The sequence below is a fragment of the Magallana gigas genome, chromosome 9 (genome assembly GCF_963853765.1).
Source record: "Magallana gigas chromosome 9, xbMagGiga1.1, whole genome shotgun sequence".
Lineage (NCBI taxonomy): Eukaryota > Metazoa > Mollusca > Bivalvia > Ostreida > Ostreidae > Magallana > Magallana gigas.
This window is the reverse complement of record NC_088861.1, coordinates 31925954-32070132: the sequence shown is the minus strand read 5'-3', so window position 1 is coordinate 32070132 and position 144179 is coordinate 31925954. Positions and strand designations below refer to the sequence as shown.

General features: G+C 32.1%; 4 protein-coding genes and 2 long non-coding RNA genes across 7 annotated transcripts; 3 read left to right on the top strand and 3 right to left on the bottom strand.

Moving 5' to 3' along the window:
* Nucleotides 1-40750: 40750 nt before the first annotated feature.
* Nucleotides 40751-62602, bottom strand: LOC117686161 (uncharacterized). The gene is made up of 5 exons (XM_066072285.1): nt 62438-62602; nt 49993-50221; nt 46786-46902; nt 44973-45072; nt 40751-43261 (listed from the first exon to the last, which is right to left on the bottom strand). Exons 1-5 carry the CDS (start codon nt 62600-62602, stop codon nt 43159-43161), a joined length of 714 nt encoding a protein of 237 aa, XP_065928357.1. The 3' UTR covers nt 40751-43158.
* A 7047-nt stretch (nt 62603-69649) lies between these two features.
* LOC117686160 (uncharacterized) lies at nt 69650-73008 on the top strand. Of its 2 annotated transcripts, none has more exons than XM_066071778.1 (5): nt 69650-69773; nt 70331-70453; nt 70597-70664; nt 71155-71286; nt 71515-73008. In XM_066071778.1, exons 2-5 carry the CDS (start codon nt 70362-70364, stop codon nt 72144-72146), a joined length of 924 nt encoding a protein of 307 aa, XP_065927850.1. In that variant the 5' UTR covers nt 69650-69773; nt 70331-70361; the 3' UTR covers nt 72147-73008. The 2 variants fall into 2 exon arrangements, with proteins under 2 accessions (XP_065927850.1, XP_065927849.1); XM_066071777.1 differs by having other exon boundaries at nt 71143-71286; nt 71515-73007.
* Nucleotides 73009-84788: 11780 nt separating this feature from the next.
* Nucleotides 84789-119738, bottom strand: LOC117686145 (uncharacterized). The gene is made up of 3 exons (XR_010709836.1): nt 119489-119738; nt 86505-86561; nt 84789-85444 (listed from the first exon to the last, which is right to left on the bottom strand). It is a non-coding gene; the product is annotated as an uncharacterized lncRNA (long non-coding RNA).
* LOC117688994 (uncharacterized) lies at nt 88978-93783 on the top strand. The gene is made up of 4 exons (XM_066072127.1): nt 88978-89627; nt 90902-92239; nt 92334-92543; nt 92707-93783. Exons 2-4 carry the CDS (start codon nt 91433-91435, stop codon nt 93226-93228), a joined length of 1539 nt encoding a protein of 512 aa, XP_065928199.1. The 5' UTR covers nt 88978-89627; nt 90902-91432; the 3' UTR covers nt 93229-93783.
* Nucleotides 119739-120577: 839 nt separating the features above from the next.
* LOC105329137 (uncharacterized) lies at nt 120578-121531 on the bottom strand. Its single transcript, XR_010708963.1, has 2 exons — nt 121274-121531; nt 120578-120718 (listed from the first exon to the last, which is right to left on the bottom strand). It is a non-coding gene; the product is annotated as an uncharacterized lncRNA (long non-coding RNA).
* Nucleotides 121532-142465: 20934 nt separating this feature from the next.
* Nucleotides 142466-143013, top strand: LOC136271885 (craniofacial development protein 2-like). Its single transcript, XM_066072462.1, has 2 exons — nt 142466-142610; nt 142766-143013. Exons 1-2 carry the CDS (start codon nt 142466-142468, stop codon nt 143011-143013), a joined length of 393 nt encoding a protein of 130 aa, XP_065928534.1.
* Nucleotides 143014-144179: the final 1166 nt, after the last annotated feature.

Here is a 144179-nt window from a genome sequence, read left to right as displayed (position 1 = left end):
TAATAAAAAAGTTGGAAGTGATTTTATTGAAATGTAAATACTTTCAGGGGAAATAACTACTAGAAGGGGGGCTCAGATCCTTTCGGTATGAATAAATTGAAGAACCCTCTAAGTGTACTGAAGACATTGGTAAAAGTTCCATGTTTCTATCTCTTATGGTTTCAGAGGAGTAGCGATAACAAGCTTTACATACAAAAGGGGCAATAACTCTGTTTCTATTTAAAAGAAGGAGCCAAGGGGCTATATTTTAAAATGTCTTAAGATGTCCTATTACATCCATTAAAAAGTCTTTCTTTACTACACTAAACAAAAGAGATCTTAAAAGTCATTAATTAAGAGATTTTCAGATGACCTTGACCTTTGACCTTTATGTCATTTTGTTCGGCCAAGGAAGACGCTTCCATCCCAAGTGGTCCGAAGTCTCTATGATAAATACTAAAAAAAATTGGAAGTGATTTTATAGATATGTAAATATTTTCAGGGGCAATAACTACTAGAAGGGGGGCTCAGATCCTTTCGGTATGAATAGATTGAAGAACCCTCTAAGTGTACTGAAGACATTGGTAAAAGTTCCAAGTTTCTATCTCTTATGGTTTCAGAGGAGTAGCGATAACAAGCTTTTCGTACACAAGGGCAATAACTTTGTAAGTTCTTGGGGTCATTAGGCACAGGGTCATTTGGTATCATAACTTTAAATGTTCAATCACATAAAGGAAAATTTGTTTCAATATCTCTTAAAATAAAAAAGTTTTCCCGTGGAAAATAGAGGAGAAAAATAATAATAAAAAACATAAGAAAAACAAAAGGTCTTTCACCTGAAAGGTGGAAAGACCTAAAAACATAAAGAAAACAAGAGGTCTTTCACCTGAAAGGTGGAAAGACCTAATATTGCAAAAAATATAGTGTAGCGTGTACAAATATTAATATCAAGTGATAAACAAAGTCAAATTGTTCGAAACAGTAATGCTTTCATGTTAGATTTTCTTTCCAAAACTATTTTAGACGACTGTGTATATTGAGCTATGTGCATAATTTCCTTTTTTTGATCAAAAATAAACTCAGAAAAAAATTCCCTGATACACCGTTTATAACAAAACTAAAACTGTTAATCATATGATTCAGGCCAAGTTTTTCTCGCTTCATAGGCGTTGCTTTTTTCGAATACCTGAGACTGTTTCTGACAGTGGTTTTGATGATCATATAACAATACAAGGCCCGAAACAGGACGCATGATAATCCTCTGTATCAAAAATGTATGGTCACGGTTTTGGTCAAATTCTTTTTTTCTGTTTTGTATTATTTGCAATAATCAACTGAATTTGAGAGTCAGTCGTAGAATTATAGGCAAGATACAGGGCTCAAAATTTGTTGTCATGTAATCAAGACTCGTGCCCTGTTTTTGTTAACATAGGTGCAATATACCAGTAAATAAAAAATTTTCAAGCTAACTTTCTTTTTCATTTTAAGCATAAATATACAGTTCTGTACATTTAACACATTTACAAATGTATTTTAGGTGTAAGAATTGAATTTTCACTTCAGCATTTGTTTAAATAGCAAAACACTGTAAGCTCTGTAACTCGCTTATAACATAACGAATGACACTAAAATGTTGGTAGCCTATTAAAATGCATTACTGAAACATTGAAATGAATAACACGGGAAAATAATTTTCGATGAAAATCGTGACGATGCCTATTGAAATCTTTCTTGTAGAAATTTAGAAACTATGGAAAGCTGTGCATGATACATGTTTACACACATTTAATACACAACACCCGCCGATTCAAATGGATGCAATTGAACACTAGGCCAAAATACTGTGGACTCATTTAATTTCGTAGGGACCAATTTTTTTGGATTGTGGGATTTTTACTTATTTGTGGGGATGTGATTTCGTGAATGCGTCAGTTTTCAGTTTCAATAAGAAAACTAAATCTTTTATAATTAGTTTTTATGGAGAATGACGATTCGTGGGCGAGGGATGCCCACGAATACCACAAAAATTGAGCCACCTCGAATTCAAATAATTTCACAGCAGATAAAACAGATGTTTGTAAAGTTTGTGCCCATTCATAGTAAACTCTCATAGGTGGACGAGATTCATGAAAAACTTTCTAGCTAAAGAGGTGAACAGTTTTGAGAGTGGCCTTAACAATGCGTTTCTATAAGAAATACAGTAGGAAAGGTAAAGAAAACCTCTGACGAGGTCAAAGAGCAAATACTGGTAGTAAAGTTGAAGTCAGCCCAGAAGTTGGAAGAAACCATTACGGATCTACAATGCCAAAGCATGCGAAAAAAAACTTGTTGTTTTTCAGTCCAGCGAAATACTAAAAGGACCAAAGAGGAAATAGAAAGATTTTGTGAAGCAAAATTAGATATCTATAACATTGGGAGACTGTTTGACTATATTATCACATACCTGATTATGTTGACAAAATGCTAGTTAGAAAAAAGTACGAAAGACAATTTAATGACTTTGACGCTTATTATTTTCCCAGGAGAAAATCTGATGTATACTAGAAGGACGCACAGTGATCCATATTCGTAAGGAATTCCAAAGGCATGGCCCAATCTTTTAGTTGAAAGCGTGCCGCCTTATAAAAGGTAGTAATTTAGAAATATATCTCTTTAATGATTTTGTATACTTCCTCATTTTATTGACTGTATGACTGCAATGTTTTTTAAGGGAGCAACATATTCGAGTGAAGGAAAATTTGTGTTACTAAATGACTTTAATGCAAGAACCGCAAATAAAGATGATTTTATCATGAACGACATTTTAACTTTAATGATCTTCAAGATATTGCTGAATATACTTTCCAACACATGTATAATAATATATTTTTCCGAAGCAATTTTTATGAACCAATCCCGATAATACCGTTAATGGCCATATGGGAAATACAAAACTTGTGCAAATCGGCTGGCCTCCAAATTTTAAACGGAATTCACAAGTTAAACTATAGGACAGTCTTTTCATTCATTGTGTGGGATAGTATATAGCGCTATAGCATATCTACACCAATTACTTTTTAACATATGACGTATAAATAAATTCATTTTATCAAGTTTTACGACGTGGTCATATCACGCCCACATTCACGTACAAAATTCAAACTTGTAATATCACGAAAGTTAATCCTACAAAATTATGTAATGTTTACAAATGGAAGAAAGACCTTTTTTATGTACAAGTAGCTATAGATTTTTCTTCGAGAAAATCTACATCGTGTACTTTTATTGACATATACAGCGGATGTAGAGAGCCAGGAGGCCTTTGACTCAGCTGTGTGACTGTTGACATTACATTGAACCTTTATCTAAGAATAAAAACAGTTCGCAATCCGATTATCGAAATAATATATACTCATACAGAGCGCCCATTTACAAACCGTGCGTCACATCCGAATTGAAGATGTTGTATAATGTGTAATTGAAAACTCGTAAGCACTTGAAACACCCTGACATTAAAAAAAAAAATAAACATCAGGGATGCTACATGTATCAACTAAATCGAAGCGACATTACACAGGTCCACATGCAACACTAGCCAAGCGCATTCTACTCTGAGTCTCGGTTTCAAACGACGATCGAAATTATTTTCTACAATAATTAAAAAAAAAATCATTAGATTATAGTCCTTATGATGAGCTTCAATTACGATGTAATTGTTGAATTAGATTGGAAAATTGCTGGAAAAAGAAATATATTTTGATAATTAAAGTATTACAGTGCGAAAAGTCACATTTTTAAAATGATGCAAGCTATTGACAAACAAGTAGACAAAACAAGATTATTAACAGTTTCGATTGAAGTCATCATTTCGCAAGTTCTATGGTCGATACAATGACCTTGTCAGCAAATACTAGTACAATCTTCCTCTAGGTCGAATGCTGACTGACGTTTTTCATAACTATTGTTAGTTAATCATTATTCACTGAATTGTCTATGGATTGTTTCGTTTTCACGATTACGACAAAGAGCACAAGACGGTTATGACTGGTCAGCAGAGGATGCTTAATTCTCTATAAGACACCTGATCCTACCCCTAATTTCTTTTTAGAAATTTGTGTTTCTTCTCCTCCTGTTTTGTATGTTTCCGTTTGACTTTTGTTTTTTTAACATTGTTATTTCCACATTTTATTTGCAAGACAATAATTTAGTTTTTATCTGTATTTTGTCAAACATCACATTTAGGACTGGTATTTCTTTTCACCAATGGTCATAAAATGTTTTAGTTTATAAAACTGGTGATACATCAGATGCCAATAATTACAGTATTCGTCTTAATTGGTTGTTTCTGTAAATAATTCACGTGAATACCTTTATTGTATTTATCTATAGAGATTATAATAACTGATGCTTTAGTCCAGTGTTTGCTGATTGTTGCGTCTTTTATTCTGCAACATTAAAACTATACGCTATTATTTTTTTTTATCTCTGAACATATCAACCTTTGTCACACGGTGGCTAAAAAAGACATGCTTGACCATGTTTTCTAAAATCTAACAGATCTTGAGAGCAATAAATACAAACAACGGAGTTTTAGAAAAATATAACCATTGCATCCTTTATAAACCCCAGCACATCCTATTTTTAATTAGTTGTACACTTTTAAAGAATAGTAACTTTGTTTTAAAGAATTTAAACCGTGATTTATTGAAGACAGATTTTAAGGTACTTGGTTCCTAAAGGCAACATTATATGGTACTTTTTATTTTTTACATATATATCGCAATACTAACAGAAAGAAATAGAACCAAACATACAATTATGGTTTCTAAATCACTAAACCTGCTTGTAAATAGCAGCTAAATATGCTCTTTAAACAAATCCATACGATTTTTTTGGATGCACAAAAATAATACCCTATAATTGAAATGCTTATATATTTGTTTGTTTCTTACCTCAAAATGTTAGACCAGTTCCCTGTCCCTGACAAAATTTAAAAAGCCCGTGATGAGTATTTTCGGTCCTATTATGCCTACCTCTCAACTTTAATATTTTTACAAATAACCTCTGTAGGATACTTACAGTAAGATATCCGTTACCTGAAAATCGTTGCGGCTGTTAATGTGTACCTTTAAAAAGTATTTCCATCCTCGATATACTTTTTAATCAACTTTTTAAAAGAAAGTACTTAGATACCAAAGTTATGTATCAATAATAGTTTTAAAGGGAATCGAAATATTACGTGCTCAACACCATTATACACTGAATTATTAATTGTTCTGACGTACTAAAACGTCTAACAGGCAAATGTAGTTAGGGTATTAATGAAATTCCACCAATGAAATACAATCAACATACAAATGTAGAAACACGGTTTTTGTCCTTGTCTGGAAAAAAGTAATTATAGAAATAAAGAAAATAAGTAGAGTAAAACTCATTTAGTACGAACATGGATAAGCAAAATATCGGATAAAGCGATGTTTTTTAGTCCCTTGTAGAATTCTAAACAGTGTTTAGCAAAATGTTACGGTTATAACGAAGTCGAATGTAACTAATTTACAGATATAGCGAACTGATTTTGAGTCTCGTAGAGGTGTATAATGACGAAATTTAAAACTTTTATAACGATTTTCTTTATAGTTTAAAAAGTTTGCACTACCATTCAACATACAAGTATGAATGCTCTTTATTTTCACGTAAATTCTTCAATTTGCTATCTGATGATAAAAGGTATCCGAAGAATGTATTTTAATCCCTAGCCTCAGCAAAAAGTCTTGTCTTGTGAAGGAAAGCATGTACATTGTTACGAATTATGGATATAACGAAGTAAATCCATTGGTTCCTAGGACTTCGCTTTAACAAATTGTACTGTATCAGAATAAGTGTAAATGTATAACCACGTATATATCTTCATGACATTATATATGCTTACCAAAAACTTTGTTATAACGTTTGTAAATCCTTCTTTTTTTTAAAGACAGCTACATGCTACAAGAATAGCAAACCTTATTAAAAATATATAGTGCTACATGACTATCTTAACACATGTGAAATTTAATTCTAAACATGTCGATCATAAAGTGATGTACCATTAATTATGCATTGGCCCCTCCATTCTTGTTTATTGATTAAAAGGAAATTCACTACCGCATCTGCCGAGTTTATTTTGCAGAGTGTATTGGAGCAAATACAAGAGGAAGTATTATTTTCAAGGTCTTCATACAGAGTCTAAACTAGGTGTTAATTTTGACAACTTACATTGTAATCTTAATTATTGATGGATTTGCAAAATTAGCTCATAATGTTGCTTATTGATTTGATACTAACGTGTTAGAAGCACAGACACTCGATCACCTGAATCTGTAGAATGCATTTTTTATGCATTCTTTTGGGTAAACACTATACGTGTATTAGTAGGAATATTAACCACAATGACTTGACACCATATTCGTTGGTGATTTTTTAAGGTTGTGGCTACTCAGTATTGCTACCTAATATTGATTAATTATAACATATCGATGCAAAAAGGAAATGATTAACACAAAAATGTTCAGGTCAGCGTTCACTTCCTCTGGGTTATATACAAAAGACATGTACCCCAAAATCCAACACCCCCCCCCCCCCCCCAAAAAAAAAAAAGAAAAGAAAAAGAAAAGAAAAGTAAAGTAAAACTAGACACGATCTCGTTGCGAGCAACGAGGATGTCTACCGTCCGATTTTAAAACTTGAGATACATGTAAGACCTTGATTCAAGACCTTGATTGATACGCAGCATTGTTAAGGCGTCCCGATGCTAAAATACGGCTGGAAAACGATATTATTTGAATCGTGGCAAAAATAATTTTACCGGGAGTATTTCTTTAAATCTATGTTACATTTATTGACATCGATGTTAAACATTATATTTGATGCATTTTTGTGACGTCATATGTACTTCGTAATCACGTGACAGGCGAATCCTAATATTGCAAATGATCTAGTTAAAACGCATCGGCGCAGGTGATTAATGACATTAAATCATACATATTTTAAAGAAATATCCTTTGTTAAGTCATAAACTTTGAAGTTCTTGCTTGGGAAAAAAATAGATATTACGTTTATAGAAGATATTGTTGAAACATTCCACAAAATCATCAAAAAAATGCACATTTTTACTAATCAAAAGCGATTTACAAAAAAATGGGGTAAATCCGTAGGTTTCCGCAGCACGATTCACATTGGTACTTATATTCTCTACCAATTTTACGTAAAATATTCTAAAATTATGTTGATCTTTCACCTGCGCCAAGCTGGTTTTACATGCATTTAAATTTCTTCATTCAGTTGTTTACACGTAGCAGGGAGAGTCTCCAAACCACTAGTTTATAAATAGTCTTTAACTTAAAACGAAGCTTTAAAACTGCCGATTATTTGATACTGGTTTTTAACATGAATGAATTCTGTACGTCTAGAATTAACTGCAACATCTATATAAAGGAAACATGCGGTATTATACTGGTTTGATATAATTCACTTTTAACGTTAAGATACATTCCCTGAGAACTATCGACAGGAATGCAGATCGTGACGTCAAAGTTAATTATGACGTCATATCGTTTGAAGTACAGACAAGTGACTTTCTACATATCGCATCGGGAAGCCTTAACATGCCCGCGTACACAAACAGTATTTAAAATATGAATTATTCTTGATATAACGTTCGGTATTATTACGACAATATAGAATTAGGCCCAAACAAAGTTCTGCTCTTTGCAAAACAGAGGAAATTCGGATTTAATTTTTTTCAGATTCTGTTTTTCACAGACATATTTTTGGAAATATTATCTATACTACTTTATTTAAAAAAAATAGACTCGAATTTTTTGGCTTTAATACCGATAAATCGGAGAGTTGTGTCTTTTGTATGATATATTTTTAACATTATCGGTACTTGAAGATTACCAGTTCGTTTTCATTTGTTCTCATTTAAGCTAGCTAAATAATAATTAACTAAAATTCCTCAAAAAATCCCGGAAATCATTTGGATTTTTTTGGATTTTATAATCTCATGCGTGCGCAATACATACACACTAACGGGATCTTTAGTTTATGTTTCTACAATATCATATTTCCCTGAATAAACTCAGAAACAATAATTCAAATCCGTGTACATTTTCACTGGAAATTTGCTTTATATTCTGTTCATATATATGAGGGAAAATATAAAATATTAATTATACATATCAACTTAGTTACTGTACTTAGTTTATTTTGTTTTCGTGATGGCAAAACAATATTTGACTCCATGCAAAAATTCACTTTATATTCCTTAGGAGAGTGCAGATGGAATGTTTTATGGTTGAAATTATAAATGTCCTTTGGACCCGGTTTAACATTAGAATGCGTTCCGTGTATTTTTTCTGTAGCAAAGAAAATATGTGTACGTTGGTAATTAGGTGTTAAATTCAGTCTCAAAAATTTTAGTATAATTAATTTCAATGCTTCAATTTTCTGTGACATTACGGGTATATGGGAGGCATTCTAACTGTGATGAGGACCTTTTCCAAGATACAGTTAAATTGTCTAGCCAAGGAAAGTGTTGTGAAATTAATAGCATTATTGTAGGCTTATAGCTCTGTTATGTAAATGTCAACAATATGGTGTGTCGATGTATTCATTTCGTAAATGTCCGATATGCAATGTCAACCCGTGCACACACGGGTCAAAATCTAGTATTATTTAAATTTAAGATTTTATTTGTCGGTTAACTTTATTTTGCATATTTTTGTTGGTTTTATCGTACGTTTTTGTTTAAATATTTGTATGGCACACACTTCAAAAATATTTAAAAATGATTAAAAACGATTAAATACACAATATCTCAAAATTTTGATCATTGACCTCAAATAAATTTTATTCCAGCAGAATAAGGTTAATATACTTAGTTTAAGAGTATAAATGTTTAAGTATTGTCATCATTCAAGTTTGTTTTTGTAAAATAATTAAAAAATGGGTAGACATTTAAAAACTGATAAAGGAAATTCGGACAGGGATGTTTGTAAAATTTGGGATGAAAACTTAATGCTTTGTATCATTTTGGTATCTCTTCCATTCATAAGCTGTAATTCATTTTAGAGGAGTCTATCATTTTTTATTATATTCAAAATTATGAAAATCTCAATCTTAGTGTAACATTTTAGGGATTTTTCTTAAGTCCCCCCCCCCCCCAAAAAAAATTGAATTGCCATTAACTCAAAAATTAGGCAATTGACCTACTTTTTTTAAAGTGAAAAATAAAACTAGTATGAAAGGTATATAACGCACAATAGATGTTGTTTTTTTTATTATTATCAACAGTGATTTTTTTTTTCATTCTGAGTAAACGGCCAACGTTATCCTTAAGATATCTGAAAAAGATTTAGACCTCTCTTGGTCCTTCATTTTAGGGGCCAACCTCTTGTTAAAGGACCTTTAAAATTAAGCACATTTTGTTTACCAAGTGTTAAGAAATTTGTTACTGTTCTTCAAATATCTGAAAAAAGAACGTTTCAGGGGCCGACCACATATCTGCTTATCGAGACAGTTTGATGTTTAAATATTGGTAGGTACATCATTATGAGCATATTTTCGTCTGTACTACTTGTCAAAATATTTTTTTCTTTTACAAGATATAAGTGATCAAAGTTTTGATATCGTGACCACCAAAAACCCCTTTATTACGAAACACATGATAAAATCATTACTTTGCTTGGATATATCACTGTAGGATAAAAACTTTTGCTTCTATAACCTTTTACAAAATATCCCTCAGTAAAGGTCGATAGATGAAAACCTAAAAAGCCTTCTGACCTCCTAATTCTAGGGGTCAGCCTTTTTTCTTGATATCAAATGAAAGGTGATTTAATTCTAAACACACTTGCACTTTGTACAACCAGGATAAAGACATTCGTTATCGTTCTGGAGATATCCCAGAAAGAACGTTTTAGGGGCCGACCCCTAATCTCCTTACCAGGGCCGTTTAACGAAGTTTTGAAGATTAAATATTGTTGAATAAATCATTATGAACATCTCTTCATCTATATTGCTTATGAAAATATTTTTCTTTTACATAATATGTGGTCAAAGTTTGATTTTCAAGCCTCTAAAGACCCCTAATTACGTAACACAAGAAAAAGTATTAAATTGTATGGGTACATAACAGTAAGGTAAACATTTTGCGTCTATAATCTATTACAGAATATTCACCAGTAAAGAGATATTGATAAACTACTTTAGACCCCTCTGCTTTCCTAATTATAGGGGCCAGTCCCTCGTTTCTGGTATTGATGGAAACATTATTTCAGACTTAACACATTTTGTTCAACAATTATTTAGAAATTTGCTGCAGTCTGGCTGTTTCTATAGAGGTATGATTAAACTATAAGTTTCCGTAAGATATAGAGGAATTAATGCTTTGCACACGGAAATGTAAATAATGACCCATAGTTGTAAATGTATAGATTGTTGTTAAGATTCCGGTCGTCATCAGAAGCACTTCAACATTTTTTTAAAGCATTACATTTATTTCACATTGAATTGAATCATAGTTTTAAATCCTCACAGATGTCATCCATCCGATGTAAAACACAAAAAAAACAACAACAAAAAACAAATTTACAACCCATTTGATATCTCAAATGTATCTGATAGCCTATTTTAAACAAATAACTTACCCACGATATTTTACAGTCTTACAGGATAAAAAAAATTGATTGAAATTGCGTTTAACCGCTCTCATCTTGTCAACCGTCACTTCCGGTCCTCTGCGGAAGGGTTCAAATAAATCAAGTTGTTTCAAAGTTTAAATGTTTTTTTTTTTGACAACATTGGTAATAATGGGAAACAATACAATACAGGTGTCCAATGTTTACATGTCAGACACACTAACTTTATTTTCACTGATCACTTCCGTTGGCCCGTTTCCTGTCCGATGACAAAAAAAATTGACTCCAAGAGATCTTAAAAACAGTGACAAGTAAACGTTCTTAGATGATAGCCCAATGCATGTAACTATGTTTACATTATCTTGTTTGATTCGTCATAATTTCCGGTCGTAACCGGAAGCGTTTCAAAAGTTATTTTTTTCCTTATTTTATTTATTTTACATGGAATGAACATATCAGTGTAAAATTTCATACAATTATGTTTTCGATACAGTGTTAAATAAGCAGACATTTTCTACTTCCGGTGAGATGTATCAAATATCTTAGATAGCTTTCCTTTTTACAAATTTAATGCCCGCGAGATTGTAGTCACTGTACGTGATTGAGACACGAAACTCTTTTTAATGATAGAGAATTTATACAGGTATCAAAGATTTTTGACTAATCAGAAACGCCAATGTCTTATCAAATTGAGAAATATTAAATGATTGTCGACTAACCTTAATCAAATTACAAAAAAGGATAACAGGTCGCGTATGACGTCATTGAGAATGGCGGGAAGATCGAGATACAAAATACGCATATTGTGAATTTGAATTCCAAAGCTTTCAAATAAAAACTTTAGCCAGGTTTTCTTGAATAAAATTTTATAGAATTTATTATTGATGAGTATATAATGATTCTGTTCGAAAAAAAAATCAAGGTTTTTCTTGAAAGTTTTATTTCCAATTGTTGTTTGAAAAAAAGGCATATCTTTTTGAAAATCCTCCTATGAATATGTTCTTTGATGTTTGGAAAATTGTTGAAAACCTGCTTTAGTATCCAATAAGAATTCAGAAGATACATATTGTACAAGTCAGGTTCGTTGATTAAATCCTAATAATTATAGTACATTTGTTTTAGTGATAATTAACGGGCTGGGATTATTTTGTTTGTATTGGAAGTGAATATCATATAATGTTTAATTATGATTAATTGTGCTAAAAAATATGCATGTTTTTGTCAAAATTGGAAGCAGTTTCTGTGTAATTTTTATGTTTCTAGGTCCAGTTATCGACTGTTTATAGTTTTCTACAACGGGATATATTGCAATTCTTATAGTTCATCAGCATTTTATTTAGTAGCACATTTTCCTTGTACTTCCATGTGTTTGCTACGTGTAGTTGTAATACATTACTTTAAATAGAGCTTTTTATGCTTTCAAATCGGCGTCTCAATTATAGATGCAACAAGGGTAACTAACAATCATTACCATTTATGACCAAATGAGTATACAATATAGTTACAATAGCATCATTACCAAGTCATTTGGTAACAGCAAACATTTATTGTTCGCAATGTGAATAGTGTACTAAGTATAATCCTCTATTAAAATGTACAGTTCTGTCTATATTCATTTCTTTTCATGCATCATGGGTATTTAAAGGTCCCTCTCACGATTAACGCATATCTCGCATATCTGCATTAACAACTTTTAAAAGGATGACCTTCTGTTTTTATCAAAAGTAAAGATCAAAGTAGATTTCTTAAGGTCGTTGTTACATGTAACTTAGGGTTTTATTTTTTAAATTCGGATTGTTATAAAGTTCAATGTCATGAGTAAAATTTGTTCTAGAAACAAAACGTATTAATGGAATGAAGTATTGACTTAACATTTGATAGTTTTACAATATCATGGAATTGAAACCAAACTAATTTGGGCTTTTAGCAAAATTGAGGTAATTTGGACTAAATGTTTCAGATTTTGTTTTTCACTAAAATATTTTTGGCAGCTATATAATATTAAATATCAATTTTTATTTCTTAGTCATTATAATTTTGCATATGTTCTATTCGGTTTTTCACACTTTTTCATTAAGATAAACGTACGGTACATTTGTTTACATCACCAAAAAAAATTTGAAAAATGCTTATGAATGATAAAGGACACCTTACATGTATCTCAAAATTTTGATTATTGACCTCATGTAAATTAAATGCCAGTAGAATAGGGTATATAATCAGTTGATACTGTAAATGTTTTATTGCTATCATCATTCAATTTTTGTTAAATCGACTTAAAATGGATTGGGATTTGAAAACTGTTTTAGGAATTTCGGACTGGAATATTCATAACAAATGTCAATGAAAACTTAAAGCTTTACATCTATTTAGTGCCACTGCCATTCATAAACTGTATTTATTTTTCTAAAGAGGTTAGCAGTCTGTACTATTTTCACAATTAAGAAAATCACAATCGTAGTGCAAAATTTGTAAGGAAATTTTCTCAATTTTTCAAAAAATATTCAATGGCCATTAATTCCAAAAACAAATCAATGACCTACTTGTTGAAAAGTTAAAAATAACACTACAATAGAAGGTTTATTACACACAATTGATGGCGTTTCATAATCAACAGTGATTTTTTTTTTCATTCTGAGTAAACGTAATCCTTAAACGTCGTATCTCTTTTTATTCTGCCTATATTTGGATAAAACTGGTGCATGTATAGTAAAAAAAAAAAAAATCAGATTTTAGCAATTCAAACTGCTTAATATACGTTTCTTTTGATGCTCTGCTCTGCTAAATTTTAGTAGAGAAGCCCCAGTCGATACGAATATGCGAGCAAATGGTACTTTCCAGCTTCGTGTTTTGTTTACATAATATGTTGTAAGGACCGTATTCATGTATTACTTAATATACATGTGTATGTCCTTCAGTCTTAACATTTGGATACATTAACGTTACAGATTATATTGATTTTAAATAAAAACACAATATAAAAAAGTAAAATCTTCCCAATTTTGTAATATAACGTAAGCAACAACATGTTTCTTGATGCTTTATTCGGGTTACATGTAGGGTATGTAAGGTACATGTAGCTAGCATTGCAGAAAAAATAGGTGATAGTGGATGATGTTTTTTTTAAATACACTAAGGATACTTATATTAATCAAACTTCGAGTTCCTTGTGAGGTTCAGTAATTGTCAAGTCTAAACAACTAAGAATGAACATTATGTTAGGATTTTTTGGAAAAATTCTAATATTTTTACCTAGGTAAAAAATTTAACTCCCCCATTGTTGTCCTACCCTTTTCCAAGCATCATATATTAAAAATGTATACGCCCTTTGTGATTCCCACCCCATTCCTTGGAGTCATTATTTGAAAAAACTTGCATGAATGCAAACTATCCGTTTATGTTAAAATAATCTTTTCTCTATACACTAGTAAGTAATAAATGGACCTCCCCACCATTGTAACTTCAATAAATCAAATATATATTATATATTTTATTATGGGTTTGAATATATTATGACAAACAGTGAGCTTTAATTTAATTTGGTTTTAATTAGTGTACTATTGATTTGATTTGATTAAAATCTGATTGTTGAGGGACCTAAAGAAAAAATCAAACCAATTATGAAATATATATATTTCGATTCTAGTTAACTTTAAAGGACTTTGCGTTGAATTGGGTCAATAGTAATGGAATTGATTACTACTGAATGTTGTAGTTTAATTCAAATACCAGGAAATATGCCTTGGATCCCCATACCAGAACTGTTTTCCTTTCAGACATTTGACAAACGACCGAATCAATAGAACTCATACACCCATTTTTTGATTGGCGTATCATATCTTTAATTGCAATTTCTTTGAATTTATTCGTTTTATTTAAATAACATACACATATATGGAGGAACATAAAACAACCCAATTGGTAACCGAGAATTAACCCGAAAAATGCAAACAAACATGGACGAGTTATCTTTCGTGTAATACTACTATTATCAAATAATTTTGTATGTTGTGTATATTTTCTAAGATATCATGCATTTATATTATTAATAATTGGGCATTTTAATGTTTCCAGTATAAGTAAGCATGTGTTTGATAACAATGTATATAATGAATTTATGCCGACGTGATTAACTTGTAATTATATTTTTTTTTCTACATTCTGAAGTCATAATATGAAATCAAAAAATGTTAATATCTTTACATATTAAACCTATTTCATTTTCTTGATCCTTCATCACCTGATGAATGCAGTACCTGTGCAGTATGTTATTCTCAGGAAGATTTTCTGGGGCATTGATATATTATATGAAATTGTCATTTTATGTCTCGTTCACCATTCTAGTACTCTGGTGACCGATAAGGCCTTTTTGTCTGGTGCTTGTACGCAAAATCTTTTAAAGGCAAAAATCCTAGATTTACACCTTAACATCTTACAAAATATGTTAGTTTAGAGATTATATAGTAAAATGAAATGAGTAATTCTTTTAACACAAGTAACTCCAATCATTGATCGTTCCACAATATTCTCCTGATATTTTAGGTGTATTCTCAACTTAGAGTTTTTACAATACAAAATTTCTCTCTACGTCTGTAAATGTGTAAGAATGTTTTGCATGCTTGATCAAAATAAAATTTAACAGGGCTGAGAGTTTATAGCGTTTGCTATTCCATGAAACAAATTGAAATCAGTGAACTTTCACAGACGAGTACAGTGTGGCATTGTTTCTTCAGTACCACTGAACCAGGACGCGATAGTGGTTATACATAGGACGTTAGGTATTGTCAGTCAATAGTTGGGTATATTAGTGAAGTTTTAATTAAGTGATATACTAGTACCTAAATAAGTTTCAAAATATTTGCATAATTGAAAATGTCACAGTTTAAGCCAACATTTTTTGTTATGAAGAACTCATCCAAAGATATGTGCAGTTTGCCTACATGCCAGTAATATATATTTGATTTAGCGTGATCTATCTTACTCCTGTGACGTAAAATTGTTCTTACTCACCTTAACAAATACTAGGAATACATAGATCTATTTTGAGTTTGAGTAAGTAAAAACGTTTATAACATCAGAACTTTGATCTAGCTCTGGTTGAAAGGAACAGTCTCTATTATAAAAAAAAAATGACCAAAGCTCTTATAAATCGATACACATGCTGTTAAACAACTATTCTCGAAGGTTTTGAAATGCATTGACAAGAACGTTTAAAAGGCTTATTTTTTATTTTATTACCGTAGAAATGCAATTTCAAGGTGGAAACACGACAATGGCATACGATTAGAACATTTTTCTAAGCATCCTCTGATCATTTTTCTATTTTAAAGATGTTTTCTTTTCGAATTACATTGTAGAAAAAAAATAAAAGAAATTAAATCAAACTAGTTTTGGACAGAATAATCTTATCTATGCACAAAAACAGTTGTACAATTAAAATCCATGTGCAATGTACCACTGATATCGTCTGTATGCTTGCCTAAGACTTTCTCCAGAACAAGCTGCACACCTTGGAAAACCAAGTATGTTATCTTAACATCGAGATCGATAATCGACATATAAACAAACTGCACCACTTCATTTACGGGACTGGTGATGGTGATTAAAAGACTACCAGAGGCAAGTAAAAAGACGATATAAGTTGTAAATTACATTAAGAATTTAATTGTACTAATTGTATTCACAGAATTTGCGTATAAATAATGTTTACCTAACCAGCCCAAAACCAGCGCATGTTTTTTGTGCGCAATAAATGAACAATTCTTTCAATGGGTGACATTATAGCTCCAAAGTCGTCCATCCGAAGTTTTTCAGATCGGGAGCTACTGACTTGCAACTAGAGTAAACTTTACTCTTAGTACGCAAAAGGTACTTCTGACTATCATTCCTAAGCATGTACAGTTAAAACAGAAGTTTTATCATGTAAGTGTGTAGATGTTTTACTATCAAGGCAAACACATTACAATACTGTTTCTATTACTAATTTACGTGCAAATAAAAATTTAAATGAAAATGTCACTGCATAGTGAATAAAGTAGTGCAAGGCGCAATGCGTGTGCAACTAGTTAATTTTGCTGGATGTCTCATATGGAAAGAAACCAAATTCGATCACAAAAAGAAACTGAGGTATTCATTTATTGGTTTTCAGAAATCGATTTTTTTCATGCACTTGCACCTATGTTTTCTCATGAAACTTGGCGATACAAGCGAGGCATAATTATGTATGTCATTCATTCTTAATACCATTCCTAAAAACATACCATAGTTTACAACAAACGTACGTGCCATTTGTTAAATTGTATATGCCCCATTTAGAATTAAAAAACAAAGCAAAAAAACAAACAAAACATATGTACGGATTATCTTTCTTAAATTGCCACTGTAAGCAAAGCAATTTTAGGTCATAGGCCTCGGAACCGGAAGGGGGTTGAAGAATTTCGGAAGGTGTAATGTTGAAATGTAGTATGAATAAGAAAGCAATGAAGAGAAAAATAACAATAATAAATGAAACAAACCATTTTTACGTGGTTTTCTGTAATATGCAGGCTGCCCCATAATATCTGATACAATTTGCTCTTGGAGTAACTTTTGATTGAATTTATTTAACATAAAAGTAAAGGCATACTCATAACTGTATATGATGTAAATTTTCACTCAACAAATTTTACAAACAATCATAACTTTGACAAATTGAGCATTGTTTAAAACAAAAAACCCAACAAAAACAGAGTGCGTAAAAAATGACGTCCTTTTTTATTAATGACAACGTAAATTGAATTAGTAAAATTACTCTGTACCGATTCCATCCTCTTAAATCTTATCACTATTTAAAGAACTGTTACCTGCTGAGTTGTTTTTCCACAGGGTAACCTTATTCAATAATTCATACACCTATATCTGGAGTCTGTGTTTGAAAATACAGTTTTAAAACGGAAGTTACTTGCTCTATTGTCCGATTCATTTTGAAACAGATTCAATTCAACCAAAGAAATTTGATGCAATTTTGTGACATCATAATTAAATGAGAAGCACAATTTTCTCTTAAACTTTTTTATGGAGAAATATTAAACTATTTTATGTTTCGTTTGAGTATACAAGTTTTGGCCAAGAAATAATTAATTTTCATGCATTTCAAATGGTATCAGATAATCTGGGACACCCTGTAAGTTATATAAATTAGTTTCAAGTATTTAAACGCCATTTTGATCAGAAATAAGTCATTAATTGCCTATTTGTAATTATATCCTATTCCTTAACTGCGGTGAATTTTATATGCAATAGTTTAGATAAATAGTTTAGATAAAAGGGCATGTCAGATGTCATTTTACTGAATGACTTATTCCTTTGTTCGAACAGAACAAAAAAGACGTGCGATTATACCATTTCAGAAATGGATTTTTTTCTTCTTTTGATTAAAACAATGAAAGACAAGCACGCTATGCGTAATTCGAAACATTTTTTTCTTTAGGATCGATCTCTAGAATAAAGAGAATGGACATCGGCTGTAAACTTTCTTTTGTCATTTGTATATGAAATGAGTACGGTTCGGATACATGATATCAGAACAAAGAGAAAAAAACCCCACGTAAAACGTATATATTTAAATAGTAACCGACAAGTGGTTAACAGAACAAGTATTCCTTTTAAAGGAATGATCGGCAATAATGATATTTTGATAGCTTGAAGTAATCAACATGATCAAAATGATGTAAAATAATTTAAAAAGTACTTTATTTCACAAAATATAGAATATTTTGAATCTAAACACTATAATTTCATCATTATAAACCGTCAACAAATTTAATTTTTAAATAAATTTGGGGAAAGCCGTTCGTAAACTCCTTATCCAGTTTTATATTTTTAACGTAATAATTAAATGTTAATGTATCTTCTTCTTCTTCTTCTTCTTCTTCTTCTTCTTCTTCTTCTTCTTCTTCTACTTCTTCTTCTTCTTCCTTTTCTTCTTCAGAATACTGAGTAGCGCTCTTCAAAGAGCATTAACACGTATACAAAGAAAGAGTTGTATTCAAATAATTTAATGCGACTGAAAAACATTGAATGCCATAATAACTTGCTACTGAGGTCGCATTATAACGTAACCTTGTTTTTAAATCAAGCCCTCTTCCTGACTGCTATTATGCAACATCAATAGATCGAGGCCAGTTCATGGATCATCTTCTTATGATTGAGGTCAGTACATAGAGGTCAACTGCATTACAAAATGAATCCTTACGCGTGAGACAAAATGTGCATTCTTGAATTAACAGGTCGAACTGTATTTTATGTATGTTTGCATCTCTTAAGGTAAATGAATTGAAATGAAACTGAGTAAAATGTTATTTAAATACTAAACCAATCTTCAAGTTTTTATAAGAACTACTTATGCAAGCGGAATGTGTGCGCACGTGGAAGCATTTGCAGGATGCCTCATATGGACACAACAGTGATCGGCCGAAGCCGATCACAAAAAGTAGATAAACAATCAAAAATGAGGCATATTCTATGACATGGACTTTACTTGGACTCACATTTGGCCTTAACAAAACATTTTAGCCTCAGTTTTTAAATATCTAATTTATTTTTTCTTTGCCTTCAATACACATTCAATATCACATTCGGTGGTAATATGTGTCATACATATAGTAATAGCTCTACTAAAATGATTATAGATATAGCTTATATTACTAGTGGTATGAGGATTGACTCTTATATATTTTGATCTAGTCTGATTTTAAATTCCAAAGTACTTTTAAAGAATATGATACTGCCGTTTTATTGCCGTAATATTTTTTTCAATGAAGTTATCACGAACTTTTTTTTAGGTTTATGTAAAAACAAAAATGATACAGCCTGATCACCATCTCAAACGGCCCATAGCACGTACTAGTGAAGAACCACGAAATATAAAACGCTGAAATATGTTCTTACCTTCGCATATCAGATCCGTTTTCTTTATTTTAATTTCTTTCTTGTTTTATGTAGTACCACACTAGTGCCTTACTATTGACAATGGACTTCACTGATTTTAAATGACTTTCAATTACAGAACTCCCGTTGACTTATTTTCAGTCCTCATTTACCTGAATACTCCCGACGCAACTTTTGATATCGATGGTCAATCATGACAATCCTTATACTTAAACCCCCTTAGCGGTGACGCCTTTTGTCTGTCAATATGTATAGCTTTGTAGAAAAAAGTTTAATTTCTCAAAAGACTATGTATACTGTTATCAACCGACTTTCTGTTTAAATGAAATAAGCAAGTGCAGTAAGTGTGCAAGAAAATTTGCGCATTGTTAATTTCAAATACGCAAAGAAAAGATTATAAATCAAAAAGTTAAGAAATCATTATAGTTCGAGTGGGAATTGAAAACTTCACTCTTTGTATCACGTACAATAATTTACCAATTATTTACTGTTTCGGGGGTACATGTATTCAATATATATATTGATGCATTTGCATCTACTTATAACGAGTTCCAAAAGCAAAACAGACATTGGTTTTCTGTTTCGAACATTTTATCTCATTAAAGCACAAATATAAGCAAATCAAGACATTTACAACTTTAATTTTCGCGTAACAAAAAGAGGAAATAAGTAACACGAAATCATAAAGACTCTTTAGAGAGGAAATTAACGCCAAACATGAGCCAAGCGTCTTTATATATCATATATATATAACTGACATAAACCTGCCCATAGTAAATGATATAGATATATATTTTGTTGCAGCTCCACCTCCGGCCCGACCAAGGCTTGAACTCACGACCTCTGGAACTCATTCTCCTAGTAGTGAGCGGTCACTGCGCTACCCACTCGGCCATCTAGACAAGACAAAAATCTTGCTTTTGATGACGAACGGAACCTAGCGCGCTGGCCGCGCACTACACAGTCGCTTGAGATACAGGTGGAATCACTGCTAGGAGAATGGGTTTCAGAGGTCTTTAGTTCAAGCCTCGGTCGGGCCGGAGGTGGAGCTCCAACAAAAGTGAATGTCCTTTTGCTTTATATATATATTTATGTATATATATATTGATTAGAAATCTTAAAGGGGTGTTAGGCGAATATACGAGTAAAAGACAAGTGCTATAATGGTGGAAATGAAGCTGTGTGGCATACCCTAAACAGTTCAGAATATATTTAAATACTCCGTTCAATAAAACTATTATTTTTAAGAAAAAAATCCTATAGGTTTTCTACAGAGAAAATTGACCCCCAAATACATTGCAGTTTATGCAGACCTTCAGTCTAAGTAAAATTTGACGATGGAATATCTGTTACTCTGTTCGGGTAAAATTATCACTTAGATTAAACATCATCGTTACAAACTTGCATCCTTAAAATCTATATAGGAATAACTGTTGCATTTTTGGGGGGTATTTACCCCAAATACAAGTCGACATTTTTTAAAAAAATCGAAGCTTAAGAAATATAAACAGAAAACTAGATCGTTATCGTTGCAAGCAACGAGTGGGTCTTCCGTCCGATTTTTGAGTAAATGAGATAAAATCCTTTTATTTTCGGCTTCATTTCTTTCATCAGCAAATAAAATATTTCTTTTCTAATCCATAATAAAACACAAAGACAAAACCTATACTCGATTGTTTATTATTAGATATGAGTTGTGTATTCAGCTTTAATTTACATAATTATTATTCCGGTCCCTGTGATCCTTCTTCTGGTGAACGTATACAATTGCTTGGTAACTTTTGTTGTAATTTATTGATTAAAAATAAATTTGATATACAAAGTGTGATACTGTAAAACTACCTATAATATACAACATATTTCAATATTAAATCAACATTTACGAACTTTTAACTATATATGCTGGACATCAATATAAACTACAGAAGAAAACAAATAACTATAATTATAAAACGTTATCAAACAAACCATTTAATATCCAAACTTGTCACACTTGCTATTTATAGCTAAGTACTAACTCGAATGACTTTAAAAACCCCGAGATAGAACTTACATGTAAATACCCTTAACCGAAGCACACAGACATAATTACGCAATATCTCTACTCCTGATACTAGTACTACATATTTCTTATGAAAACGAAAAGAAATTTACACTTTTAAGACTAAATTGTTAATCAATGCAAACAATAAGGAAACAAAATTTCGGCACCCGGGGATTGAACCTGAGTTGCCTGTGCACATGTCCACGACTCTAACGACTGAGCTAATCGGACTCTCGCTTCAGGACTTTGATGCTTAATATCTCGGGAACGCATCGATTTTAAAACTAAATACATATTCTGAATCAGTAAAAGAGTCTCTATCAATCCGTTAGAAAAATATATAAAAAGCAAAAAGCTAAAAAAAAATCGATTTTTTTTATCTTTCCTTCCGGTGACAACCGGAAGTGACGGCGGACGTGTTTATGACCATGTTGAAACAGGTAAAATTGATGTCTATCTTCACTGAAAATTTCAGCCCCATATCTTAATTCGTTTTTTGGATCTCTAGCCGACAAAATTAACTTTTAAAAATCGTAAACGGACGATAACTTCCGACCGGAAATGATTATCAACAAATTGAAACGGCAGTACAAATTTCAGATGCCGACACATCATGATCAACCCTTAAAATTGTGGTGCCATATGGTAACAAGAGTCCGTTTTGAGCTGAAATCCAAAAAAAAATAATTAGCTGTGTTTACATACATCTACTAGTAATAGCTGTGTTTACATTCACATATGCATAATATTTCTGGAAAAAATACACTGACCATTCAGTGTAATAAGTATGACATATTCCAATACATGACATAACATTTAGGCAGTACAATATCAAAAATTGGCATATCAAGTCATAATATAATATTTAAAAATTTTCTTAGGTATAGACACATATCAAATTGAGAGAGAGAGAGAGAGAGAGAGAGAGAGAGAGAGAGAGAGAGAGAGAGAGAGAGAGAGAGAGAGAGAGAGAGAGAGAGAGAGAGTTTATTACTTGTAGTGATACAGTCAATATTTCAATTCGTAAATTACAAAGGAATATTACCCATCCAAACAACGTCAAAGTTCATGTATTAGCTTCTGGTATACCATGTTTTATCAATTCTACTGGTTTATTATTTTATTTTGCAAATAAATTTAGCGAGGGTTTTTGTTTCTTTTCTTATAAATTACATGTTTTAAAAACAATATTAAAAGAATAAAACATGTATGAGTAAACTTAATGAAGAATTTTTAATAGATCATTTTTCACAGAATGTGGTTTATTACATGTATGTCAATCTTTATAAAACTAGCGTATATTTCGTGCGCCATAAATTGCAAGTTTTTTGTAAATATCATTTACTTGCATGGTATCTATATATGGTCTAACCCAAATTGTCTTCATAAAGCTACAGCTTTATGTACCGCATATATATGTTTTGTCACAAGTATACATTTTTAAAAAATAACCAAATTCCAACAGTTGAAAGTAACTCGATGATTTTTTTGATTCTCTGATAAGTTCATTGTGTTTTGTCCGTGCACATATTAATAGTCTGCTGCAACAGCAGCCATTCAGCGTAAAGCTGAATCCACTAATAAGAAAGTTTGTGGTTTAGGAGCGGGTAAATTGTGTATGCATAATGTAGCTGACACTGACTTGAATATGACGCTGTCAAGAAAACCACACAACATAATATCAAGAAACATAAATATTCACTTGAATGTATTGTGTTGTAAAGTAAAGGTTTTAATACACTTATTGCATCTTGCAAAACATGTGATGACTCTTAATCATCTGTTATATATCTGATATATATATGTAAAAGATGGGAGAAATAATGACGGAACAGACTGGGATTCGAACCTGCCCTCTGAATCTCAAGTCGAATGCTCTACCAACTGAGCTACATGTATCTGGCACCGGTATTCAAACCAGTCTGACCGTCACATTCCTCCCCCCTCAAATGATCTTCACCCTCGAAGATCACCCCTGGCTCTTCACCTGGCTCTTCCCCCTTGGCAGGAGTTAACCTGTCAGCTCCAGGGGTTGGTCACAGCACCAATAGTGTAACAGGATGGGAGAAATAATGAAGGACCAAACCGGGATTTGAACCTGGGCCCCCTGAATCTCTAGTCAGGTGCTCTACCAACTGAACTATCTGGCACTGGTATTCAAACCAGTCTGACCGTCACATATATAAAGAATTATTTTAAACAATGGTGTTCAATAAAGAATAACACTCGCAACCTTCAGTTTTTGTCTGTAATTAATCAATATTGGCGTGTGATCAGTTCTCGCCGAGTGCCATTTCTCACCAGTGCATTGTTACGTCATTTTATCAACACATAAAATTATATACGAAAATATGATGTAACAATGCACCAGCAAGAAATGGACCTCGGCGAGAACTGCTCGCACGCCAGTACTGCCAGTAGTCAGATTAAAAAAAGAGAATATAAAAATTACATTTTAAACATTTAAGTACACATCATAACTGCTAAACAAGAAAAATTATGTGAACTGGTACAGTGGTACGCATAGTTCTAACTTGTAACCTACATGTACAAGTACATGAACCGTGTACCCGTTGGTCTGCTAGACCTTTCTAATGATACAATGATCGGCATCATAAAAATATTAAAGTCATGTTTTAACTCTGAAGTATACAATTTTATTTACTTTATGTTATGTCTACGGGGTATTCATGTCTACATTTGGAGTCTTCCGCACAAGAATATATGATATGTTTCTATAAAAAACCCTGCTTTAAACTTTGAGTTGAAAATTCACAGAATGTATTTTTAAAATAGATAAATTCGGTCATCCTATTCAGTCCCCATGAACCTCGAGCGAGTCTAAACATCCAGTAAACAATGTTAAAATTACACGTTAGTAAACAAACACCCACACCATAACAAAAACATCTAACACTGTAATTCTTATAAAATTTTAAACACAGCAGATGTTAAATCAACAAGAAATATTTGTAACTTCACACGTGATGCACTTAACATACGACTATCTATGTACTAACTACCGGTATATTTGTATACTGTATGTATGACTTTCGCCACATGTGGTTTTTGTCAATAAATTGAATTGTAATTCAAACAAAATTCTGGTAAAAAGCAAAGAAATAAAAACAAGTGAAAAGTGAAACATTTGGGATTCAATTCTGTTAAAAGGATTTGTATTGTCTGGAGTATAAAAAATAGCATACATCAGTGACAGTGTGCACGTACTTACATGTATATCTATGGACTAAATGTTAATCAGTTAACATGCTGACATTTTACCACTAAAGACAAGAAACTTTAAAATGAGTAAAAATACTTACCTTCTTCAGTAACATCCACATTAATCACACTTAAATGTCCATATTTTCTCTTCTATTACTCCTAACTCTTACCAGCTTATCAACAGGTGATCAATGTAAACGTAAACATCTGCCGACAGTACTGTGACTGTCAGAATTTCCTCGTAAACGATTCAAACAAGTCTGAAGAATATAACCCTCCTTATACAAACACGAAGTAGTGTTCCCTGTACATGTTCATGTGCTTCACTGTGGATTGAAAGTGCATGTGAACGTACAACATGTATTGATAAAAAATACACAACTTCTCTTCTGAGTTTCGGCATCCATGGCTCTGTCTTTCCAACAATACCGTTCGTCGAGCTCTTTATGTTTGGGGTTTGCTCTGCGCGGACACATAACACGTTTAAATAAGTAGTTGTGTATGTTCATTGCATTTATAAATGATTTAGACAAACAGAATAAAACCGTGAAATTTAATCACAACAATAACAATAAATGAACAGCTCTAAAACGGCATTGTTCGCTGGTGTGTCTATGTAGAAAATTAACTCGTTCATGTAGGATTCTTGCATATTTGTTTTATGAAATTACAAACTAATATAACATATAACACAGAGCTTGTTTAATTTCATACCAAATGACAAAATTTAATTTATTAAAAGTAATCTAGTTTTTTTCTTTTCATAAAATGATAAAATTTTTAGCCATCAGAAAAAGACGTGTATGAACTGCTGACCCCTAACTATAGGGGCCAGCCCTTTTTTCTTTTTTTTCATCTGAAAGCCCTCGTTATTCTAAACATTTTTTTTCTTCTAAATGTTTTAACAGAATATTTTTAGTTTAAAAGTTCTAATACAAAAAGCAACAGAATTTCAGCCCCGAAAAAACCTAAAACTTTGGCGACAAATAGCTCCAAAACTAAAAAAGAAATTCACCAAACTTTCATGCTAGCAAAACTACAACACGTTAGCTACAATCTCGCACCTATCATCTGTAGTACCCGAAACCAACTCTGGACAAAAGACCCCCCAATTTTCAATTAAAGGGCAATAACTCATAACCGGAAGTGAACTTTAAGAATTTGAAATAATGTTTTTTAGACCTTAACTCTATCTACATACCCTGAAAGTTTCATAGCAATCAGTCAAAAAGTCTTCGAAAAATGGGCTGCAACTCTGGACAAAAGACCCCCAATTTTCAATTATAGGGCAATAACTCATAACCAGAAGTGAATTTTAAAAATGTGGAATAATAATTTTTAGACCTTAACATTATCTACATACCCTGAAAGTTTCATAGCAATCAATCAAACAATTTTTGAGAAATGGGCTGCACAAAATTTGCGGGAAAAAAATAATGAAAAGAAACAGTAGAATAACAGAAGGGTTTTCCGTTGAAAACGAAAAGCCCAAACATAATAAGAAAAGTGAAAAAGAAACAATAGAATAATAGTAGAGTCTTCCGCTGAAGAAGTTGCAATTCTTTGGGGTAAATTTCCAAAAACACAAGACGACATCTTAACAGTCTCGAAACTATATTGCAATTCTTTTGGGGGTGAATTTTCTCCTAACGCAAGACGACATCTTTACAAACTTTCTCCAACACAAGATTACATCCTACAAAGTCGAATCCATTAAAATATACAGAAAAAAAAGTTTTTGTAGTTTTCTGAGATAAATTTTCTCCAATACAAGACGACGTTTTAACTAGGTGGAAGTCTTAAAAATAAACAGAAAATGACTGGGTTGCGATTCTTTTGGGTTATATTTCCTCCAACACAAGATGGCAACTTTACAAAATCGAAGCCATCAATAAATAGAAAAATGACTGCGTTGCAATTTTTGGGGGTAAATTTTCCCTCAACAAAAGACTACATCTTTACATGTCTAATTCTGAGAAATAAACGGTGTAGCAATTCTTTGGGGAAAATATACCCCCAATACAAAAAAAGGCCACTTTTACAATGTTGAAGCCACAAAAATATGCAAAAAATGACTATGTTGCAATTCTTTGAAGCAAATTTTCTCTAACACAACATGACATCTTTATAAAGTCGACTCCATAAAAATAAACAGAAAATGACTGTTTTAGAATTGCAATTTTTTATGGAAGCGTTTCAGGGCCTAAACTTATTGTGTTATAACTTGTAAATCGTTATACTTTTTATCGTCTTATCAACTTATAATCTATTATGTCGTTTTAATTATGCAAATAATTTGCATCGTATTCAGGTGAGTTAACATAATTTAAAATAATTTAAGAGTGAGTTTAAGTTATATCGAGAAAGAATGTTGACTTAGAACAATGTAAATGTATATTTGGTAAGTATATAAATATAAATATGTTTTCATTTCTTGGAAACAAATCGAAAGATCGAAGAAAATTCGCGGGGGCGGGAATTTTTTATGTTACATCACCTCACTCTAAATCTAGCTGTAGGATACACATGTAGACTGATATTTGTGGCATCATTGGAATTCGTTTATGCTCATGGATTTCTTTAATGCTAATTTTCGTCATCCATGAACTTAAATCCACAACGAATTATGAGTCATAGTATTAATATATTTATTATTTGTGATACAAGTAATTCCAAGAAATGTTACTATTAACCTTTTAAAAAAAATATAGCAATCTACGATTATTGGCTCCAAGAAATTCAAACCACAATAAAGGAATTTAATCTCTGAGATTCAGATATTTCTTTTAATTGTAATCTTAGTAAGGGCTGGTCGACATGAGCAGTCCTACCAAAACACAGTGATCAAGATATCAATAATCACGTTGTTACAACGGTCTTCAATTGATGAGGCTAAAATGTTTCACCTATGTGTTTCTATTTTCAAAGTGATACAAAGGAGCGGGCCAAATAAAAAAAACCGGCATATTTTAAAATTCTTCTTTTCTCCCACAATTGTGTTAAAAAATTAGTGTTAGTATTTACTAGTGATCTTTGAAAATCATCTTCTCTACTTTCATATATATTTGAGATAAACTTGATGCACAGTTAAAATGTTCATGAAACCCTCTGCCTGATTGTGAAAATAATGGCCTTTGTTGTAGTGGTTTATGCCCGGGGCGGGGCCAATATAACATAATATATCAGTGGTCCAGACCCTTGTGCGGCGCTTAAATGACTACATGTATAAAGTGAAAGTGTCTTTAATTTTTGAATCTCTTTTTTTAAACCCACAAAAGATAAAATGAACTGATTGCATGGTTATGATATCAATGAAACCCTTTACCTATATTGGAAAATTCATGACCCCTGGGTCAGAGTTCAAAGGTTTAGAATCAACTGCCCCTGGAGCTAGGGTATAAATAATCCGAGATTCCTTTGACTCTTGCCCCCCCCCCCCCCCCATCCCCCTTCCCCTTCTATGAATAAATGATTTTCATACAAAAAATAATTTGGGCGGTTGACCAGTCGAAGGAGTCTCGGATTAGGGAGTCTAAAATGTAGCTTAAAATGCAAACAATGAGACCCCCTATTTAAAATATATATTATTTTTACTGATAGGACATAAGAGTAAAAGAATATTTCGTTTGGACCTTGATTTCCCAGAGCAATCATCAATCTAGAAACTTTGTTTAAGGTCAACTTTGTCGAAAGGCTCTCTGTCGGTGAAGTATGGAACAGACGGACTTACCAATCATTATCTGGCGCCCTCAGAGTGGAGCTCATAGACTAATAATTATTTTCTAACAAATTATCCCCATACTTCAAAGAAAAAAAAACCCAGGAACCATCGTCAGCCGACAAATCGCAACAACGGTAATACTGTTTATCAGTGTTAAATCCATTGCCAAACTTTTACAGTACTTTCATTTGTTTTTGTTTTCTGTTAATTGTTAGTAGAAGCAATTTAAAATAACAACATGCAAACGTGTTATGTTACTGCGAAGTACGTTGAAGTGTTTAATAGGCATTTACTCCAGAAAAGTTGTTTCGTAATGTTTTGGCTGACCTTTGGCCAATCAGATCGTAGAAGGCGGAGTTGAAACATTACCGCTCGTGACTTTATTTAAGAGAGAGAGAGAGAGAGAGAGAGAGAGAGAGAGAGAGAGAGAGAGAGAGAGAGAGAGAGAGAGAGAGAGAGAAGAGAAAGAGAGAGACAGTTAATGCGTTAATGGAGTAAATTATAGATGACGCAGATGAGCGAACAAGCTATCAACAATAGTTATAAAATGACAAATCAAGGTGTAGTATATCTTATAAATTTATAAAACTTTGAAGTGTTTTGAAATTCTTCAACCAGAGTGACACAGATGTCTGTATGTAAATAGTGGGATGAGGTAATGTCAAACATCGAAGACTCTACAAATATATAAGAAACTGTTTTTATTACGAGAGTTACCGATAGTATTCTAATCAAAGTTTTGCCGAATCTTCCTGGAATTAAACATAGGTTCTAAATTTACTTTGTATAAAAAAATTTCTTCATGGTTACTCAGTTTGAAACATTTTCTGGAGTTAACCCCTATTAAACGCTTCTTTATACTTCGCTGTATAAATCTTTTTTATTAACTCTTTAATTTTTTTTATCTCCGCTAAGCCTGTCAAATACTTCTGTCATTCTAATATAGTTACCATGTCGGGTTTATTTTTTTGTCGCAAACAAGCGACCCTAACATCGAAATTGTCCAAGCGCAGTTTTTAAAGTCACAAATCAAAACAATCAGATCTAGTTGCTAATGTCTTGTCATATCGATGCCACTAAAATCACTTGTCAACAGTGCGGTGCCATGAGTTAATTGAACAATATCATTTTAACACAATGTGAATTAAGATAACTGTTAATAAAAGTGTCATTTTAGATCAAATTTTACAAAGATTGCTTATATAATAATATTTAAGAATGGTTTATAGAATATATATGCATAAAAAAGTATTATTGTCAGTAGAAAACACGATTTAAAAATAAGAAGTCGAAAAGACGAATTGCCTACATTTAAATCGATGAGGATAGTTAAACTAGAACATTGTGTTTCAGCTCAAGTTTTTTTTTGTATTTTTAAAACAACTGAAAACGAAGGGGAGGGGGGGGGGGTCAATGTACTTAGTGCCTGTTGAATCAATATTCAAGATCAATATTGGCGTCCCAATAAGCAAGAAAATGTCATATCAAAAGGAAATCACTACATTTCTATACTAAATAACAGGCGTATGTCATTTGATATTCTTTCGAATGAACATATATCTTCAGTTGTCCTGTATAAATATACTAATTGACGACGCCACTATCATGTTTCAGGTTAAGATCTATAGTAAATGATTCCAGGGTGTCTGCAACCACTTGTCAGTTTTTTATGTCGACTTATCAGCTAAAAAAAATGAATTAAAAATTGTAGGGTTTTGTTTAATAAAAGAAATCTTTATTTTTATTTTCTTTCCCGACCTCGATAACAGAGAAATGGACAACCAATATCTATAGCTTTTACATCGACACATGAAAACCAATGTGTCATCTATAATTCGGCTGCTAAAATAATGATAATGCTTTACACAAATGATGGGCGATGAATTGTTTATATAAATCGTTTGCTGTAGGACAAGTAACGTAATTTTATCGATATTCTTTGGAAAAAACCATCAATCTTAACTTGAGCAAAAGTGATATTTCAAATTTGAGCCATATAAACGAAAATAAATGTTTAGTAGAAGGGACTTCTTTGGTAAATCTTTCATCGACAATGGACAAAAACGGATGCTATTTATCCATTGTAACAGGCGCTTAACTAGAAGATAATAAACGTGCATTTTGTCATGTCAGAGTTATCATTCTTTATCATTCTCTCAGATAATTGTAAAATGTAAAATGATCTAAACATGAGATATTTCAAAAAAAATTGCTTGATATTTCATGCCAAAGCAATGCCAGGGTATTACGTTTATTTCACCGGTTTATTTGAACCTATAGATGTCCTTAAAAGAAGAAACACATATACCAGTCTGTACTAGTTTTATACACCAGTGTTATATTATGTATAGATTATACGTAGTCTCATCTATGCAGCTCTAAAGATAATCGTTATCTGTATTTCTATTTCATAAAATAAATGTAAAATTATCTAACACAGTTGAACATAATGATTTGTGTGTATCTGATGATATGTTGCTTTTTAGACAACTAATTAGAAAAAAAACTCTGTTTTAAAGAAATTTGCAATAAAAGCCAGTGCATTTATATGCAGCATCAATATAAAAGTTGAAAAATTATGAAAAAAAATTATATGTATGCTGATTTGCTTGAAGTTTTGGTATACATTGTTTGTAAAAAAAAATATCGAATGGTTTGCAAGCACGTGAACACATGTTTCCATCTGAAACCTGAGTGCTACAAGAGGAGTATATGCATGCACGTATCATAACGTGTCAATTGTTATCGAATCGTTGTTAGTGCTTAAAAAACACCAAAAAAACAAAAAAACAAAAAAAACAAAAAATTAAGATAAAAGAAAACAACAACAGAAGATAAAAAAACAAAACGAATAAAAAAACCAGCTTTCCATAAAAATACCTTACATGTTGTCCCACTAAGAACCATAACAGCGTACCAAGCATGTACGAGTTATTTTTCTTGTTCTCTTGTCCCTCGAAGATATTTTAATTTTAGCAATGAAAATATGCATTTTGACTAATTGTCATGAACATATAATGGCCTTTTTTGTAAAGGACACGGAGGACAATAAACTTGCCATCGTTCCCATAGCCAGTAAATATGTATATACCTAGTAACAGTTTTGAATGACCTTCAGGGCTTCATTAACTTTTCACCTATGTAAACAATTTCAAGCTGGGCGGTGAAGCAGCCAAAAAAAAATACTTTTTGAGCGTAGACATACCATCGAATTGACGGAGTAAATTATCTTGTTTAACTTAACAGAAACATTTCTAAAAATTACAATAGGTTTTACTCTTCAGAAATGGTTTTCACAGTAAAGTGCAATATCTAATTTTTTTCTTTACATATTTGAATATTTTATTGATTTTTTTCATTGCTTTACGACCCGTTCACAGGCAACATTACATTAAATGGCATTACGTGTCATATACAATGATAGTTCTCATGAAATGAAACATTCATGCGACTAAAGGCCTGAGTGGTTGAATCTTATAGATTTTGATCCAGTCGGGTTTTAAATTCTAAAGCACTATAAAAAATATGACACTTCTCTTGCATAACCATGACATTTTTGTTCAATGTGTACTTATCTTAAACTGTTCTCAGGTTCAAAAAATACTAAAATATCCATTGTTACATCAAATATTTGTTTGAGCAAAAAAGAAAAAAAATCATGGTAGAGGTCAAATTGTTTATTCTAACTAACATTTAGGTCGCAAAAATTTCTGATCTGTTCAAGTTTCACCCATGGATAAATGTATTCTAAATGTACCAATACCAATATACAATGATTGAAATTCCATTGTAATCAACAGGTGATGCGTGATTAATGAAGGGATCATAATCTATGAAAAACAATTATACCTGTAGTCATATATTTATATGCTTCAATAGAACTATCACCATAATACACAAAGCTATATAGTCTGATGATTCGTGTGTATTTAACATAAATAATTAAAAATGATGAATTTTTTAAATGTGTACTCAAAGAAATTAATAGAAATTAAGGCCAAACTATTTTGTAGAAGTCATAATTGAGATCAAGCCAGTTTTTTGAAGCCAGTCCAATATTTTGGGACCAAGCCTTTGAGACAAAACATGGATGCTGCTTGGGAGAAAGTTGACGTCGTGCAGAATAATGTGTTTTTATGTCCCAAACTTAAAGTTATGAAAAGGGCTTTAAAAATTTAAAAAAAGAAAAATTGAAATAGATTTAATTTAAATTGTTCGATCTATATCATAATAGAGATATAATATATTCATCTTGATCCTAATTCACAACAAGTACGTTTTTTAGTAGAAAAAAACATGCAAAGTTGCGAAGTTGCGAAGGCAAAAATGCGGAGGTGCGAATGCGCCAGAGCAAAGGTGCGAAGATGCGTCGCGAAGCGTGAAGATTTGAAGGCGAAGGGGTTGGGGGTTGGGTACTACTATCGCTTCTTCTCCTTTGCAACTTCACATTATCCTCTTTGCATTTTTGCATTCGCCCTTAATGTGTATTTGTTGGAGTTCTCAATAATTTTAACTATAAAAATGGCGTCTGCAAATATTAAACACGAAAACTTGGGATAACTAAACATCTTTGCATTTTGTGCTATAATGAATTTACATATTTCTTTGTTAAAACCATGGTATCGAACTAAGGTAAGCAAACTAATAGGTGACAGAAGTCTAAAAAAAACCACACATAGTATGGCGAGTATTGCATTTTATATGGAGTACATTATTATTAGGCTTAGCCAACACTGTAAAAAAGATATGTCAGATAGGCAAGTAAAATATTAATGAACTTTATATTAAGAACAATGGTCTCCTCACTGTCTAGAGCATGCATGCCAATAACATCCGAGAGCATATGGCAAACCTAGGGCAAGTATGATACCTGTATCAAACTATTTTATCAACCAAAAGAAAGCAAATAAAACTAAAGTAAGAAGGCGAGAGTTCGAATTAGTTACGAAGGCGAAAAACCGATAGTAGCATCCCTCTTTGCCTTCGCATCTTCCCACTTTCATCTTTGCATCTTCGCGCTTTGCCCTTGGACCTTTGCACTTTCGCTCCTTCGCCTTGGCACCTTTGCACTTCCGCCTTCGAAACTTCTCACTCTTGCATCTTTGCCATAAAGGCGAAAGTGCGAAGGTCGAAGTAGGTCAATAGGAACACCATAAATAAGTAACAATGTACACTGTACATGACGTACAAGTATTGTGTAAATAAAGACTTAATTTTACTTATTCACCATAAAACTGAACTTATTTAAAACATTTAAAATCTTTTGAATTTTAGTGCAAATATTAAAAGAAACTGTACCATTTCAAAAATTTACGTTTCTTACTTTTTACGATCAATTTATTAATTTGTTAAAAAACAAATGTCAGTATAAACAATAAAATGCGTTCTTTGATGATTCATGCGGGTTATGAAGGTAGCGATCATATCAGAAACAAAATTACATAACCCGCTATGCAATGTCGCGAACTTGATATACCGCATGGATTACCAAAGAAAGCATTTTATTGTTTAAATAACTACTTTATGATAATGATATACAGTCACGTGAATAAAGATATATGAACTTACCAAATCGAACATTGACTTTGAAGTTTGCACTACCTGTGTGACAATCTACTGTAGATATGTCACACTTTATCAGAGTTTTAATTTACCTGGCTATCCCTAGATATCTAATATGATACTCATATACCTTATCCAAATGAGTGATTTAATTCTAGACATGCAGAAAATATATACATGTAATGGAATGGTGTCGGCGATCATGGAGATACATGTTTAACACGACAAAAGTATTTGTAAATCACAGTCCTTCTTGTAAAACAGGTTAAAATTAAAAACAAAAATCAATGAAATGATTTGTTTAACTTTGAAAAGTCTAAAGAATTTGTTTTGTAGAACATTTTTGATATTATAGAGAATATATATAGTGTGTCAGAAAAAATATCATTTTCAAAGTCTTCCTACAGACTGTATAATGCTAAAATTATTTGAATTTGATGCTAATGATTTCACCTTAACTATTTTTGGGATCGGAGCATTTGTTTTCTTTCATGCAATGTCTGTTATGTAACTGTAAATTGATATGAAATTAGTTTTTAAAAAATCAGGTGTTGTTTATAACACATATCAGTTAAACACTCAGCCACTGGACTTTTGTAGGCTTTGAACAGATTTTATATGGGAAGCCCCCCCCCCCATACACACACACACACACACACCTTTTTTATATACAAAATCTACTAACTTTTAAAACTCCAATTAAAAAAAAAACACCAACAAATCAAAGAAAACAAACAACAACAAACAAACTCATCAAATTATCATATATTTCTAAATATAATTAAATTTAGATTTTCTCCTTCAATTTTCAAACAGTTTAACTAGCCCTGACACCCTACATATGTAATAAGCAGTACTGACTGGACAAAGCCTTATAGCAGAGCGGATCCGCAAAGAATAGAGTTCACTTAACACCTGGTTGGGGGTCTGACTAATGGACTCCACTCTTATAGAATTACATTTTATTATTATTGAATTAATGAATGGATGGATAACATTTAATTACCTATAATTGTAGACTCCCATACTTCCTTGAGAAGGATTCAAACAGTAGATGTCTCCAAGACCGAATCAATGTTTGTCCTTGCAGAGTATTTGTTTGTTAAGCTGTCACTATCTGATACATACACGATTGACCGGTCTGCAAAGTACTTGTCTAAAGGACATTAATCTATCAGTGTAGATTCTGTAGGCCAAGCATGCTTCATCTGGTTTAGGTGACACAATTATAGGATAGTTGAGTCAGAACACTATAGGTACATATGGAGTACATGTAACAATTACATGTAGATGCATATTCAAATAGAAACAGGTTAAGTTTAAATTATGACACGATGTTAATTAATTTCGAGATCCTGATGATTTGCTTTAAGATATGATTCTTCTAATTCTTTGTTTGCTTTTAATTCACTTGACATTAGGCTTGGAGGATAGAGAACAAGAGACTTGGTGGATCAAAATCCATCTCAACACAAATCACAGGACATCTTAATTATCTATGGTTCATGAATAATTGTAATAGTAATCATTACCTCTAGCCATGTCAATGTATTAGGACAGGTTAATCCAATATTTTGAATTCGTTTTTAAAGTAATAAGTGAGCTTTTCTTATCAAAATATGTATGGTGTTTGTTGCCATCATTTACTTTTACATTTTGATCACCTTTTCCCGAAAGACTGAACTAATTTTCAACCAATCTTGATTTTTAGGAATAATGAAGTATGCATTGTTTTGTAAGTTGCAGGATAGTTCCCTTGGTCTTAAACAGGAGGGAAAGTCAAAAACAAATATTTCATTCATATTAATAAAGTGGTTTGAATGATTACATGTGGTCATACTGTTTTGTAAAAAAACAAAAAAAACAAACACAGCTACGCAGAGATTCCTCAGACACACACCTTCACCTCTATATTTCAACGAACATGCTCAGTTTGACGTTAAGCTGTAATTTAGTGGTTTGTCGTTTTGTGTGAACTGTGAAGTTTTATTAAAGATATATAAATCTGTGGAGAGTGCTTATAATTTTTTTTAAAGTTTCTGTACTGGAACAATTTTAAAAAGGTCATTTTTTTATATTGTTTGCAGAATGTAAATTCTACAGCTAGAAAATCTAAATCGACTACTAGTGATATACTTGTCATTAATTTGTTTTCTTTCTGTGTAAGTTCGACATGCATACATTTCTATTCTGATGATCTTAATTGACATGTTAGGTTGTGTTTTTGAAAAAAAAATCTTGCTTTGAATACGACACTTCCCATATAGTAGACTTTCTGATATTCACAATATATTGGTTTAAAATAATTATGTACCGAACATTGGTTTATCATGTTCATCTTTAGTGTGCCAATTTTTGTTCGAGTAATTGCCCTTTAATCATGAAAAAGACTAAGCCTTTGTTCATAAAATATGTAAGATCCACTTGTATTTAATTCATGTTTCAAATATAAGACTTGTGGCTTGTTTCAAAACATATTAATTGATTTTCAATTCTATAATAAAGATATTCCCAAATCGACATTTCTCCAAGCATTTAATGATTTTTGTCAATTAATTTTAGTTTATTTATTTAGAAAGATTGAGAAGTAAGGTTAAAAAAATTTACATTGTCACACATTTTTCACAATATTACCTGGTTTTATTTTTCGAACTTCATATTAAACAAGATATGAGTTAAATTTTCTGGGATAAAATACAACATGATATAAAGTATGTGTACACGTATTATTTAAAAATCTGAATAACAAACTAATTTATGTCATACTTGTCTAGTGCTGGAATTTTCTGAAATCTGTACAGGGCCTGGTGTAAAAAGCACAGTATATTTTCATGTCCCATATACAAGATAACTCAAATTTTTTTTTAGATGCTTTCTAATTTTTATTTTTTAGTAAAACAGACAATCTTGGTTTTTTTAGACTAAAGCTGCCTGGTTCGATTTCTTGGTTCTTACTGGTCGAATAATTTTCTAAGCAAACCAATTACCTTTAATTTAAGTGATAAGTTGTTCACCTAATTATACCAGGAGAATTATCAAAGATATAAATTTTGAAGTAAAAACATATCATTTTTTTATGGGAACACATAAAAACAAAGCCAAGTGCATCATAGGCATGTTTGAAAAAAAAAAGCTGCATTGTTTCCTACATGTATATCGATCGATTGTTTTTTTTCACCACATATTATGCATCAATTGTAAACATAACAAACAGATTAACGAAAAAATGTACATAGTTTATTTCATAATTCACAAAAACATATTTGAAATCTTATTTTCTTATATAATTTATAGCGAGTTAAATAGAGGTTTATTTAGCTTGAGGGAATTTTGTTGATATCTTACATATTTCAGAAATGCCCAAGTTCACTATTAAAAGCAATTTTGAAAATGACCTATCCTGACGCATTTTTTTGGCTCTTAAAACTTTTTTCTTCAAATAATATGTTGTTGATATGCTAACTGAAATCATTTTTAATTTATTCAAATTCTTCATTAAAGAGCACGGAAGTTCAGATTGTCAATTAGTTATTTAGTTTAAATAGTTAACCTTCGCAGACATGAAATACTAGACTTTTCCTTCTCGATCAATTCAAGGAGGCATGATGGTCAACAAATTAGCAATCAGATCTACTTAAAACTTCAAGATGTCGTTTGTTTGGCAATAAACTATTATTTAGTAAATAAATACATAAATTTAACATGTTCAATTTTGGAATTTTTATATTTTTATTTATAGCTCTTTTTTAAGGAGATCATTAAAGTCTAAAAATAGCTACGACCATCCAGCCCTCATTATACATGCAATTTTACGTAATTACAATCTACACTTTCAGATTTTAAGGTCATCTGAACCGAAGGCTCAAGTGAGCTTTTTTGATCAAAATTTGTCCGCTGTATGTCGTCGTCGTTGTTGTCGTAACCTTTTCACTCTTTCACCTTTTTGTGTGATAGTGTCACATGTAAATAAAGGCTCAGTACTGAGCAGGCTTGGGGGATTAGATTTTAAAATAATGCATTACATTATAATTACTTCATGAATTAGGGCATTAAATTACCATTACTATTACTTGAAGTAATGCATTACATTACCATCACATGAGTAAAGTAATGCATTCCCATTACCATTACTTTATGAAAAATCAATAAGTTTTAAAAACTTAAGAAAGAGTTTTGTAAACGTTTCATTTCATTTTTCATGCTTAAACATATTTACAGGTTCATGTTCACTATCAGGTTCAAATCTAATGACTTCTACAAGATTGCAGTTGCACTTTATGATCATCAAAGATTCACAGGTTTTATCTTTTAACTGCATCCTGTCGCGTGTAAAAATATCTGAGATATATGTGTTCAGGTAATAATAAAAAATACCTGAATCCTGTATTTTCTATTAGTCCAAACTATTGTACTTGATACATGTATGCAACAGAGAGAGAAAGAGAGAGAGAGAGAGAGAGAGAGAGAGAGAGAGAGAGAGAGAGAGAGAAAGAGAGAGAGAGAGAAAGAGAGAGAGATGGGTTATATTGCAGGAAGTAATTTTTAAGCTTCAAGAGATCTTGGTTGGACAGTGTATTCTTTTTACTGCATTCTTTTTGCCTTTAAGGGTGTATATTTGTTCTCTCTTCAATTGGAACACAGCCAATAGAATGGTGGTGATTGGGGTGTTCAGCACCTCTTAAAACAATATATTGTTTTGATACTTAGATTATCGTTGGTGCACTGTGTGTTGTTGGCATATTCTTTACAGTAAGGAATTCATTGAATGTACTACCCACTGTGTGTTCTTGACACATTCTGTACAGTAAAGAATTTTATTGAATGTACAATTAATTGGAATACATTTTTTAAAATGATTTGAAATCCTTAATAACAACACTCTTAAATGTTATGAAATTGTGTTGATATAGCCAGTTATATTGACAATTTAAGAATGGGTTTTTAATTCTTTTTTTTAAATATGCTTAATCATACAACTAACATATTTTTAGCTCTTTTTCTTCTTTAAAACAATTTTAATCAAATACAGTTTCAGTTATTCAATTTATCACCATTTTACAAATGAACATGCATAGAAAAGCATAGTAATGCAAAGTAATGCCATGTAATGCCAGCATTACACTAGATTTTTGGAAGTAATGCATTACATTACCATTACTTGTAATGCTAAAATTGTGGCATTACACATTACTAGCATTACTTTGAAAATATGTAATGCATTGCAATGCATTACCATTACATTTAGCATGTAACCCCAAGCCTGGTACTGAGAGCGGCAGTACTGAAGAATAAGAATCACTTGGCCGATTTCAACCAAACTTAACACAAAGCCTTGCAAGGAAAGGGGATTCAAGTTTGTTCAAATGAAGTGCCACACCTTTTTAAAGGGATAGATAATTTAGAAATTTTAAAAATTTAATGGTATTTTTTAAAAATTCTTCCTCTCAAAAACATTATGGCTGAAAAAGCTTGAACTTGTGTGAAAGCATTTACTAGTGTAAATTCAGGTTTATTCAAACTTTGGTATAACCGGGGTGAGAATAATAGAAATTGAAGGATGTGTACTTGTAAATAGGATAAGGCACGAGGTCCACGAGGTCTAAGTATATACTAGTACATCATTATTGAGATGAATTAACTTTGGTCAGAGCATCCAAAATTGTACGAATCTTTTAGAATGTTTTTAAAGTAAAAGTTTTAATATTCTATTCAAAGTACAACGAATCTTCCAGGAATTTAACATTAGGTAGTAATTTCCTAATAGACACGTCGGTACAGATGTGACTTACATAAGTTCTTTCTTCATGGTTACTCGGTGTGAAACATCTTTATATCAGGACAAATTTGTCCTCTATTGTTTTATTTTTTTCCTCTTAGCTGGTTTGAACATATTCCCAGACTCAAGGACATTTTGTTTTACTCCATTGACTTTCTCCTCTTTTCTCACCCTCACTCAAGTCACAAGAGGCATTTTCTTAACTCCGCCCTACTACATATTCGATATGATTGAACAAAGGCCAGTCTAAATATTACATTGAAACTTTTCTGGTGTTATCGCCTATCAAAACTTCTACGTAGTTAACTTAAAGTTTTACATAGGCGTGAATCTACAGGATTGAATTGTATGTCATGCAACATACGTTTTCCAAAATATCAAGATTGATAGCCATAAGTTATAATGATGTATGATGCCATTCAACTAGAATATTTTATTATTGTTCAAATTTATTTCATATTCAAATATAATACAATCACATTACCTAGTTAAATCGGGGGGGGGGGGGGGGTATTTGAATTGCTTATACGTTATCTTTTTCGAATATATAATATCTTTGTAATTGGATATGTAATAACTAAGTGAAATATTTCTTTGAATTATTAATATGTCACAAAATTAAATAAATTATATATTATCTATTCGGATAGCGATGCCACCTATATTGTGATTCAAAATTTTTTTTTCTTTTTTTTTGTGGCTTTTTTTTTTGGTTCGGTGGTCTTGACTTTTGAGAACATTTGTACAGTTTTTGTTGAAAATTTAGCAAAATATCCTTATGATGAAAGTGTTTGCAGCTTTTCTGAGTGGCACAGGCTAGGGGCAACCACGTACTAAATACAACGAACGAGAGCAAATGTTAAATAATGAAATAATTTATTGTTTAATCAAATATATTGTTACACATACATGTAGGTCATATATTTTCTCTACAAATTGATTTATACTTTTTGTTTTAGAAACATAAAAAACCATATACTATAAAAACTAAAAATAAACGAAACAAATAATGATAAAAAAGAAATTAATAACATGGAATGATACAAACAATTCCAAAAATAAACACTGCATATAGTTACTAGGCCATTTTGCCAATAAACCATAAAATGCCTGCTGGAGAGTAATAAGCTGCTTACACCTTTCGTATTTCAACACATGTGATATGATGTCCGTAAACTAGAATTGTTTTTACCTGATTATTAATTATCGTAAAATTAATGTAAATGTAAAAATGTGAAACATAGTTTCATTTTTGATACACGAACAATGTGCAGCAGAAATATGTGTATACATGTGTGTGTTGATTGAATTAGGCTGACTATCTGATTTAAGTACTGATTTAAATCAGTTCACTTTATCAGGTGACCATGGAGCTCTTTAAATTTTTTTTTTTAGTTTCACTAAATGATATCCCGCACTACGGCGACAATTTTCACCCTAGACTTAAAAACAGAGTTTACCATAGAGACAATACGGTGTTTAGAGTAATGTATTTTATACCACGACAGATTGGTAGCAAACCTTAAACATTAATTTGTATATTATTAAGATATAAGCAGTTACTCTAGTGCAGGCTTTTTAAAAAATTATTGGCAAAATACCTTAATTTATTTGTATAGATCTCATCTACAGCACGTGTATTTCTATCAACAACATTAAGTTACAATAAGGAATCACGAAAACACATACATTGGTAACACCTGTCAAAACGGGTTAGACGCCTTAAAACACAATATGAGGAGAAAAACATACTGGAAATTTAATTGTCCGTCGACGTGGAAGAACTACCGAATATTAGAACACTTTTCAAGCCACGTTAGGTCAACACAATGAACACTCATTGGTTCATCTAAATAATTCAAAACGAGTACAAAAGGAACTTACATTGTACACATGCTACAAGGCATCACTTTTTCTACGAGGTAAACGTGGAAAATAGTTAAATTGGCGTTACAATAACAATGTAATTGACAGTGTCTTTGCGTAACGCTGTTGTCTTATACATGTAATGTATGTTATGATAATTAAAAAGCACCATGTCATTATGTTATAATTATATTTAATACCGAATATTAAAAAATGATCTGATTTATTTTCTACACATGACTATGTATAAAGAAAATTAAAGCAATATTTGATTAGATTGCAGAAAGATTTTCAAGAAAAAACAAGTTATTCATAAAAACCTAAAACGATGTACATTGCACAATGTATCAAAAAGCTTGGAATTGAATGGACACCTCAAATTTGCTACAATCTTTAGAAGACAAAGTGTGTTAAACATATTTGAACAAAGCACCACATGTCAATATAATTATATGTATAACATTGTACAAACCGGTGGACTCTAACTTCTAAGTAAATGTAATTCTTACTACTATCATTTTTTGCATTCTGATTTTAAAGCCCACGTTTCCAACATGTAATGTGACAAGAGCAGAACACATGGTTGTATAACTATTTGCACATATCCTTGGTTTATACACTTCTGTATATAATGATAAATACAAGGAGTAAAAAAGAAAAACAAAACCAAAACAATAAAAAAATAAAATAAAAATAAATCCTAAAACGTACTATAAGATCTTAATTCAACATGAAGCAAATTATACAATCGCATATGACGTGTGTCAAACATTCTTCGGGATCACGTATTTCAATGAATGATAATTATTATTGAGTAATTGTTACGCATTGCCAATAAAATAAGTAAATTATTCAAATGACGACATTTGCAAACAAAATAAGCAATATTTACAGCAAGCATACATATGATACATTCCTTACAAAATGTCAAAAAATTGAAAAAACTTCAAAGAGCGATTAATATCGTTGTATACCTTTTGCTAATTTGATACATGCAATTATTTTTTATAAAAAAAATAAGAGTAGAGATATGAGTAGCATATTTTTCAACTGTATCTTGAAACTAGATATTTATGATTTATAAACGATTGATGATTTTTTTTTTCAGGGGGAAAAAAAACATTGACTGACTATATATGTTTATGAAATTAAAATTATCATTATTTATGAATAGCTATGTTAAGGTAAATGCCTTTCTCAAGTTGTTGGTAATTTTGTTTTAATTTTATTTTAAATTTAGAACATAAACTATTTGAATGCTATTTGTTATAATTCCCATAATTACTAAACAGAACCTCATAGCTGTTTAAAACTTCCACATAAATGACCGACTACACTCTGGTGGCGATTAATAACTTATCTTAACACGACAAAGTTACCTTTTCTTCTAATTAACCATCTATACAGCATTACTATCCCAAATCGCAAAAACAGCTGTGATACATATACCAATTGCCACGTACATGCCTTCTGCTGACGTTTGACGTTTTCCATCTGATTTCCTAGAAAAGAAGTAGGAAAAAATGATTGTGTCATGAAATGGTTGAACAATAACAGAGGAGACTCTGTAGCACATGGTGATACTTACTTAGAATGAGTCTTTATTTAGATACTTGTGTATAATGCGCAACTTAAAAATTCTGATCACAGTTTGAATGGGAATGGTAGGTGAATTTACATATCAAATATGCACAGGCTTCTGAGTTTTAAGTTTTTTATGATAATAAAAATCTCTTATACTATAATTCATGCATGAGACCATGTGCATGTATATTGCTTACTTTACCATGAATTGAATTAAATACGTGACAATGTATAATGCGCAAGTTAAAAACTCTAATCATATTTTGACTGTGAATGCTAGTTAAATTCTAATATCAAATATATGCACAGGCGTCTGAGTTTTGAAGTCTTTTAAAGATAAAATTTCCTATACTATAAATTATGCAATAACCGATCGTCACGGGCGACATTAATATTTTAATTTTTTTTAGACCGGTGCTTTTTCCCACTAGCCACCCCCCTCCGAAAAGATGGTTATATAGCAATGTTTCCCTCGAAAAATGACTATCTAGTAGAATTTTCCCCCTGAAAACTAGTTACCTAGTATATAGTGGTAGTTCCTCCTTTATATAACTAGAATACTCATATGGAAAGTCTCTGTCATGTTTATGGCGGACCATTCATGGCAATATTTCACAATATCTTACATGATAGTGAGTATAGCGGAAGTAGTAAATGGTTTTAATTAGCTTTATCATCAGACAGCTCCAATCAAGAATCTACTTCTACAATTAATAACATAAAGTTCACGTTGGAGGCCTTAGTATTGAGAAAATTATTCAGCTAAGAAATAAAATCCCTGGGGAGTTTTTACCATTACACTAACTATAAACATCCAACGTTTGTAAGTGTGTACGACATTTTAACCGAAAAACAAATGTCAAAATTCCAGAACAAAAAAGAACGATTATGAGTCCACGCAGCCTGAAACTATTATTAACTCCGATGCGAGTATGATATGTACATTAAGTAACACTTCGCTTGCACACTTGCATGCAGAGGTTTATTGATGTACTTAGGTTTGGAAACAGCTAGAGATGCATAGATCCTCATCCAATCAAATATTTAGATATATACATGTACAATACATTGTTGGGCTTTTCGAATTAAATTCAAACCATCGATTTAAAAAAAAGTCCCAACTACAATATGATGACTTTTTTAAAACTCAAATATGGTATACGTAATTTTTTGAAGCCTTGTTTTGATTTACCTATTTTTGGTTCCATAAACGTAAAAAATATGATCCATTTATGGTTTGGTCATTAAATGATAAAGATACGACGCAATTTTAAATTTCGTTGTTGTTTGGTAGCAATTTAAAAGAAATATACATTTGATTGTATAAAGTATATTGCCAAAAAAAACCAAATATCCAAAAATATGAATTATTGTAGTGTTAAACAATATAAAAATAAAAGTTATAAACTATAAGTTGATAATTTTTTTAAGAAAGGTGTTTACACCAAATGATGATCAATGACAGCTATGCGATAAGGAATTCAAACAACACAGATATGATATATGAAATGTATTTAGGAGTTTTAGAATTAAAATATTGATATACTATCAAGTGAGACTTCTTTTACATGTACATGTAATAATCTAAATGTTCAATATAAATAGTAGCAAAATAACTTAAATCCATACCCATTTGGAGTGGAATTTATTTTTGAAAAAGTATCAGTCTTATTTGTTGTTGGTTCTTCTTTCCTTCTGTTTTCTTTCGCCATCTTGTAGCAAACAGGATCTATTGCAGGGAAAAAATATTCTGTTACAAATAAGCGTGTTTTTTTTTTTCACATTATTTGTTCAAAAATAAAAATAAACTATGTGAAAATAGTTTATGCATGTCTTTTATGTGTAGATTTATGTTCTCCTCAGTGTATATCTAAACAGATATGAACAAACATATTAATATCAAACTGGTTTAGAAAGAAGTTTATTGATTCCATGATGACGACTGATTGTAACTAGCATTGTTGTTTGGGTAAATACTATATGTTTAATGGACAAACACTAATATAAAAAAAGGTCTTTTGAACCTTTTGGAGCCGTCAATGGGTATTTCATCGTTGGGAACCTTAGGGCAGTAGTTGCTACATAATTGATTATAAGACAGTGTCGGTTGAAACGAGTATACACAAAGAAAGAAGGGGAAGAAAGACACAATGCCTTTTTAAAAATCCTCCTACCTCCAGATAAACTTATTTTGTTTTAAGGTAAATCCGTACCTATAAAATTATGGGTTCAAAGTTAAAAAACTTAACTTTTTTTAACTTATTGGACTTGAACTCATCAAAAAATAAATAAAATATATATGTATCCATACTATTTAAGATGTAAGGTAATAAAAACCAAAGGCTGAAATTATCATCTGAAAATCACACTTTTTCTTGTTTAAAAATTAAATAATAGTGGATGGATACTTGTTTATCTATCTAAATTTTATTGTTAACTATGCCAGAAAACTAAAATTAATTTAAAAAAAAAGAAAAAATTGTTTACATTAGAAAAATAATAGCATTTAGATATATCACTTAGAGAAAAATAGAAAAGAGTTATTTCCCTTTGTCATTATTGAATTATGTCGAATATAAGGATGAAAAACGCTTATTAAATATCTCAAAGTAAAACAATGATTTGAGTTTTTGATGTGCACCTATAATCACGTAGAAATTACAAATCTACTTGCAAGAATTTTAATGAATTCATGGTTTATGTAAAATGTATGACGTCACAGGAGGGTGGATTTACTTTAAACTGAGGATTTATTATTTTTTTAAATGGTCTGTCAGTCTGAAAAGGTTTTACCTGAAATTCATCGCTACATTTATAAATTTATACCTATTTATACCAAAGAATGACACTTTTCAAAACATGTCTTGTATGTCTTTGGAGATTAAATACTTGGAATTAATAAGCATTTAAACTAAAGGAAGAAGCATACATTCCATTACAGAACACATAACAAGATTTTAACCATTTCATCCCGATATTTACGAGAGTTAATATGAAATGTAATCGGAATGAAAAACTATTGCAGTGCTTTTTTTGTTCCGTGCTTTTTCTTTTTTTTTTATGTTTTTTTGCTTTTCTATACTTGCAAAAGGGTTCGCCCCATCTTAAGTTCGCCTAAACACTGTTGGAAATATATACTATTACAAAAACCCACTGTTACAGTTAATAGAGAATGTTTTGAATAAGTACAGTTCTAAATATGTCCACTGATAACAAGGGCGAAATTGAAAAGTAACCAAGGATGAAAATTTCCAAGTAAAAGTAAATTTATTTGCGATGACTTGATATCAAAGTTCTAATATATATAACGCTGTGAAAAATCATTATACCTGTGCCAAGGTGGAGTTTGTGAACTCGGGTAGCATGCAGGTTCAGTGTTAAGTGTGTAAGTGTTATGTTATAGTGATGTTTGAGTGATATATATCCTAAAACAAAAACTTACATTTGTATGCAGTGGTTGAATTATATCCAGTTGGACATGGTGTTGAACCAGTGTTAGAACAGTTTATTTTATTCTGTTGTATCCTGTTTCCACTTAAACTATACTCAGTGCAGGCGCCTGTAAATAATTGTTAAATTGATATATTACATACCATTCTATGATGCATACCTTTTATAACTTACAATGCTTAAAAAAGCAAATTAAGCAAAGCTTGAAGATAATGTCGATTCTGTGTGCATATTCCTAAACATTAATTTTAATTGTTACAACACTGAGTACACAAGTAAATGATGCCCCCCCCCCAAAAAAAAGGGAGGGGGATGAATTGGCAACATCAACGCTACAATACTGCACAATGTACATGTAGTACATGTATCTTCTTGGCGTTGCATTTAATTACAATTTTAAGAATCAGCAATATGTCAAAATACCTGCATGTAAGTAAAACCATTTTTTTTTTAAATTTTAGTTTTTGTGAATAATTAAAATGTTTTCCTCTGTAAAATTGGTTCCCCGCTGTGGTCCCAACCTACTCCGCAAGATTTGACCGCATTTGAATCTACAATATCTGAGTTTTCTTTTGCCAAAACTAAAGCTTTTCTAGGTTTTGTAGAAGAAGGGTTCTAACATTGTCTATATACATTCCTATGTAAATTGTGTCCCCCATGTGTCACCCCATCCTCCTACCCCCGAGGAATATGATTTGAACAAATTAAACCCTACCTGAGTATGCTTTCCACACATGTTTCAGCTTTTCTGGCTGATTGGTTCAGGGAAGAGGATTTAGAAAGATTGACCCAATATAATTCTATGTAAAAAAAAATCGACCTCCTATTGTGGGCCCCATCCACCCTCGGCGCTCATGATTTGGAATACAAGAGGCCCATGGGCAACATCGCTTACCTGAGGAACAATAGGTATGATAAAATCAGCTTAATGGAGTCACGATACAAACTATCTGGACAATGTACAATAATACATGTAGATCCTGTATGAATAAAATCCATTTTCCCCCTGGATATTCTTATGTTTATAATCATTAGTCCCTTTTCTAACAAAATGATTTTATAGTCATTTGACACGTTGAGTATTGCAGTTCTCAAAAACATCCTTAACAATTGTTTATATATGGGATATAAACCTACAATAAACTCTGAACCTTCTTGTGAGGCTGAAGAATTGTCATGGGGCCAAAGTCTTAACAATTATAAAAATCATCTGGCTGATTAGTTTCTAAGAAGAAGTTTTTTTTTAAGATTTACTCTACATATTCCTATGTAAAACTTTGTGGCCACACCCTACTACCGGGGGTGTCATGATTTTCGCAACTTTGAATCTACACTACCTGAGGATGCTTCCACACAAGTTTCAGCTTACCTGGCTAATTAATTTCTGAAAACAAGATGGCTAAATTGTTTCTGAGAAGATGGTTTTTAAAGATTTACTCTATATATTCCTATGTTAAACATTGACACCCCATTGACACCCCCCCCCCGATTTGTGGCCCCACCTTGACCCTTGGGATCATTATTTTCACAATTTTGAATCTTAACTACCTGAAGTTGCTTCCACGCAAGTTTAAGCTTTCCTGGCTGATTAGTTTCTCAAAAGAAGATTTTTAAATATTTACTCTATATATTCCTATGTAAAACTTCGACCGCCCATTATGGTCCCAACCTACCCCCGGGGTCATGTTTTTCACAGCTGTAAATCTACATTACCTGAGAATGCTTCCACTCAAGTTTCAGCTTTCCTGGCTGATTAGTTTCAGAGAAGAAGATTTTTAAAGATTTACTCTATATATTCCTTTGTTAAACTTTGACCCCCCATTGTGGCCACACCCTACCCCCGGAGGTCATGATTTTCACAACTTTTAATGTACACTACCTGATGATGCTTCCACTCAAGTTTCAGCTTTCCTGGTTGATTAGTTTTTTGAGAAGAAAATTTTTAAAAGATGATTTCTATACATTCCTTTGTTAAACTTTGACCCCGAATGTTGGCCCCATCCTACACCTGGGGATCACGATTTTCACAACGTTGAATCTACACTACCTGATGATGCTTCCACACAAGTCTCAGCTTTCCTGGCTGATTAGTTTCTGAGAAGAAGATTTTTAAAGATTTACTCTATTTGTTCCTATGTTAAACTTTGACCTCCCCATTGTGGCCTTAACCTACCCCTGGAGATCATGATTTTCACAACTGTTAATTTACACTATCTGAGGATGCTTCCAAACAAGTTTAAGCTTTCCTGGCTGATTAGTTTCTGAGAAGAAGAGTTTTAAAGATTTACTTCATATATTCCCATCTTAAACTTTTACCCCCCATTGTGGTCCCACCCTACCCCTGGGGATCATGATTTTCACAACTTTGATTTACACTACATGAAGATGCTTCCCACACAAGTTTCAGCTTCCCTTGTCTTATGGTTCGTGAAAAGAAGATTTAGGCTAAGGATGCTTTGTGTCAAGTTTGGTTGAAATTGGCATAGTGGTTCCTGGGATGTTGTTGAAAATGTGAACAGTTTACAGACAGAGACAGACAGACGGACAAACAACCAGACGGACGACAGACACAATGTGATCAGAATAACTCACTTGAGCTTTCAGCTCAGGTGAGCTAAAAACTAAATTTTCTTTACACGAGGATACTTCTTTCGAAGTTTTAGCTTTATTGGCCGATTAGTTTCGGAAAAGATTTACTCAATTTATTCCTTTGTATAAATTCGACCCCTATTGTGGCCCCATCGTACCCCTGGGGATCATGATTTTTACAATTTTGATTCTTCCTTACCTGAGGATGCTTCCACATAAGATTCAGCTTTCCTTGACAAATTGTTATTGATACGAAACTTTTTGAACATTTCTCAACCATTTTCAATAATTTCTAATTTTCTCCATTTCAAAATGGGTACTTTATGCTAAGTTTGGGTAGAATTTACCCAGTGGTTCTAATGAAGATGTTAAAAATGTGAAACGTTTACAGACAGTTTGACGGACAGACAGTCGGACGACAGACAAAATGTGATCAGAAAAGCTTCCTTGAGCTTACAACTCAGGCGAGCTAAAAAGTTATTTATATAATGAGATAAAGATTATCATGATATCATATAATTCTTTAATAGGCGCATAGTTCTACTGTCTGGTTCTCAAATGAGAAAAATGGGTTGTATTATATATAGCGTCTAAAATAATCAAATCCTACCTAATACTATGATTTTGCTATAGGCGCAAACTTCTAGTGTCTGATTGGCAAATGAATTGATGACACAGTGGTACACAAGTCTCTGAGGTTCATCACATTGACTGGCGTAAGATGAACAGTTCTTTCTCGCTGCAGCCTCCTTCCATTTCTCCTCACTGTCAGGACAGTCATCAACAACTTCAACGGTTTGTCTTGATACAGGACAGGCATCATTTCTAGCTGTTGATAGCTAAGCAGAAAATATGACGAATATTTGTCTTGTAAATAAATGAAACATGGATCAAATCAAAATCTGGAATTCATAAACTGTTAAACACAAGTAAGGCAGTTCATACGCAAGTGTAAAATGAAACCAAGAAAAAAAAATAAGGGTAAACAAAAAATTCATCCACAGGTACTAGAGCAACTACACTGATGATTCATTAGTTTAAACATTCACGAGAAGGAGGATGACAAATCTTTTTTTTTTTTATTAAACCGACATACATGTATTTGGTGATAGGACATATTTTCCCTGATGGCAACAACACTTTGATAATTACCAAACATTTTGCCCTAATTGAAAGATTTTTATTTCGATCAGTTTTATTGACAAGGAAAGTAAAGAAAAAAGGCATATTTCATATTTTAAATCTTACTCTCTCTCTCTCTCTCTCTCTCTCTCTCTCTCTCTCTCTCTCTCTCTCTATATATATATATATATATATATGCCTTCCCCTCTTTCTCTCCATCTTTCTCATTAAAAAGATGATTTTCAAATTAGATTTGATTCCAACCTCATTGTCTCAGGCAAAATGGCGAAAAAAAATCATATTTGAAAAAAATATCAATCCTTTTGTTTGTTTGTCTGTCTGTCTGTCAGTTTGTCTCTCTCTCTCTCTCTCTCTCTCTTTCTCTCTCTCTTTCTCTCTCTCAAAACAGTATTATATGAAATCTAATTCAATTGGGTTTAAATTTCACTCGTGTCATCTGGTTACGGTATATTCTGATATTTTCTGTTGAATTCTACTAATTTTAAGAAAAAGTTGTTATCTCATCATTGTGCTGTAAAGTTATTTCATTTGAATCAACTAAATTTATGTTTTAATTTGAATGGACACAATATTTCTTAACCAAATATGAAGTTTATTTAGACTTATAGGAAACAAAAACAGTTATGAAAATAACGATATGAACTGCATACTTAACAGACAAGAATATATTTTCGTTGTTGAATACCTTTTCCCAATGTTACTCCTCAGTTCTGACCTAATAGTAATGGAGACAATGATTTTGTAAATTGAGAGGTATCGACATTTGCTTAGAGACATGTAATTCTAACCTGTAATAAATTGTTTTAAATGTGAAGTTGAATCGTTTTAATCTAATTTATCTCGATTTATTAATGACGACATAAACAAAAGGGAACCATTCGCATTGAAGAACATTTTCACAATGAAAGATAAGACAAATATTGTAGAAATATATCCGTTTGCAACAAAGAATTTTTTTTTACAAAGTTAACGGGTATGTAATTCTATGTAAATACAGCTAATGCCTATGACACACACATCTTCCTGAAAACATAATTAAAATGCAGGCTTATGTATATGAAGCTGATAAGAAGTTTTAACTAAATCATTTTCCAAGTAAAGTTTATTCTTCTTCATCTGGATGAATGAAATTACCTCCAAATTGAGAAATATCCAAATAATCACTAACAACATGCACTTTTTAAAAACCACGTTCTGATGTCAGCCATTTTGGGCAACCTTGACAATCGCAACCTCTCGGGCCTTTGCAGTAGAGTTCGGGAAGAACACTGAATGTATTAATATTACCGAATGAAATACAAAATAGAGTCGCTTCCTATTAAATTTGTGTCAGCTAGAAGCCTGCCTATCGCTTTCTTTTGGTATATGTTAGGGTAAATCATAGACTATAATAAAGCTTACATCTTAAAAGAAACTTAACACTTCGATATTTTAAATGCAAATAAATATATATAATTACACATATCTTAAACATATTATACAGAAGACACTATGAGATCAAACCAATTTAAAATCTAGTCATCAACAGGGCTCAGAAGGTTAAAAAAATGTTTGCATTGTACATGTAAACATTTTACAATCAAACGGTCCGGTGCAATTATGTCAGTTCTTGCTCCGTGTTTTGTGTTTTCTTTATTACTACGTGTATAATATTATTTATTTCTACTCCAAATCTTTCAAACTAAAAGGGAAATACTCTCTAGGACTATAATGGTTCCTTTTATAATTAGTGTATTTGTAAGAAAGCTAACATTCAAATTAAGGACAAAGACGGAATTTCTCAATATTCCTCATTATAGCATGCAAAATTCAATTGAATACATATAAATAAAGCCATTGCATCTATTTTTAATTGACTTGTTATCTAAATAGAAAAAAAAAATATCGAATGAAATATAACCTTCACATTTTTTCTTATTAATGCTTAGTAATTAATGCGAGATAAGGCGAGTTTGAACTTAAATAAAATATGATCAATGTCATTGTTTAGGGGACATGCATTCATGGAACTTTGTCAACTATATCTATTTCATAATGATTAGATATGAAGTAGGGTAGTTGAATTGGGATGACAAATGACATGTTTGGTATACTGTCAAACGTAAAAAGTTCAAATCGTTGTAAAAATCAATACGATGCTTTATAAAGCACGTGTTATTAATTTATTTATTCTTTTGCACCAATTTTATTAAGAAAATGCATCGTTAAGTAACACACTTTGTAAAAAACATCTTTACATATACATAAATGGATACGATCATACTTTCTTTCAAATTACATTTAAGTTAGAAGTGCACCTAACATTGTGAAGAATCTTAACATAGTTATCTTTCTCATGACATTTAATTTTAGTAAAACGAATCGAAGTTTTAAAAATAGTAGCACAGAGTGTGATGATATCAATTATTGTTCTGTGTGTGTAATGAATGATATATCATGAACAATTAGAACTAGTTTAATTTCAGTTTATTGGGTGTGTCAGAAAGTGAAATGAGCGGAAAGGTAAAACTCTTTTTATTTTGTAAATCTCACTATATTAATGTTTTTTCTTTTACATCATTTTTTCAAATATTCTCTAATTGCTGCCACTTTTTCACCAATATATTCGTTCAGTCGTATAGTAATCAAAATCACTTCTACCTTTATGTATAATAAACACTAATTTCGTTGTTGTTATAAGACATGGATTGTTCAAGGTTTGTTGAAACAGCATCTTAATTAGCAATCTGTATTCTATTTTATTAACACTAGAGTTTGACCCGTGCGTGCACGGGTTGACATTGCATATCGGACATTTACGAAATAGGTATATCGACACACCTTATTATTGACATTTATAATGCTATTAGTTTCACTTCACTTTCCTTAGTTTCAATAATCTAACTGTCAGAATGCCTCCCTTATACCCGTAATGTAGCGGAAAATTGCAGAATCGCTCCGGAACGATGTTGGAGAAAATTAATGAAGTTGCCTTGAAAATAATAGTCAAATTCATCACAACAAAACTTTTTGAGACTGCTAATACCTTTTAACTAAAAATTTTAATCCATAGAATGGAAGAATTCAACACCTTTTCACCAACGTACACGGATTTTCTTTGTAAAACTGGGTCCGTAGGACATTATTCATTTTTACGATAAAACATATTCTATCTTTACTCCTATTAAATATAATGTGACTTTTTTGCATGTAATCAAATATTTTTTTGTCATGACGAAGACAAAAGTAAGTACTTAGTTGAAATGTGTATTTGTTATTTTATACTTTCTCTCATAAGAAATCATTAATATATATGAACAGAATATATAGCAAAAGTCCCATGAAAATTTACCCGTATTTGTATTACCATCATGCAGATGTGATAATGTGGAAACATAAACTAAAGATCCCGTTAGCGTGAATGTATTGCGCATGTGCAAGATTGTAAAATCCAAAAAATCCAGGTGATTTCCGGGATTTTTTGAGGAATTTTCGTTGATTATTAATTAACGAAGCTTAACTGAGAAAAAAATAAAAACAAATTGGTAATCTTCAAGTACCAATAATGTTTAAAATATATAAAACAAATGACAGTATTCTTCCGATTTCTCGGTATTAAAGACCAAAAATTCGAGTCTATTATTTTAATATAGTAGTATAGATGTAATAAATCTATCCAGCAACTCAATCATGAAAAAAGTGATGTTTACAAATTGAAGAGTTCTGAGTTCTGCATCTAGCATACAACTTGACAAATTAAATTATCTTCAAGTAATTTAATTCAATTGGATTTAATTTAATTTTAGTGTAACTTCAAACTTTAGTTGTCCATTAGATATACTTAAGCTTATATTTCTTACCATCAAAGGATAAACTATCTAAGTTTATTTCTTCAACAAGGCATGACTGTTTTATGAATAGCTCTGGTATAATAGAATATGGTATTCATATTTACATGCATATCACATATACGCATTGTAAAGTAAACTTATTTTTGTCAATATCTTTTAAAACATCTAACATTTCAGCACACTCTACATTAGCAATGTAAACAATCTTGACAGAGTTATCTCTCTGTTACTGTCTAACTCATCAACATGACATAAAGTTGGGAAAAAAAATAAACCAAACCGTTGAATGTTATTTTTTAAGAAAAACTTAGCCTTTGTTTACTGAGTTTAGAAAAGTGTTTGTTAAGCTATAGAGTGACGTAACAAAAATTGATATTTAATGTTGACAATGTTGAAAAATAATAGGGAATATTCGAACTAGAATATTTTAAAACAATACTCTGATAAGTTAATGCTGTATATCTATTTTGTGCCATTGTAATTCATAAACTGCATTTATTCTTTATCAGAGTTCAATTTTTCGTAATATTTCAGAATTAAGAAAATTTCAATTATAATGTACAATTTTTAGGGATTTTTAAAATTGAAAAAAAATATTTAGTGGCAATTATTGCAAAAAGTATGTCAGTGTTTAACTTTTTTGGAAATGAAAAATAACACTATTGGTTATCGTCAGTGGATTTTTTTTTAATTCTAATTAAACGTCATACTTAATAGAAACCTTATTTGTCAAACCAAAAATGTTATGTTTAACGTACCCAGGAATGTTTTTAAAGAATGTTTTTCCGGATCAGAAATATTAATATATATAATATAATATATTTTATATTCAAAAATCATCTCGTTTAAAGTCTTAGTAACAAATTAAAATCACCATGGTGATCATAATTTGAACACACTTGGATCTACATTACATGATGATGCTTTCTCAATAAGGCAATTTTGTCTGGTTAAAAGGTGAAATGGTTTTAAAAAAGTATCAGAGATATGTTTCTTTATATTCCTTTGTAAAAAAAGACTTTCATTGTGACCCTGCCAAAACTGTGGAGGTCATAAATTGAAAAGAATTAATTTTGCACTAATTAGAGTTTTTTAAAATATAGTTTCAACTTTTATGGTCTAATGGCTTTAAAAAAAATGCTAACATTTTTTTTTTAATTTCGCAAGTATCTTCTATAAGATGTCGTGGTTCCATTGTCTAATAACCTTTAATCCACAAAAGCGTATATTCTTTGTTCCAAGTTTGGTCGGAATTTGCTTGCATGGTGGTTTATGAGAAGAAGATGAATATGTATTATGTTTACAAACGGACATGTGGGCGTAGAAAAGGACAGACGGGTGGGAAAAGGACTGCCTTTTTTTAAAATTTATATTGTACATGTAGCGCTGCTTACTTAGTGCTCACACTGAACAAGAATGTCATTCATACAGAAAGTATAACGTCTGCACCATGGTATGCACGTCTTCAAGTATCTATATAACTTTATACTGAAAAGACGATAATTAATCCAGGTAACAAGGGGTTATAATTGTTTATCAGATCCTTCAAAGAAACACTCTTTCATAAGTCAATGCCGTCTCTGCACAATATACTGAAGTGCTTTGTGATGTGCAATGATATAACAGTACGAAAACAGAGCACAGTTTACAATCTAACAATTATCTTTCGTTAGATATTTCTTGGCAGCGGTACAGTGATTGTGTCACAGAACATTGCAGATTTCACGCAGTCCTCCACTTATTTTTTTTTTTTTTTTTACAAATTACAGAACACGGTCATTTGTTTAAATGCATGTAATGAAATAAGCGGTTTATCGGTATATAAGTATATCTTGATTTGTGTCACTGTTGAGTCAAAATTATTCACCTTTGTAATAATATTGCCCTCTATGAAATACAAAGAAAATCAAGCACTGTCTAAAACATGAATGCTTAATATAAATTATAAAAAATCCGAATTAATCTAAAGCTATTTTTTTACTTAGCGAGCAGTTAAAGACCGTACAGGGGATATCAGAGGCATGCACAGGGGTACATGTACACAGTAGCTTACAGGGGATGACAGTGGCGTACAGGGGGTGGCAGGGTCTTACAGTGGCACACAGGGGTTGTGTACAGAGGTGCACATGGGATGACAGGGTTTACAGGGGCTCTGTACAGTGGTACACAGGGGATGTACAGGGGATGACAGTGAACACACAGGGGGTGACAGGGGAAGACAGGGGGTGACAGGGGAAGACAGGGGATTTTCATACTGACAGGGGTTTTTAGAGCCAGTAGTGTTCCTTCCCTTTTCCTCTTTGAAATTTTTTGAATATCATGTAACTTGTTTGAGTGAATGAAAAACATAAATGCAGTCAAGCATGGATAGTGCACTCACCCTTATAGGAGTGTGTATGGATAAAAATTGAAAACTATCATGACGGTTGTCAGAGATGAATAATACGTATATCTGATTCCATGTCAGTTTCAGGGTATGTAGTACTACTTTAAAATTCATTACTGAACTAAAAATGAATATGAAAACACAATGTCACGTGAACAAGTGTTGACCTCTCTTGGGTGTATACCTAAGATGAGTTAAACAAGAAATGAAATAAATATAATGCAGCCAAAAAGTACCGCATTAACTATAAAAAATAAACACCTATACTATTTGACTTGTTTTAAATTCAATATAATAAGACGATGATTTTTAAGCATTTAGATACGTTAAATGTACTTTCAATGTGTAAACCGAGTTGAAAATGGCAATTTTAACTGCTTAACATAACCTGATCTTGATTCAATATTCTAATGATATTTGGTATAATAGTTAGATGTCGAAGAACAGTTATTCTAAGTTAATTAGCGATGCTGCAGTTATAATATATAATGCCTAATGTGGAGTCAATTAGCAAAGGTAATTAAAAAGATAGGGTGACTGTGTAATTTTCATTCATATAACCAGTGGAGCATAAAATATTTCATTCATATCTACAGCAGAGCATAAACTATGTCAAAACATAAGAAACCCGTACCTAATAGAAGTTAATAGGTTTAACAGCAAAATATACTTAATTCTTAAACTATCAGATTTAGGTAGTGTTTAAAAAGAAGTCAACCCCAACTTTCCCAATGTATTTATAATGTTTTAAGTTTCAATGAATTAACTACACCTGATCATTCATTATAAATTATTAAAACTGATGTGCTAAGATTTAAATCACACAATTTGAACCCATCTTTAGAAACTAATGTGAATAATAAAATTACTGAAATACTTCCGGGAATTGATTTTATCGATTATGATTTATCTTAAAATCATCGTATGTTAATTTGCTCGGCAAGTAGTTTATAATCTGTATTTGAAGTACGCACATTTTTATAATGTGAATTCTCGGACTTTCCCGTCAATAATTTCGAGAAAACCTTTAATGAATCATGTTGTGTAATATTTATAAGTAGAATTGATTTCATCACATTATATGTATTGGTATTCGAAATATTTCAAAAATTGTTTGGATCCAACCAATACTGAACTCTAGTCTCGTTCAATCAGATGCTCGTCTGTCTTCGTTAATCTCCGACAAGTAAGAGATACCAGGTCACTTGTTAGCTTGATGATTCGACCTCTAAATATAGACTGACTCTCTGCTTGTCGGAGATGTACGGAGACAGCCAATTGTTGAACGAGACTATATTGAACTATGGCGTAGCAATATACATGACTACAAAAAACTTCTAAATTGTTCGTTCTATTTAAAATCTGACTATTTCCAAGGTATTTATAAATAAGTTCCCTTTAAAAAAATCGTTTCAGCGTACATTACATCGAATGCATCGATTATTTTCAAGAACTAAGTCTTGTCAGCAGTGTTGATTTGTGCTTAGGTCCAAACACTGTTTCAGTTTCGGTTTGCCAGAGTAACTGCATAGGGGAGATTAAAATCAACTCCCAAAAAGTCGTCATAGATCAGCTCATACAATACATGAATGTGCAGTAATGTAAAGATTTGTTACATTTAAAACACGGTTGTATGTTGTATGCCATATAAGATTGTGTCAACAAAAACAGATTTTTTCTGTTGCAGATACATGTACAAACGTAAGACGAGCAACAAAGGGTCAATTATTTTCTATATGAAATTAGATAGGTAAAATCAGAAACATGGGGGTGGAATAATTTATTTAATTAATAGAATGCTCTTTTGGTTATCCATGCCGAATATGATAGCAACGACATTGCAGAAAAATGCTTGCATGAATCATCAGTGCAAGCATTTTATTGTTACATTTTCTTTGAACAAATTGAAAAATTGATCATGAAAAGTAAGAAAAAGTTGATTTTATATTGTGTAACCATTAGATTTCGAGATGGTTCAAATTTCGTGGGTACCTCGTATCCGCAAATTAACATCCTCCACGAATTAATAAATTTTGGTTATAAAACCATACATGTACTTCCTTTTGTATGAAGAATATCAGACAAAAAATTACATCCTTGTACAACTTCTTCGAAGCAATCTAGGAAAATTGGCCCCCAGGTTTAATTAATGCATAATATTGTTAATATACAAAGGTACTGGTGCGTTATATAATGATACATAAGTCAAAGGTTAATATTTTCCCTTTGGGAAGGGTACAATAACAAAATGAAATGTCTTATATATAGATAGACATCTTAATATGCTGTTTTGAAATCTAGTACATAAGCCTTCAGCTACCTGTAGAAATGTAATAAAGGTAGTCCCTATTGCATACGATTATTGTTTTCGTTTTTCCGTCTGAAACATAAAGACATTGGCTAATTTAGTTCAAAGGAAGGGCACACATGTAGGTCAGGGTATTTTAACAATCATGTACTTGTTCTTAAAAACGTTTTAAACATGCTAATGAAAAACTTAAGAATTGATAAATTTTGGGTTCTTTATATATCCATAAATTCTTACAATACAGATTTCATCTGCAAACTTCTACCCAAACCGATGGACTAAAAAAATTGCCATGCATTGCCTTTATTGATTAAGTCATACATAGAATTTGATTGGATGTTGAATACAAAATGCAGGAAGGATGTTGAATACAAAATGCAGGATAAACTATCTAGAAAACAAGATATTTAACACACTATCGATTCGTTCCGGCATGAATCAACCAATAACTAACTGTAGATTAAAGTTTGGGTTATTCAATATTTGTACAAAACAAAATCCAAACATTATTTTAGCATATTTTAAAGTTTCATGACAAAAGTAGTTTATGTAGTTTGCAGTACAAACTATCTATTTTTGAAAACAAATTTGAAATGATATTAAGCGCAGAAATTATGTACATGATATTAAAAGTTGTAGTTTGAAAAAAAAAGGTTTCTAAAGCGTTTTCAGTCTTAGGGGAAAGAGTGGGCAGAACGCTGGTTTATATGTAAACAATAAGTATAGCGACAATGTCGTTGGACTTTGAGAAGCTGCCAGGAATAAATCAAATTATTTTTTTTTATCATAACGATTTGAATCGTTTCTTAACTGCTATTTAAGTATGTGTATCGGTTAATGCAGTTCTGTGGATTGCTTGCCGATCAAGCAACAAAAGTGCATGTTTGATGATATAACATTGCAGCACATTGTAACATCTTACATTAAACTAACACTGTTTAGCAAGAGTGCCTGGATTTCAGACTGTTTCGTCCCTTATTGGATATTACCTACAATTGTGGTGTTGTCTTTAAATCGCGTTTAAAAAAAGTCTTTCTGTCCAAAGTAATGTCTCCGTGTGAGTAAAATATCTGAATACAGTGAAACATGGATAGTGTTATCGTCTTTATATATGGGGTGTTGTAGCTGATAAGTATAAAGAATCATACTTCTGTGGTGGTAGTTATGGACGTGTAAACACAACTAGGGAAAGACAGGACTATGTGCGGTTTTATGCATTTTTTTGCCCCCGAAATCAAAGTTTTAGAAAGAGCTTTAAAAATAAGGTGAAAGATAGTTAAAATCATATTGGAAATAAAGGTGTACGAGGTTATCACCACAGTGACGTCATAATGTAGAAATGACGTCATGAAGATTGCATTATTTTGATAAATTGATGTTTTGTAGCAAAATATGGGTGTTTTCCGATGGTTTTTCGACTAGGAAACATCGAGCGCAGGCTTGTTCAAGTATCATATTTTAGTATAATGTGTATAACCATCTGAAGAAAAACATGTTAAAATCGCATGTGAGCAGACCTGCGCTCTATACTTCCGAATGCAAAATATATAGCAAAAATGAAAATATTTCCATTTGTTTGCAAATTTGCGGGATTTGGGCCATTTAGGTGACGTCATAGATACGCAGCGAATGAGCAATGATGACTAAAATCATTATTAAAGTTATAGGCATCCTCTATACAATGATTTGTTAAGATTTTATTTTTATACGATACTATTTTAAAATTGGTTGAAATCGGGGAAAGATATTTGACCATACCACACATAGTCCTTTTCAAGATTGTTATAGGATTTTGAGTTGAATTAGTTCATTTGTTATATTAGTAACTATATGTATGCATGGATATGTACATTTTAAATTCCGTTTACACGTCATTTAAAGATTTCAAAACAAAGACTGACCGGCATTAACTTGGTATGATTGAATTTTTTATTACTACTCGTTCACTGATTAATTTAATGCATTTGTTAAAAAAGATATATCTACCTGAATTTATGTTAAATGTACTTTTCATTATAAAGTTTTCATGATGTAGTTGAATTGAAATACCACGCAATAAGGTATTGGTTACTCATAACAGAATTATTTTCCTTTAAGACAATCAGACAAGCGACTTTAGTTATTCAACAGAACCTATACACTCAATTGTTTGATTGGCTTATCATATTTTAACTACAATGTCTTTATCACGCTCATTTGAAAACTGGAAGTTTACCAAAAAATGCAAACAGACATGAACGAGTTATCCTTTGTGTTACTTCTGTTACCAAATGATACTATATGTTGTTTAAACTTTCTGAGATATCATAAATTTATATTATTGGATATCTTTATGTTTCCTGTTTAGGTAAGCATGTGTTTGTGATAAAATTTAGCTGTGGATAATGAATTAAGACTGGCGTGATTATATAATAATACGGGTTTAATTTCTTTATTCTCTAGTCATTAAAGAAAATCAAAAATTTAAAACGTTTAGACATATTTCATTTTCTTGATCTTTCACCACCCGATAAATCTAGTGTATATCCAATATTTTCTCAAGCAAAATGCTATGCATTTTTTTATCATATGATTATGATAAATATTTATTCTATGAATCGTTATCCGCTCATTATACTTAGATGATAAATAATAGCCTTGGTGTGGTGTTGCGTTGCTTTGTACACTCTTTTCATGGTAAAAAATCCTAGATTAACCCATTTACACTTTAGCAAAGTACGGGAGCTGTCGGATAATAACGTTAAATGAAACAAGTTGTGATTTTGGAACAAGTCACTCCATACATTGACTGTCCATAGCACACAACTAAACACCAAAAAACATTAAAAATGTTTACCAAACTCATGGTAGTTAGGTGGATTCTCAACTTAAAGCTTTTAGAATGCAAAATTTCTCTCTTCATTTGTAAATGTGTATCAAAAAGTTGTTTTGTATTGTTTTACATGATTAAACTAAATTATATCGGGCTAAGTGCTACGAGCATTTTATGCTACATTAAACAAATTGAAATACTCATAATATTCAAAGAATGAATCCCTATAAAGTAAAACACGGTTATAACGAAGCGCCAGGGAAGGGCGATTTTGCTTTGTTATAAGCGTAATTCGTTATATCCGTCAAGTTTACAACATGTAATATAGTCACGGGAATGAAAGTCACTTCGCTGTAAGCGTCAATTCATTATAAGCGTGTTCGCTATAACCGTGTTTTACTGTAATTTGAAACATTGTTTTTCATCCAATATCATAAAATCAATAATTAAAGTTTCGTATTTTACGTGCATGTACGTGGTGCATTAACATAACCTGATGTATTTGATGATACACCTTTTAAATCTACGAGAAATTTGGATATCAAATTAATTAGGCAATTTATTAGAAAATGTTACCTTTGCTCCATTGTTATTTAAAGATGGAAAAGAAGTTTTGTCAGGGAATCCAGGTAAAAATGCACTAATCATAAGAAACCTCCATGATGAAAAGGGGACCGTGCAATCAATAGTAAAAATAATCAGATGTAGACGAGCAGATGTTACCGCGACGTCACTGATCATGTGTGAATTGTTACTAACGACTCGGTCTTATAAATAATATGTGAGGCCATTACAGTAGCCCCTTTTCTTACTCTTTTTTATATTCAATATAAACATCCCCATTTTTGGGGTTTCATTAAATAAAACAGTTGTGAATGGTTTCTGTCATTGGTAAAACTGAACACAAGAAGTACACATTTTTAAAGCAGATTGTGAAAATACTATATATAGAATTTTAAATTGCCGCATACAATGATTAGTTTACTTCCTTAACTTTAATTTCCATGTGGTCTGGTTCTTGCATATATTAATTAAAGATCATGTCGTGAAAATTTCTTTAAAAACAAATTACATATTGACGTTTTAAAGCATTTTTATGTCAATTTTCACAGAAAAAAACCGGATATTTGATAAGAATAAAATGCTATACGTACATTGAGTGAAATTATCCATTCTATATAATGGTGTTAATCCATGGGTATATACATGTAACATATCACCTATCACTTCCATCTTCGAGCACACACAACTATTTTCATTAAAATAATTTCATTAACAATGAAATTAGTTTTAGGAGAATCTTCCACCTTTAGAATTACCACATGATACATTATTTTGTTTGTACTATTTCCGAGATCATGAATAAAAGATTCGTATTCAAATGTTTGATACCGAAAGCACAAACACAATTTGGTTTGTAATATGAAGAAACAGACCAAAAATCAAGCGAGAATAAGAAAACATATTGCCGTAATTTTCTCAGCTTCACATAGAATTCACGAGTTCAATTTTGCGCCCAGCTCATTTCCTAAATATCCCAATGAACGGGTATTGATTATATTGATTATTATTTGTTTAAACTTCAATGTTATTTTGCTTGGGAAGTAGTTACTAATCTGTATTTGAATTATGCTCTTTATCTAAAAAAATTACAAACCGTGATTCACATAGGATTTTTTCAAAATTGTTGTCAGAAAGGGCCGAAAAATCATATTATAAAAATCATACCTTTTTTATAATACAAATACTTAATTTGAAATTAAGTAAATGTAAAAGCATATTTTTGAAAATGACTACAAATTACTGGTTTTTGACCTATCGTGTTACCGACACGTATAATTATTTTTGGTTTAATAAAAATGATTTTAGTTGGTTAGGATATCCTAACTGAAGTTAATTTTAAGTTACCGTCGAGCTACATTTTAAGATATGTCATAAGTTTATCTTAGGATAATCCTAACTTTTCTCCTACGTCTTGTTTTAGGAACACATGTAAATCATATCTTAGGTAATTTTCGTGAACATGCCTGAAAATGAGAGTATTTCAACCAATAGCGATGTCTTCGGTCAATGTACTCTCATCAGGTCTATAAAACCATGTATTGACCTCATCGAAAGGCTACACATGTAATGTTTAAAATATATGTATTATTACCCTTGTCAGAAATATAAACAATTTCCACCGGGCGTTTATCTACAAATTAAAATCTCATTATCTAAACATTTCTAATGTGTTTTAAGAACTTGTGTTTTTAAGATGTAAACATTTTTCTAGAATGATTTTTTCATATTAATTTTTTATAATCGCAACGGCTTATGCTTATACAGTAGAAATGTTATTGGCATACGTCCTGTCAATACATTGGAAGCCCCTGGTTTCTTTTATGTTCTTCTGAATCATTGATGTTGTGTACATTGTTGCTAAGATACTATCGGTAGACCCATAATAGAAAATGGTAAAACAAGTAAAAAATAAACACTTCGGCATTGCATTGCATTTAATATGAACGGTTCTTACATTGAAAGGCTCTATTGATGATATAGATTTTCCTACCTGACGTGTTTTTAAATGTTATCGTTGTATCGTTTTATGAGTCGGTATAGTTTATTGCTATTTAAACAATTTGCTTTCAACAAATATAGCCAAATTGCACCATCGCAAATTGCAAAAGACCATTAACGATGTGCCCTGTTTCATGTTGCCAATAATCAATGGTTTTTCATTATTGATATGTTCTATGTCCCAGCTGTTGGAGTGCAGATATGTTCTATGTCCCAGCTGTTGGAGTAGAGAGATAACTTATCAAAGATCTCGGGGTTTGTTTTTCAAATAGAATAGAATAGAGTTTATACATTATTTTTTCACTCATTATACACATACAAGGATTGTCCTGAAAATTCATAGGCATGTTGCAATAATTTGATTGATAGAAGGCACTGACTTATGAAACGTGCAACAAAGGGTTAAAAGTATTGGAGATTTGTATAAACGTTTAATAGCGTATGAGAAAGTGAAACAATATTAAGTCTACATTATAAATTCGACATGAAGTGCAATGTACAGTAATAAACAAACCGATAACTTTAAAATATAGGAATAAGAATAGTAAGAACGTGCTATTTTTAAATGTTAAACACTATTATAAAAAAATAGAACTATAATTATTAGTCTTTTAATCACCAATTTTGTATTCGTAAGTTGAATCGCGCATCTCATAAAGTAAATTTTGTAAAGATCATTAAAAAAAGTCTACGTTTACAAATTTAAGCAGATTTAACAAAATATCTGTGAGCCAATGCTCACTAGTGATACCCCCGCTCTGATGTGAATATGCAAAATAAGCAAAGTCGACATTTAACAGAAAGCTGGCATCCGATTGGTACAGAAATATATCCCACAATATGGCATGCCTAAACAAATAGTGTGTTAAAATTTCAAGCATCTGCGATAAATAGCTGCTAAGAAATCTTTGACGAAAATTTTTGTTTGAAAGTTTTGGCTAAAATAAACAAAGTCGTCATTTAACAGGAAGTTGACGTTCGATTGGTACAAAAATATATCCCATGATATGGCATGCCTTAACAAACACTGTGTATAAATTTCAAGCATATGCGATAAATAGCTGCTGAAAAATCTTTGACGAAAATTTGTGTGCAAATTTTTGCTAAAATGAACAAATTCATTATTTAACAGGAAGTTGACGTCCAATTGATACAAACATATATCCCACGATAAAGCATGCCTATACATATATTGTGTAAAAAATTCAAGCATCTGCGATAAATAGTTGCTGAGAATTCTTTGACAAAATTTTTTTTGAAAATGTTTGCTAAAAATAAACAAAGTCGTCATTTTACAGGAAGTTGACGTCTGATTGGTACAGAAATATATTCCACGATATGGCATGCCTTAACAAACACTGTGTAAAAGGTTTAAGCATCTGCGATAAATAGTTGCTGAGATAAATGTGACAGAAATTTTTGTTTCGGACGGACAGACAGACAGACAGACAAACAGACAGACGGACAGACAAACAGACAGACGGACAGACAGACACACAAGGGTAAAACAGTATACCCCCTCTCTTTCGGAGCGGGGGTATAAAAAGAAAATGTTAATATATAAATGCGCTGTATGACACAAGACATTACTATAGTGTGAGTTTATATGCGAAAGTTAAAGAAACTTATTTGGTGTTAATTCATGCAGCTAATGTAAACGGAATGAGTGACTTGAATTAATTACATTTCATGAAAAAAAAAATAAAGCTAGTATATCCAGAAATGGATAACTGATAGCCGGTTATTTATTTGAACATGAGGTACTGTAAACGTCTTTAGTTCCACATGTCTAATATTTCACGATTTCCTGTGTAAGTACCTTTCACGGTGTTTTTAATTTCACGGATAATCGATTTCTTATGCTAGAAAGGTAAATCCTGATTGTAAAAAAATCTGATGAGTGATGAACCTGCATCATGTAACTTACATTATTTTCTTTTGAATAAAGTAAAATTAAAGCCTTATTCACGTTAAGTGCCATGAGAATAATAAATCAAGTTTGTTTCAAATGTAATAAGCACTTGTGTATAATGCGCAATTGATTATTGGGCGTGAAAATTAGGTGGGGGAAAACGCACATATAATCTGTTAAAAAGAAGTACACCTTAATAATCAATCAATCTTAAAATTAACTGCTAAATGTGAATGCCGATCACAGAAAACGTCATGGTTGTACAGGAGTCTTTGCCCTAAGGTATGTCCGAGATAATAAGCGACAATTAGCACCCGGTTTCACAATGGCTTCGAAAGGGCCACAGAGATAAAGATGAAACGAATCTTCCGTTATAAATAGTTGTCTAATTATGATATTAATTGTATTGAATTAACGTAATACTCATTCTAGCTATTTTTAACGAATATTAAATATACAATGATTACGATAAACAAGTTATAACTTAGGCCCCGCTCAAGGACACAAGCATCTGTAATGGCCGCCAACACGGAGATGGTGAATGCACAGCTCAATATTCACGGTGGCTTAATGTTCACGGAAAATTGTCTTACCGTGAACATAGTGAAATTAAAAACACCGTAATATTTTTCACGTCTACAGTATATAAGCGCAGAAATTTCCACTAAAGTTCAATAATCTCACTCTGTATCTGTTTACTCACAATTATTACAGGGACGTAGCATCAAGAGAGAAGGATTGTTTGACACTAGTTTAAACGAATCAATCCCTAACTACTGCAACGGTACATACAGTTATGGGAAACTTGACAATTACAGAAAACTAATCAAGATAAACTGTTTTATGAACTGAAGCAATGACTGTGATCTTTATCTATAACTTGGATAAGGCTCTTTATTAACCTAAACGTACCTTCATTTAATGTACAGGTCATAAACAATTTGTAGCATAGCTGGGTGGATTTTCCATTGTAAAATCATGTAGTATATCCCTATATATATCCAAAGCAAAGGACCAATCCAATGTTAAGGGGTTAAGGTACATGAAGTTATGTTTTGGTTTATTCACACTGAAGCCTTTTAGACACCTGTGAGTTCGTTTAACATAATATCACAAGAAATTAGCAGAAAACTAATTATGGTGCAAGTAATATACCCAATACAATTGCATTGGTATTGTTTTTTAATTTAAAAAAATGTATCGTCATAATAATCAAATCATGCACTAGGTTCACATCATCTGAAGCTAATATAATCTCAGATGTCTTTTATTAAATATCTATTTTTCTTTTCTGAGAGAACACCTATAGGAAGACAAACTAAAAATGAAATCTTATTTCAAAACCAATTAAATATCTCTAAATTATGATAATACTAACTAATAAAAATTTAAAATCCCACAAACATTTATTTCATTTTCATTTTTGTATAACAAATATTTATGGTTTACATTTATATTTTCACAACATGTGGAACCCATCTAGCAACTATCTTATCCATTCAAATTAAAAACAAAAAGAATGTTCTTTAGAATATGTTGAAGTTAGTGTAAACTTTAATACGGTACGTAAAACGTTCAATATTTAATGATAAAGAAAGCTAACTCTTGCTGAATAAAGTAATTTTTGTTACAAACCAAAACAACAACTCGCTTTTCTGAACTAACAATCACCGCTTCATTATGTTTTAACCATCAAATAAAAATGTGTATAAACATTTTTACCCATATACTTTTCATTTTGATTGTTCTACTGCTGAAACTGTTAAGCTTTGCTTTCTCTATTAACTGCTAGGGTTTCTAATTTTATTTTATTCTTTTTATAATGATTAGACTTAGTTCATTTTTTTACATCAAGCAGAGCTTTATTTCTTCAACGTTGCTGCATTTGCATTTTTCGATATTGAGTTTATTGAAAATCAGTGTAATTTTTTTTCAAAAACATGTATCGTTAAACTAACAGCAGAGAAACACTGCTCCTTAAAAAAGGGGTGTTTTATAAGGTTTTACGTGCTTTTTATATGCAAATTTTGGTCAAAATTACAGAGGGGTGCATTTTTTATCACTTAAAATTTCGCAGCTGTAAACTTAATCAGAATACTCAAGAGCCTTTAACTTGTATGAAAAGGGATAATTGGTGTCAACTCCAGAATCATTGGTTGAGATAATAGTTGTCGTTTGTACATTTAATGTTTCGCTTCGTCTTTGAGAAAGGGCATCCTGTTCTTCAAATGGGTGTCGGAAACCATCTGGGTTATTTTGCTTTTCAAAATAAATCAATTTCACTTTTTTACAGTATAAACGGCTATCAAGAATTTCTTTAGAGAAATTATTTGGGAACAAAAAAGTCGACATTTACTGACGATTATATCATCATACATTGTTAAAGCAAGTTTAGCGTTGTTTATGTATAAACATCTTTTTAGGATCTCTCTCTCTCTCTCTCTCTCTCTCTCTCTCTCTCTCTCTCTCTCTCTCTCTCTCTCCATAAATAGTTGATTAAGGTGGTACAAAAATGTATGGGACATATGTCGATATTAATGTGGATTAACGTTCATTATCTTTAGAATACTTTCAACGGTTTTGTATTTTAAAATCTAACAATATTTATCCAAAAATAGCAGCTTCTAAAAATGGTTTTCTTCTCCTGATTTAATATAAAATGTCAAGAAACGTTTCATTTTCTACATACATTCTTTAAAACCAAACGTGGAGAACGGTAAACTGATTACTGAAATCAACCAAGACGTAATAATGGTTTGTTGGAATCAGTAGTTAGATAATTACCTTTAGGAGACATAAAGACAAACTTACAAAGTGGAAATGAATACATCATCTTGTTCTCTTTATCAGATTTACAAGTGGCTTTTTCCCCGAGTTCAAATTCATCAAACTTACCGTATAAAATACTGGTATTGGTGCTATACATGTATTAATACAATAAAACTAGGCATTCTGTGATAGAAACATTATTTTATTCTCATTCTTTTTACATGTAACTATTTAAAATTTTCAATTTTAATCCAAATTTTCAATTTTTGAATGGAACAAAATATACAAAAATTTACAAAATTAAATCATATTCGTAAATAATGGAAAATATTACATATATTTTATGATGATTTGGTGTATGTCACGTTTTACACAAAAAGAAATTGAATAATTATTTTTTGAGATCGATCGAATGGGAAATTGAACAAGATAAGTTATTTTGATATACATTCAGCCACGTAATGAATGCACTGTTTTTAGAACTCATTCCATTCCTTTTAAAACCCAAGACATGTCTTTAAATGCTCATTGCGTCCCTATTAGCACGGGGATTCAAAGGGAATTTCTAGATTTAAAAACAGATTTATTACAACTCAAGGACATGTATGACTTCAACAAACTATCTGCTTGAGGGACATGTGGAATCTATAGCTTTTGCTTTGTACCATCGTAAGATATTGAATCATATTTTATTGTATAATATTATTTTCTTCATTATTTTTACAGTTCCTAACATGTTTTAAATGTTAACATAAGATTAAAGAGATTTTCTACGTGATTTCAAAATGTCAAAGACACATTTTGAAATTGCATGTAGAAGCTACCCAGGCATGACAGTATTGTGGCAGCGCACTTTTTCAATTATGATGTTTGATCAAACACATTGCATGTACCAGTATTCAAAAACTAGATTATATTGTGATTCTAAAAAAAAACCAGTTATCTGAAGTGTGCCTGCATCGATGTCAAAAAATAATACAAATTGAAAACTGATAGCACATCGTGTAATTCAAACAACTTCCGTGCCATACGTTATAAGGCCCTAAATAATATGTGCCAGCTTTACTGTGTAATTGTTACATCAAAATTTGATTTGGTGATCATTATAGCACTATTACATTTTAATCTAAACTTATCTGATTGTGTGTTTTTGTAATATCGCTTCTTAAAAAATGCTACATAATCTATTTGGAAATTCTAATCAAATTATGTGTTCATTTATACAGGTCAGGATTTATTTGCGACAAACTGAACAGGATGCATGTTACTCGTCAAAAGTTTACATTGTTCAACTGCTGTATCTTAATATCATTTGCAACTACAGTTGCACGAAACTATTGTGTGAAAAGGTAAGTTTAACATAGATATGTTTTCAGTTAAAACTCTATACATAGTCTAGTATGATATATTCAAGACACAACCATCAAAATGGCTAATTATTTAAAGTTTAAGAAATATTTTATTACATTTTTTAATCGCTTACATTTGACAGACTTGTGAATGGAATAATACGATGTTGCACAGGCTTTATTTGGAACAACACTATTGGAGATTGCATTGGTACGAAAGGTTTTTGTATCAGATTTATTCTCCAAAACTTGACCCTTACTCGTAATTAAATTAGATATTAGGCTATTCAAAAAGACCTACTTAATATTTCTGTGGCTATACTAGCAATGATATATTTTATAAACGTTGTTCCATCGGCTTTATTTTATTGAACAGTATGTCGTAAAATACATTAAAACTTTTGGTATGTGTGAAGCATGTATTTTCTGTACTTATACATGTATTATGTATATTACTTACATATCATATGAGTATTTGGAGTTAAAAAGATACCTTAATTATCTATTAATATATATATATATATATATATATATATATATATATATATATATATATATATATATATATATATATATATATATATATATATATATATACACAGTTACATTAAATTAAGCATCGACAAATTAGACATTTTTTTAATAACTGTTTGTATTATTGAAAATTAAATATGCTGTTGATATACTAGCTTGCCCTCTAGGATATGTCGGTCTACAATGTGAAATTCCATGTGTCTACCCTCTGTATGGCTTAGAGTGCCAAAGTGTCTGTAACTGCTCTCGTGAGTTCTGCTTGATATCAACTGGGTGCACCAAATATTTCACGCCAACAGGTGAGAGAGAGAAAGAGAGAGAGAGAGAGAGAGAGAGAGAGAGAGAGAGAGAGAGAGAGAGAGAGAGACAGACAGACAGACAGACAGACAGTCAGAGAATCAAAAAGAGAGACAGATAGACAGACAGAAAAAGACAGACAAAGAGAGAGGGAGATATACCGAGAGAAAGAAAAAGCATCTGTAAATCAAAAATTCAATCTAACGCTTTTCAATTTTTCAATTTTACAGAACACTATAAAACAAGCAGCCATACTGAGAGACAGACCGATTTAACCACATTGGTTACATACGAAAAATCGACCACAACTGATTCCTTTTCATCAATTCTTTATTATACCTCTAAACGTAGTTTATTCACTGAAAGCCATGATTTATCGCCAAATCAAGAATCATTTCCATCAGTGACTATTGCAGTGTCCATGGGATGTCTTATTTTGATCATATTTTTTCTAACGCTCTTAGTGTGTTTACTGTATAGGAGACATAAAAGGTTACGGGAATATGTTGATGAAAATCGTTATCTCTCGTGTGCTTTTAAACACACAAATGATTTAGGAAAAAAAACCTTATCAAGCATTGATGATGGAGAGATTAAAATAGCATTGACAATCTTTCAAAAGAAGAAGGAAAGTGTCATTCATCTAGAACCACACACTGTTTCCCAATCATCCAATCAAAATGTGTCGCACTATTCTTATGTTTTACCTTCAAGGATAAATCCCGAGAATCCCGGAATTAGGACGTCACTGATTTCGATAGAGTCGGAAGCTTACGTTACACCTTCTGATAGATATAGCAGCAAGGCGGAGTCAGGAAGTGGAGAAGAGTCAAATGTATATCTCACAGTGCTCAACGATTAGTTGCATTGTTCAATCCTAAAAAAGCGCAGAACTTCCCTATATAATGATATACAATGTACATGTAGACTTTTGTCAGTTGAAGAGTTGGTCAAAGTATTGCATTTATATGTCGTAAAAATTACTTTGACTACAAGGGCTGGTTGAAAGTTATTGAGATTTACCCTTAATCCTCAGAAACTACAGATTAATCTGTAAAAAAAACACTATCATTTTAACCAGTTTGCATTTTTTAGGGCTAAATGTAATATGAATGCCATTTTTTTCAAAAGTTAAGGAAACTTACTCACATACAGGTACATTAGTTTCATTTATAATTAAATGAAGGTATCTTGTCTCTAAATTAACGTCTGCGCCGGGTTCCCTGACCTCTCCATGTACGTATTGATCTAAATACTGTGGAATCATTAGAATTCATGGTGGATGAATTTTCGTGTTATTCTTGGATAACCCTCCTCCACCATGTATTTACATCTTCGACAAAAGAAACTTTGAAAGAGTGATTTACCTTATTGAAACTGAAAAACAGACACATCCACGAAATGACATCCAAACAAATACGCCCAAAAAACCCCCGAAAAACCATATAAATAATTGTACAGTATCTAGTTTTCATGTCTTTTTTTTAGTTTTCTTCATTCGGTTACTTGCGATATTCTTTTGTTTCAATTATAAAAAGAAAAAATAACGGGATATCTTTATAATTTCCGGTCAGCTCTGAGGCTCATACCTGTATACTTAACAAGTGATTTCATGACATTGTACTTTGTAAGAATTAAATGAGATCATTCTGATGCAAATACTATAAATAGCATGCATACTTTGTAAATTGATGATGAATAATTCAGTAACTAGTAAGTATATGTACATGTACTCGTATATGCATAGTATGAAACAGTATTTGCATTGGTATTTACCTGGGTTCTCAGATATATTCGTTATGAAATAAAATTTCTCCATGCAATAACTAGTTTTAAAATAAATTATTGTGCCTTCTGTCAGTTTGCCACTATATATTCAATATTCATCTATTTTCGCATAGTATCAAAGGATATATATATAGCGTAAGCGTACTATGCCGAAATAGCGTACGGCAAATGTTTTCAACGAAAATCTTTCTAGTGCCGATAGCGGGATTCCATCTCACACCAGCTTGAAGCCCAACGCGTTACCGCTACGCTAAATTAGCCGTTATCGTAACGAACGGTATTTATATATATAAAACGTAGAGATATACGACTAACATCAAGCAATTTAAATTATTCATTTTTCCCAAAACACTTCATTATTGACGGTAATTTTAAAGTAAAAATGTTCTTATAAACTTTTGAACAAATTGATTGAACAGTTCTCAAAGAAATTCTACATGAGAATCACAAAAACACTTTTTTAAATTATGCTTGATAAAGAATTCAATGAGATTTCGTCTGCTAAACAGTTCAAGATTTTTCGGTAAGGCCAAATGTCTCTCATTTCTTGAATAGAACATAAACCCTTGATGACTTTTTATTGTACAACAACTTGTTGATTAAATAAACAATCAAATCAATTGATTAATTAAAAAACAAAAACCAAACGCTTGCTTTTCCGGTGATTATTTTTAGGGACTTGTCAACACTCGAACGTCACAGCTACTTATAGCAAAGCACGTCAGTATATTCAACAGTCGGCATAATAATAACAATAGTGTTGTGCTGTGCATGTACTATGCCTAAATAGTAGTCAGGGTTTGATACATAGTGCACTCGCCCCCGGCTCGTGCACTATGTATCAAACCCTGACTACTATTAAGGCATAGTACATGCACAACACTATTATATAAATATGTATACATGTACAATTGCAATATATGCATTATATAAGCAAACCCACCCTGCGCGGCCTAATGAGTATCGTGAACATTATGCATGTATGTGGTGCCTATCTAAAGTATTTTGTAGTATTAAATCTTATCGTTCTTAATATTTGAAAGACAACATTTTAACATATTTAGAAATATTGAACAGCGCCAATCTTATATCTTCATTCGATTTGTTCGAAATAAATCAAAAATAAGTTCAGATTGAAAATATTACATTTATATAAAATCATGCTAAGATCAACGATAAAGTACATTACAGTTTATGATACATGTACAATCAGTGCCAATTGAAATAGTTTTACCGTATCATCTTATCACATAAAGCTGGGGAGGGGGGGGGGGGGCGCTGGCAAAAATAACGTTTCAAAGAAAATATGCCTGTTTACAAAAAAGTCTCCTGATACTTGTCAGTGTCTCCATAAAAAATCAGGCGCAGGCGATATTGATATTGGATAATTAACGTGTAATCAGCCAAAAAATGTCCACCATCCACGTATCAGCTTTTCACTTAATTTTACTGGGTGCGTTATTCGGAAAATATAAGCGATACATATATTTTGATATGATGATCCGTATGGTAGCAAAACTCAGTTTTGTATAAAATCCAGGGGTTTTTTTCTTTAAAAAAAAAGCATGCATATGATAAACAGGAATTTCACGGATATTCTTCTGCGAGATATATAGACAATAAGTCCTTTTTTAATCTCAATTGCATAATATAGAGTGTTTTTGTTATCGAGTACATGAAAAGGTATGCATAATCTATGTATATTAATCGGTGCATATGTCTAGTATTATATAATAACAATTTAACTTAGAAATTAGCTGACGAAGCGAAGAGATAACAAAAATGACGTCCTCGCTTGTTTTTTTTTTTTTTTAATGTTTTTTAAAAATTCCGTTTTAAAATATCCCCATGTTATTATTTAATATCTGTTATGGTAAAGTAATTACGTGAGGTCAAATTTTATTATTAATTCTCAGTTGAGCAATACGATTCATGGAGCTTTCATTTAAAAGAATCCTTACGTATGACAAGCATTAGAAAACAATCTAATTAAGGTTTTCCGCTGGGAGCGGAAAACCTTACTATTATTCTGAAAAATTTTCAAATTTCTTCTTATTTTTTTTTTCTTCTAGACGCCAACTTTGATCCTTAATATCTCGCTCGTTTGTTCACCGATTGTTTTGAAATTTTCAGGACTGATAACATGCCGCGTGATGTTGTCGTTGTACATTTTAGTTGAGGAAAATCCCTATCCGGTTTTGAGTTATTCCCCTTTTAGTAAAATTTAACGACTTCTTTTGTCCAGGGGGTTTAGCTTTAACGATGACTTGCAGAGTCTCAAAGATGGGCTGGTTTGGAAGCTAATACATTGAATTTGTGCGAGATATATTTTATTAATTATTTAAATGCAAATAAAAGGGGTGGTATAGATGTTGAAACAAAGGTAAGAAATTGTTTTTAAAAAATTCGCGTTTTTTCCGTGTTAGTTTTCTACCTGATAAAAATTTGTTATAACATGTATTTTAAAAGTTCTTGGTCTTACTCAGACCTTTCATTCGGTATGCCGAAAAAAGGGCTGGCCCTTATAATTAGGGAGTTAGATGCGTCCAAAGTTTCTTGTCAATAACTTAAAAAGGAATAAAAATTTCTAATGCATTATTGAAGCAAAGTTGTAAAGAAATTAATTTTGAATCTTTCTATAGTATTCAATTTAATGTTTTCGTAATTTATAGTCAGTATTTGCAGAAACAATTGTTGTCAGTTCGGTCCATTTTTGTGGGGGTGCGCACGTTTATGAGGTTATGAAAGGGCTTCTTGTAATGCACTAACTGATACATGTAGTGCGCAAAAATAATTCCACATAGAATTCCCAAATGTTTTTATTCATATGTACATTTTCATTTCATATAGATGAACCTCTTTGACCTTATTTTTGTTGTTTGTTTCATAACTGTGCCCCTGTCTATATTTAGATGCATTACGAGACTCAGGTAACCGATCGATAGGAGAGTCGCTAGCTGTATTCAGGCCGTCGCCTTGACGATAGTACATGTGCTTGTAGAGCTGGACGTACACGTTTAACGCGTCGCCCCCCCCCCCCTCCCCCCTGTGTTACTGTAACAGAGACATTTTGAATTGTTTCAGTACTGGGAGATGTGTTAATAAAATGGTTCCAATACATGGTAATTAAACTCAACTTTTCTACAATACGTATACACGGCCGCCTTATAAAGCACAATGTGTATTACTGACATGACAAATGTACGCTGGCAATTTAAACGAACGCGGGATTGCTCCCGATAGAACAATTCTTTTAAAGCAAAAAAAAAAAAAATACTGATTTGCGTTGGATATAATATAATTATCATCGTGGAGATGATTTTAAAAAGTGAACTTAATATTCGTATACGATAATATTTGAATCCAAAGCCGCTAGTTTTAAGTTACGGTTATCAGGGATATTAATTATGACCTGCCGCGCGTTTCAGGTTTTTTACTTGCAAAACATCTACAAACGAAAATACCAAACAACCTTCAGCAGCAACTTATAAATTATTTATTCCATACACAATTCTAAAGAGGTAATTAAATAAATTTTATAAATGCTTTATACTTGTATACATTCGCTATCTTCCATGGAAAAAAGTGGCATGGAAAAAATGTTGTTCAATGTTCATCAAATACGCTGTAGTCTTAGCAATCGAAAATAATCAACAAACTGTATATTGATAGATTGACATATCAACAAACATTCAGACCCGCAATGTGTTTTTTTACAAGTTCTATAAAATGTAGAATCAATAACTGAATTCTTTACCGTTTTCCGTGTTGGTTATTTTGAATCCCGTGTGTACGTTATGTGTAGCCATATAGATGAACACTTTAAGTGTTTAATTTTTATAAGAAATTGTGTACATGCAGAGCAATGCAATGCTAGGACAATTAAATTCCAACAATGTATATGGTGAGGCCGGTCAGACTGATACTGGTTCTGCTTGTTCTACAAATAGCGAATGTAAGACGAAGTATTTGGGTGTTATATTTTAAACAAATATAAGTATTGCTTTCTTAAAAGCTTGCATTACTCAACAAAGTATTTTATTGGAATCATTCTTAGTTACCTTAACTGCATATGTACCGCTCGGTCTGTATCCCGGAAAAATTGACTACCATCCGAAATTTTTCATACAAGGTCTACAGACTTGCAGCTAACATTACCTTTAAAAATACATTTTAGAATTTGCCGCTGTTTATAAATTCATTAAAAAGACGCGCAGAATCAAGTGGTAATATGTCGATTGAAATGGGATTTATGACGTCTATTTATATTGTTTTCATTAAAATTATTTCATTATTTCAAGCTTGTGGGTGGAATGAAATCAGTTTCACATGTTATATGACATAAAGATGTCCTCTCCCCACTTTTTCTCGCAGCAACTATTTTTTTAAAATTTACCTAAAAAATTGAATTATCATGGAGTTGCCCCCTCCCCCACCCCCCCCCCCCTTTTTGTAGCATGTAAAAAGAATGGTATGAAAATCATGATATTATGAGTGAAATTTTAAAAATTTTGGAAAATTCTTTAAAAAAAAATTCAGTTTTTTGCTTGTGAAAATTTGTTGGATGAGTTTGCCCCCCCCCCCCCCCCACTTTGAAAAACGATGCTACGTGCTTGGAAATTACTCATTTCTTTATTACCCTCTTTAATAAACAAAACAAACTAACAAACATAACCGATCCAGATAAATATAATTACATGTATCAAAAATAAACTTCAAAAACAAACTACACATTCATCCTTCACCCACAATATTGCCTTTTCGATATTTGTCATCGTTGTAGACCCGTGTAACAATCTGTTACATTATATATGTACGTAGGTGCTTGCACGACAAAGAGCCCCTTGCTGATCTACATTTTCATTAACGCATACAAAGAAAAAATATATTTTGATTTATTTTTGAATTTCTTTTGATGTAAAAAAAGAGAAGAAATTGGTTCTCAGTCTCTCTTTATGCCTGTTTGTTAGCTGTTAATCCAAGTTCATTTTGAATATCCTTTTGTAATTTAAAAAATGCGATGTAATTTTTTTTTCATGCAATATTTCGGATAAAGCAATGAAGAGTTGTTTCTTGAAATTTTATTAGACCATAAAATTGTAAAATGCTCACATTGAAAATTGTGCCCGATTTCTTTCTTTTTTTTAAGGTAAAACTTTATTGATTTAAAAAATGATTCTTTGAGACAAACAAATTGACATAATCAACAAGAGTTTGACAATCTCTAACTGCAGGTCTGTAGCTTTTAGTCAGAAAAAGAATCGGATGGACGACCTAGGACACAGATCGTCCATCCGAATTTCTTGAAAATTGCTATTATTTTGGTACGCGGACGCAATACTCACCGAGACTAAATGGTTCGTATCTTAAGTTTTAACTGCTTTGAAAGGTTATATTGGTTTTCTGATAATTTTGAACATGAATATTTAAATAAAAATGGTTAAAATTATAGTAAAATTACCGGCATCGGTCTTCTCTGTGCGCGGATCTAGAAGGGAAAGGGTTCCATAGCCCCCCCCCCCCCCAGCGAAATTTCTTTCAATTACGTGTACATTATAAACTTAACAAATATGCCTCGGACATCCCTTGGCAAACTCAAATAACCGTCTGACTTTTCAACCCCCACCCCGGAAAAATTTTCTGATCCGCGCATGTTCCCACTCCTCGAAATACAAAATTATTCTTCAAAACCCCTTGTAAAATTTCCAGGATCTCCCTATATATACTAAGAGATTCATTGGCGCTTGCGTTCGATAAAAATGCATGTAAAACGTTTGCCAATGGTCTTTTTACTTTCGCACCGGGCATAACCACAGTCCCACTCTGTGAATAACATGCGGCGAATCAAACTAGAGACAACGTGTTAAGATCTATATTTGCTTATAAACATGTAGTATCATCGTGCAAAATGCACTGTTCAATTATAATTTTTTTTTTTTTGACTTTACTTGTAAAATTCGTAATTTTTTCTCAAAGTTTATATCTTACAAAGTTACTTCTTTATTTAGTGATTGACACTTTTCAGACTTTATATGTGATTTCAAAGAGACAGAGTGTCATGTCTCAAGGACTGTTAATCTCTTAAAACAACATTGTGCAATTATCAGATTTTCATTTCTTGGACATCAAAGACTCACTGAGTTTATTTAATTTTTTATATCTGTGAACCTTTCACTCAGCCTACTTATATCATTACCTGTCAATTTATACTCATTGTTAAGATTCTTATAAATAGTAATGTACAATTGTCAATGCGCAGTCTGGAATACGGCGGCCAGCCCCGGCCACGTCCGACTCACCCAGAGTCTTGAGTCCGGAGACCACTACTGGCCATATCCGAATTGTTTGTAACATGTCTGTCTGTTAAATTGTTATAATGTTGCCATCGTTGAGTCTCGTCCAATAATGTGGAATCTTTATTTCTCTGGAACTGTATACTGGTGGACCTTCGGGAATACGGCAAACCTACCCTTCGTTTTAGCTTACGGCCCACAGCGCGCCACAACCTTATACGTTATACACTTTACGCAAACATTCCCTCACCCGGTTCGTACTGCACACGACCGATGCAGATCCAGACGAATTCTCTATCACCGTAAAATCTACGCGGTCACAGATATATCATACTTTGTTTCTCAGTGTTTACACATCTAATATTGTACTATGGTCAGCTATCAATTTTTTGTAATACGTCACAAGTATGACGCAGCTACGACGGAAAACCTAATCGTTGCTTGCAACGAGCTCGTCTCTAGTTGAGTTTATTATTCAGTACCATCAAGAAGCATTTGGTGGTGGAATTGAAGGGATATGCTGCCAAAAAATGTACAATGAACATGTATATCATTTTCCCGCTTCTGCCTTTTTTTGTTCAAACTAGGAAGACAAAAAAATAAGAATTTAAACATTGAAGTTTTTTCATTAAGATCTATTGTGTTAAATTGATATAAATTCTGCCCAAATGCATTAATTTTGAGTCAAGGTAGATGTAGCATAACATACATGCACGTCAAATTCATAGTTTAGGGAATCGCTATGCATGGTATGGACCATTTAGGGGATTTCAAAGATCAGATGTGTAACGCTTGAGTACCTGTAAATCATTTGTTTGAGGAGTCAGAACAAAAAGACAAGTAAAGCTCTGACACATAAGATGACTCTCACCTTTATGATGCATTTCCTAAGTTTCTTTTCTAGTTGAGTATATGTCACATCATGTGTCACAGACCATTACTTTTTTCTCTTTTGGTGGAAAAGAAGCATCCAAAACTGAGCCATATTCCGTGTGTTAAAGTCAGCAACATTCATTTTTAAATTCATTACTTTGTCAGTGAAAAAGAGAAAGTTTGCTTTAAACATTAAAAAAGAAATGCATCTGTTGTGTAATAAGGATGGCAGTCTTGTAGCAAATGTGTTTTATGTTTGTACGCAAACCTAAAGCAGAACCCTTATATTATTTAAAATGGATACATTGGTTGTAGTCTTGTGACAATATCTGGTAACTAAACAAACTTCATTATGACTCGATGGTCTTTACAGGATATTAACTATCCCCTATTCCCTTGAATTTACATTCATCCGAAAAAAAAGTATCAAAATTAACATGAATAGGTTAGATTTGCAATTTCTGAGATATATGTTTAAAAATTCTAGTTAAGAGAATTAATTTATAATATACTAGTTACTTAAAAGAGCATGGGGATAATATTGTTTTTAAATATACGTTGACTTTAAATGTTGCATTCCATCTAAACGTCCAAAGTGTGTTCTTTACATTCGTTTTTTGAAGTCAGCTATCAACGTTTGAACACATTTGATGAAGATTGGAGACATTAATGACAGCCATGGCACAAATAATTCGTTAAAAATATCAGTTGTTGGCCATAATTTAGTTCCCAAAATGGCCGTCGCTTTTAAATCTTGAACTTGGCTTTTGTAAAGTAAAACTTAAATATCTTACAAACAACAATACTCACTTACCTTAAATTTCTAGTATTTAGTGATGTATCATTTAGCTTTGATTACAGCCCTAATTCGATTCGGAAGACGTTGATATAGGCTTTAAATGTAATGTAAAGGAGGTGATGCCCAAATTTTAGTCACTACTCTTTCAAGGTCTGACTGGTTTTTTATTTCATTTACGGATGCGGATTTTTAGAACCCTCCATACATTTTCTATAATGTTAAAATCTGGGCTTTGTGCTGGCCAAGGTAAAGTATGAATATTGTTCTCTGCTTTCCAGGCATTACATTGTCTTGAAACATGACATGGGGCATTTTCTTCTTGAAATATCCATGGCTGGTTTCCGAAGTTTTTTGTTATGACTGGCCACAAATTATTGATGAAGGTTTCAATATAGCTATTGGAAATCATATTTCCATTGACAAGTGTAATTGTCCCGACACCATTATAAGTTATACAGCCCCAGACCATAACCGATATCGTACCTTGCTTCTCTCTGTCCGTGAATATTCACCAAGTAAACGTTCGTTAGATTTTCTCCACACATAATTTTTTTGTCCTTCCCTAGAACCACATTTGTCTTATCACTAAAAATTACCTAAGACCAATTATTTTCAACTGTCCAACACAATGTCTGCCTACAAAAACCGGTGCGCCGAGATCTGTTCTCTCTCCTGATAGTATTTTTTTAGAAACAACATGCAGAAACAACATGTCTTTTAAATCTATTTTGAAATAATCTTCTCCTGACAGTCCTGGAGGAAATATTTTCCACTGAATTGTTGTTAAATTTAGTGGTAAGGTCTTCCAAAGTCTGCCTTCGGGTTTTTTCTGACCATTCGAAAAAGTAATCGATTCAACTATGCTGTCAGTTTTTCTCTATCCGTATGCCAGTTCTTGGATGGTTTTCTTCATTACCCCTTTCTTTTACTCGTTTAAAATACTTGTTTATAGTCCTAGGATTAACTCCGGGGAGTTTTGATATTTTGTGGCCAGAATAACCTGTCTTACGTAAATCGGCGATGATTTTTCTAACCTCCGGTGTCAAATCTCTTCAACGGCGACCCATTTCTTTAAGCAGACGAAACCCAAAACAGATGTCATTGTTTTTATCCGGATGCAGAAATGTTTAATTTTTAAACGTATTAATCAATTTAGAGAGAGTTTGATCATCGCTGAAACAAATTACCTAAACATCGGCGGCCAGTTTGGGAACTAAATTATGGCCAACTAATGTATACTGTTGGCAGGGGAGAACTAAAAGAACTGTCTTTACAGCACTCAAAACAGTTTAAAATCATTTCAACAGGGACACCTTCAATAATCTCCGAGGGCAACTGTTAGTGTTGTAAATGCTGAGAATGTTTCCCCTATTTTTTTAATAATCCGTACCAGACTAAACTTGAACAGTTATTGTTAAAGATAATATGCATTCATTTCTACTTGTCATTTTGATATAAATTTAATTCTAGAATTGAGTGCATGTGTCAAGTTGTTTTGTTCATGTTCACACGATGTTTTATATGTATGGTGTAAATGTTGTTACATGTATCATATACATGTACATCAAACAAGGTATGGTTAATGTTTTTTTAAGGAGTGGTTACGTACTATTTTTTTTAAATATTGATTATTTTGGTATTTGTATTGGTTATAAATCATAAAAAAGATGTTTTGAAAAATGATACATGTCTTTATTTGATGTTTGTATTTCATGTTTCTGATGGATAAACACCCAAAGGGAAACAGCCATTAAATAAATGTTATTTCAAAACTTAGGATAAAGGTTGTTCATAACTTAAAATGAAAATATAAGTATATCCTCATTGTATGGTTTCTGTTACAATATCTGAAAAATGATCAAACTCTATTTATGTTCACCACGGTATATTAAATATTTTTTTTTATTTTCTTGTATTTACATTAATCCATAGATCACGTATTACAATTTACATCCATCAACTGCCACATTTATTGATAGGACATTCTTTATGTTTTATAATTGTTAAAACTAAGCACCATAATGGCATTAAAGCCTTGCATGTTAGATGAAATATCTGTTCTCAATTAGATTCGAGTTTGAAAAGCCAACTTGAAGAGTAATATACTATCTACCGATACTTATTTTTTTAAGGTGACAAAGACTTTTAACATAGAAGAAACTTTATTGGATTTGGTTTTTTTTCAGCGTGCAACGTTTGTATTAATGCTTTTGATGCAGAAAATACTGACAACCGTGAATTTGTTGATATATTATTAAAGAAAGTGATTTTCGCGTGTTGTTAACGGTTTTTGCGTTTTCTCTAGAATACGTGAATAATCGTATTCTACGTAATTTAGAGTTAGATACTTGTTTATACTACATGTATACCATCAGGGTGAACTTTTAATAAAGAAAACTAGGCAGCACCCAATGCAGTTTTAAACCATGTCAAGAGGGACAACTCTGATTATCTAAAAAATCAACTTTTAGCATTGTTGATAGTCAGGATTTTCTCCCTTTAAAAATAACGGGTTTGTGTTCATATGCATATGGTTTATACATGGTCAGTAAATTTCATATGGGGCAAGAGTGGAGATCGTGCCCCAATATGGAATTTACTGACAATCTATAAACCATATTAGGTCAACTACAAACCATATAACGATTATATCTTACCGACTGTCTTTTTTAAAAGAAAAAAAAAGTAAACAAAACAATTGAAATCAAGGTATTATAATAACATTACAATACGAAACCTGACGTCATAATGCTCGAAAGGGGTAATATTTTCTTCTGACTATGTATGGAATATACATAGTCTTCACGTGACTGCCGTAAGCCAATTATTTTCTTACAATTTAGCAGGAGGTAAGATATATAGGTATGTGTTTTGCATTTTTGTAGGTTTCGTCCAATAGATTAACGGTGCGTATATACATAAGTCCTGTCAGTTTCAGTCGCTGTAGGTTTCGACAAATCAACTATTGGCAACGTGTGCGTTTCAGTCCTGTCTGTTTCTATACAGATATGAAATAAATATACGTTTTCATAAGAAATAGAGGGAATCATTCTCGGTAGACGTTAACATAAAAAAATATAAACAGGATAATGTGTTTTCTAATTATTTATGAATGAGCAAGTTGCTGTAGACCTGTCTCTGTCATAAAAGAAAGGACCCATATTAATAAACTAAAATGCAAGTAACACTTGTATTTTGAACATTTATATATATTTTAACTACCGTGTGATTAATTTTTGAGACCTAACAGATATTTGTTATGTGCTTAACAATATCAACAAATCGTATAATTGATTTTTAATTACATAAAAAGAGTGTGTGTGGTTGTCTGTGTGTCGTGTGTGGTGTGTGTGTATGTGGGGGGGGGGGGGGGGGTATGAATGAATTGCACTAAAAGATGTTAAATCCACATTGGCAATTCTGCGTTCTTCCTTTGTGGTCATATTGTTCTACATCTCATCTATGATACTGAAATAATTTACATAGGTTCCAACAAGTACATGTAGATTGATTTTCCGCCGAGAGAAACCTGATAACTACACTTTTTCTGAATTTACTTGATACGAATGGACTTTTTGTGATAAACATTTTTAAAACAAAATATTCCTGACAGTTAATATTTCATAATGAAATCAAGAGAGAGAAAGAAATACAGTTCAAGCAAAAACATTTTTTTCCAAACAATATTCATACACCCCCAAAAATGTATAAACATATTATATAATATCGATATACTGCTTCAACCGTTAATGAATTAAGAATAACAATTATAATTTTGTATTTTATTGCTCTCTAACCAACTGTCTTTATGATCTATTGTATAATTATATTGATGAAAATTTTGCACTTTGATATTATCGACCATTTCAATCATTTACATAAACCTTGGTTATACAAGTACTAAATGATGAAAATGTATTCTTGTTTTACGTCACAAAATATCATAACGATGTTATTCTACAGATATAAAACTGTGTTTAAACTGCACGAGGTTCTCAATACTAAGAAACACATACAATCTTCTATTTGCAGCAGATAAATAAGTTCTGTCAACTTTTCCCCCTAATTATCGACACAGGAAGTCATTAGTTATATCATTAAATAAATTCACAAAACAAATTCCCAACAGAACAAGGAAGTATATGTTTATGTTGAACAAAAGGAAACTCTTGAACAATAATTACAGAATATTGTAGTACTTAAAGCTAGAGCTGTTTTCTGGTAAACGTGTGATAAATTAAACTATTTTATTTGCGATTTCCACTTGGACATTGTATAATTGACAAAAGATATGAGCGATTAACAGTAAAAACACCATTATTCCAAAAAGAACAATACAAAGCTTGATCCATTTTCTTTCTCTTAAAAGATCATGTAGATTCGCATTTGATTCTTTGTTTAATTTATCTGCAAAATAAATGACAAAATAAAAACAAATTAGTATAATAATGCCATTTTTTATGTATATATATATATATATATATATATATATATATATATATATATATATATATATATATATATATATATATATATATATATATATATATATATATATATATATATATATATATTATTACTTATTAGGTTCGTTACTGACTGTTTACATAAATTTGTGGGATCGGTAAAGTCAAAAGAAGAAGAGGCGGTTGATATGTAAACAAACAAAAGATAATATATAACGATTAAATTCATAGCTTAATTCTCTAATTTTTTACCTTCCTCGTCAGTCGTTTGTGCAAACCTCGATGCTATTGTAGGATCATAATATTATGTCACGGGCAAAGGGGGTCACTCTAAATATTTTGGGGCTTAAAAATTAAAGGTATGGTTGAATGTTTGTGCAAAAAATCAGCTCAAATAACGTTACGTCCGCCATGTTGCCGTTTAAATTTTGACGCTTGCCCTGTAAAGAAATTTATGAGGTAACCACGTGACGCAATTCATCCAATGACGTCGAGACATTCTAGTCCGAGGCAAAATATATATATATATATATATATATATATATATATATATATATATATATATATATATATATATATATATATATATATATATATATATATATATATATATATAATCCGGGCAAATGAATGTACTTTTAATAAATAAAAAACAACCGGTTATAAGGTTAATATATTAAATAAGTATATGTTTATGACCTGTTGTCAAGAAAGAGTTCAGTGCTTACTAATTCATCGTTTGATATATGTTACGAATGTTTTTCGAGCAAATCAGATAAGATTTTTTTTTTATATTGAAACGCGTATTTCAACCAGCTTTATAAATGTCATTACTGTACAAAATACCATACGCACTTTTGTACACTATGTATAGTTTCATCAATGAAATTAAGATTGTTATTTAGATACGTGTACAAACACAAACCCTTATAGGGCACAACATGTTATTTAAAAAAAATGAAACTACATGCAGTACCAATATAACAATAAACAAAGCGCACCATTGACTCCAAGTTGTTGTATAGGTTCACCCATTAATTCCGTTTTGTTTATACCTGCTAAAGATACAAAACATTCTGAATGCAAGTTAATGAAAATCTCATAATTATCGTGTAAAAGTGTTTTACAATTGACACAAAAGTAACATATATTTCTTCACAATGAGTGCACCTATCATTGAACAACTTGCACAATTAAACAGTTACAGTCAGTTCAAGCATATTTTTTACAACATACACCATAGCATAGCATTGGAATATGATACCATAACATTGGAATCCCATACCATAACATTGGAATCTCATACCATAGCATACAATCTCAGAGAATCTCAAAGGTCATATCATACTATTGCAAACCATAGCATAGCATTCACCATTATTTTCAACTCGTTGTTTAATGTTATTTGAAAAAATAAATGTTCACTTTGAAGATTAGTGATAAACTTTGACTTTAAATAATTTTACTTCGATATATGTGGAACTCTTCTGTGTATGAATGTGTTTTTGTTCAAATCTCATAGTATACCATAGCATAGCATACCGTATCATTTAGTCCTTAATTTCAATTTCTCATAGCATAAACATCTCATAGTATAGTATTGAATTCTCATAGCATATCATCAAAATCGCATACCATAATGTAGCATAAAATTGTAAAAGCTATGCATGAAATGACTGTAATAAAATAAATTAATGTTCATTTAAAACGTATAGAAATATATTATGAAACTAGAGACGAGCTCGTTGCAAGGAACGATTAGGTTTTCCGTCGTAGCTGCGTCATACTTGTGACGTATTACAAAAAAATGATATCTGACCATACTACAATATTAGATGTGTAAACACTGAGAAACAAAGTATTATAATTCTGTGACCGCGTAGATTTTACGGTGATAGAGAATTCGTCTGGATCTGCATCGGTCGTGTGCAGTACGAACCGGGTGAGGGAATGTTGGCGTAAAGTGTATAAGGTATAAGGTTGTGGCGCGCTGTGGGCCATAAGCTAAAACGAAGGGTAGGTTTGCCGTATTCCCGAAGGTCCACCAGTATACAGTTCCAGAGAAATACACAGGCAATTGATGCAAGATTCCACATTATTGGATGAGACTCAACGATGGCAACATTATAACAATTTAACAGACAGACATGTTACAAACAAGTCGGATATGGCCAGTAGTGGCCTCCGGACTCAAGACTCTGGGAGAGTCGGACGTGGCCGGGGCTGGCAGCCGTATTCCAGACTGCACATTGACAATTGTACATAACTATTTATAAGAATCTTAACAGTGAGTATAAATTGAAAGGTAATGATATAAGTAAGCTGAGTGAAAGGTTCACAGATATAAAATAATTAAATAAACTCAGTGAGTCTTTGATGTCCAAGAAATGAAAATCTGATAATTGCACAATGTTGTTTTAAGAGATTAACAGTCCTTGAGACATGACACTCTGTCTCTTTGAAATCACATATAAAGTATGAAAAGTGTCAATCACTAAATAAAAAAGTAACTTTGTAAGAAATAAACTGTGAGTAAAAAAATTACGAATTTTACAAGCAAAGTCAAAAAAAAATATTGAACAGTGCATTTTGCACGATAATACTACATGTTTATAAGCAAATACAGATCTTAACACGTTGTCTCTAGTTTGATTCGCCGCATTTTATTCACAGAGTGGGACTGTGGTTATGCCCGGTACGAAGGTAAAAAGATCATTGGCAAACGTTTTACACGCATTTTTATCGAACGCAAGCGCCAATGAATCTCTTAGTATATATGCGGAGATCCTTGAAATTTTACAAGGGGTTTTGAAGAATAATTTTGTATTTCGAGGAGGGGGAACATGCGCGGATCAGAAAATTTTTCCGGGGTGGGGGTTGAAAAGTCAGACGGTTATTTGAGTTTGCCAAGGGATGTCCGAGGCATATTTGGTAAGTTTATAATGTACACATAATTGAAAGAAATTTCGCTGGGGGGGGGGGGGAGGTCTGTAACCCTTCCCCTTCTAGATCCGCGCACGGAGAAGACCGATGCCGGTAATTTTACTATAATTTTAACCATTTTTATTTAAATATTCATGTTCATAATTATCAGAAAACCAATTTTACCTTTCAAAGCAGTTAAAACTTAAGATACGAACCATTTAGTCTCGGTGAGTATTGCGTCCGCGTACGAAAATAATGGCAATTTTCAAGAAATTCGGATGGACGATCTGTGTCCTAGGTCGTCCATCCGATTCTTTTTCTGACTAAAAGCCACAGACATGCAGTTAGAGATTGTCAAACTCTTATTGAATATGTCAATTTGTTTGTCTCAAAGAATCATTTTTTAAATCAATAAAGTTTTACCTTAAAAAAAAAGAAAGAAATCGGGCACAATTTTCAATGTTAGCATTTTACAATTTTATGGTCTAATAAAATTTCAAGAAACAACTCTTCATTGCTTTATCCGAAATATTGCATGATAAAAAAGAACTAAAGCCAAATATGTATGATTTTGGCCCTGTATATCCGTAAAAATCAAACTTCATTACTTTGAAGCCAATTTGTTGTCAGTTACTCATGACACATTTGTCTTTACATTTCCGCCTCGAAAATGTTTCGGGAAACACCACGGACGCTTTTATATGAGCTAAAACCGGACACGGTATGGTAAAATCAGCCAATTTTTACAGATACGCTCAGTTATTTTTATTGATTCCATATAGGCGCCAACCTTAAACCAAAATAAAATTTTACATAGAGATACATTGATGAAAATCGAATAATAATTAATCGGTTTTGTGTTGGTTTAAGTGTGGCGCCATACTTTATTTAACTATTTTTGAATACCTTGACGCAATCCGGATTTGCGTTTTATACTTGTTAAGACAATATTAATTGAATTTATCCCCCATTTCAAATAGTTAAACTCTTGGATATCGGAGAATTCTTGTGTTTTAACGTAAAAATAAAAATTCGAATCTCTTATTCGCATTGATTCCGACGAACGAGTTACCACATTAAAAAGGGATTTTCCAGCATGCTAAAAATAGATATTCATTGTCAACACAACGATGGATCTGTCAAACCAACAACCTATTACCCCCTGAAAACAAGATGTGAAATTATGAGATATTGGCGTGGTAAGTATTTGTTTCTTTTTATTAAACGTAGAGGAAAACTATTGACAGCGATATTTAAGGTGAAATTAATACTGCTGCTGTCGTCTGCGGCGCGGTTTCTTCTGCATATATGTCGCCATTTTCGGCTTGTGTCTGTACTATATCACGAAGCGTCAAATGCAATACACAATTTAGAAGATCGAATCAAACTAGTACCTAGTTAATATTGACTTATTTAATCAAAGTTATTGCTTTTGTTTTTTACTGAGCCCATCAGCACCCGGATTTGCTATTGTATGAAGCCTTTCTCACAAGGACAGTATCATGGATAGCATGCAACATATTTTAAAAGTTCAGATGATATGAATCTGCATAATAAGTGCCTTCAAGGCTAACAAATTAATTGTTATAAAAATATGGGAAATTACATAATATCATTGTTGTGGAATGTTGACAGCCCCTAATTTTGAGAGTTACCTTTCTTGGAAATAAACTTTTTTTGCGATGATTTTTTATATATATTTTCAGCATTTCTTATCACCTTCGAAAAAATGATAATCAATAAAACAAATTAACACAATGATTTGTTATTTATATACATTATAACATAATTAAGAATGGGGAAATCTGAATAAGGTTTATATCTAAATTGCATATTATAATATTTTCAAGTTAGTATTTTTCTAATCAAACAAATGATAAATATCCAGAGGTGGATCCAAAGGGGTGTTAAAAAGCAAAATTAAGCAGTGATATCAAAATCGAAATGTCCTGCTTGTAAACAATTCAAAGTTCATTCAGATGAAGATCCTGGTTTAAAGCTAATGAATTTTAAGCACACAAGGTATATATATATATGTATATTACATGTACATTTAACTATTACACTAGAGAACAATAACAGATTAGATATATAAGAGGAAATGTAATTCATAAACTGGTAAGTAAATAATGCTTTGTGAGATCATCGCAAATAAATGTTTAAGATTGAATTTAAATTAATGATTGAATTCAGATTTCCCACATGAATATGTGCAATTCGCCTTGCACTTACTGTAACGTTAACTGAAATTATAAATGATAATTTTTTTTAGTTCAGTTTGATGTGATTTAAATTGTCTATACGACATACTGAAGAACAATTATAACTATTTAGCTCCAGAATAATTCTAATGTGAAATGCACATGATCTAAAGCCAATTTATAAACGCAGCATTACTGTAGAAAATATTATTAAATATAACTTAATACTTATAAATGAGTTACCTAGTACCCATTTTGTTATTATTTTACAGATAATGCCAGGACACAAAACGGAGTACTTCAATTGTGTTTTGTGTTCAAAACGAACAAAACCTAAGGAAAGACGCCGCATTGACAAAAGCATAAGAAAATATCTGAAGAAAAAATTTCTGTTGGAAGGAAAAGAAAATTCAGTCATCTGCAGTAAGTGTAGGAACATATATTACAGAGAAAAGTCATGCCATAAACCCACTGAAACTCAACAATCTGTGAGTTCGTCTTCTCAAACAAGTGACAGAAGACAGTTATCTAGTCCACCTTCAGTATCCTTGCAACTTCTTTCCACAGCAAAGACTCATGCATATTGCATCGTTTGTAAAAAGCCTTGACCAAAACTTGTTGTTATATCCGCAGAGTGTCGCACAGCCGTGTTTATTCAACACAATGTTTTGATTCCATCTGGAAATAGATGCTGTCCCGCACATGTGAAAGATGGACTTTTAACAAGTGCAGCTATAGAACAACTTCCAACAACAGATCATGCATTTGTCAACAGAACCGCCATCCTTAGTTTACTGCAGCACATGCACGTTCTATGCCAAAGAAATGAACAAACCCATCTTGACTTTGATGATCTGCAAACTCTTACAGATTCTGATTGTCTATCTCTGCTTGGACTTAGTATGGACAATTTCCAAACTCTTTGTGACTGTTTGAAAGATCATGTTAAACAGACACCATCTAGAAGTTTACGAAAATCTACAGCCATATTTCTATGCAAGTTGAAATCTGGATTATCAAATCAAATACTGTCAACTTTATTTCGTACTTCAAAATCCAGGTTAAGAAGAGCAATCAGTGCTGTTAGAAATGCGATGATGACTTGTTTTGTCCCATATAATCTTGGATTTGAACACATCACAAGAGAAGATGTAATCAACGACCACACTCGCCATCTAGCCCAAACATTGTTCGGCGACATAGACAAGAGTCAGGCCATACTGGTTTTAGATGGAACCTATATATACACCGCCAAGAGCAACAACTTCAGATATCAACGCCGCTCTTACAGCATCCACAAAGGAAGGTCGCTCATCAAGCCCATGGTAATCGTGACAACCACAGGCTATTTTGTCTCAATTCAAGGACCATACCTAGCAGACCATAAAAACAACGATGCATCAATCCTTGAACATATCATGAAAACAAATGCAGAGGACATCAAGAATTGGCTAAGTGAAGACGACATTTTCATCGTTGACAGAGGATTTAGAGATGCTTTGCCCCTGCTTGAAGATTTAGGCATTCAAGCAGAAATGCCTCGATTTTTAGAGAAGGGACAAAAACAGATGAGCACTAGTGATGCCAATAAGAGCAGACTTGTTACAAAGGTAAGAAATCTGAAAAAAAAAAATATTATCAATGCACCATGTTTTATATACAACTACTGACAAAAATAGTATCTCTGATTTTATCCTTGAACAGATAAGATGGGTAGTTGAGTCATCCAATGCCAGAATCAAAAGGTGGCGATATTTGGACCGTACCCTCCCTACAAATCAGATCCCTTTCGTTGGAGATTATGTCAGAATTGTATGCGCCTTGTCAAATAAATTCTTCCCACCTCTGAGCAAAAGTTACAGTATAGAGGAAGACGAGGCAGACGCAGCTAAAATGCTTTATCCGTCTAAACAGGTACGACTAACCCGCGTACTTAATCAACACTGAAAAAGGAGACATATTTTATAAATCGTTTAACATTTTACCGAGCTTATCCCACATAAGTAAATAAAATAAGATATGTGAATTTAATATGAAATGTAAAATTTAATGGATTGCTTAATTGTGTTTTTAACAGGTAAATAATCTCCAACGATTGGTTGAAGATAATGGTCTAAACAGAAGGCCAACTCAGTGGCAGCCAGTCCCCGAGTGTGGAATAGAGAACTTCCCCACCCTGGACGAGGAGCAGTTACGGAACTTGACTTGCGGGACCTATCAACTGAAGCTTTCTCGCAGCTATATCCAAGAGCATATTGATGGGGACTGTGACATTTGGTTCCATAAGGATAATGACAGGCTACTGCGGGTAAAGATTCAGAGTCGCCACACATCATCAAAACAGTACTTGGTCTGTATTGAGTTCTCTGACTGTTCGGTAGATGCATGGTACTGTACATGCAGGGCAGGTGCCAGAGTAGTGGGTATGTGCTCCCATATAGCGGCCATCATTTGGTACCTGTCAAAAAGAAGACATGAGGGAGGGAAGTACGGTGTGCGTGATTGGGGTGAGCATGTTCTTGATGCAGCAGACATTCCACCTCCCGTTGATGAGTCTGACAGTGATGCGAGCAGTTGTGACAGTGTACCCGAGGAATGAACAGTTACTGGTTGTGGTAGTGAATATCATAATTGTCTTAGCCATATTACCATTGCTCTGTATATATAAGATGAAACTGTTAAGTAGAGATTTGTTTTATGATTTTTAGAGAGAGAGAGAGAGAGAGAGAGAGAGAGAGAGAGAGAGAGAGACGGGTGTACACTGCGGGTGTAGCAACTACGTATGCATGGTAATGTCCTTTCGAATATATTGATTTTGATCTTTTAATTACTTGTTCCTGTTTGTGTGAGTTTTTGTTGTTGTTTTGAGGATATTTATTATATAATGTTTAGAATTCCATTGTATTGAAATGCGGTACATGTAGTAGTGTGATGATTTAGAGAGAGAGAGAGAGAGAGGCAATGAAATGAATCCAATGATAAATATAATGTACTGTATTTTTTGTCTAGATGTATATATTTATTATTAATTGAAATTGTTCCTGCTCTCTTTTTCATTAGATTTAAGAGTTTTAAATTTTTATCTAGTACACAACTTTTAAAATACATAACCTATTTACTTAGAATTACATTTATCTGACTGTTTTACTACTCATATGTCTTTTCTTTAGAAAAATTATTCTTGATATATTTATTAATTGAATCGAAGATATTTATCTTATGATAATTGGATTTAGATTTGTTTTCTTGTGTATTTCATTTTTTTTTAAATTCTAATTAACTTATATAATGATAATAATGGGTGTATATGCTGTACAAGAATCTGTAAATAATCGTCATTTATAATACAACCAATGACAAACAAGATAAAATTATTGATATGTACATGAATATTATTTTTAGGGTCTTCCGTTTCCAACGGAAGACCCTCTTGTTATTCTACGGTTTCTTTTTCTTTATTATTCTTTTTTTTCTTTTTCTGACTTTTTTGGAGCGCTTTTTCTCAAAAACTATCCAATTGATTCGCACAAAATTTTCAGGACGGATAAAGCATGATCGGCGCTACATATTATAAAATTTTCAAATGATGACGTCACTTCCGGTTTCAGATATTGACGATTTCGTAAATTTTTAAGGGTCATTTTGTCCACGCATCTCCTCCGAAACTAATCAAGATAGAAGCTTGAAATTTTCAGGGATTGTAGACGAATGTATGTAGATGTACCCCCATGCTTCCAATGATGAAAATTGCTAAAGGCCTCAAAGCTCGCCTGAACCTGAAAATTGGCACCAAATTTTTTCACGAGATTTTTGCACATTTTCTATGATATCTTTTGATGTATAAATATTTTGTTAAAACATGTAATGCAAAAGTTGTTTCAAATTACACGGGCTTTCGTTTAATATCAAGAAAAAGGGGCTGGCCCCTCAAATTAGGGGCCAAGAGGGCTGTAAAGTCTTCTTACAATAACTCTTTACTGAATAATAATTTGTTATTAATTATAGAAGCAAAAATATTCATTGTTGGGCTGTTTATTTTTACAGTACCATACTTAAGTCATATGTTACGTAATTAGGGGTTTCAAGGGGCCAGAAATTCAAAACTTTGATCATTAATATCTGAAAAAGGAGAAATATTTTTAAAAGCAATGTAGAACAAAAGTTGCTCAAAATAATGTTTTGTACAGTATGCTACCTTAAATGTTTTTGTTTATGACACCATTTAGGAGTTAAAGGGTCGGCCCCTTAAACATATTTGTACATATCTCTAAAGAACGGTTAACATTTCTTGAACACTTGTAGAACAAAATATGTTTGTATTTGCAAGACCTTTCATTTAATATCAAGAAAAAGGGGCTGGCCCCTCAAATTAGGGGCCAAGAGGGCTGTAATGTCTTCTTACAATGACTCTTTACTGAACAATAATTTGTTATTAATTATAGAAGCAAAAATGTTGTTTGTACATCTGTTCATCTATACAGTACCATACCTAAGTCATAAATTATGTAATTAGGGGTTTCAAGGGGACATAATTCAATATTTTGATCGTTAATATCTGAAAAAGGATAAATATTTTGTAAAAGCAATGTAGAACAAAAGTGGCTAAAAATAATGTTTTTAACAATATGATACCAAACATTTTGTTGTTAATGGCCCCGGTAAGGGGTTAAAGGGTCGGTCCCTAAAATACAGTTGTTTAGATATCTCAAAAACGGTTGAAAATTCATGAACACTTTTAGAACAAAATATGTTTATATTAGCGAGACCTTTTATTTGAAATCAAGAAAAAGGGGCTGACCCTTCAAATTAAGGGCCTGAAGGGCTACTAAGTCTTTTATAATAACTCTTTTCTGATCAATAATTTGATATAAATCATAAAGCAACAAAGGAGCTTTTATTAAGCTTAATTTAAACTGAAATCCGTTTTAAAATCGGACGATGCCTTACAGAGATATTGGGATTTAAAAATTGAGTTTTCCGGAAATTTTGATTCCACGTTCTTGGTTAAGGAAATAAAGTTGTGTTCAAAGATAAATTAAATCGTACCTAAAATAATTCGGAAATTGATAATTCGTACTTAAACACAATCGAATATTTTTTGTTAAGTCGTTCTTGAAATCGGAAAGGTTTTTGTTAAGTCGTATTTAAAATAATTTGTATTTTGTTAAGTCGTACCAGGACTAATTCGATTTTTTTCATCTTTTTATTTTAGTTTTTCTTGCTATTGGTATAAGAGCTCTGCTTCTTACAGGAACTTACAGCTTTACTTCCATCATTAACGGAAGACCCACTCGTTGCTTTGCAACGAGCTTTGCTCTAGTTCAATGTTATTGTTGTATTTATGAATAAAATCAAATCTAATTTCAACAAAATTATTTTAAAAGATTTTTCTAATTTAATCAACCTTTTATGTTTTTATCTACTTCCAAACCAAGTTCATATTTATGACAGTCGACATGACGTCACGACGTCAGAGCGCAGAATTTGATGGTATGTTTAGAAGCTTGTAATTATGAAACGAATAGAGATATCGACAAAAAGTAAATTATTCTAGGAAGCAAATATTGTGACCATTAATCTCACAAAATATGAATAAGTCTGGGGACAGGGCCGATTTTCATAGTTTCTGGCTTTAGTCCTTTACATCGCATTTTTTAAATTACAAAAGGATATTCAAAATGAACTTCGATTAACCGCTAACAAACAGGCATAAAGAGAGACTGAGAACCAATTTCTTCTCTTTTTTTACATCAAAAGAAATTAAAAAATAAATCAAAATATATTTTCTTTGTATGCGTTAATGAAAATTTAGATCAGCAAGGGGTTCTTTGTCGTGCAAGCACCTACTTACATATATAATGTAACAGATTGTTACACGGGTCTACAACGATGACAAATATCGAAAAGGCAATATGGTGGGTGAAGGATGAATGTGTAGTTTGTTTTTGAAGTTTATTTTTGATACATGTAATTATATTTATCTGGATCGGTTATGTTTGTTAGTTTGTTTTGTTTATTAAAGAGGGGAATAAAGAAATGAGTAATTTCCAAGCACGTAGCATCGTTTTTGAATGTGGGGGGGGGGGGGGGGGGCAAACTCATCCAACAAATCTTGACAAACAAAAAAAGAATTTTTTTTTTTTAGAATTTTCCAAAATTTTCAAAATTTCACTCATAATTTCATGATTTTCGTCCAATTTTTTTACATGCTACAAAAATGGGGGGAGGGGGGCAACTTCATGATGATTCAACTTTTTATGTAAATTTTAAAAAAATAGTTGCTGCGAGAAAAAGTGGGTAGAGGACATCTTTATGTCATCTAACATGTGAAACTGATTTCATTCCACCCACAAGCTTGAAATAATGAAATAATTTTAATGAAAACAATTATATAAATAGACGTCATAAATCCCATATCAAACGACATATGACCACTTGATTCTGCGCGTCTTTTTAATGAATTTATAAACAGCTGCAACTTCTAAAATGTATTTTTAAAGGTAACTAGACTTAGACCCGTGCGTGCACGGGTTGACATTGCATATCGGAAATTCACGAAATGGATACATCAACATTGATATTGTAAGGTACTTTTGGAATAAACAATGAATGCGAGTATAATTCTGGTTTGTTTTTTTTTAATTTGAAAAATTGATGCGTAACGGCTTGGCGCAGAATTTGTTTGATCCCCCAGTTAGCTATAAATCAAGTCATGAGTTCGGATCATGCCGCAGCTTACATTAAGGAAGCTCTAAACACTGCACACTAAAGAGTTTGTTAGACTATTTATACGGTATTTTTATGCAGTTAGATTGATTTGCCCTACGATAAAAATAGACGAAATTGTTATTTTCAGTTACATGTAGTTACACAATTTAATATAGATTCAAATATTGTAAGCATTATATATTTAACTAAGAATAAGTAATTAAATTCATCATTTTCCCCAAAGTAAGTGAACACCAGTGATTTCTGAACATGGATAGTCCAATGTCTGGACATTTTTCCGGCACAATTAAGGCAGGTACATCATGTTGAAAATGAGTTTTAAGACTCAATACACCTTTAGGTGATATATTTTTCTCGAAGTGCAGAAAGCACCTTTTGTTAGTGTCGAAACAAATATAATATAAGAAATCAGGATATTTATTGAACATATGACAACAACAACAAAGAGTTGGACACTGCTGATACAAATGTGCTAAGCTGGTATTTTATTTTTTACTAAATCAGTTATTTAAGTAAAGGTGTGAAAAAGAAATTGCAAGAAATTTAACACTGCAGGTCTTAACTTGTTCAAAATATGATCTCAAAAAAAAAAACACTGCTAGTACATAAACTTTATATGCACATAGGTAATAGACATGCATAAAATCAGTAAAAGCAGAAATGAAAATGGACGAATGTGCTATACTGACTCTATACTGGTATTTTTACACAATTAGCAGATGTGAAGCAGAACAAATTATCTTGCAAATCTCTCCCCCCCCCCCAAAAAAAAAGAAAAAAACAAACAGGGCATTCAAGAGATCATTATTAAATGAAGAATATGAAATGTACTTAATACATGATATAAAACTCATGACTGACCAGCTGTAACTGTCTCTTTCGATAGAAATTTTTGTAATATCCTTGAATAAGTACATATAGATATGAGATAAAAAAGTATTAAAAACAGAAATAGTGACATATTTCTAGTTCAAAACTTCTTTGTAAACAATGTTTTGAGTAGTGCATTGTCCATTGGAAGATGATGTCTTTGTTAAAAGAATTGTGACTGCGTGGAAGGAATGAACCCTTGACAAAGCTACATACAACTGACATGCATAAAATCAGTAAAAGCAGAGATGAAAATGGACGAATGTGCTATACTGACTCTATACTGGTATTTGTACACAATTAGCAGATGTGAAGCAGAACAAATTATCCAGCAAATCTCCCCCCCCCCCCAAAAAAAACAAAAAACAAATAGGGCATTCAAGAGATCATTATTAAAATGAAGAATATGAAATGTACTTAATACATGATATAAAACTCATGACTGACCAGCTGTAAAAGTCTGTTTTGATAGAAATTATTGTAATATCTTTGAATAAGTACATATAGATATGAGATAAAAAAGTATTAAAAACAGAAATAGTGACATATTTCTAGTTCAAAACTTCTTTGTAAACAATGTTTTGAGTAGTGTATTGTCCATTGGAAGATGATGTCTTTGTTAAAAGAATTGTGACTGCCTGGAAGGAATGAACCCTTGACAAAGCTACATACAACTGACCATGCGAAAAAACCGGTTCTGAAAGATTTAGTCCTATGTAGTCAAGAGTTTGGCCTTGGGCTTTGTTAATGGTCATAGCAAAAGCAGGACGAACTGGAAATTGTCTGCGTTTAAGATCAAATGGTAAACCTGAGTCGGATGGAATGATGGTTATTCTTGGTAAAAAAAACAGAATTTCCTGTATGCAGACCTGTAACAATTTTGGCTTGAATAATTTTCTTTCCCAAGTGAATAATGGACAGTCTTGTTCCATTGAGTAGTCCTTCTATTGGATTAATATTACGTAAAAGAATTACTGGAGCATTCGTTTTCAAGTACAGTCTGTGTGGTGGCATTCCAGAAGGTGTTAGTGAGTTGAGAAATTCAACTGGGTATAAGGCTTGTTGTTCTTCATCGGGTACACTATCAGCACTTAAATATGTTCTTGTATTTTCTGGCAAAGCAGGAAGTTTGTCCATTACCAATTTGTTTATTTTGTCAACATTTTCATTTGTTGTTGTTAATATTGCTCTTCCGAAGTAAGACTTGTCTTGCTCATTAAACATTTGTAAAATTGGATAAACAGAATATATTAACTGTTGAAGTCCATCTTCATTGGGATCCAAGCAAATTTCTTCTGGGAGTTTAATAACGGACATTCCATTTTCTACAATTTGGTTTGCTCCATTTCCAACATCCAAAACAAATTTTTCAAACATATCATTTGTATGTGATGCACGTTTTTGTACCCGCATATTAATTGTTAAATGTAAAGTTTTCACAAAGGACCATAAAAAAGACTTTTTAAGGGTACTTTCAATAATATCGGCTTGCCCACCATGTCTTATCACTGGCAGAACCTGTCTGAAGTCACCACCTAGTAAGATGACTTTACCTCCGAAGGTATCTTCACAGTCCATGATATCACAAAGAGTTCTATTAACACATTCTAAAACATACTTGTGAACCATAGGAGCTTCATCCCAAATGATAATAGATGCATCATGTATCAACTTTGCAGCATTACTTTGCTTCCCTACATTACATGTACTCGTTTCCTGTATTGGAATAGGTATTTTAAACATTGAATGTGCAGTTCTTCCACCAGCTAGCAATTCTGCAGCTATTCCAGAAGATGCCACTGCTATGGCTATTTTTCTTTGAGAGCGAATACGTGCTAAAATTGTGTTATACGAAAATGTTTTTCCAGAACCACCTGGCCCATCAACAAAAAATGTCCTTTGTTTTGAAAATCCACGAACTGCATTAATTATGGTGTTATAAACAAAAATTTGGTCTTTATTCAAAAGTGACTCATTTTTTTCTGCTAACTGTAATTGTTCATCGAGATTAAATTGTACATGACAGGAAAGGGTAGATGTATGTGATGGTTGCGGTATTCCAGGGAAGTCTTGCAACGATTTTCCATGATGATGTAGTTGTTCATCTAAACTATCAAGGAGCAGATTAGTAACATATCCTTCTTTAAAATGGTCAGGAATGTCTTTTGCTTGATACAAAAAATCTTCTGACATGTATGTATTGAATTTTTCCCAAAGTAGAACATGATTGGCTGGCTCACAAAATATAAGTATAGTAATAAAGAGAGATCGCAGCTGCGATGCTGTGGCAGTATAAGTTGCTTCCTGTAGACAGTCTACCCATTCTTGGTCATCCTCTATGAATCCACGTTTTAGGGCCGCTTCCTTAAATGATGTGCAAATTGTACCGTTATCTAAAGTTCTCAGATCTTCAAAAGATTTACATCCAGGTATATGGTGCAAAAGAAGTCTCAAGTAAAATCTTTCTCCTTCAGTAGGATTGACTTGGTAAAGTCTACCTATAACATTGCCCTTTTTTCGATGTTTCCATTTCGATACAGTTGAATCCCATGTAAAGTGTTCAGAAAAATTATGGTATAAGATTCCTCTTGCAGATGGGTCATGTGCATTTATTTCAAACCATGCAGTAAGTGTGGTGTTCTTTGCATGTTCCAAAGACTGAAGTGCATTGCCAACTTTGTATAGAACAGTTTCTTGATTAGGAAGATGAATGGCAAGACGCTGAATGGCAGGTGATCTGTTGTGCAATTCATAGTGAAATATGCGCCAGCAGGCTTCTGATGCAGATATGTATCTTGCATCAGTAAAATTACTGATTTCATTTATTGTGGTACATGTATTAGATTCATCTTGTACAATACTGGCCATGACTCGATCTGGTCCTTTATAAATATATTTATAAAGATATTTAACTGCAGAAACGCTGGTACAAATTTCAACGTTAATGTGTGCTGTATATTTAGATAAAAGGAATGGATTATAAGGTACAACCCATCTATTGTCTAGGATAACACCATTCTTTTCCACTGTAATTCCATTGTCTCTGCGACTGTATTTTGGATACCCATCAGTTGATTGAAATGTACGCTCACAGAATTGTTTTGGGAACCTTTTAGAGCATTTATTGTCTTGCATGCAAGGAGAATTTTTGTTAGCTTCACCACATGGTCCATGAATCATGTGAGATGTTACTAAGGAATGTAGAATGGGTAATTTATGTGCAACCGGAATTTCAGCAGACACAAACTTGTCATAATCATCAGGTGACAATGGTTTACTGTTGTTATTTTGAATTATAAGGATGTGGCAATGTGGTAATCCACGTTTCTGAAATTCAATAACATACACATATGCTAGAGGTTTCCCAAACACTTCTTTTTCAACAATATCATTTAAAAGTTCTTTTAATTTTTGATGGAATACACGTGCTGTCAAATCAGGACGGTCTGCTGGGGATTGTCCATTAAAAAGCGCAGATTTTATTTCTGGCCAGTTAGGATTGCATGTGAATGTTATGAACAGATCTGGTTTTCCAAACTTTCTTACTATGGACATAGCATCTTGATAGAGCTGGTGCATAAAACGTGGACTACCAGTAAATGAAGATGGCAAAATAATTTTTCGGCCTACTGTTGCTCCATTAGTATCACCATAAGACACAGCATCAGCCAGTCCTTGATACAGCTCAGCTCTTAACTCATGTTGATGCAGAAGACAACAGTTTAATCTTTCTTTTTCTATTTTAGCATACATATCAACAACATACTGATGAAGTAACCGTCCGCTTTTCAAAATGAGATTAAACCCAGTTCTTTGCATTAAGCGATAGGAGTAAAATTCCATCATTGTCACATTTTTGTCGCATTTACGGTTATTCTTCTGAATGCCAATACTCCAACCATCTTCTCCATGAGGAAATAATAAAAACATAATGCAAAGAATCATACTTTGGATGAGTTTCATTGATGTGCATTATTTCATGATGTTGGGGGTCATTAATGGAATGTTTATACAACACAATATCTCGATTCGAAGGTTGCATCGAGTTATTTCCAGGAATTATAACAGATATTTCTGATGTAGTTGGCAGATTATATCTTCTGGAATCTTTGTTGGTGTCTGCACAAATTATCATTTTTGCATTTTGATCTGTTTTTATAATTTCAGCAGCATGTTTAAAACTATCAATAAATGGATTACAATTATGCATCATTTTCTGTAGAGCATTCAGAACGTCTAGATCTAAAGATTTATTCCACTGTATTCTATTGTGTAGCTCATTTTCAGTGTCATAAATGTAAATTTGAGCAAACTTTGGACTTTTCCCTTCAGATGGAAATAAATGTCCTATCCTGTGATATACCGATCCGGAAATGCGGAATGTATAAGGTCCATGTGACTGAAGCAAATCTTCTTTAACTCCTAGAGAAGCAAATGCGAGACTGGAATTAAATCCACGAATATTTTTTCTGAAATGTTTTGCTTGTGGAGAATCATCTGTTAAAAAATTCTTGAGGATATCTGGTGGTTCATGTAGAGGTGGTAAGAGTATCTTGCCTTGCATGCAGCATGTAGAAAATGTGGCATTAATACCAAGGGATCCATTGTGCAGTTCATGTTTCCACATCAGAGAGGAGCAGTTTAAACAAATAAATTCCATTTTACCAATGTCATTACGTGCAGGCAAATGTGACTTAGTCAAATAATAGTCATTGAGAGATCCAAATGCAGTGGAGGTTTTTCTTTTTTTTGGTACAGGGAGTTCATCTTGGGGATGTTTTCTTTTGTTAGTTTTGTTTTGTATGTATCTTTTTTTCTGATCGAATTTGGTTCTGGTTGATTTCTTTCGTAGAGGCATATTCTGAAGAAGAAAAAAAATACATTAAAATTTTAAATATCAAACATGATGTTGGTGTTCATTTATCTACACAATACAAAATACCATACAAAAAAATAAAAGTACTGAAGTAGAATTGAAAGCCGGGCTCTTTTGTAATGTCATTATGCATATTTTGTAGAAAAATCTGGCGATCTCTCTCTCTCTCTCTCTCTCTCTCTCTCTCTCTCTCTCTCTCTCTCTCTCTCTCTCTCTCTCTCTCTCTCTCTCAAGCTTTTAATATTGGAAATGTGCCATAGAGCGGCTGAATTGTTTTGTAAGCAGCTATAAATAAAAATATGTCTCTCAGTGCCAAAAAATGAACAGTTGCATCGAAAGTGAAAATAAGCGTTATAAATTCAACCCCTTCCCTTCATTACTTCTATGTGCAGCCAAACACCAATGCTTTGAAAAGTAGTTTTGGAAATTCATGCGCATTGTATATGTGCCCAAAAGGCACGTAATGAATAATAAAGGAAAAAATTCAACACTACATTTATTAGCAAACAAATAAAAAACCAATAGATTGGACAAATCATGGCTCTCTGTGTAACTATTTTGTATAGCAGAAGCTTTTACTTTGACGCTGCACGGTTTTTTGTTTACTTTTGAAGGTGTGCTATTTATAGTATCATTGGCGATTTGCCTGCCTACAGCCAGGACTCTGCTTTCAGCAAAGCCCAGCCTAAAAATCAAAGGCCTGAAGGGCCACATGGTGTCGAGTTGAAGTTAATTTGAAGAGTACAAATCTGAACAACTTTTTTAAAAAGTCAAAATAATTTATGGTATTCCATCATTGATCACATATAGACTTGATTAAAAAAATCCTTAAACAAATTATGATTCTGTAACTCTTAAGAAATGTATGTACAATAACATGAGACCAACTTTTCTTATTGTTTTGCTGGAGATTAAATTTTTTTTTAAATTGAGGCGGGTGGTCAATTAAATTAACATAAATAAAATTTAATATAGATTTTATGCAGTCAACTAAAATAATAAAAATATCAAAATGAACTGCGATTTGTTTTATTATCAAAAACCATTTTCATTTGGTTATTGACCATTCATTTAAAAATTGGTATTAATTATACTTCGTTTTTAAAAACAAATATATTAGACAAAATACATCTGTCAACTACTTTCAGATAAATAAAAATTATGTTTTTATCACAAAATTAATAAAATTTTAATTCATTACAAATTGACTCACCTTATTTCTAGAAAGTTTTGAATGTTACTTAAAAGTTTTAATAGAAATATCCTTGGAGTTAAAACATTGTAGATTTTTATTTCTCTATTCAAATAGAAAATTAATAAGTATTAAAAGTATGATTGTATTTAATTCTATATATTGTACATTGCTGATAAAAACTCTGTCTCTTATTATCAATTGATTTAAAAATCACATGGGTCCAAATGACCGGACCGAAAAGATCACGGGTAGATATAAGAAGGCACCCATTCATATCGTTTACAGTTAAAAGTGAAAGTAGGCTAGTTGGTTTAAAGTTACTTTTTGTTGTAGATATAGTTCTGTGCAGGAAGTTTTTTGTTTCTAAAAGATCAAGCATGTGTACATAGTCAACATTCGATATGGATTCAAAATAATCTGTTTTGCAGGCAGGTATATTTTATAAACAAATTGAGTACGTTGGCCTAACTATCGCAAGTGTGTGAAGTATTCATCCGCTGAAACCAAGACATATTGTTTACAATAAAATATGAACATTGTCAAAGACATCAACTATTTTTTCTATCTGCCAACTTGTTATATTGACGTACAGTTCTGTTCTAAATCGAAGCAAGTATTCTTTTATTCCTCAAATACAAAAGAAAACGTCGCACTCATTTTCGCGGATTTATTGATAGCATGCGTTGTTCAGCTCCTTACACTTCCGGTGGACGTACGATCCCTAGATGGCTTTCGAGCTTCGCTTGACGCCATAAAAAACATTTTAAGGAGGTAAACTTGGGTTTTATTGTGGGAAAACTACAACAACAACTACAGCCACAAAACAGATATATTTTTTAAAATTGCTTAAAATATATATGTTTAGCAAATTTAATAACTTTAATTACTCTTTTAAATTTCTACATTGATATTCTGAAAGCATATACTAAAAACGATGACTTCCTTAATCAGTGGTTATACTTTCACTATAGTAATCATCAATTGAATATCGGTTTATACCCCAATTCGGCTTGTTTAAGGATTTTTCCTGAATTTTGTCTGAAAATGAGCAATTCGGCCTGTGCCCAACATTGACATATGCCCCGAAAAATACGGTAATATACATTTTCACCAGAAATCTCTAATCATATGAGTAAACTCTGTATTCTCCTCCCTCTCCTTTTATTTAATGAGCTTAAACAAATTTCTGACTTTTACAGCCAACATATGTTTGGTGAACTTATGTCTAATTATACAATTGAAGCATCTATAGTAAATGTTAAGCATTCCAGGAATTACATTATGAATTAATATTATCAGAAGCTCAAACAATATCGGTTTGAAATTATAATATAATCTTTTTATACTTTTTAGTTTATTTGCATTTTAACTTTAAAAAAAACAAAGAAGAATATTGAGATAAGATCAATTAAAGTGTCAGATGGAACAAAATATGATGATTAAAATTAATATAATCATATATTAACATCTACCAAGTAATGTTCCCTCTATTTTAACAGAAAGTTATTTTATAGCTCTATAGAAACAGCCAGACGGAAATCTACACATCCTGCTTATTGATTGGTCTAAATCTATAGCGGCTAAAAATTGACACGTCCTGCTTATCGATTGGTCGAAACCTACAGTGACCTAAGAAAAATCACGTACTACACGAAATAATCAAGATGATGTTAGAATCAAAGTCTCACAGGAAACGATTTGGCTGATTCTTTTAGCTAATGTACTTATGTACATTAACAGTAATTTAGTGAATTTTACTTACATTTCATAATCAATTTATTAATTTGTTAAAAGAAAGATGTTAATATAAACAATGAAATACTTTGTTGATGATTTATACCGGTTATGAAGGTAGCGATCATTGCCAAAAAAAATTACATAACCCATGATAGTGGGTTATGTATTTTTTCAGCAATGTCCCTACCTTCATATCCCGAATGAATCACCAAAGAAAGCATTTTATTGTTCAAATGTAATCACAAAGCAATATTGAGAATAGATTATCATAAAACAATTATGAGATATCATTATATATATATATATATATATATATATATATATATATATATATATATATATATATATATATATATATATATATATATATATATATATATATATAAAATAATATTTACATTAGCTTATGGAATTTGGCTAACAATGGTGTTATTTAAATCAAATTTAAAATACACATGTATTGTTTATCAAGTTATTTTAGTTTATCGTTATTTCAAAATTTATTGTTTAACTGAAGCCAAAGAACTTTTTATATCGATGAATGCCACACATTAAAGCTTTCAAGAGGAAAAATCTCATATAATTTAATTAGTTCTAAAATTTCATCATTTTATATACATATCTTTAAATTGAGGTCTTCTTCTATCAAAGACCAAAATAGTGTAAAAATTACCACAACCCTCCAGCCATCTTAAATAAAAAGTGTTAATGATGCAGCATGGATATGACTATATATAATGTAGGACTGTTCTCAAGATGTTATAAGTCCTAGAAATATTAAAATTCAAGGGATATATCAACAAAATGAATTTAAAATATTACAATTATTGAATAATGCTATGTTTCCAGGAATGCTGCTCTATATTACGAAACCATGCAACTTGGTGTTGTGTAAGCAAGAGCCTTACATTTGTTTGAGTCTATGAAGGCTTTGGAAGGATATAACTTTATAAAACCATGCACAGAGAGAGAGAGAGAGAGAGAGAGAGAGAGAGAGAGAGAGAGAGAGAGAATATATACACTATAATATATAGTGTGTATACTACAATCAATAGAATAAACAATATTTGTAAGATCTAAGAATACTTGATAACTTTCTTAGTGTTGAGAAAGAAGGTATTTCTATCTATATATGAAATTGTTATCAATGTAGCGGAAAAAATCTGAACTGTAATATTACACACCTTAATCTGATTACAGGTGCTGCTCAGAAGACTTCACAGAACTGTTTGTCATCAAATTACAACACAATCTTCTTCAATATCTTTGAAAATCTTCAATCTCTTTGAAGATAAGTTAAAAAAATAGGCAAAAAGGCATTTCGGTCAAAATGCAACTGCATTCTTAAATCAAACACAAAGTTATCCCACAGTTTGACTGCATGAATTCAAAAGTCTTGTGAATTCTTTTCATCCGTTTCAGATTCCAACTGTCTTTTGGGCTCTGAAATCATCTCAGCATCAATGTCTTTGAAGTTGAGTTCATCAACTTGCTGCTGTAGATTTTCACATTGTTTGCTTTTGTCCTTTAATTCTTCTTCTAGATGAGCAACTTTACTTTGCAATTCTCTGACTTTGTTGTGTAGAGTTGAGGATTCTGCTTTTGCAGTACTTGTAAGTTTGATTATGGAGTTTAATTCAATTTCAATCAGTCTCTGAAGCTCAACTGTTTCTTCTTTAATTTCATTTTTCTTGTTGGTGTTTTCCCAGATCTCTAATGCTAAAGCACTCTTGTTAACATTGTGCCTAAATCTGTGCAGAGCATTTATAACTTTTTGTAATTGGCACTGTATTGGAAGGACATCTCTGGATTCCTCATGTGACATCTAAATTAATACAAAAATAAAATTTACTTAGCACAATTAAATGATTATAGCCATTCCGATAAATCTTATTCTATGTTAACCATAAATACTGACTTATCATATGGTCATCATTTTGCTTTTCTAAAAAAAAAAAGGAGTCTGAGAGATGTTGCCAATTTGTTCGGGTAATTGCATTGTCCAAGAATTTATGTATCTTTTAAACAGTGTTTTATAAAAAGCTTGACGACATAATTATGTATGGATACAGAATGAACATTAGACCAGCCTGTGCAGCTTGTTGACCATTTATGCATCATATCATTATAAGGAAGTATATAAATTAATACTGTTGTATTAGGGCTGCAACAAATCAGAAATATTTTGAATTAATTTGATGAAAACAAAAATATTTACTGTAAATCTTACATTTGAAAATCTTTGAAGGAAAATCTCAAAGTTAGAAATGTTTGAAAAAATTAATATAAAGAAACTAAGTTTGTAGAGATATTTTTGATTTGTTAAAGCTGTTTGGGTTGTATAGAGTAATTGACAATAGTTGCTCAGGTGAGCGATGTGGCCCATGGGCCTCTTGTTTATACATGATTAAGTTTAAAACATGTGGGAAACATAAATTACCATTATCTTAGATAAGCCAAGCAACAGTATCTTATGTAGGAAAGAAGGAACATGAAAGTACTTCTTGCTGCAATAATGACCAGGTTTCCCAGAATAGGATTGTATTTGGGGTTTTTTTTTTTTAATATTTCTTAAATTGAGTACCTTGAAGTCCTGTGTATAATTCACACCTATATTCAGCCAAAATTTGATCAAAATTAATGGGAGATGTTAAGGCACAAACCCATGATTCAGCAAACACAGGATGAATGACCATCTTTAAGTCCTCCTTAAAGATAGCTTAAAGGTGTTTAAAGGTAGCTTAAAGACGATCTTTAAGCCACCTTTAAGCTACCTTTAAGCTATATGTATTGCTTAAAGATGGCTTAAAGAAAGCGTAAAGATGGCTTAAAGGCAGCTTAAAGACTATCTTTAAGCCACCTTTAAGCCACCTTTAAGGACAACTTATAGGTCCTTAATGTCCAAACTTCTTTAAGCCACCTTTAAGCCACCTTTAAGCTACCTTTAAGCCACCTTTAAGCCATTAAAAAAAATTTAATTCAATATTGTGCTTAATTTCCAAATGTATTAACTTTATGAAAGAAAAGGTATTAAAACGGTTTTTGTTCTAGAAAGAAAAACGGAAAAAAAAAACAAAAAAAAAAACGGCCGCGGTGAGAATTGAACCCGGGACCCTTAGTTTACTAGGATAACCACACATCCTCTGCGCCACGGCATCTTACATATTTATAAGTGTTTTTATATCCTATATATCAGTGGATATTGAATCACTGTATTGAATGTGTTTACTTGAAAAGATTTTGACAAACCATTCAGTTTGTAACAATCAATTATATCTAATTTATAAATTACATGCATGCATGTATTTAGAATGAAATACGGAACTTGGTCTTCAGTGAACAAAAATATATTATACCTAAATGGAAACCGTTAGGTTCACTATAGTAGGCTTTCATAGTTAATAAATTTAAACCGAGTAGATATACGTAATTCATCTAATTTATAGCTATAAAAATGTAAGAAAGAAAATGAAATCATTTCTTTTATTAAATGCATTGATACTATTAGGGTATTTGTTCAATTTCCCGCAATTTCCCGGTTTTCATGATCGCGGCGCCGTTCCAATATGTTTAAATATTTACATGTAATTGTATGTACATGATTTTTAAACTATACAATTGTATGATGTGCCAGGCCGGGTATATTTGACATATTTACCCTTATACATATATTTAAATAATCAACCCCTATTTATGATCACCGGTACATTAATTAATTAGCCTCAAGATTTTACTCTTACATACATGTATCGTTAATTTGTAGACGTAACATATTTGAAACCCAGAGCTAGGAAATAATACTTTGAAAATGAATTACAAATGTAAATTAACTTTTATTCACTAGACTTATCGTATACTCGTACATACTAAGATTCAACGCCTTTAGAAACCCTGACGTGCACCTGGGCACACGACACACCTGTTGTGTATATCTTGTATATTCTGTGTTAGTTCCAGGGGTTTTCTTAAGTTGGACAAACAATAGACTTTAATTAGATATACACAAACATGCACCTGGGCACACGACACAACTGTTGTGTATATCTTGTATATTCTGTGTTAGTTCCAGGGGTTTTCTTAAGTTGGACAAACAATAGACTCTAATTAGATATACACAAACGAACAAAACTATGTCTAGACAAACAAAGCAGTAATATCCTGCCCGATATAACAAAGGCAGTTGAGAGTCTTTTCATCTTTAACATGTATCTAGCAGATCTAGAGTTAGAAATAATGAAAATTGAAAAAAAAAATACAAACCTTAAACCGATTATCAAATTAAATCATGCATTTTTGGTTCATTATCTTTATTTTGTTTAATAACCAGATGAACTGATAGAAAAAGAGAGAGAGAGAGAGAGAGAGAGAGAGAGAGAGAGAGAGAAAGAGAGAGAGAGAGATATTTTTTTCACCGATTAATTTATAATAGGAAACAAACATACTTTAATTAGTTTTATGCACATATTAAGATACAGAGACTGCGCTCATCCCTACAATAATTTTGAAACCCCCAACAAATTATAAAGAATTTTATAACGGCAATCTGTGTCCATCGGAGCGGTGCTGATGATAGCGATCTGTGTTTAATGGAGCGACGATTAAAACCGCCTGGGACCCCCCCCCCCCCCCCCTGCCTTGGAAATTATATTTTCACTCGGATGACCCCCTCCCATCTCTATAAAAGAGCTTTTGCATTTAATATATGTTTTTATTGTTCAGCTTGATCAATATTGACTTGAAGGCCACTTAAAGACAGTGTAAAGGCAGTGTAAAGAGAGCGTAAATGCCACTTAAAGATGCTTAAAGGTGGCTTAAAGGTGGCTTAAAGGTAGCTTAAAGAAGTTTGGACATTAAGGACCTATAAGCACTTGCTTAAAGGTGACTTAAAGGCGGCTTAAATGTTGTATAGCCTTTAAGCTCCTTTAAGTCACCTTTAAGCCACCTTTAAGGACTTGCTTAAAGATGGTTTTTCGCCCTGTGAAATATCAAATTTTTACATGATTTTCACAAAATTTATATATCATGTAAAAAGATGAACTATTGAAAAATTACAGTGTTCCAAAGTAAATAAATGAAATTAGAAAGAGAAAATAGAATTACACGTTGGGTCAACACAAAAATATTGAGTTTTTCTTTCGATTGATGAGCCATGCAAGCGCAAGGGAATGTAAATACTGCAGTGTGGCATACCTCATGAGCCAGAAACCTCTCAATGAAACATGATGTCTTCATGAACCATATATTTATTAAGATGCACTCTCTTAAAATGTATATTTCTTACCATAGATATTGAATAGCTTCAAATTGAGTTGTTTTATCAGTGTGTCAATCCCACTGTAACTATTTAAAGAAAGAAATTGCAATCACGTGACTCTAAACCAATATCCAAAATAACTCGGTTTGTTTACATGTGCAATTTCTGGATGAGTTTTAATGACCTGAAAATTGATAGGTGATGACATGATGCGTGAAACCTTCCGTATGATGAAATTTCATGTAGCTCTTTTTATTTCCGGTGTCATAATCAAAAAGTAAAACATATATTTTGAGTGACCGTGCCATTTTAAGGGGTGAATATTATACATTTTTTTTCAGAGTACATTTCTGAATGCCGCGAGGGCATGACTGCCGATATCTCATATTAAGCGAGTTGTTTGAGTGTACAATATACACTAAGCATAAAAAATACGCTATTATTTTATTACCATGTATTATAATATTAATCCTGACCTGACCTTGCATCAAACAATTTCTCGCCAGTGTATTCAGAATTACATAATCATACACCTGTTGATTCGTCATGTGGTCAATGTTTGTTAAACAATATCCGTTGTCCGAAGCATGCACCTGTTTCATGTTGGACTTAACAGTTTATTTGAATGCAGAATATAAGCAATAATTATGATTTAAAACTTATTTACTTTATATCCTGTCATGAGTTCAACGTTATTGTGTTACAGAGACATGCACACTGTAAAAAAAATTGATTATGTGTACGACTTGATAATGATATACGACGTACAAATGTTTTTTCACACTGTTTATTTCTAATAGAATGAATTGATGTAGTATGTGGGCCTGTAGGTTTAACTGTAGGCCCATAGACACATGACCCCTAAGATTTCAATTGTTAACCACAACCCTGAGCAGCATTGACAGAATTATTTTAGATGAACAGGCTGTCCCAACTATATAATGTACTGAAGAATAACAATAATTAACAGATTTCACCCACTTTTTAAAAATGACAGTGAAAAGAAATTTTTGGAGGTGAATTTAAATATGAACAATAAAATGCTTTCTTTGATGGTCCATTTTGGAAATGCATGGCACATCTAAGCGTTGCACAGTAAAAAGTTACTTAATCCACTAAAGCTGGGTACATGTACATGTTTTTTTTCTGCAATACAAAATGTATTACTTTTATGATAGTGTGATGCATGTCTCACATGAACCACTTAAGAAAGTATTTTAGTATTTATAGTCTGTCCCAAGTTACTGCTTCCATCACTTTTAGATGATTTTTAATAAAAATACACATACCTGTGAAAGAAGTACAGTTGAAATCGATGAAATGGAAAATATCCAAGATAACTTCATTGATAAATTATCCCTTTTCACTCAAAAAAATTTACAGGGACAAAAATAAATTTCTTACGCAGATTTATAATGGGAAATTTTTACATTTTTTTTTCTATTCGGAAGTACTTGGGACAATGCGCAATTTTTCAACGTTATAATCGGGGCTTAATAATGGTTGATGCAATGTAAAATCTCCGTAGACTTTATATTTTGGGATGTGTAATGAAACCTGAAGAGGTAGAGGGGGCGTTTCAAAACAGATAATCTGGACATTTTTCATATTAGTGGATGAACGTAGTTTGAGCATAAAGGTATTTATTATTATCGAAATATCAAGCGAAAAGTGGTGGAAGCAAAAACCCGTGACAGAGTATAAATAACAGCTTCGAATGCATGGTACATATGCATGAACATACACGCAGGTAAAGAGGCTGGAAAATGAACACAAAGACAGGAGGTATGCGTTGTTGACAACATGGGTATAGGATTTGACTGGTTATACCTGGGCCCCAGGTAACTCAGGGGTGTTCACGGTATTGTTGACATTTATATAACAAAGCAATGCTATTAATTTCACTACACTCTCCTTAGTTAGAATAATCTAACTGTGTCTCAGGACAGGCCCTCACCACAGATGAAATGCCTTCCTCATACCAGTAATGTAGCAGAAAATTGCAGAATCACTGCAAACAATTTTGGAGAAAAGTAATGAAGTTGCATTGAAAATATTTGTTTTATTTATTAAACAAACCTTACAGAGACTGTAAATACCTTTTTCTAAAAATGTGATATATATAATGGAAGATTTAAACACTTCATAATGGAAGATTTATACAATTCTTAAATTGAGCAACTTTTTTACTCGTTTCAAATTTACACACCATGTTGACTTTCAGAACTCTACAGATTTTTCTTGTAAATGTACAGTGTAAGAGTTGTCTTCCCTTATTTTCTTTCCTACAGAGAAAATACACCGACCACATTCTCTTGTTAAACTGGGTCCATGGGGCATTTATCATTATAACGATAGACCATTCTACATGTGTGTCTACACTCTCGTAAGAAATATGTAAATTTTTTGCATGGAGTTAAATACTTCTTTCCCTTTTGTTTATGTTTTCACATTATTCGTATTTGCTTGGATAAACTCAGAAGTCCAATCCACACTTTACAAAAGTTGTTTCCCTTTGCGGTGTCAACCGAAAGGTCAAAACGGGAAAAAGCAACAACTTTCCTCTTCTTTATAAAGCAACCAAATAATAGGGCGTCCTATGATTAAATCTCCCCGAATTAAATTTATTTCTTTGATCTGTGGGTTGCCCAATCCTAGGGCATTCAAAATACACAAAGGAAACAGACTTCATACTTCAAACGATAGAGTAGCAAACCTCTAAACTACAAAAGCTACTTGGAGAATCTATGGGTTTTCCCCAATGATGACGGCCAAGGGACAAAACTTTTGGAAAGTGTATTGGTTTATACAAATACGTGTAAATTTTCATTGGAAATTTGCTATATATTCTGTTCGTATAAAGGCCTATGTATATGATTTATTATGAGAAAAATCTTTGAAATCTATGGGGTTTTCCCCCAAAGATGGCGGCCAAGGGACGTAAATTTTGAAAGTGTGGATTGGTGTCTATAAAAACGTGTTAATTTTCATTGGAAATTTGCTATATATTCTGTTCGCATTTATTTATGACTTCTTATGAGAAAAATTATAAAATAACAAATATATATCAACTTCGTACTCACTTTTGTCTTCTCTGGTTGGATAGTCAGGGGTGTTCAGCCTTCAGCCTTCAGCGTGATTGAAATGCGCACGCGCAAGATTGTAAAATACAACAAATCCAGGTGATTTCCGGAATTTTTTGAGGAATTTTCGGCGATTATTAATTAGCGAAGCTTAATCGACAAAAATTAAAAAAAAATTGGTAATCTTCAAGTATCAGTGATGTTTAAAATATATAAAACAAAAGACGATACTCTTCCGATTTATCGGTATTAAAGACAAAAAATTCGAGTCTATTATTTTAATATAGTAGTATAGATGTTAGCTGCAAGTCTGTAGACCTTGTATGAAAAATTTCGGATGGTAGTCAATTTTACCGGGATACAGACCGAGCGGTACATATGCAGTTAAGGTAACTAAGAATGATTCCAATAAAATACTGTGTTGAGTAATGCAAGCTTTTAAGAACGTATCGTGTCAAAGATTTTACTTCTGTTTATTTTGTTTTTCTTCTAAATTTTAGCGCGATTTTAATCAAAATACTTTCTCAGGGTTTCAATATGGCTATTGTTTGGAAAAAGCTTTTGTTAGGTTCAAATGTTAATTAATCTCATTTACTCGTTTATCTAACTTCATGATAGTAAAAACGTCACATGTCTTAGAGTTTTAGATAATTGAATTTCCACATCTGTCATCTTTATTTTGCTAAAAGCATTTACAGGCATTATATACTTCAAAGGGAATTAATTGGCTAGGTAATTTACTTAGGGATTAACTCAGGTGTCATAGTCTGAGTTATTATTCATTTATCGTTTTACACATGTTACATAATTTTTGTTTTATATACTGTTGAAATTCTTCTGTACAATAGTCGGAATCGGACAGCCGTCCCGATATCACCGATCTGTATCAAAATTACTGTCAGATCCTTAATAAATGTTGAAACGCTGATTGGACTTTACTCGGTTACTTTTACCAAACTGAGGGCTACCACCCGAGTGTTGATCGGGTTATAGTACAGCCGAGTGTCGATCGAGTTGTACAGTGGTCCTTATTGGTGATGCTAATTTTATTGTCGGTAATCGTCCCAAACCTTTCTGGACTGGACGTTGCCGGTAAAATCCTTACGGACATCCCGGGAAATAAGGATAATTGGTGGGGAATCCGGGTACGATCCACGGACCTCCGGACAAGCGAGTTTTCCCCAAACCTCAACTTACCAGGACCCACAGCCTCAACATGGACTGACATGCATTTCCGACCACAGTGGCAGTTTTCGGCGCCGGTGTGCAGTAGATGTAATCGACGGCATTACAACGCCTGCAACGCTTTGGAAAAACGATGTCACCGATGTGGACAGGAAGGACATTTTGGCAGAGCGTGCGGAAACATAGGATCCCGCACTGTATATAAAACCGAACCGAAAAGAAAACGAGATTTTCAGCGACTCCGAGAACACAACGAAAGAAAGAAACTCGTCAGAGCACTTCCGTTTTCTAAGTTAAGTGACGCCGCTTTTAAACAATATGTTAGTGATAAGTCTGTTTTCATGTTAGATTTAAAAGCAAATATGAAGAAATTTCAAGAAACTATCGCGACTTTGAAAACGGACAACTTGCAACTAGATTCAAAAGTGAAACAACTTTCGTCGGAACTGGAAGATAAAGACGACAAAATTAAATTTTATACGGTTTGTTTAAGTGGCGTTGTTTCGGACGGAAGGAAAATGCGATCCATAATTTCGGAGTACCAGTGGCTTCTGGACAATTATGAAATGGAACACATCATCTTGCGATCTATTAAAAGAAGTTGTGTATGCAGGACAGAATCGGAGATCGACAGAGAGTTTTTACGTAAAGAACATCGGCGGATAAAGAAATTCGGAATTGACTTTGTGCTTAAATCATAACAATATAACATTAACTTTTTAGTCTTTTTGTAATGTGGACTGTCAATTATAGTTTTGCGTAGAGGAAATTGTTTCATATATGCGGCATGTGTAAAATGAGCTTAAATTTTATTAGTTTAAGTTTGGGGACCAAACTTTTTGTAGCAGGGAGGAGTTGTCATGTACAAATTTTGATTATCAATAATCTAAATTTTTGTAAAGGACATGTTATCGTGTCAAAGATTTTACTTCTGTTTATTTTGTTTTTCTTCTAAATTTTAGCGCGATTTTAATCAAAATACTTTCTCATGGTTTCAATATGGCTATTGTTTGGAAAAAGCTTTTGTTAGGTTCAAATGTTAATTAATCTCATTTACTCGTTTATCTAACTTCATGATAGTAAAAACGTCACATGTCTTAGAGTTTTAGATAATTGAATTTCCACACCTGTCATCTTTATTTTGCTAAAAGCATTTACAGGCATTATATACTTCAAAGGGAATTAATTGGCTAGGTAATTTACTTAGGGATTAACTCAGGTGTCATAGTCTGAGCTATTATTCATTTATCGTTTTACACATGTTACATAATTTTTGTTTTATATACTGTTGAAATTCTTTTGTACAATAATCGGAATCGGACAGCCGTCCCGATATCACCGATCTGTATCAAAATTACTGTCAGATCCTTAATAAATGTTGAAACGCTGATTGGACTTTACTCGGTTACTTTTACCAAACTGAGGGCTACCACCCGAGTGTTGATCGGGTTATAGTACAGCCGAGTGTCGATCGAGTTGTACAGTGGTCCTTATTGGTGGTGCTAATTTTATTGTCGGTAATCGTCCCAAACCTTTCTGGACTGGACGTTGCCGGTAAAATCCTTACGGACATCCCGGGAAATAAGGATAATAGTTGTCATGTACAAATTTTGATTATCAATAATCTAAATTTTTGTAAAGGACAAAAGCAATACTTATATTTGTTTAAAATATAACACCCAAATACTTCGTCTTACATTCGCTATTTGTAGAACAAGCAAAACCAGTATCAGTCTGACCTGCCTCACCATATACATTGTTGGAATTTAATTGTCATAGCATTGCATTGCTCTGCATGTACACAATTTCTTATAAAAATTAAAATCTTAAAATGTTCATCTATATGGCTACACATAACGTACACACGTGAGTCAAAATAACCAACACGGAAAACGGTAAAGACTTCAGTCATTGAGTCTACATTTTATAGAACTTGTAAAAAAACACATTGCGGGTCTGAATGTTTGTTGATATGTCAATCTATCAATATACAGTTTGCTAATTATTTTCGATTGCTAAGGCTACAGCGTATTTGATGAACATTGAACAACACTTTTTCCATGCCACTTTTTTCCATGGAAGATAGCGAATGTATACAAGTATAAAGCATTTATAAAATTTATTTAATTACCTCTTTAGAATTGTGTATGGAATAAATAATTTATAAGTTGCTGCTGAAGGTTGTTTGGTATTTTCGTTTGTAGATGTTTTGCAAGTAAAAAACCTGAAACGCGGGGCAAGTCATAATTAATATCCCTAATAACCGTAACTTAAAACTAGCGGCTTTGGATTCAAATATTATCGTATACGAATATTAAGTTCACTTTTTAAAATCATCTACACGATGATAATTATATTATATCCATCGCAAATCAGTATTTTTTTTTTTTTGCTTTAAAAGAATTGTTCTATCGGGAGCAATCCCGCGTTCGTTTAAATTGCCAGCGTACATTTGTCATGTCAGTAATACACATTGTGCTTTATAAGACGGCCGTGTATACGTATTGTAGAAAAGTTGAGTTTAATTACCATGCATTGGAACCATTTTATTAACACATCTCCCAGTACTGAAACAATTCAAAATGTCTCTGTTACAGTAACACAGTGGGGCGACGCGTTAAACGTGTACGTCCAGCTCTACAAGCACATGCACTATCGTCTAGGCGACGGCCTAAATACAGCTAGCGACTCTCCTATCGATCGGTTACCTGAGTCTCGTAATGCGTCTAAACATAGACAGGGGCACAGTTATGAAACAAACAACAAAAATAAGGTCAAAGAGGTTCATCTATATGAAATGAAAATGTACATATGAATAAAAACATTTAGGAATTTTATGTGGAATTATTTTTGCGCACTACATGTATCAGTTAGTGCATTACAAGAAGCCCTTTCATAACCTCATAAACGTGCGCACCCCCACAAAAATGGACCGAACTGACAACAATTGTTTCTGCAAATACTGACTATAAATTACGAAAACATTAAATTGAATACTATAGAAGGATTCAAAATTAATTTGTTTACAACTTTGCTTCAATAATGCATTAGAAATTTTTATTCCTTTTTAAGTTATTGACAAGAAACTTTGGACGCCTCTAACTTCCTAATTATAAGGGCCAGCCCTTTTTTCGGCATACCGAATGAAAGGTCTGAGTAAGACCAAGAACTTTTAAAATACATGTTATACAAATTTTTATCATGTAGAAAACTAACACGGAAAATACGCGAATTTTTTTGATTTTTTTTCTTACCTTTGTTTCAACATCTATACAACCCCTTTTATTTGCATTTAAAAAATAAATAAAATATATCTCGCACAAATTCAATATATTAGCTTCCAAACCAGCCCATCTTTGAGACTCTGCCAGTCATCGTTAAAGCTAAACCCCCTGGACAAAAGAAGTCGTTAAATTTTACTAAAAGGGGAATAACTCAAAACCGGATAGGGATTTTCCTCAACTAAAATATGCAACGACAACATCACGCGGCATGTTATCAGTCCTGAAAATTTCAAAACAATCGGTGAACAAACGAGCGAGATATTAAGGATCAAAGTTGGCGTCTAGAAGAAAAAAAAAAATAAGAAGAAATTTGAAAATTTTTCAGAATAATAGTAAGGTTTTGCGCTCCCAGCGGAAAACCTTAATCAGTTAAAGCGTTTTAGGATTACATTACATATACCCGAGATTTTAACTTGTTCAGTAATATCGGTATTTTCGAAACGGGTTGTTGATCGGGCTTCACTTACTAGGCCTGAAATAATATATATATATATATATATATATATATATATATATATATATATATATATATATATATATATATATATATATATATATATATATAAACAAAGTGCATATGGTGTCTCTATAATATATTGTAAATCAGGAATCACTTTTAATAATTGAATAAATACTAAATGACTACCTGGAATTACAGGAGTGATTGAAGTTTGGTTACGTGATTCCCGGCTTACATCATCAACAATCTTTGCGGTGTGTGAATTGGATACATCTGTGCTGAAAGGATTCGTCTGATGTGGTTTTTTGTTCTTATTTACTTAATAAAAAATGTTATAATGAAGAATATCGTATTTTTATACAGACTAAGACTTTTTAATTGTTGAATCGCTACCCGCTTTACCAATAATATAGCATTGAATCATGATGTTTTGAAGTATACAGTCTCATAACTGCAGCGGTGTGTGCATACAAATTGAGTAACGAGCATCAGCGCGTTATGAAAATCTGTATGCACACATTGCTGCAGTTATGAGGTTGTATATTTCACAAAATCATGATTTAATGCTTAAATTTACATTTGTTTTCATGCCTTGTCTGCTAATGTCATTTATACCTTAAAATTCCAATCTTATCCTAAGGGTAAGTTCATATTAATGGAAGAGCCACAGTAACAGCCACAATCGTGAACTTTGATTTTCGCTTGTGACTTTGCAGTTTACAGCGCTCAATGTTTGTGACGTCATAATAAAACATTTTTTAAATGATTTTAATATTTTAGTACCCTGTGTGATTTACAGTGTTATAACTGCCGCATCTTTCAACACACTTTACAAGCAAACAATATGTGGAATGTAAATATAAAAAGAAAAATTATATTCCTCTAATCTTAACGAACTTCAATATAATTAGAGATGTACATTAATTGAGGTAAGATTGTTAAACTCAATTTCATTTTACGAATGTATAATTAATTTATTTAGCATTACATCTGATTTATTTACATAATCTTAGGTACATATTGTAATTAAAGAAGAATTTTAATTGGCACACTTATAAATATAAAGACAAGAGAAAATTAATTAAAAGACAGCACATAAATACCGAAGATTGTCGACAATATCCTTAAAACCAATCCTTATTTTTTTATTTTAAAAAATTTTGATTGGTTAAATACTTGCATTATCACAAATAATAAATATGAATGTTTAGAATAACCTTTTGAAGGATTTTGTGTTTTAAGTATTTTTTGTTGTTGTTGTAATTAATTAAGTACCTGTCTTTGTAAATGGACAGCCTGTAAAAACGTTACAGCGTTGTTTTGAACACATGCAGCTCTGTTGGCAGCCAATACCATACTGTGGATATGGACACTGTTCGTCACAGTATTTTCCAGTAAAACCAACGGGACATCTGTCTACAAGGTTTAAAGTCATGATGTGTTTAATAAAAAAAGCACAACATATTTGAAATTCATTGTATCATATACAACTACCATCAAATGCGTTTTGAAAAGCATGATTGACAAACAAAATTGATAGTTCAACTGCTTAATGCACAGATCCGAATAATAAATACAGGGGTTGGTCAAAGGGATACTTTTCGAAGCCGGGGGTAGGGGGATCCTTTGCATATTCTTGTTAATTAAAAAAATATCAACTAAATAATTGACCCCTCCTTCCTATAAGTCCGCGCTTTAACTACGTAACCTACACAATGATTGGTAATAAAAATGATGATTTAAAGTCAGTAAAGTTGTGTCAAATACTGTTCATGTCATAACTGATAGTATAAAGTGTGTTTTATTGTATGATTTGATTAATTCTGTGGGAAAAAATATTGATACACAAAGTTAAATTGCCGAAAGATTTTTAATCAGGTTCAATATAAAATCAAATTACATATTGTAATAATTCTAATAGATTGTAGGCACATTCAAAGTATAGTCAATTGACTTGTAGAATATGTTTACCTGGTAATTGACATCCTTTGATGTGACTGCATAAATATGGTTTACATATACACCGCTGTTTACATTCATCACCATACCTCGGATACGGACATCTTTGACAACTAAAACCGGTATATCCTATCGAACATTTCCTTTAGAATTGAAATTTACAGAATGATTAAAATGAATTTATATTACAATTATTAGTTAAAAGAAAACTTACTAAAAGTATGCATTACGAGTACAGAATGATGTAGTTTTCGAATAATTGATCTTAAAAAAAAATAAGAGTAGGTAGCAAAACAAAAGCAAAAGCTAGTACCGTTCAAAAATAATTCGAAATCATTCACTGACATCTAAGTTGAACATAATTAACAAAAGGAACGAACGATGTTTATAAAGGTTGTTTTTAAACAAATACACATAAATGATTTTATTTCTAGAAGGTTTTCGCGGAAACTACGTTCAATATTTTACAAAGATAAAAAACAAACATTTTTAACAACTTACATTGATCTCCAAGGTGCTGCAACAAAAGTTAATCTAAGAACGAGAAGGAGACATTCCGAGATCATTTTCAAATGAATAGTACCTTATACCATTCAGTAATTTGCCTGCATGGTGATGATCAAACAAAAATGAATAAATGATAAAATTGAATTGGATGTGATAATTGGCTCTTAAATAAAGGAAACGTTAAGGACGTTTCTCCTTCGTTGATCCCTTAATTAAGAACAGATGTGCACTGATATGTGCAATGATACAAAGTACAAATAATTATGTACAGATGCAAGGAAAACATTTAATATATATTTTAAAATTTTAAAGTAATTTTCGTAATAACGTCGTTACATGTATATCTTGAAAACCAGTTTTAAAGTAAGATATAAAAACCTTTTTATAATAGTCCTAGGCAACTTTAATACATTAATATAAGTAAAAACATGTTTCTCTTTTTAGCTTAATGAATTTTTAAATACAAAGCATTCTCTATCAAATAGATTCATATTATTTTATTCGGTTTATTAAAAGAGGTATACACATCAGGTGGTGCTTTTTTATGTTAAGTAGGTCGAATGTTTATGGGAATTCATAAAAGCTACAGTTTATTTGGTAACATCAGGGAATTTCAAACAAGTCAACTTTTAACGTCGTTTTAAAATGATTCGATCAATCAAGATAAGAAGCAGGTAGAGAAACCAAAAAGACGACTTCTATGTACGATGTTGAAATGATTTATTTAATGTACTTAAAATTAAAACTTAAAAAAAGCATTTATAAATGGGTATTTTCTAAAGCCGACAAAAGGTTGCTTCACAGAATCGCGTATATTTCTGTCATACACGGATGAATAACGATCAATCATCGTCAAAAACAGAAGAAATTTGATATTAAGTTTGAAATGCACTCGATACATGTAACTTTGTAGGCCAGTTCTTTTTGTGATGTTCTTTTAATGAATTAGAATTATCTCATATCTTTTTTTTAAGTTGACAGTCAATTTTGTAATACCCTAGTACAAAACATTTTGATCATTGTTGACTACATGTAGTAGAGTCAATTATTCAAATATGCATGCCAATGAAGCCATTTGTCAGAAATTATTCTATTTTAATTATTTTTTTATATAGAATGACATTATGATTTTTATCAAAGCTCATTACTTTGATACATGTAATAATAAATATTTGCAATGGACTTGTTTAACTTTTTTTTAACTTTTACAGGAAATACTTTAATTTTCGTTCAATATAGTTTTGTGTTTCCGTATATAGATGTAGTTTCTAAGCACACATTTGCTCTGTGGCGTGTTTTTATTCCTCTTTATTAAAATATTTTTTTTTTCTAAAATAGTAGATTTCCTGTTTGTGGATTTTCCCTATAATGAATTTCAATTATAAGACTTACTGCTATGAGAGTGGGTTCCAGAGGTCGTTAGTTCGAGCCCCGACCGGGTGGAGGTAGAGCCCCAATATTGTGAATTTCTCTGTGCATATACTTAGCGTATTTGTCGGCGGATTTGAAAGAATTTTATTGAGCAGATGTTAATAGAAAATATGTCTTTAAGATTTTTGACATGTAACTGTGATAATTTTGTCTTTAAATAATTTTATACTTGACCAAACAAAAAGACCAACAAAAAAACCCAATAAACAACAAAAAACAGCCCAAAAAAAATTCAAATAATAAAGCAAAAATGTATCAAAACAACTCAATCTCAAATTTCTAATCGATGAACGTCACACACGAGGATAAATCACTAAATATTAGTAAACACTTATTTTACAAACTGAAAAGTATAAAAAAAAAATGATACAAATCAACAAAAAGTTACAATTCAATAGGAACTAAACAATTAAGTCGGTAACAACAGCAGTTTAAAGTATTTTAACTTATATATTGCATCAAAACTAAATGTGATAAATGTTGATAAATAAATGTTGTCTACATTGGTAGCTCTGAAAAAGGGTTAATGAAGAAAAACGTTGAAATGAAACCAATTTAAATTGTTTTGAATTTGTATCTTAACTTCTTTTGTTCCGGTAGAATGCATGACGGCGATTTTTCACTATTATACGCAAGATTTGATATAAAAAAAAATATGCAATTAGTTTGAGGATTTTTTATGACATCAATCAACCTTCTTCTTGTTTTATGTCATTTATTATAGTATCTCATTTACGAGATTTTATCCGTTCTTGACAAGACATTAAATCAAAATTATCTCTGTCATCCTCTGCATGTTGCCTGATGTCCGTGTATCTGTACAAAAAGATGCGACAAACAGATAACTTCTTGTAGACTATGCTGTCTATATAACGTGTGAAGTTATATCACTTCTGTAATGATTGTTTAAATGCAGAATGTTAAATCCAGATGAAACAAAAATATGTATAGCTTGCCAAAATGTTGTCAAACGCTCCACTATCGTTGACGTTGTATGTCAACAGGGTCAATTAAAAAGCAGTATGGACAAGCTGCACCTTCAACCATGCGACATGTGTATGAGTGATTTCTTTTCGGATGTACATCAAAACATTCACCATCAGACTTGTTGCATATAGCATATATCTGGATTTTTTTGGAATTTAAACGTTTAGTTCTAGTTGTTGTTTTTTTCTAAATAATGTATCTAAAATATTTTTTAACCACAAGATTGTTATTGAAATATATATATTTTGAATATTACTTTTGAATAACCGTCATTTGATTTCATTAGCTTTGAAATGTAATATGATTTTGTGGTAAAATTGTGGTAAAATTGTTTTTCTATATCTCGTACAAAGACTTCATAGAATGAAGAGTGACTTTTAAAAAAATAGAAAAAGGGCATTCTAAATTGAAGTAAAGGTTCTCTCTCTCTCTCTCTCTCTCTCTCTCTCTCTCTCTCTCACCAAATATTTTTCATTGCTTTTTGCTATTAAACGATGAGAGTCACTAATTATATGAGTAATAGATACTATACATTATTTAAAACAATAACATTTATAATTGCGTAATGTGGTAAAACCATATCAATTAAAATATCCTTGAAAACTTAAGACCATCAGAAATAAACAAAAGCAAGCAAATCGTATATTGAAGTTAACGGTTAGGTATGTATAAACAATGAACCCAATACATCATCTAAAAATCTGAAAAAAAAACTATAATAAAAAAAAACCAACAAACAATCTACTTAAGGGACGATCATTTACCATGAAATTCTGTTCCTAAAACTTCAGTCATTTTTGAAACCAGTGTTGACATGCTGGTCTCATTTTTTGGACTGTTATTCTTTAGTGTTGCTAGAATATTCCGCTTTGGAGAACTTGTTATCGTTGATGCCATCCTTTCATTGAATGAAGAGTATCATAGTTACATGTAGCTCATTGTTTTGCTGTAAAATCGTCAAAACTTTTAATTTGATATGAAAGAAACCTATTTTAATTTTGTCCAAACATTATTATAAGATATTGTTAAAGTAAACACAAAAATCATGATAACACGCCATCTCTGAATTATCATGTCAAACGTACATTCCAACGTTCGTCTCATACCTGTTGTTTTCTTTATGTAACAACCGTACGCGTTATGACAGTATCTTATACCACAGGTGCAACGAAGACGACAAAAAACTCCATAGGAAGGAAAGGGACATGATTCATTGCAGTGAGGACCATAATACCCGATAGGACACTCTTGAAATGTGGAAAATGGATTTAAATTTAAATATTTTAAAATGTGGAAAATAATTTCATGTATTACCTTTTGATTAGACATTTTCGTAGTCAATAAACTATTATTGTTAAAGGCATTTATTATGAAATGATAACATCTGATTGATTTTCTATACTATTACATTTATAAGTCATATACATAATAAGATCTATAACGTGACAAGTAACCTACCGACACAGGTAGCTTTGTCTTTGTCATATATGTAACCAGAGCAGCAATCGGACCTAAAGAGCAATAGTTTTACTTCACATTACTTCACAATAGGTGGGTAACGCTTTACACTTAACACTAAACTACATATATAGCCAACAATAAAAAAAACCATTTATCTGTCTTAAATGTTTGATACTTACATTCTTTTACCACATTTCAAAGCTATGGTGCTATCAGTCAGCAAACATTCATAAACGAAACCAAGAAAAAACACAATGGCCTTCATGATGAACTATTCTTAGACTATTGTTTGTTAATTACGTCAAAACTTGCAAGGAAATAAATCTAAAATATCTACATATAGGTCATCTACTTTACCCCGAATAAATGATACTTATATCATGTTCAATGGTTCCTGTTGCAAAACTTTTTTTTCAGTCGGCAATTAATGTTTGGACACTGTAATAAGCAAGTAAAGGCAAGAATATCCCATTTGATTTTGTTTGTAAATTATCGTAAATACTAAATGAATAAAGATGCCTTTCATTTCTTTTACTATCATTTGTATAACACTAAATTATTTTAAATCACATTTAATCTATGCTTTCAATGAGAAGATATCAATCTAAAACATTTTATTTTTGGTTTTTTAATCAACCTGATATTTTATGTACATTAACTTATTCATCAAAGAGTATGTCTCTCTATCTCAATCTCCTAATTTCTTTCTCTTTCTCCTAAACTCTCTCTCTCTCTCTCTCTCTCTCTCTCTCTCTCTCTCTCTCTCTCTCTCTCTCTCTCTCTCTCTCTCTCTCTCTCCTAAATAGGAAGACTATTCTTATTGTCTTTGAACTTCATAAATAAGCGTTCAATTTTTAAACTGACGAAAAAAAAAATGATATTTCACGGATTTTCAAATCTCCTAGCATTTTAGTACTTTTGGTACATGTAACAACAAAATCATTCACTTATCCATTGTTTTTAAACTTTGTTATTCAGATTAAATGCATAAAGTACAAAACGCCTAACAAAGCTACCATTCACCATTTATGGGAATATTTTGGAATGATCCAGAAATTAAGGTGGTTACTAAGAACGCTAGACTGTGAACGTACATGTACCCCAGTGATATTCTACTTAGGCCTTACAAATCTGGAAAAAAAAATCCCCTCCCCCTCAATATCAAAACAAAGAGAAAAAAAGCAAAAAAGACCCCATCTTAAAAATTACAAAACAAAATAAAATAAAGAAGTGATATTTTTTCCAGATATAAATCTGTTTAACCTGTTATTTTATTAATTTTTTTTTTTGGCCGTTTTATCTATGAAGTTAAGGAGATTAAGTATTAATTAACAATTGTCGCTGGTAGAATAAAATGCTTAGTAGTTTGGCAATAGTCAATGACAACTTAATAATTTATTTGAACCTTTAAAAGACTTTGGATAAAGCATTTTATAATAAACTGGATGCCAGTAACCCCAACCCCCCCCCCCCCTCGAAGATGCATGCACTAAAGTTTTTTTTAATATATATGTACGTGCAATTAACAAAACATGATAATATATTTGTATAATCATATAACTTCAACAAGTTTATCCTGACATAATTAGAAATAAGATCATGTCAATAATCTGGGCAGGTTCGGAGTGGCTGTTCAAGAAAATGTCAGATTTGCTAATCTGAGGTGGCTCAATAATGTTTTTTGTGGGTTTTTTTTATAATTGATTCACAAACTATGCATGTACAATCGTAACATAAAAGATGAATGAAATTGGAAACTCAAGTAACTAATATTTTTGAGATGATTCGCCAACTATCCTTGACCTCATTTTCTTTTCGTATGTTCAATGAATGGGAAGAGTAGATGTCAACATACCTAAAACATTTAATGTATTCGAACAGTGATTTTGTAGAGGCTAAAATAAAGTCACATCTGTTAATATAAATAAACCTTTTTGCTAACAATATAAATAGATTAAGTGCTCTATATAATACAAGGATGGCATGGTAACATACACAAATTACTGTTTGTTCATTAAAGCATACATCAATATTGCACAAGTTCTTTAATTTTTCCTGTATTGTAAACCAAATGTTTCGTGCATGCAGACAACCATAAAAAGATGACTTATTGACTCCTTAATTTCATGGCAAAATAAACACATTTCAGTATCTAATATTTTGAATATAAATAAACGAGAGTTAGTGCACAGGTGGTTCAATAATGTCCAGTGGAAGATAAATCAGTTTATTCATAGTCGGTGAATTTCAAGTCAGAGTGGATTAAATTGTTGACAATGTCAGTAGTGATATTAAGAAATAAGTAAAAGCGCATGAATTTTACATGTTATGTTTAAATTCACTAGATAATCGGTGTTTTACATCGTAAATGAGAAATGTAACCCAGTGCACATGGCAAGAGTTAAAGTTTACTACCTGTAGTAATAAATTGTTTTTATATATGTGTCTTACGTTAATAAACATGATAAAATGATGTACTTTGTAGCAATAAATGTTAAAATTACAACAAAACTGCTTGCATTTACAGGTCATTTAATTATAGAATGATGTGGTGGACCAATCCCTTTGATGCCAAGTTTTAATATAAAACGTTATCAGATGTTGAAGGTTTCTTATAATTACCAGTCGAGGATGGTTAGATGGTGATGTACATGTGTTATCGGTGGTGCAACCTAGTAGACGATGACTACACGGAGGGGTGGTTGTATTTGTACCAGGTCATGCCCAGAAGAAGTCGTGAGACACATTGTTCTATGTTGACGTTTGTGGATCCGGAGGTCGGCAAACTTCAGGCCGTGTCAGGGTCTTGCAATAGACGTACATGTAGCACGTGGACGGTCTGGTGGGATTGAAGAATACAAATGGTACCGAGAACATTACCATACCATTTCAATGGGATGCCAGTCGGGGCAGCTTACGCTACACCCTCGGCGTTGGCGTCCGGACCTAGTAAAATATGTTCTAGCCGGTCCTGTATTTAAGCTATTTTCTTCAATCTTGCACGGATGGTGCATCTTGACATACTTATAGACTTAAAAGACTTGGATGCTGAATATGGAACATTGATTGAGGATGATGCGGGAGGTTAATGGTTTTAAGCAGGTACATATAGCCTTTGATAACCATATCTAAGTTACAACTTGTCTTACGCGTAACTTCACAAAACTTATATGACTGGTGTGTCTTATGATAACTGAGCACTTGACAGGCTTGAATTCTGAATCTTAGCCATAGGTTTCAGATTCTAAACAAGATTAAAGATTTTGAGCTCGTTAACTTGTGTGAGCGGTTGCTCTTTGAAAGACAAATCTGCTGAATCTAAACCAAAGGTTTTGGATACTGGAGGAGGTTAACTATTTCAGAGCAGGTCAAATGTTTATATTGATGATAGTAGTAATGATTATTCAAACTTGCATGGTTCATTTATTTAGGCAAATGAATCACAGAGGTAGCTTTAGACACAGAAAGTAATCTTATTTATCTATAAGCTTAATCAGGTTTTAATTTGTGAACAACTAAATTTCTGTAAGTCCCTTACAGTTAGTTAAATTCTGCTCATACCTATCCCGACTAACACATTCAATATAATTTTTGTTTTTTGTTTAGAGGTAGCTTCAGATACAGACCTTGATTTTGATAGTAATCAAAGTTTTAAATCTAACAAGGACTATAATTTCGGCAAAACATTGACGTAGGAAAATATAATATGTTTCTGCAATTCAGAGTTTTAAATCTAACAAGGACTCTAATTTTGGCAAAACATTGACGTAGGAAAATATTACATGGTTCTGCAATTCAGATTTTCTTTAGATTCATTAGCTTTGTTAGCATTTGAACACATTAACATTAATGATGGATTTTTTCAACTATTGTAAACTAATGATAAGATACTTGGGTTTTACAATATGTTTTTGAAATATGATTTGCCTATCAAATAATATATATTAGCTTTTTAAGCGCCTTTTCTTTAAATCTTTGTAAAAAAGAATATCACTAAAATAGGATTTCCTCACTTTTAAAATGGTCAACATATTAGCTTATAATTATATCTTTATATAAAATCTTCATTCGATGTAAAAATTCAAAATATTTTATTATTGTAAGCATAACAAAATTTAAGAAAATTAGCGAAATAAGCTAAGCAATATCAATTTTAGTTTAAATTGTTATTTCAATATAGTAGTATATAAATATGTTAGACATTCTAATGTTCTATCACTTTCTTGAATAATATTAACTTCATAACTCAAAAATATGTCTACATAACTACAGATCATTACATATTTTTTTTAATCCTTTAAGTTGAGGAAAAGGTTTTAACCTTTACTTGATTTTATTACGAAAACAAGATGGTCATTTTGATTAAACTGATAAAATCATTTTTTTACATGATCAGTTTGAATGTGTTTCATGAATTTCTTAATATAAGAAGTATGTCTGATAACGATAAGACTCGTTTTTTTAAAATGCAGGTTTGATCGTTGGAAAACAAAAAAACATCCACATTAACTTTGATGGATCCTGTAACTTTGACTTGATGCTTAAGGCTTGTTATATATATAGAGCCTGACCTCTAATAACAGCGGTGTTACGAAAAACTTTGTCTCGTCTCACTTCAACTTGTTTAACAAATGTTTTTGTTGTTAGATGATATACCATTATTCCTTTTATATTTTATTGTATGAGATTGTCATATGATTTTTTTCATAGAATATTATATCATATGTTATGATGCTGTATTGTACTATTTGATACAATATGATAATTTATCGTCTGATTCATCATTTATGATATACAATACCATATGCTATAGTATTCTTAAATGAACTCTGTGATAACAAACAATGATCAAATTCAAATGCTCAAAGGAAAAACACAAAAAAGAGCAAAGCAGACATAGACCCCTACATGAATTAAAGGTACGATCAGGTACCATTGATGAGTGAATATTCGCTGTTGATCGGTCACCGCTGTGAGTTCCTTGTCGTCATCGGGTAAACAGGAAAATCCGTAGACAATTCAGTGATTAATAATGGCCTAACAATAAGTATGAAAAACGTCAGTCGGCTTTTGACCTAGCGGGAGATTCTATTTGCTGACAAGGCCGTTGTATCGACCATGAACCAAGAAAATGATGACGCTATCGAGACTTTTCATAATCCCATTTGTGATCGGCTTCGGCCGATCACAATTGTGTCCATATGAGGCATGCAGCACATTTTACTATCTGCGCACGCATTGCGCTTTGAACTACTATATTTACTTTGCAATAACAGCCTTATTAAAATCTTTAATTAGATTAGATCACCTAAATTACTAAAATTGTTACTCTTATGCGTTTGCCTTGAAAGTAATTCAATTATACAGTTACATGCATAGTAATTCAAATCACGTTTTTCTTCACGTATATGTAATGATATTAATCGGAAGTATAATTTGCCTACTAAAAGTAAAGCTTATCCATGCATTGCCATTTCGGAAATAAACAAATCATTGCTGTATATCTTATTTATCATGTCTAATGCATGAACCGTAATGCTTTCGCTTTACATTAACATAGCTGACCAATGATATAGCATGCCGATCATTCCTTTAAAAGGAATACTTGTTTATCAACTTGTTTGTCAGAAGCTTGTCTAGTTTTATCATTGAGCATACGTAAACCATGCCCAAATGTATCGAATAATACTATACTATACGATTTAATATTATATGAAAAAAAAATTGTCATATACTACAATTTTGTAACGAATTATCTGAATTGATACATGGTTTAGAACTAAATTGTATCATTGAATGGTACAAAACAATATTTCTTGATATCATACAACATCATGTTTTGATACATCGTCATAAAGTATAATGATATTATACAACATCATATTTAATCATATGAAATGTCATATGGCGCAATAGTCTTAGGATATGGTTTGTATTTCATAGTGGTATATTGAAAAAATGTATGATAAAATACATTATGAAGTTTTCATATAGTATTATTATCTGTATCAAATATTTGCATAATATGATATACGATAATGAGTCAAATAACAATATCATGTCCATTATCTCTAACTATCATATAATATGATAAAAGTGGTCTTATATAATTGATTCTTCGTCTCGGTGAGCTTTGTAATTTGTAATCTTTAATTACCTATGTCTTTTAAGCGTAACGATATTTTTGTGTGAGATGAGTGGATTCCCAGATCTTTAATGTAAAACCGACTTGAAAAATGATATATCTTATCATCATATCTTATGATCATACATGTATTTGCATATCCTAACAATTATTAGGCATTAGAAAAAATGTTTTGATCTGATATTTTTCTTTTCAAAGCATTTTATAGAGTTAAAATATAAATACATTACTATGCCAAGATGAAAAGAAAATTGAGAAAAAAGTCGAGGTGCATTCTACCGGGCTGATCACAACTTAATTTTTTTGTTTTTAAATTCGTCTTAAACTTTAAAAAGAGACGTATTTTGGAACTCTATAGTCTAAACAAAACATTTATGCATGCATTTCCAACAACTAAAAAACAAGCTTAGTACCGTTTTGATTTATGTTTTGCTTTTATATAATATTTTAGTAAAACAATCTTGTTTGCATTTATCATGCCAAAGGGTGTTTTGACAAATGTTGTCATAAGTACATTTGTAGAATAAATGGCTTTGATAAGTGATATTTCCTAGCCTTAATTCTATGAATTCGATGAATTAAAAATGTCAAAAATATACACATTTCCGTCCTTTATAAAAAAAAAAAAAGAACGTATAACATGCATCCTATTATGACTGTTTAATGTGCATTGTTTTTAGAGCCAATTGCATATTTGCTGTGCAACTTCATAATAAACACAAAACTTCAAATCAAGTAAAAACGACTGATTTTATTTCTTATTAATGTTTGGGCTTGTTCTTCAGCAAATACAAATAATTTTTAGGACGACAAAATTCAAATATCTTAAATAAAATCGTCGTTTCTAGGCTCAATTTGTAAAAAGAAAGGTTCAAGTATTTTGTTCCGCGTAATGAGAGAAAGAATGACGTGTAACAATATCAATACGATGCAAAGACAACCGAGAATAAAGATGGACAGTCGAATTGATGATATGCGGTTGTCATGATTGAAATCATACATACTAGACGGATTTTGTTTTTGTGCGTCTGACACATATTCAACTGGAGCTCGTGAGTTGTTGAAATCATACAAACGATGATACGATACCGAGTCAGTGAATGTTGATATTGAACCATTGTATGAAAGAGTCGTTTGGTGAAAAAGCCAAACCTCTGAAATATAAAGGGTATTTTATTTTTTAAAAACAATTGCATACCCATCTTACTTTTTAGGATTGGAAGGACAACTCATTTGTGCGTTTTAACACAGTTCTTTTACATACCATTTCATGAAGGTTATACCTTTTTAAATTGCATTTTAAATCAAATTGCTTTACACTTATGGAATAGGGGAAATCGAATTTATGATAGCAATTCTAATTAACAGTTGAAATAAGAAAGCAATACTGCGTTGAATTTACTAAACCCTCTTTGTGAAATTTTTGAAATATTCTAGATACATACAGTTTTAAAATCACACGCATTTAGCCGAGAAACGATTATAACATCCCACATTCAAGAGAGTTGGAGAAGTTGATGGAAATCTAAAGGGGCACCCCAATGCCAAAAATTAATACCGATACTATCACGGTAAGCATTAACATAACTTACTACGGAAAATGTGTTGGTGAACTGTAACCACATTCATTTGATGCAAATTTATTACAAAATTTTCAAAATCAGTCAGTCTGGATAAATTGTTCTTATTATACGTAAATGTATTAAGACCTATTTTAAATGTTTCATTTTTTCATAGCATTGGCAAACATTACAGACATACGGTTCTATTCAAGATTCTATTGACGATGGTAGGGAAAGATCTTAAATTAAAATGATTAGACCATTTGCCAATATTTTGTTTCTTATGTTAGATCAATGTATTTCTTTAAGATTTTATGCAGATCAGAAAAAGAGATTACTGACAAAGGCTATGTAATCCTTGCATGACATCATGTTTACAAATAATAAATACTGTTTTATAAAAAGATGAGGAAACTTACCTGTACGGCATCCTCTGATTTTATCACATTCACTACGACTGCAATTACAAAACTTCGCACAGAAAAGTCCAAATAAAGGATAATGACATGGTGTATTACAACCGGGACCAGTATAACCAACAGGACACTCTAAATGTTAAAATGCATAAAAAAATCAGAATAAGTACTGAATCATCCCCTAGAATATCTATTTACGACGGAGATCAAATACTTACTAACGCAGATGCTTCTGTTAATTGCAAGTTTATAACCTGCACAGCAATTGAACCTGTATGGAAAAGGCAAGATGTTTGACTCAATAAAAAAATAAAACCACATCTTACTCCACAATTAAAAAAAACCTTTATCAATTGAACTGCATATTAGCATATAAATCTAACCTTCTTTCACTGCAATTCAAAATCGTTGTAACCAAAGGTACCAAGATCTCAAAAGATAAAACAAGAAGTATTTGAGATATTATTTTTTTCATAGCAGCCGTATTATTGTCTGGCTTATAAATATGGAATTTAGATTACAAAATGTTTAAAAAACAAGGAAATATCTATAAAATCATAAGTGCAACAGTTATATATGTACAAAACAAATGTTTGTCATATGTGTTAATTCAAAGTTTAACTTCCTCATTTCAAGAGAATTATGTCGACTGCGTTCAATAGTTGCTCATAAAAAACGGGTTTATACATGAATGTAGGCGCACATGTTTAATGTTGTTTAATTTAGGAACTGTAGATTACTAGCGACTTTTCGAATCCCATTCCTACATTCCTACATGTATCTCAACCAGTATATTTTCCAAGTTAAATCTTTATTATAACTGTACATCCCATCACTTTAGTTTTACTTCACTATTTCTATGAATGGAGATGTAGAGAGAAATGGTCGGCACTTTATCGCTTGCACGTTTTCCTTTTCCGCCCTTATCTTATATTTTGGTAAATTTGGTTTGTTGAGAAGATTTGAATCTCTATATAATGTGATGTTACATGCATTAACAAGAATTGCTGATATTTAATGATAATTTTGCCGTTGGATGTTGCTGATAATAGAAATTCACTAATCAGAGTAAAACACATTTAACAAAGGAAAACAATTTGTGTGGATTTCATCATATTAACATTTCATTTTATTGTACACTCATAAATCTAGGCACAACATTTGCTACTAATGTCCCCATGATAGTGGTGCTTCCTTGTTTAAGCCGCACCATCCGCATAATTTGTTTAGGCCTTAAGTCAAACCCGTGATGTTTTTCTATACTTGTATCAATCATCCTTCAAAAATTCAAAAGGTAAGACATATTTTTGTTTGAGGTTCTGCCAATCAATTTCGTAATGTTACAGTTATGCTGCCGTTTTGCACTAAATTGTTTTGTTACGATGAATTCTAATTACAATTATTTCATTTTCTCACCCATTTCAATCGCCGTTGAAAATCTTAAGCGTAGATTTTTTATGGAATTTATCTGTTTACAAGAAAACATATTGAAAAATGCGACAAATAGGCCGGAAAAAATATAATTTTTGAATGAATCTCCATTGGTTGATTACATTAAGACACTCGCCACAAAGAAGAAAATAACAAGTTAAAGTTGGTTATACCAATCTTTATGGTAAATTTTAATAAATTTTCAGCAACACGCTTTGAAGTTACCATTGTCATAGTATGAAGTAATGGGGAACACATTGATTATTTTAAATATTTTTTGAAATGATTTTTGTGAATAAGAATATTTTTTGTTATATATACCGGTATAGATAACTTATCTATATTTCTATCACTTTTGCATGAAAAAAATACATATCCTAGTTAGGCCACACCAATATAATTTCTTGCTTGTCAGACATTAAGTGGAAATTGGTACAAGCGGGCGAGCGATAAAATAAGAAGATTATTTTTTTTTGTAGCCGAAATTTTTAGGCGGTCCATAATGATATGATTTGTAACGATTTATTTAAACACAAGCATGGAGAATCCGATGAAAAAGAAATTTAATTGGTGTGGCCTTCCACATTTTCTATTTTTTAGTCCAAATTGAGGTTGAACCATTGTAATATATTACCCTGCATAATCATTCTGATAAAGTCTAAATCATACATTATAAATAGCATCAAGACCAATATGGGGACCAAGGAAGGGTTCAAAGTTCAAAGGAATTATAGGATTGCATACAATCATGTATATACATAAGGACAAATCATCAATCATTTCAGAATCTGCAGTGTTGTTTAGTCCAATCAAATAATATGATTTAAAGAATTATCATGATTAAGTATCAGATTTCATTTGATACCTGTAATCATTTGAAAGATTCTCCTATTTTCCGACACCCATTTTATTGCAATACCTTGCAAATCAGACAAAACTTTTAAAGATTGATAGAGGAAATTCAAATTAATTACAATCAGTATATGATTTTTATGAAACCTGTGATTTATTTGGTTTGATTGTATTTTAAATCTTTCAACAAAGGCTTAATAAAGATTATGTGTATTAAAGTTTTCATGCATGTTTTTCTTTTTTGTGTACAGAGACTAGAGTTTCTTGATTATTTATCAGATGCACAACTATGACACTGTGTTAATTGCCATTAAAATAAACTCTTTAGGAAGTGAAGAAATTGTTAAATTAAGGAATCATTTTCTCTTTATATGATTGGTTTTAGAAATACAACCATTTATGGCAGTATTGTCTTTCATGAAGCGCGCAGAGTGATTTTTTGTAAACGTCAGATCAGAGGAAATTCGGATTTTCAGCCTTTTTTATTCAATTAATTGTAGTATTTGCAACACCACTCCATTAATTTTGTTCTACAAGAACTTATGCAAGTTCACAGTATAACTAGTTAAAAGAAATTGCCATTTAAAACTGAATTATACGTCTTTTCTGACAGCATGTAGGGTTTGTAGCATCTATTTCAATAGAGGTCAGAGGAAATTCAGACGTTATTATCTTTTTTCTAATTCACCAACATGCCAATTATTTATTATTATATTTTTTGCTATTTATCATTTCTTCAAAATTACATTAAAAAAATAAGAGTGTAATTATAGGAAATAATATTTTTTGCAATTTTTATAGATCTGGTCACGTCAAAAAATGTCACTTTTTTAGTGGTCAGAGGAAATTCAAACTAAAATAGCGGATTAAATAAAAGGAATTCTAACTAGAGACGAGCTCGTTGCAAGCAACGATTAGGTTTTCCGTCGTAGCTGTGTCATATTTGTGACGTATTACAAAAAATTGATAGTTGACCATAGTACTATATGAGATGTGTAAACACTGAGAAACAAAGTATTATATTTCTGTGACCGCGTAGATTTTACGGTGATAGAGAATTCTTCTGGATCTGCATCGGTCGTGTGCAGTACGAACCGGTTGAGGGAATGTTGGCGTAAAGTGTATAAGGTAAAAGGTTGGGGCGCGCTGTGGGCCGTAAGCTAAAACGAAGGGTAGGTTTGCCGCATTCCCGAAGGTCCACCAGTATACAGTTCCAGAGAAATAAACAGGCAATTGATGCAGGATTCCACATTATTGGACGAGACTCAACGATGGCAACATTATAACAATTTAACAGACAGACATGTTACAAACAAGTCGGACATGGCCAGAAGTGGCCTCCAGACTCAAGACTCTGGGAGAGTCGGACGTGGCCGGGGCTGGCCGCCGTATTCCAGACTGCGCATTGACAATTGTACATAACTATTTATAAGAATCTTAACAATGAGTATAAATTGACAGGTAATGATATAAGTAAGCTGAGTGAAAGGTTCACAGATATAAAATAATTAAATAAACTCAATGAGTCTTTTATGTCCAAGAAATGAAAATCTGATAATTGCACAATGTTGTTTTAAGAGATTAACAGTCCTTGAGACATGACACTCTGTCTCTTTGAAATCACATATAAAGTCTGAAAAGTGTCAATCACTTAATAAAAAAGTAACTATGTAAGAAATAAACTGTGAGAAAAAATTACGAAACAGATGTTGAATTTTACAAGTAAAGTAAAAAAAATTATAATTGAACAGTGCATTTTGCACGATGATACTACATGTTTATAAGCAAATACAGATCTTAACACGTTGTCTCTAGTTTGATTCGCCGCATTTTATTCACAGAGTGGGACTGTGGTTATGCCCGGTACGAAGGTAAAAAGACCATTAGCAAACGTTTTACACGCATTTTTATCGAACGCAAGCGCCAATGAATCTCTTAGTATATATGCGGAGATCCTGGAAATTTTACAAGGGGTTTTGAAGAATAATTTTGTATTTCGAGGAGGGGGAATATGCGCGGATCCGAAAATTTTTCCGGGGTGGGGGTTGAAAAGTCAGACGGTTATTTGAGTTTGCCAAGGGATGTCCGAGGCATATTTGGTAAGTTTATAATGTACACGTAATTGACAGAAATTTCGCTGGGGGGGGGGGGGTCTGGAACCCTTCCCCTTCTAGATCCGCGCACGGAGAAGACCGATGCCGGTAATTTTAACCATTTTTATTTAATTATTCATGTTCATAATTATCAAAAACCAATATTACCTTTCAAAGCAGTTAAAACTTAAGATACGAACTATTTAGTCTCGGTGAGTATTGCGTCCGCGTACGAAAATAATGGTAATTTTCAAGAAATTCTGATGAACAATCTGTTTCCTAGGTCGTCCATCCGATTCTTTTTCTGACTAAAAGCTACAGACCTGCAGTTAGAGATTGTCAAACTCTTATTGATTATGTCAATTTGTTTGTCTCAAAGAATCATTTTTTTTTTAATATATAAAGTTTTACCTAAAAAAAAAAAATAGAAATCGGGCACAATTGTCAATGTTAGCATTTTACAATTTTATGGTCTAATTTCAAGAAACAACTCTTCATTGCTTTATCCGAAATATTGCATGAAAAAAATTTACATCGCATTTTTTAAATTACAAAAGGATATTCAAAATGAACCGATTAACCGCTAACAAACAGGCATAAAGACAGACTGAGAACCAATTTCTTCTCTTTTTTTTTGTTTACATCAAAAGAAATTCAAAAATAAATCAAAATATATTTTTTCTCTGTATGCGTTAATGAAAATGTAGATCAGCAAGGGGTTCTTTTTCGTGCAAGCACCCGCTTAACAAATTGTTACACGGGTCTACAACGATGACAAATATCGAAAAGGCAATATTGTGGGTGAAGGATGAATGTGTAGTTTGTTTTTTTAAGTTTATTTTTGATACATGTAATTATATTTATCTAGATTGGTTATGTTTGTTAATTTGTTTTGTTTATTAAAGAGGGGAATAAAGAAATGAGTAATTTCCAAGCACGTAGCATCGTTTTTGAAAGTGTGGGGGGGGGGGGGGGGGCAAACTCATCCAACAAATCTTGACAAGCCAAACAATTAAAAAAAAAAAATTCCAAAATTTTCAAAATTTCACTCATAATTTCATGATTTTCATACCATTTTTTTTTACATGCTCCCAAAATGGGGAGGGGGGGGGGGGCAACTCCATGATAATTCAATTTTTTATGTAAATTTTATAAAAATAGTTTGCTTCGAGAAAAAGTGGGGAGAGGACATCTTTATGTCATATAACATGTGAAACTGATTTCATTTCACCCACAAGCTTGAAATAATGAAATAAATTTTAATGAAAACAATATAAATAGACGTCATAAATCCCATATCAAACGACATATTACCACTTGATTCTGCGCGTCTTTTTAATGAATTTTTAAACAGCGGCAAATTCTAAAATGTATTTTTAAAGGTAATGTTAGCTGCAAGTCTGTAAACCTTGTATTAAAAATTTCGGATGGTAGTCAATTTTTCCGGGATACAGACCGAGAGCTACATATATGCAGCTAAGGTAACTAAGAATGATTCCAAAAAATACTTTGTTGAGTAATGCAAGCTTTTAAGAAAGCAATACTTATATTTGTTTAAAATATAACACCCAAATACTTCGTCTTACATTCGCTATTTGTAGAACAAGCAGAACCAGTATCAGTCTGACCGGCCTCACCATATACATTGTTGGAATTTTATTGTCCTAGCATTGCATTGCTCTGCATGTACACAATTTCTTTTAAAAATTAAACACTTAAAGTGTTCATCTATATGGCTACACATAACGTACACACGTGATTCAAAATAACCCACACGGAAAACGATAAAGAATTCAGTCATTGAGTCTACATTTTATAGAACTTGTAAAAAAACACATTGCGGGTCTGAATGTTTGTTGATATGTCAATCTATCAATATACAGTTTGTTAATTATTTTCGATTGCTAAGGCTACTGCGTATTTGATGAACAGTGAACTACATTTTTTCCATGCCACTTTTTTCCATGGAAGATAGCGAATACAAGTATAAAGCATTTATAAAATTCATTTAATTACCTCTTTAGAATTGTGTATGGAATAAATAATTTATAAGTTGCTGCTGAAGGTTGTTTGGTATTTTCGTTTGTAGATGTTTTGCAAGTAAAAAAACCTGAAACGCGGGGCAAGTGATAATTAATATCCCTAATAACCGTAACTTAAAACTAGCGGCTTTGGATTCAAATATTGTCGTATACGAATATTAAGTTCACTTTTTAAAATCATCTCCACGATGATAATTATATTATATCCATCGCAAATTGCCAGCGTACATTGTCATGTCAGTAATACACATTGTGCTTTATATGACGGCCGTGTATACGTATTGTAGAAAAGTTGAGTTTAATTACCATGCATTAGAACCATTTTATTAACACATCTCCCAGTACTGAAACAATTCAAAATGTCTTTGTTACAGTAAGACAGTGGGGCGTTAAACGTGTACGTCCAGCTCTACAAGCACATTCACTGTCGTCTAGGCGACGGCCTGAATACAGTTAGCGACTCTCCTATCGATCGGTTACCTGAGTCTCGTAATGCATCTAAATATAGACAGGGGCATAGTTATGAAACAAACAACAAAAATAAGGCCAAAGAGGTTTATCTATATGAAATGAAAATGTACATATGTATAAAAACATTTGGGAATTTTATGTGGAATTATTTTTGCGCGCTACATGTTTCAGTTAATGCATTACAAGAAACCCTTTCATAACCTCATAAACGTGCGCACCCCCACACAAAATGGACCGAACTGACACGATTGTTTCTGCAAATACTGACTATAAATTACGAAAACATTAAATTGAATACTATAGAAGGATTCAAAATTAATTTCTTTACAACTTTGCTTCATAATGCATTAGAAATGTTTATTCCTTTTTAAGTTATTGACAAGAAACTTTGGACGCCTCTAACTTCCTAATTATAAGGGCCAGCCCTTTTTTCGGTATACCGAATGAAAGGTCTGGGTAAGACCAAGAACTTTTAAAATACATGTTATAACAAATTTATCAGGTAAAAAACTAACACGGAAAATACGCGAATTTTTTTGATTTTTTTTCTTACCTTTGTTTCAACATCCATACCAACCCTTTTATTTGCATTTAAATAATAAATAAAATATATCTCGCACAAATTCAATGTATTAGCTTCCAAACCAGCCCATCTTTGAGACTCTGCCAGTCATCGTTAAAGCTAAACTCCCTGGACAAAAGAAGTCGTTAAATTTTACTAAAAGGGGAATAACTCAAAACCGGGTAGGGATTTTCCTCAACTAAAATATGCAACGACAACATCACGCGGCATGTTATCAGTCCTGAAAATTTCAAAACAATCGGTGAACAAACGAGCGAAATATTAAGGATCAAATTTGGCGTCTAGAAGAAAAAAAAATAATAAGAAATTTGAAAATGTTTCAGAATAATAGTAAGGTTTTCCGCTGAGAGCGGAAAACCTTAATAATCCATTTTCAGATAAACGGAGTATTTTATTAACCTTTTTAATATTTTGGTGAGAAAAGTTGTCTAGTTAATTGTAAATGTGGCTTTTATGACATTTTTAATTTTCATTTAAGTTTTTTTTCTCGTTCTTTTTTTTGAACATGGGTAAGTTTGAAGGTCGTTACCATGGAAACGAACTCATTTACATATGCTTAAAATGTCTTTTTTGACAAAAATGAATCGATTAGAGTCTGTTTAAACAATGTTTTCAATTATTCAATTAGTTTCATGTCAGGTTCACATGTCCTAAAATCTTAATGCATTAGTTTTTACGATTTCAAGGGGCCACATAATAAAATACAAATGGATTATTTTAAAGGTACATGTATGACTATATTCTCATCTTGTAGAAACTGCACGATTTGATAGGTTAAAAAAATAAGCCGGATAATTTTTTTCCTAAATAAAATTATAAATCTTAGCTACGATTCAAGGGTCAAATACTGGAATGGGTCTCGAGGGATGTCACTAAGTGTCACTAAGTGCCATCACTAAAACCTTGAGTCAATGCCCACCGTCTCAAAAAGGTTCTGCCAGCAAGTCACATGTCACACCTCCTCGACATGGTGACCCTGGAAATGCCTCGGCAGCTGAGTGACAGTGGCGAAAGGCCAGCCTCCGGCGCCTTTAAATAACCGGAACCAGTATCTAAGGTAAGGAAGACCCTAACAGAAAACTACCGGTCCTCCGGGCCCAGGTTGGTTGGGCGTGGTGTTAGCAACTCCACCTCATTAAAAAACCCATAGTGCTACAGAAACCGCAACAACACCACATTAAGAGCGAGACCTAGATCCGGAAGATGGCTTGCAAGATGAGCTCATGACCTGTGCAGGTGAATCCAATCAGGAAGCCAGTGCACCGACAAATCTTCTGTCGATTAAAGTCAACACCAGGATAGGGACCTGGAACATCAGAACCCTATACGAGGTCGGAAAAGCTGCCCAAGTAGCAAAAGGATTACAAGGTATAACATCAAGATACTTGGCCTAAGCGAAGTTAGATGGAATGAAAGAGGACAAGCTCGCTTAAAATCAGGAGAAACCATCATATACATGTACTATGGACATGAGAACCAGGATCATGCACACACTCAAGAAGTTGCCCTTATGTTGTCACCAGAAGCAACAAAAGCGATGATAGCATGGGAACCACTGACGCCAAGACTCATGTCAGCCAGGTTCAACTCAAAGAGAAGGAAGATCACAATTATTCAGTGTTATGCCCCATTAAATGCAGCAGAGGAGCAGGAGAAAGACGAATTTTACGCTGCATTACAGTCAATGATACACCGAGCACCTCGCAGAGACATAAAAGTTGTGATGGGAGATCTCAATGTCAAGGTTGGAGAGGACAACACGAACAAATAACTCATCATGTGAAAGCACGGCATTGGTTATGTTAATGAAAATAGAGACCTTTTCACAGACTTCTGCAATTTCGATGACCTAGTCATAGGAGGCACCACCTTTCCACACAAGAAGATACACAAAACGACTTGGTCATCTTCAGACGGAAAGACAGAAAATCAAACAGACCATATTACCATCATGCGAAAATGGAGTAAATTGCTAGATGTTAGGACAAGACGAGGAGCAGATGCGGCCTCTGATCACCAGCTTGTTACAGCTAAGCTTAAAAAAAAACAACTTATAGGTGGTGTTCTTTTGTAGTAAGAGCATCAACAATGAAAGTTCCATAATGTGGTAATGACTGATACAATGGTGAGTGATACAGACTTGTATCTTAAAAGTATGTTGAGTTATTCTTTTTGCTTGTAGAGCAGAAACAAAATTCAAGGGAATGGTTGATTTGACATTAACTGTATGTGTCCCAGGAATGTTTTTTTACATTAAACTGTCCAATTTGCATATTAGAAGAAAATGATATAACATAAACATCATGAGTGTTAGAGGGAGGGCGCATTTTCCAAAACGAAGGACATAAACGAAAATTTAATACATTCATTTCCATATGTCAATTCCAGAGCAATCTGTGTATTGCTAGCTCTGTCTCCGCTTAGTAAAGAAACGAACTTATACACGCAAATGCATGATTTCATGAAAATTAGATAACACTAATTCGAAATCAGATGGTTCTGGGATTGTTAATTCCTAATGAATAAAAGATTAAATAAAAAAATAATGGGCAAGTACTTAAACCAAAATAGAATATATGTGCCTCATAGACAAATGTACACCAGAATTCAAGAAAATAGAAATTTAAAAAAGTTCGAATGGAGTAAACATTAAAAGTTTGATTTCTTTAGACAAAGAAATATGATTTTTGGGAATTTCATGCATCAGAAAGTTAAGTGTAGAGGCTGATCATGACTGGGGAGATTTTCCAGATGAAACAATATTACAAAAATCGGTGTGTTACATTTCAATGATGCCAAATATAAACTGCAATGAACATCATCATGGTTCATCTTTTAAACTTGACAATGCACAAAGTAATCACATGAGTCCTGAAACGAATATTTGCATGTTGTGTACGTAAGGAGTAAGGAGTATATATCGCAAAATGAGTCAAA

Coding starts and splice junctions, on each gene's coding strand:
- LOC117686161 (XM_066072285.1), bottom strand. CDS start 62,602: ATGATCAGTGACGTCGCGGTAACATCTGCTCGTCTACATCTGATTATT. Junction 50,222..62,437: donor TAAATAACAATGGAGCAAAG/GTAACATTTTCT, acceptor TTTTCTGCTTAG/CTATCAACAGCTAGAAATGA. Junction 45,073..46,785: donor TTCAACCACTGCATACAAAT/GTAAGTTTTTGT, acceptor TCCCTGCAATAG/ATCCTGTTTGCTACAAGATG.
- LOC117686160 (XM_066071777.1), top strand. CDS start 70,362: ATGCATGTTACTCGTCAAAAGTTTACATTGTTCAACTGCTGTATCTTA. Junction 70,454..70,596: donor CGAAACTATTGTGTGAAAAG/GTAAGTTTAACA, acceptor TACATTTGACAG/ACTTGTGAATGGAATAATAC. Junction 70,665..71,142: donor CACTATTGGAGATTGCATTG/GTACGAAAGGTT, acceptor TTGATATACTAG/CTTGCCCTCTAGGATATGTC.
- LOC117688994 (XM_066072127.1), top strand. CDS start 91,433: ATGCACGTTCTATGCCAAAGAAATGAACAAACCCATCTTGACTTTGAT. Junction 92,240..92,333: donor AGAGCAGACTTGTTACAAAG/GTAAGAAATCTG, acceptor ATCCTTGAACAG/ATAAGATGGGTAGTTGAGTC. Junction 92,544..92,706: donor TGCTTTATCCGTCTAAACAG/GTACGACTAACC, acceptor TGTTTTTAACAG/GTAAATAATCTCCAACGATT.
- LOC136271885 (XM_066072462.1), top strand. CDS start 142,466: ATGACCTGTGCAGGTGAATCCAATCAGGAAGCCAGTGCACCGACAAAT. Junction 142,611..142,765: donor AGTAGCAAAAGGATTACAAG/GTATAACATCAA, acceptor TGTTGTCACCAG/AAGCAACAAAAGCGATGATA.